At 37.5% G+C, this 144,179-nt stretch overlaps 10 protein-coding genes and 1 long non-coding RNA gene across 19 annotated transcripts in view; 5 read left to right on the top strand and 6 right to left on the bottom strand.

The window, feature by feature from the left end:
* LOC109855903 (nuclear hormone receptor E75-like) overlaps positions 1–34,200 on the bottom strand; it is a 79,321-nt gene extending 45,121 nt beyond the window's left edge. The window contains exon 1 of one of the 2 annotated variants that reach the window (XM_020430608.1): positions 33,866–34,200. In XM_020430608.1, the coding sequence (XP_020286197.1) occupies positions 33,866–34,058 (193 nt within the window). In that variant the 5' untranslated portion in view covers positions 34,059–34,200. Of the gene's footprint in view, positions 1–2,490; positions 3,130–33,865 lie in introns of those variants that run through there. The other variant, XM_020430605.1, reaches the window with a different exon arrangement.
* The window catches only part of LOC109855905 (KH domain-containing protein akap-1), a 156,290-nt gene extending 91,640 nt beyond the window's left edge, over positions 1–64,650 (top strand). The window contains exons 1-6 of one of the 2 annotated variants that reach the window (XM_020430609.1): positions 56,766–56,909; positions 60,927–61,650; positions 62,145–62,678; positions 62,792–63,010; positions 63,129–63,265; positions 63,356–64,650. In XM_020430609.1, the coding sequence (XP_020286198.1) occupies positions 60,960–61,650; positions 62,145–62,678; positions 62,792–63,010; positions 63,129–63,265; positions 63,356–63,454 (1,680 nt within the window). In that variant the 5' untranslated portion in view covers positions 56,766–56,909; positions 60,927–60,959 and the 3' untranslated portion in view covers positions 63,455–64,650. Of the gene's footprint in view, positions 1–56,765; positions 56,910–60,926; positions 61,651–62,144; positions 62,679–62,791; positions 63,011–63,128; positions 63,266–63,355 lie in introns of those variants that run through there. The other variant, XM_020430611.1, reaches the window with a different exon arrangement.
* Positions 64,651–65,797: 1,147 nt separating this feature from the next.
* Positions 65,798–70,594, top strand: LOC109855869 (puromycin-sensitive aminopeptidase). 2 transcript variants are annotated; one of them, XM_020430547.1, is made up of 4 exons: positions 65,798–66,121; positions 66,614–66,858; positions 67,036–67,183; positions 67,567–70,594. In XM_020430547.1, the coding sequence occupies exons 1-4, from the start codon at positions 65,819–65,821 to the stop codon at positions 69,646–69,648; spliced, it is 2,778 nt and encodes a 925-aa protein (XP_020286136.1). In that variant the 5' UTR covers positions 65,798–65,818; the 3' UTR covers positions 69,649–70,594. The 2 variants fall into 2 exon arrangements, with proteins under 2 accessions (XP_020286136.1, XP_020286134.1); XM_020430545.1 differs by lacking the exon at positions 67,036–67,183 and adding an exon at positions 67,230–67,380 and having other exon boundaries at positions 65,799–66,121.
* Positions 70,595–72,644: 2,050 nt separating this feature from the next.
* LOC109855870 (DNA-binding protein inhibitor ID-2) lies at positions 72,645–74,191 on the bottom strand. The gene has a single exon (XM_020430548.1). The coding sequence runs from the start codon at positions 73,710–73,712 to the stop codon at positions 73,293–73,295; it is 420 nt and encodes a 139-aa protein (XP_020286137.1). The 5' UTR covers positions 73,713–74,191; the 3' UTR covers positions 72,645–73,292.
* Positions 74,192–91,644: 17,453 nt separating this feature from the next.
* On the top strand, positions 91,645–92,860 carry LOC109855921. The gene is made up of 2 exons (XM_020430638.1): positions 91,645–91,984; positions 92,124–92,860. The coding sequence occupies exons 1-2, from the start codon at positions 91,837–91,839 to the stop codon at positions 92,843–92,845; spliced, it is 870 nt and encodes a 289-aa protein (XP_020286227.1). The 5' UTR covers positions 91,645–91,836; the 3' UTR covers positions 92,846–92,860.
* On the bottom strand, positions 92,837–94,600 carry LOC109855920 (epimerase family protein SDR39U1). Of its 4 annotated transcripts, XR_002250343.1 has the most exons (7): positions 94,396–94,600; positions 94,184–94,290; positions 93,830–94,100; positions 93,492–93,757; positions 93,301–93,414; positions 93,034–93,217; positions 92,837–92,957 (listed from the first exon to the last, which is right to left on the bottom strand). XR_002250343.1 is itself a non-coding variant. In XM_020430635.1 (6 exons), exons 1-6 carry the CDS (start codon positions 94,418–94,420, stop codon positions 93,113–93,115), a joined length of 888 nt encoding a protein of 295 aa, XP_020286224.1. In that variant the 5' UTR covers positions 94,421–94,600; the 3' UTR covers positions 92,837–93,112. The 4 variants fall into 4 exon arrangements, 3 of the variants coding, with proteins under 3 accessions (XP_020286224.1, XP_020286226.1, XP_020286225.1); XM_020430635.1 differs by having other exon boundaries at positions 92,837–93,217; XM_020430637.1 differs by lacking the exon at positions 94,396–94,600 and having other exon boundaries at positions 92,837–93,217; positions 93,830–94,072; positions 94,184–94,274.
* A 135-nt stretch (positions 94,601–94,735) lies between these two features.
* Positions 94,736–95,480, top strand: LOC109855922 (mediator of RNA polymerase II transcription subunit 10). Its single transcript, XM_020430640.1, has 3 exons — positions 94,736–94,868; positions 95,001–95,084; positions 95,175–95,480. The coding sequence occupies exons 1-3, from the start codon at positions 94,747–94,749 to the stop codon at positions 95,362–95,364; spliced, it is 396 nt and encodes a 131-aa protein (XP_020286229.1). The 5' UTR covers positions 94,736–94,746; the 3' UTR covers positions 95,365–95,480.
* An 899-nt stretch (positions 95,481–96,379) lies between these two features.
* Positions 96,380–100,789, top strand: LOC109855919 (chitooligosaccharidolytic beta-N-acetylglucosaminidase). Its single transcript, XM_020430634.1, has 6 exons — positions 96,380–96,523; positions 97,635–98,046; positions 98,393–98,836; positions 99,601–100,112; positions 100,263–100,393; positions 100,459–100,789. The coding sequence occupies exons 1-6, from the start codon at positions 96,459–96,461 to the stop codon at positions 100,689–100,691; spliced, it is 1,797 nt and encodes a 598-aa protein (XP_020286223.1). The 5' UTR covers positions 96,380–96,458; the 3' UTR covers positions 100,692–100,789.
* A 737-nt stretch (positions 100,790–101,526) lies between these two features.
* On the bottom strand, positions 101,527–135,372 carry LOC109855918 (adenylate cyclase type 2). Of its 2 annotated transcripts, none has more exons than XM_020430632.1 (19): positions 134,624–135,372; positions 118,596–118,750; positions 116,976–117,308; positions 116,553–116,747; positions 114,833–114,939; positions 114,132–114,243; positions 108,924–109,051; positions 107,653–107,811; positions 107,017–107,149; positions 105,607–105,677; positions 105,115–105,220; positions 104,975–105,033; positions 104,413–104,583; positions 103,870–104,104; positions 103,525–103,688; positions 103,193–103,430; positions 102,735–102,992; positions 102,374–102,491; positions 101,527–102,293 (listed from the first exon to the last, which is right to left on the bottom strand). In XM_020430632.1, exons 1-19 carry the CDS (start codon positions 134,634–134,636, stop codon positions 102,028–102,030), a joined length of 3,021 nt encoding a protein of 1,006 aa, XP_020286221.1. In that variant the 5' UTR covers positions 134,637–135,372; the 3' UTR covers positions 101,527–102,027. The 2 variants fall into 2 exon arrangements, with proteins under 2 accessions (XP_020286221.1, XP_020286222.1); XM_020430633.1 differs by having other exon boundaries at positions 102,735–102,989.
* A 965-nt stretch (positions 135,373–136,337) lies between these two features.
* LOC109855910 (histone-lysine N-methyltransferase E(z)) lies at positions 136,338–140,711 on the bottom strand. Of its 2 annotated transcripts, XM_020430615.1 has the most exons (12): positions 140,459–140,711; positions 139,823–140,136; positions 139,439–139,690; positions 139,103–139,319; positions 138,748–138,771; positions 138,443–138,543; positions 138,185–138,362; positions 137,722–138,102; positions 137,340–137,630; positions 137,076–137,258; positions 136,821–136,986; positions 136,338–136,737 (listed from the first exon to the last, which is right to left on the bottom strand). In XM_020430615.1, the coding sequence occupies exons 1-12, from the start codon at positions 140,592–140,594 to the stop codon at positions 136,677–136,679; spliced, it is 2,304 nt and encodes a 767-aa protein (XP_020286204.1). In that variant the 5' UTR covers positions 140,595–140,711; the 3' UTR covers positions 136,338–136,676. The 2 variants fall into 2 exon arrangements, with proteins under 2 accessions (XP_020286204.1, XP_020286205.1); XM_020430616.1 differs by lacking the exon at positions 138,748–138,771.
* A 1,135-nt stretch (positions 140,712–141,846) lies between these two features.
* Positions 141,847–143,507, bottom strand: LOC109855909. Its single transcript, XR_002250339.1, has 4 exons — positions 143,468–143,507; positions 143,282–143,351; positions 142,420–142,473; positions 141,847–141,968 (listed from the first exon to the last, which is right to left on the bottom strand). It is a non-coding gene; the product is annotated as an uncharacterized LOC109855909 (long non-coding RNA).
* Positions 143,508–144,179: the final 672 nt, after the last annotated feature.

Raw genomic sequence — 144,179 nt, 5'->3', positions numbered from 1 at the left:
CCTCTAAGCATTATACGATCTTCCCACTCTCTTCACTAATATAGAACGAATGTACATAGTGAGCGCTCGTGTTACGCTTGACCAAGAAAAATTGTCATTTTTGCCAGCGGTTCGGCGAACTCGAGCGAACGTGCGCTCACTCGATAAGAGTTCCGAGCTCGCAGGCGATAAGAGTGCTGACACGATTCGAGGTTGTTCACCTTGGCGGTAACGGGAGGAGCGAGAGAAAGGCAAAATAAAGGGGGAGGGGGATCGAGAGATGACAAGAGATGGAAATAAAGAAAGAAAGAGTGTGCACGCGTATATGTGTGAGAAGAGGTGAGAAGTATGGGGGAGAGATCGTACTCTTATCGGACTTCTCGTCAGTTTGGCTTGTGGCGTAGGGACGTTGCAAGATTAGAACGACCCCGAGAGAGCAACCCGGAGAGTCGACGAACCGGCCTCTGATTGGGCGATGTCGAGTCAACGCTCCGCTTAGAGGGTACGGGGTGGGAGAAGAGAAGAGGGAGAAGGTGGACTGGGAGAGGAGAGGACACTGCACATCAATCGAGGTCATTGGGGACCGGGAGGAGGCCAGGCCATTGCCCGCGCGTCTTGCTTTTGAGGTTAGCCAGCAGTCAGCAGAAGCGCAATTAGAAAATATTCAACGGAGGACGCATGATTTTATTACGACACAGGCTTTTTTTGGCCGAATTTTTTAGATGCATTGTACATTGCGTTTTTCTAGAATCAAATTATAACTGTTTTTTGCAGTTATTTGAACGTTGAGCATTTTTAATTTTGAACTAAAGATGAAATAGTATATTGTTTTAATAGAGAAACACAAGTTCAAAACTTCTCGTTAAGAAACGTTAGTTATGAAAGATGGTATATACTTGGTTAAACATCATTAGAAAAATTACAGATATGGATTACGATTCCAAACAGAAAGTGTAATATCGGTACACTATTATGTGACTATATATATATATGTACAAAAATTTTGAGAAAATATTCTGTATCAGCGTTGATACCGCGCGTATATCTTAATAGTTGCAAGGAGTGATCTGTCTTGTGTATATGCGCCATATGCGGCAGGTCAGTGCACCGGGGATGATGATGCACCGAGAGAAGATGACCACTCGTGATGCGAAGAAACAGTGAAAGCATTCCAGCACGACGAGCAGCGAGAGTGATCACGGTCCAGCTAGCTAGTACTTTCTCCATGTAGCAAAGACAGTCTCTCGGGCTGAGGAGCGAGGAGGAAAAGAGAAACGAAGAGAAGGAGGAAAGAGAGATCAGCGAGAGAGTCTCGCGAGGAGGTAGTCCACCACGTAATTCACTATCGTACAGTTACGTAACGAAGCTCACGCTAACGAGAATTTCCAGTCGATGATAGGCCGGTGGTGCGCGTACGTACGTACGTATTGTATGTACATATGTACGTCACCGCCGCCGTGCACACGCTCTCTACGAAGTCACGCGTCACGCATGTCGACGTATGTGTACAAGCGGCTCGACCGATCTCTAACGTGCCGACGAGACGTCGTCGGCTGTGTTGGTGACCTTCGCTGGTGGATGTCGAGTGGGGAGGTTTAGTCGAATAGCTCAACTGAAGTGGGAGAGAGCCACCCGAGTAGTGGGGAAGGAAGGTGGGGAAGACCTAGTTGGAGTTCGTTGAACCAACCGACGGCGATTGGCCACACGAGTCGCAGAGTTCACCAACAGCTCTACTTGGCGAACGGCGAGGCAGGCAGGGAAGGAAGGGAGAGGGTCGGACTGCTCGGTTAATTTCATCTTGCCCCAGTTACGGGGCAGGCAGGGTGAACGAACTAGCCTCGCGCCAAGGCCCCGTCGACCCACTTTCCTGTCGGCGTCGGGAGAGAGCGAGAGAGCAAATCGCAAGCACGCGATTTGCCAAGAGAAGAAGACGCGAGATGGAGTAAGAGAAATAAAGGAGAGAGAGAGAGAGAGAGAGAGAGAGAGAGAGAGAGAGAGAGAGAGAGAGAGAGAGAGACAAAAGAGAGAATAGGAGAGGAGGAAACGCCCGCGCGTATATATGTGTGACAAAGAGTGGGAGGCTCTATAGAGAGACTCTCATACTATCTAGGCTAGGCTCGACACAGTGAAACAAGAAGCGTGCGTGGTGTAGGAATAGTTAGGAGGGGTAGGGAGAGAGAGCGAGAGCGAGAGAGAGGATGAAAGAGGGAGAGAGAAAGAGACAGAGAAAAATTGCCGGAGCGCCGAGTGGAAGGCCGCCGACCGAGGGCAACGAACTCGGCCTCGTCCCGGGCCCCGCGACCTACATTCCTGTCTGCTGGAAAGTGAAAACGCCTGTTTCTCTATTCCCTTCCTATGAATAAGGATTCGTATTATGTTAGAACTGTTTCTGTGAGTCCGTTATGTATATGCGGGTATTAATAGATTTTATGGGCGGCACGCGCGCGTAAATGAAGCGTGAAGTTATCGCCCGGAGGGCAAACTCTCCCTTTCGTCAAGTCTTTCACTCACCGGCCAAGACGCATCCCAGGAGATTTTCGCTATCCTGCTGACCGGGTCCGCGATAACAATTCCGCATTTCCGATTGTTCCTTGTCATTTTCGTGAGGTTCGCTCGGAGTGAAGATATCTGATGTCGAGGGTTGTTGCTCCTCTGTCGCTCCCGTGCCACGAGGTTTGATCTTCTGCACAGTCATCGCCTGGCGCGAGAAAATTGCGAGTTGCACCGTCGAAATTGCGTTACGATCGCTCGGCGCACGTCTCTCTCTGACGCGTCCACCCGAACGTAAACAATGAACAGTTGGGGAACATGCCACATGCAGAAATGTGAGACAATTTGTTTGTTTGTTTTTTTTTTTTTTTCACTGACAGCGATCGTATAATCAGAGTCTCACTTAACAAACTCGTAACGTCCACGCACTTGTCCGTCAATCCTACGATCACTATTTTATTAATGATCTAGGAATTAATAGTGTTCGATCAACACCGTCCGTTAACAGCCGTTTTTTGCCAGTAATAATATCACCAGCATGTTGCACGTTATGTTGTTGCTGTTGCTGTTGCCGCGACCGCGTGGTTTAAGCGGTATCTGCAAATATCGACGCTTGGCCCGCGCTTGTTCGTATAGTTAGTTGGTGTGTTGTGTGTGCTGTGCGATGCGGTACGCGAGTGAGTTCCTCGCAGCGTGGTGTGCCGCGGCACCGCGGCGCCTGCGCGTCGAGCTCGCCAGGGATCACCGAAGTGCCACCGTCGCGCGTCAACCCCGCGCGCTCAATCACTTGCCCAAGAATTAACTTTTGGCTCGGTCCAACTGCGCGAGTTTCGATGTGTATATTTAAAAAGGAGAATGAAATTGATTAATTAATCTTTAGGTCAAATAAATTACTTGTCCTCGAAAAAAAGTTTTTTTGTTTTAGAAATTTAGAGCCGCTTAATGTAAAAAGGAAATGCAATAAATTGGAAATGCACAAATAAAAATATAAAATATATGACAGTTGGATTTTTGACATATTTATATATAGATTTATGAAGCAACTAAAATGTATTAGACATAAAACTAAACATATTTTTTTTTTGATATTATACTTACACAATCGCGTATCAATAATTCTATGAATAGAATATCTCTAATGGTTTGAATAGATAGATATTGTTTATTCTTTTTCGTGCACAACAGAATATTTTCAGACGATCTAATCGAATTTAAATTAATTACCTCCATTGTATGCCGGAATATAAACCGCTTCATTTGTACGGCCAATTGGCACGGTTGACCCGTCATTAGGATCAAGGATCTTAGTTAACGGATACTCGACCTAGGTTTTATTACGGCTTGATGACAAATCACCAAATTGCATTGTTTGTAGTTGAACATATGATGAAAGATCGCTTCAAACTCCGCTGATGTTAATTAAAGCAAATGAATTCTTAACCCTCACCAGATCATCTTGTCACACACAATTCAAAGAGATCTCTGTGAAATACAAAGCGATTATATTTCTCAGACAATTTTAAGAGGTGGTTTGCTTTTGATAAATGTTGAAAAAAACTAAAACACGTCTACACAAGCGCATCGCTTTTGTCTTATTTCTTTAAACATTTATAAAACTTAGAAGTGATATAAATCATTGTTACGTAACAAAAAGCTTCATGTGTGCAATAGTGAGTAATATATATATATATACACACATATATCGTTGAATCTTTAATTTACAAGAAATAATAGGTTTTCCGAAACATCTTACGTCAAACACGCATAAAAGAATTAATCTTTGTTACGGCCCTGTTGAATGTGATATATAATCGGGGAAATAGTGCGTTCTCTCTTGCCAAGCTGTCGTTGACTCACCAACACTTAGAGAGTGAAAGCTGTTTAACCCTCGCGCTAACGGATGCGCGCGTGTGCACGCGGCACGTGGGTTACATCTACGGAAAATACAAGTTGGATTACAGTTGGATCACAGGTGAGCGGCGGGACGTGAAACGAGCAACGGTACAGACGGCAGCGTGTAATCTAAGTGTAGCCCAAGCCTAACCTATCCCAAGTAGATCCCTGTGAATATGCATAGTGCGACTGAATAAATATGCGAGAAATAAAGAGCGCGTTCGGTTAATATAAAAGAGCGTATCTAAAAGTAATGTAGTACATAATTGTTTTAGCGGTAATAGTTTTTAATAAAAAAATTTGAGATTTAAAATATAGATATTAAAAAAAGTAAATTTGAATTTAAAATAAGATTAAAATAGAGATTCAAAATACATACACACTTATATTACACAGACTTATCTCACACCACTGTTGGATGCTTGTGCGGATAAAATTTGGCAAATTTATCACTACTCGTAGTTCGCGTATCGAACAGCTAGAGAAGAAATTTTATTGCATTCTTCTCGTGCAGGTCTATTTGCACGCAGACAATGAACGAGCTGAGATATGCAGCCGGTCAGATATGTCTCTGCAGTGTCAGCTGCCTGCCTGGAGTTCGCGTGGGACACTTTCCGCGTTGCAATAGCAGCTACCTACCTACATCGTAGAAATTTTTCAGATGGAGTTTGACTCGCGTGCGCAAGATAATATCCTAGAAGTATATTTATAATTATGCAACTCATAGTCCACTCCTATGCGTGATACTTATTGCTTTTCTTATTGAGTGAGAAAACGCACGGATGTGTGTCTGAATTCTTACTTGCGTCTAATTAATCCCGAGATGAAGTTTCTCTTTCTTAATTTATGAAAGCTCCGTTTAAACATTTCGAATTTCACCGCGGCGCTTTTATCACGTTTCTTTATCATCTACAATTCTGTTTCATTTTGCACCGGGTAATTTTAAATACGACTTAAAAAGTGTTCAAACAGATCGGAGATAAGTAAAAAATTAATTTTCAGAAAATTAAAAAATGTATTAAAAAAATTTAAACGTATTTTTATTGACATGTATTTAGATTCGCGCGCAAATACAGCATATAAAGAAACAAAAATTACCGTCAGCAAGCATTACTAATTAAATTGCAAAAATCAACAAATATTTTGACACAAAGAATATAGACACGTAAAAGAAGCCTTGTCGATACCATTATTAAATGCTTTTCGTGATAAACTACATGCAACTTCTGTTGTAAATTGGTTAATTAGCAGCCAATATATCTGGTGCAGAATGTGGGTAACTAGGACTCGTACTTCTTTCGTAATGCAGCAACTACAGGAGTGTAGGCTACCGAGGTAGGTTGACTGGAACGATCAGGTCGGGAAAGTCTATCCTACATCCAAACTTGGAAATGAGGCGAGATATGCATATTGACAGAAGGTTTTTCATAGATTTCGAGTGGTACAGTTCGAACGGATTATTATCTTCGAGCACGAGCATCTTTCGATGTAATAGTCAACAATAATTTCAGCTCCGTATCCAGTGCGTTCTATTAGTTAAGTATGTATATTAACACGCATGACAAGTTACGTAATGTTCTCATCAAAACATCGCCATCAGTTCGTCAAGCTGGATCTGTTATTTTTTTCGCGCGATAAAATCTGACTTTCTCGCCTGTTAAATTGACGAAAAGTATTTAACGCTTTTGATTGTTAAAATGTTTAACAAATTGATGTACAATTCATACGCATATTATTATTCTATTTGAAATAAAATTACGGTAAATATTGCATTTATTAATAAATAAACGAAACAAAACGCATAATCGATTTCATAAACATTCACGTGTTGTAAGTAAATAAATCCGTGCTTTACGATTAATTTCCATATCGCATGTCACTGCATTTAAATGGCGAGCAGTTTTGAGAGACTTAAAATAGATCAAATATTAGTTGGTTACATGATCAAGAGCGACTTCTGCTACCGGTTGTGAAACGCGTATCGCTGGAATTAGGAAAACCGGCCCTGACGAGATGAAAACCAAGAAGAAGGCGATGTAGGCAATTCCTCTGCGAGAGATAGATAGAGAGTAGACGAATATATTCTCACTGAAACTAGGTCGAAAGTACGAAAAAAATCAGGCGTCGTAACTTTTCTACGTAACGCATTAGCAAACGTTACGCTACCGGATAGTCGCCAGTCGTCAGATAAGTTCCTTCATACACCGGGCTGTTTAACGGCGACGCATTTCTGCCGCGCGCAGCTGTCGTAAGTGCGTTTTCACCGCTTCGCAACGATCCAGTCCCGTTGCGCTTGTTTATCGATCGATCGAACTGCGAATTTATGCGCCTGTCGAAACGCTGTACCAGTCAGTTTTGGTTGCATGCCGGTAGTACAGCGCTATCGTATGCCGATCTATTCCAATAATAAAAAAAAAAAAAAGAACTTGATATCTAAAAGTGGTCCGGGTGTAGTAATGCTACTATTGTATCGCTAATTGCAACACGGACAGAAATAAAAGGTCTGTTCCGCGAGAATCTGATCGAATTCTGTTTCGACTGCAAACTGATAAATATATTTTTAATATTTTAGTACACGCGAATGTTGTTTATATCGAGCTTGACATCATGAGAACATTAATACCAATTTTCTCTTGTATTTGTTATTAGAATAAATATACAAGATAATTGGATTAAATTTTATTTTTTTGCAATATTAAAAGATGTATATAATACGCGTACGCGTTTTAAATTTAAATTTATAATTTTTAATAAAAAATATTCTTCGTACACAACAATATTGCAATTTCAATTACATTACATCCGTCGCATATATTTCTAAATACAACATAAATCTCTCAAACAACATATAACTTTTCTATTAATATCTTTATTATTTTACTTTTTATGTAATTTATTAATTTCATACACACACACATCATCATCATCATCAGCTATCACTTTTGCATCAACTTTGGTTCTTAATGTAATTGCCACAATTATTGGATTGCAGTGTCACGATACAATGCGACGTATATTGCTTTGTATACTGCCGTCCATGTTACACTTAATTTCAAACATGTAAAATCCTTTCACTCTATGCATAATAGTTGCAATTGTCGCAATTTATAGCGCGCAAGCTTGGGTAAAGATAATACACTGACATTAGGCATTTGAAATATTCTAGAAGTATTCACGGAAAAAATGTGTGCAACTATTCGTTCGAAAACATATGCGTTCCAGAAATATTAACAGATATTTAGCCGAGTTTTAGGAAGAGGTAACATCAAATTTGTTCAAGATATGTTTATAATATATTTATATCTTTCCAAAACGTGCTTTTGCACACAAGAGAAAATTTCAAAACAAAAAAAAGAAGAATTTTAAAATACACTATAGTAGATAAGTTTGGAATATAGAAGTGCTTTTTCGCGCGGATGAGCTTCGACGAAAATATAGCAATATGCTAATGATTTTGTTAACTCTTTTAGTCACCGTGTATTTATATTCCCGCGCAGAGTATCTTATATTAGATACGGTCAAAGTGCAACGTCCTCCGTTCTCTGTCGTCGAGGTCGATCGCGCCAAGCTGAGAACGCGATGTTGGAATATTCAAAGGTGAGTCGCAGTATATAACTTTGCTTAATTCAAAAGAAAAAGAAACGGGAGAGGCAAACAATAAAATGTAAAGCACGTAATATTTGTACGTTACAAGAATGAAATAAAATATCTAATAGATAAATAAAATATCTATTTATAAATAATGTAGCAGCTTAAAGCACTTAAAATTAAATGCCTAAGTGCAAAGACTGGTCAAATGAAGTGTAATTTTTTATGTAAAAATTCAGAAAAAACTTTGCGATATAATATTGTGGATAATTCTCAGAAGCTTCGCGAAGCTTCGACAATCTCCGGCTTGTGAGGGTGAATGTCTGTGTGTGTATGTGTGTGTGCGTCCGCCCACTAGGACAAGCGGCAAGCTGCATCGGAATTGCATACACGGTTTATTCAACACGGAACGCAACCGTGTTCAACATGATTCGCGCGAGCAATTGATCGCCTTCTCTTCTGACCAAGATGCACAAGCGGGGAGAGCCGCTAACCATTCACTATTTTTAACTCAAGCAAACTTATGTCGTACCGATTAGCTTTGTAAATATTTCATCATTTATGCAGAGTGACCTGATGATCGAACATACGTAGCAATAATTTTATATTCAGTAATAATTATGTAAGGATATATAAACAAATTCTCGTTATAAATCGCGATATAAAAATAATAAGAAGACATATTATATTTCAATTAAAACGATGCACACGCGCACGCGCGCGCGCGCACACATACACACACACACTCTCTCTCTCTCTCTCTTTTTCTCTTTATTGAGAGTGAATACGAAGAAAAGGAGATTTTGCAAGACGAGAGTTTCGCTTGGACGAAGGAGTTAATCCGAGCGTTTATCTCTGCGGCGTATGTAGAGCGTAGTAGGAAAAAGGAATGACTGGTTTCTATATTGCCAGATCATTCCATAAATCACATGCTGTGTGCGAAGACTGTTTGACAATCGGAAGAATTTAGGTTGCTGAAATTGCGTGGTTATATCGATTTTCGCGAGCGCGTTTAAAATCATATAAACTTAACAACTCTTAACAAATCGCATTACAACAACATAACGACATACACATAACGACTTGTTATACCCGAGATAAGTCACACTGGTCTTACATCAGAGTTACGGGTGACGCGGAAAAAAATCTTTTGCTGGAGTAGCAAGAAGATTATTTACTTAATGGCCAGCAAGAAAACTTTGTTATTAAATTTATTGCTTGCCAATAAAACGTTTTGTTGGTGAAAGAAAAAATTCAGTAAACTTAGCCAATTTTTCTTGCCGGTTGTATAAGAGCAAAATATTTGTTTTTCCGTGCAAACACCATTTGGTGCGGATGTGCGATTAGAAAATTATACATCAAAGGTAAATGACGCGTGAAGCGACTTCGATGGAGAGAGAAAAAAAATAGCTTTTATAATTTTAAGTTTCACGCCGTAATTTCCTTCCTCTCCCGCGCGCGTTGCATATTCCGATAATTACATATTAAAACCAGATACATAAGTAGAAGTTTTCTTATCGCTTTTGTGTACTTCATGCGAAAATTAGAACCTTACCAGATATTAATATTTCTAGAATATCGTAGCATAATCGTGTGCTATCGACAGATACACATTATTTATGACATACTTCATTTTTCACGCATATTTTTCTGTTCAGAAAAAGAATAACGTGCGTATACAAAGAAAGAGAAGGAATGAAAATTCTTTACTTCTTAATCAGCCAGATGACATGTACAAGTAATTTCAATTGCAAATACATTAAGAAACTGTAGGAAATAATTATTTCCGTGAGTTCGAGCGTAAGCAAATCGTAACAACATCTATCGTTGAAGATCTCTCGGGATAAAAAAAAAAAAAAAACGCGCGCGAGCAGTGAGAATGCACATCTTTGCACTTGACGTAAACGACACGCGATTCCGTGATGGCGTTAGAGACACCGAGAGTTCACGGCAGTGAACGTTATTTTTGTTCCACTAATAGAAGGTTTGTCTTATCCTTCACAAAGGTTCCACAATCGCCGATACGGCGATCGCCTTTTGCAAGGCACACCTCTTTTTTTTTTTTTTTTTTTTAACACAGACGCGCAACCTATGACAAGAATCGCTCGATCACGGTGAATGGAAAACGAGCTTGGGAAGTCAGAAATTAGCGTTACGAAGCTGCACATTTCAATTTCTAAAGCTAATATAAAAGATACTTCAAGTGAATGAAAAACTCATTACTTTTGATATAACGAGAGTGATCATTTCTTGGTCACTCCTCGCAGTCATTCTTTGCGGTATTATGGTTGACCTAGAGCATTGTTGAGGAAACTAGATGATATATCAGATTTTCGAGGCTGTGCTCTCTTGACGGCCTCCCGTGTTCTGGAGACGTAACCTAGCCTAGAAACGACTAGACGAAAAGCGTACTCGACGCGGAGAGACCGAGGGTACGACCTCGGCGGGCCATCGGCCTGGCACATGGTGACCTCCCTCGATCTAGGGCGCTGCAACCGTGCTCTGACGTCATCTTCGCTCACTCACTCAGCCAGTCGAGTCAACCTGTGCATTCAGCTGCACGATGCATGCTTTCTCGAGTGTCGCTGTATAACTATCCCGAGCGAACCGACTGATTAAAGATGAAGAAAAGGACAATAAGAAGAGTGACGTCGCTCGATGTTACCTTGGCGGGACTCGAGCGCGCGATTCTTGTGTCGTTAAATATTTATTCAGATAAAGTTGCTCTCTCACGCGTCTTAAAACAAAAGCAAAAATTATTTATTCAATATCATGTACATACACAATTTGATAATAAAAAAACTTAACGGAGTATAAAGATAGGCTGAAGTTTATATATAAAGCGCACCAAACACTTTCTTTTTTATTATGTGACCTTTTTATCATTTGTTTATAGCGCCAATATAAAAAGCACTGTGTGTTTGACGATCGGATCGATAATGAAAAAATAACGCACGCTTCAATTTAGCTGCATCACTATCAGAAAGACAAGAGGACTATCATCAAATGTATAAAACAGCTTACTTAGCCGTTTGGTGTGAGGGCGCCTTAAGAACGACGGTGCCTCTTTAGAAACAGATCACTTCGTTGACCGACACTCGGTGCGTTGCCCGATCGGCCTTCGAAATCGGGGGCGCATATTCCATTTGTGTGTGCGATTAAGGGGTTTGAAAGGACATTGGGCACAGTCGCATAGAGACACGGGTGTCATCCACGACGATAACCCGCGAAGGTGATAGACTTTTGTGTGTGACGCAGCTCGCGCAAAACTCGCACAAAAATGCAATGCTTCTTCTTTTTCCGCACAACTTTTCACAAGTTTCTACTTTATGAGTTTCAGTTTTGGTGCCGCCATTTATTTATTCCGACATAAATTCGCGTCCCCGTCGAATCGTTATTCCGTCACGGCGTATATGTCGCGTAAACGTATTTACGTCATCTAACCTAAGGCTGCGTATTCAGCGGCGATTTCGCAGCCATCAAGTTATCGTCGAGGAGAGCGCTAACATAAGATGAAGAACGGAATATAAACATTATACTCTCATTACGTAATCTGCTTTGATGTATGTGCGAAACATTTTATTTCAGACGCTTCGATTGCTCGAGTTTGTAAAAACTCGATTTTGTGTGTGTGTGGACTCCGGATGTAATAATTAACTTTCTGGGTTGTTTAAAGCGACGATTTAGATTGCGTGCAACGTGTAACTTGTATATAAACGCTGCCAATAATACACTTTGTATAATATCGTAATCTGTTGAAACTCACTAGCCAGGACAAGGTCTTGTCGAGAGTGCATTGCGCCCCGATGTCAGGGCGAACAGATCTCTGCTCTGTAAAAGGAGAAACAGAGATACGCGTGTGTATTATAAGTATATATATATATATACACACACATAACACACACATAACTGATCTTATCCTATTTTTCCCCGTCATCCCTTTCTTTCGGTAATTATTCGCGAAGTCATTAAACGAAGCGCGAACGTTTTAATGTGTGTGTCGAATATATTCCCTCCCGGCGAAATCATTCTTTTTCTCGCGTCTTCCCCTACATTTCTTTCCCTGTTCCTCTCTCGCTATCGTTATATTTCCCACTCGTTCTCTCCGGCTCCCAGTGACGCTGTCGTCTTTCCTCTTTCGGATCCATGAGACTGCTAGCGAACGTCCCCATTTCCGAAGGCCGTGCGCGGACGACGAACCACCGCTGTCGAGGACGGGGTGAGCGGCTTGGCTACATGGCTCGCTTTTGTGCCTTAGGGTGCTTTCACAGTCTCGTTTCGTGCCGAAAGATAACGTGTTTCTTCTCTTTTATTTCTTTTATGCTACTACTCGAAACTATTTTTTTTTTATTCTTGACTTGGAGGTGTACGTGTATTAACAGATGCAACGACGTAAAAAGTTCTTACGCTTTATCTTTTTTTTTTTTTTTTACTGAAACTTTCAGATATTTTAAATTTCTAAATCTTTGAATCTCCTCGTCTATTTTTTAATTATGCAATTTTACCTCATTTATAGTTGAGAAAAAAAAAACTTATTTTCGCAATTTCTTAAAAGTTCATAGAAATATTAAATAGACAAAGATATATTCTGGTGCTATTTCGAAGTGCTCGGCCGAATAACTCGCTCGGTGCGAGTAATAATCTGTTAGTACAAGACATTTATAGAGACAAGACATCGTAAAACAGAAGCAACAACCGATAACGAGAACAATAAACCGTGCTCGTAATGCAACGCAAGAAACGATACTCGAGACACGGAGAGAAAAATTTATTTGTTAGATTTCTCAAACTCTTATAATTGTTTTGGAACAAAATTAGAATTTCTTGCAACAGAAAAAGAAACAATTTGTAAGAATACAATCTTGCAGATTGTATTTAATCTCATTAATTTAGACATCTCGTAACTTATAGAGCAAAGATTTTAATTCTAATATGCTTTTTTCACACATCGATATTATAGAAAAAAAAATTTTTTTTAACTTATTGTATAAATAAAAACAAAGAAAATACGCAGACGCGTTTTTATGATTATGAGAACACGGTAGCGTTGTAATTAGTTGTCCTGCGTGATATTCACTTGCTGACGCATTAAATAGCAGCCTTAGCAAACAAGATTGAACTCCTGCGATCGGGTTTGCGTGCCTGCATTCAGCCACTAATGAATTTCGCAACACCGACTGTTTCGCGACTACGAACTGCTTCGCTTGCTCGTAGGCGGACTTTATCCTTGGTGCTTTCTAGCGCAAAGGAAAACTCAACCGATGCATCGAGCGGAATCCGTTCACATGGAATGCTTTAGACTCTATAAATGTTCACAGTATCCGTTTGCTTTATTTAGCACTCGTGTCCGCGAGACACAATAATCTAAAGATTCGGAGAGAATCAAGGATCTCGAAGATTCGAAGTCCGCTTAAGTTCAATAAAAGATCAGGTGGCTGGCATTACGATAGTCACCAGTCGTTTGTGGTGCAAAATTAATAACACTGTCATCACTTTGAGATTACGTTCGTAGAAATTTCAGCGTGTGGTGTAACAAACGCACACTCGAAAGTTCCTGATTTCGTAACGTTCCTGAGTTCGACGTCCGCGTTACGCTCCGGCATGAATTTGCCGTTTCATAATAACCAATCGAATAACACGAATCTACTCTCAAACAACCGAGAAAGTCAGATTGACCGCGGCCTACAATCGCCACGATGATCAGACTCTTTTATCCCGAGCAACTTCCGATTGCCTTAATGAAAAAGACGGTCGTCAATTCGTTCAATAAATGTTTTAATATAAGGTCGATGTATAATCTAGGCTTTTTTATGATATATAGGAGTAAGAATTCAAAAAGCAAATAATATGTTACAATGATTTTAAAATAAAAAAATTGTTTCTAATTTTTCTCTCTCTCTCTCTTCTATGTGTTTTGTCTATTTTCAATAATCATATTTATGTTATTATTATTTTTTTTTTATATATATATATTTACACACAAAGCTTCGCTTTGTGAGTTGCGATTCTCGCAATGAAAGTGACTGTCAGGCGCGAGGCAAAATTCTCCGCTGATTCTCGCGAACGCGAAACGGCTCAGGCTTGTATCGAGTCCAGCGACAACGACAGTGCGTTATTAGAGGCGTTTGATGACGCAAAGTGCGGAGGACGGAGAGGATGGGCAGGGTGTGAGGAGAGGAAAGCAGGGAGAGAGAGAGACTCGCCAGGTCGTTGTTCTCTCGCGTTAGTGGGACACTTTCGGCGTTACTCTGGCACGCATTGCGCACGCACGCACGCACGCACGCACGAACGAACGGCTCTGCTCTTTGTACTCTCCTTCGGCAAATGTGCAGCTGAATCGATTAATCCATTCTAATTACTGAGCCGCAATAAGAATTAACCGACTTGGCCTTTAATGCGGAGTCCAAGTGGCTCGACACGCGAAGGCTAATGTTTCTCTAACGAAGTGTTATTTCAAAGGATTTACAAACAATTGTAGAAATAGGTTTAAACGACAATATAAACGTTATGAAACATACACAACACATATTTCAATAATTATATATATATATTGAAATACATACATATATTTTAATAGATAATTCAATGTTTGTTTGAAAATCCCTGATGATCCTCAACACAACCCGGTCGTTTCGTACACCGCGCGCGTGTTTTGTATGTGTTTGTATAGATGCACATGATACCGTGCTGATATATACAGATAACGTGTATGTGTTAATACGCTCGCCTTTCGTATACGCGGTGTGTCAGTGCGCCGGCCTAGATTCCCGCGGGTTCAACACTCGCTATCGAGGTGACTGCTGTTCGCTCTCGGTTTGCTCAACGCAACCCAACGACCGAATAAGTTCCCACCGAGCGCAGCTACTGTTCGCGAAACGGTATATCCAAACAGGATCCGTCGCGAGCAGCGATAACTCATAAATACTATCAGAAATCAAATCAATGGTTCTGAAAGATCTGAAAAAAAAAAAAAAAAAAAAATAGAAAATCTAAGTCACCTATTTTTCTCGACTTTAGAATCTATGAAACTTGTACGAACTTTTATCATCGCAATATCTGCTACTTGTAATTGCTTTATCTCAGTCTCACTTCATATAAGAAGGCAAGAGTGAAATTTGATTACGAAACGTTTTGACGAATAGTTTCTGCTCTGCGGGAGATTCTGATTTGATGAAAAAGAATTTTCAGCAAACTACAGTGCGAAGTGAAAATTTCAAAAAAAAATGCCGCAGCTGCTTATAAAGCAGTCTCTTCTCAAAGAACGAAATTTTCAGGGATGCAGTACTCTCGAGAAACTTACGAGAGCCAAAGCGAAACTGAACTACAGTTACCGGACTGGTTGCTCAACACAGAAACCGAGGTAACTTCTCGTGGTGCAGCGACCGTTCGAGGACGCGTTTCAAGCAGTTCAACGCGTGCTACCCGCCTACTTTTACTTTCGCGCGCCAGCACCACGTTCCGACTGTCTAACGGGGCTGTAGGGAGCTATCGATCTTTGATCAGATCAATAAAAACAAAGTGTAATACCATGAATTTTGAGTTCCTCTGATAACGCGCGCGGGGAGATGCGCTCTTATCCGTTCGCAAGGATGCAAGCAACAATGAGGTGAATGAGATCCCAGCATTATTCGAAAAAAAAAAGAAACACCACTGTGAATGGACTCACATGAGTATTTTTCAAGTTTCTGTTTCTGTCTTTTCTCAAGTCGAAATAAAAATGCACCACGCGCATGATAGCGTTTAGATTAAATAGAAATAATTAGCGCATTGTTACAAAAATTGAAATTAATTTAACTTGCGCAACGCGTCAAATAAATGAGAGACGTTTTTTCAAAAAACTTTTGTAATCAGATCTACACACACATACATACACACATTTGCTTTGTCTGCTATTCGAATTTTCGTATCGTTTAAGTATACAAAATTGACGTCACGATGTAAACGCGTTAATTGTTCAGAGAAACATTGCAAGTATAATTGTGTCATTATATGATCACATGTGCGCGCTGTACTTTACCATTATACACTCGTCTGTTACGTCTTATGTATCTTAAATCAGGGCGCACAGTCGCTTACTTCTGTTTTCACCGCGAAAGCGAAAGAGAGTGAAAGCGTTTCATGAGGTACATTAACCTAATGAAGGAGTGGCATCATCGAAGAATTGCAAGACTCGATTACGACGAAGTAAGATTTTAATGCTCGGATGATGTAAATAAATTTGTAGATCCGAAAACTGAATAGCAAAATTTTGTCGATGTTTTATTCCTTCACGCGGAGTATTTCAGTCATTAAAATACGAAACGTGCAAGTGTAAAAAAAAAAAAAAAAAAAAAATTGCAATTGCGTATAAAAAAAGATATTCCGGAATGTAAATTTTACTTGAATCAAGTTAACAAACCGTTGTGTGGCAAAAGCATTTAACGGTCGCTGATGCGATATTGCGAAGCTTTAACGAGAATGAAAGTAAAAAAATTCCTGGCTGGTTGAGAGTCGCTGGCTAGTGTGTAATAGTTTCGATCGAAAGGAGGTTACGGAGTGACTGAACTTTGACTTTGTTCGTGTGCGAGAATCGGTTACGTGCACTTACACACTCATATCGGCACGTTCAACAAACACCACCACAGACCTGAACAAACCAACCGGCGCACTGACGTCGTTATGCACACCAGTGCATTGGAATATCTATAGTTGGCCAACGAACCACTCGAGTCGCCACATGTTATGAGTAATTGCACGCATGTATTATACGCGAGATTTGCGTTCTGTAATCGAGCTTGCGAGACCCGGCTTGTCAGTTCGAAATTTATTTGTTAACGTCCAAACCAAAATTGACGTCAATACGAGATCGAGGTGAGCGTCAGATAGGTGATTATAGAGAGCTAAAAAAGCTAGCAACTTTAACTTTTTAAAGTAATTAATAATAATATATAATTTTGTTAGTATTTAGTAAACAAAAAGCCTTTAGAAAAACAATTTTCTCATAAAGAAGTCTCTTGTAGAAAAGTCATCAGTCACAGACAACAGAAATTTGCAATAAAACTTAAAATCATCAATATTCAAAAAAGAACAAAAAAAAATTCAATCGATGTTTTTGTGCGTAAAAAAAAAACTAAGAAATACTTTCATTCAAAGAGAAAATTCTATTGGGAATTCGTGTGCACATCGACTTTCACATCGTTAACTGAAAGCCATTTGAAGTGGTTGTAACAGCACCTATTTGTACAGTAAGAATGTTACCGTTCCGTAAGTGAAAAACAGAGAAAACAACGTTACGACTGTCACTTATTCCGTTTGAAATTTATTTACTTCTTTACAAGAGTTGTTAAGAGTTGACCAACTGCAAACTACTCCGAGAAATAGAGTATAAATAGAGATAACTGTTGTTATAAATAACTGTGTAATAAAATAAAGTATTGAATTTAAATGCGTGCGATCATATTTTCATTGTTTTACTTTTGTCGCACACATTTCACACGTTATTATCTTTCTCGCGATGATGGATCAGACAGCAGGTCTCTCTCTATAAAGAGTCGCGTAATATGCTAGAATGAAACTTGTACAGTATGCCGTTACTACGCAATTCGCAGCAATGCGGTTACGCAACATACTTTTGCGGTAAGGATACTTAATCCGACTATCTACCCTCTCACTTGGTCAACAATAAGAAAAGAGCGCGACTTAAGGGTTCATTGACCTGGCGTGAAAAAGAAATTACTGAGATTTGCTCATAACAAGTTCTCAAGAAAAACATAAGTTAGTAATTAATTATTACGTAGTCACACACAGTGACCGCGTAAGTAAAACTGAATTAAACTTTTGCGAATTCATGATGATAGACGCAACTACTTTTTCAGCAACATGATGATGTAACTTTTCATCATTCAATGAGCATGAGTGTTTTCTTGTATTTTTTCATAATAAAAATGAATATGGTATATATATATTTTTTTTTTATATACAAATATTAATATTTTAAAAATAAAAACTACTCCGAGAATAAGACTCTTTTTTTTTAATTTCATTTTTATTTTGTCTTTCTTTTATTTCATTGTACATACGCACATATCGAAAAGTTTAATTGTAACAACGCGACGCATAGATAGAATTTCACGTTAAAAATGCTGTGACAGTTACAATCTTTAATACCTATATGTCAAATCAATGTGCGCGCTCTGAACAACTAAATTCCTACAATATCGCATATATTGTAGGAATATATTATTATATATTTGTTCTTATATGTTTACTCGCTAATTTTACATCTGCGAACAAAACAGAGATGTTACCTGTCTAACATTCGCATTTGAGAACTGTTCAACTGGTAAGCAATCAAAATCCATACCACTCGCGTAATCGGATCGACTAGAGTAGAGTCAGTCAAGTAGGTAACTTCCGTATCGGGCAGACAACTCTTTCAACGAGTTAGTCGAAGTAGTAGGTGGCAGTACAGTTCAGACCGCAGAAAACTGTCGGAAGCTCGCCAGCATAGACGTATAATATGTAGACTGCGCGTTCCCTACCTTTGCCATGTTAAGAAAATGTCTTCAACATGGAGAGAGAGACAGCTGGTGTTGAATAGTAGCCTCATCTTTGTCTAGCGAAGTAGTGGGGAAAATGATAGACAGAGAAAGAGTTACTATTCAAAGTATGTTGTCTCTCTCAACGTTGAAGACATCTTTTCAGCCAAACGCGCAGTCTATATATTATACGTCTATGCTCGCCAGAACATCGTGGTTTACAGTATATCCGATAGAGTCTGCTGGCATCGTATCGCTAAGCGACATCTGCAGTTCAGCGCTTGTACTATCGTTTAAAACGCTGCAACAGGTTTCATGTGTGCGCTCATGTAAACATCACGTGGTTTTCCGGCGCATTTTAATCGTAATAGGAATATTGCCTCGAGTCTTTAAAGTTTTGCAGGTAATCAACTCGATTTTTCTATTTGATCTAATGTACTTAATGTATTTTTTGTTTATGTAAGATTATAAAGAAGTAAAATGTATACTGAAAAGATAAACAAAGGAAGAATTAACAGGAGACAGTAAGCAAAACGTTCGAAATGCTGAAAAAGCACTTTAAATATTACATGAAACTTTCTAACAATCTAAATTAAGATAAGACAATATTGTTTTTTAAATAACTTTATGTAATTTGACAAACTTTAGATTTCTTGACAAATCTCTCTATAAATTTAACTTTTGTTTATTTAAGTAATATTAATTTAAAAACAATCTCGTGTACTTTGACAAACGTTAAATCTCTAGATTACAAGAAATTGATTTAATAAATTTAATTTGTTTTTAAGTAATATTTTAAATAATACAATTATTATTTCGCACGTAAGTCGTGAGATTAGTTGTAATAACTTGTGATGTCGCAATCAGTACAGATACTGGACATTCATTTATAAATTGGAAATTAAATATAGTTAAAAAGATGATAGTTTACACATATATCTAAAGATAATTCTTTAATGAGAAAACTTACAAAAACGATGACTTGTTTCCGATATAGGAAGAAAACATTAGATTCCAGTCATGACGAATCATGAAAACTTACCTGAAATACACACAAAAACAACAAATCGATTATATAAAAATTAATTTTTCAATTTAAATACATTTTAAATTGAATAAGCTATTATTGTCTAAGAAATATAATATATGTTTAACGTTTAATTGATAAATATTGATTTGTTAAGCATTCTTTGAATTTATATTTTCCTTAAATTTATTTTTTATTTATTTATATTATTACTACGGAGATGTGTATCCGTGCGTAAAACGCAAAGAAAACTAAATACAAGCGACGATGATGCGCACAGAGAGAAACAAAGGGAGAGGAAGCATAGACTCGTCTACACACTCTCGAAGCTATGCGCCGCTATCATCTTGTGACAAGCGCTTGCACTGAACAGAGGAATGTGCATCCGATACTATGTCTACGACTGATACTAGGTTAGGCTAGGTTAGGGTTATATATATATATATATACCAAGCTTTACTCAGATAGCCCTAACTTGGTATACGTGTACGCAGTCCACACAACAGTGTATTTTAAGTAAATAATTATTTTGACATCAATAGCCTGTTCAGGTCAGCTGTAATTCTTATTTTTTTTTTTTAAATAAATATACTGTCTGCTCGTGATAACAGTAGCAAAGAATTAGTTCAGAACGATAATCTTCTTATAAAATATCTTAAATAGATATTCTACTTTTTTTTTAGATATATAATTGTTATCATGATTCTTTTCTTTATATCGTAAAGTAAATTATTAACTACCAGGTGCAGGTGTGATACGTGATAAGAAAGTAAAAGTCTGTCAAGTTACTACGGAATAGCTTACCTAATAGTTTTTATTCAGAAACGTAACTATACGAAATATCGGAGTCTAGAGTTCAGAAGGTACATCGTCGATATTCCAGTTTCCCTTCGCCCCCCTTCTTTCCTGGTCAACAACTTCTATCTGCTAACCGGCTCTAAAGAGTCCCGAGACAGAACCCCAGACCTTCACCCCATTTAGCCTGTATATCGAGCTCGCTGGATTCTCAGCTTTGGAATAGCTGCGTATCAACGAAGATTTTTTGTCCGTTTCTCTGTCGCACAGATGAAATATTGCACGACACGTGGAAGCGAAGACAAAGGAAAAAGAATTGACTGCACCCACGCAGTTTTGCTCCGCAACTTTGCGTTCTATTTGATGAACGCAGGTTTTCCCTCTTTTTTTGTTTTACTGGAAACAATTTGTCTTACTTTAAGTATATTTTTATTGGATTTTCTTTGATGAATGTGTCAGGTTCGGGGGTATTTGTTTCCATAATACATACCAATCGCGCGTTTATTAGATTTCTTTTGGGGGGGTAATTTGTATCTTGTGAATTTTTATTTAATCAAGTATATACAGAATATCTCTATGATTATTAGACCATTCAGAGTCAATATCTCTTGTTATTTGAATATTTAGTCTCACACACAATGAATGCGATTACACTTCTGATGATTACGCGGATACCGCGGAATTGCTTTTTGCGTGTAACGATATCAATGAATCTAAGATTCTCTCGCCGAGAATCGATTCAGTGTTATTTTTCGCAATATTTTATCTCCATCTCACTTTCTACCTACGCCGATTGGTGATCCAATCTACGCCGTTACAGTAACCCAAATCCCACGAGAGGACGTCCAAAGTGATCGTCGCGCGCACATTTTGGGGTCAGTAGACGAGGAGGAATCGAGGCAGCACGTGCTGCCGACTATATCGTTGTCAGGGTAACGACGACCTTGTCGCGCGTAATCAACCCTGGAATCGTGATGTCCTCTCTCTTCCGGTATCTTTATCAATTGACGCTAGAGCCCACATGGATAACGCTTTAGTCATCATACAAGATCGAAATAAATTTCCATCCAAATAGCACGGTAGCGCTCGACAAATCGATTTTGTCGAATTCGGTCGTTTAGTTTATTTATTCGTTCTCGTATTTTACTCGCGTCTGTGTGTGGACGGTTGTATCACATAAAAGTGAACGATAAAATGCAACACAATAATAATAGATGTATCTAGAAAAAAAATTGGATAAATTTGTGTAAAAGAAATTGGATATAAATCAAAACAAATAACACGACGCACGTGTCTCCTGAAGTCGAACGAACAAAGCGTTACGATCGAATTAGGAACTGTCTTTGTTCCGAAACGCTTGAGGGATGACGAGAGTCAACCGACCCCTGTTTTACTCAGGGTCGCAAGGGTCCGCGATTCCTATTCGAGGGATTGCGTCATCCCGCGTCTGGAGAAGAAGCGGAGAACTTCAGAAAATAGAACGAAATAATCTTCTAAAACGTGTATTTGCAAGTGATAAGGTGAACATCAAAATTATTTCTTCTGACAATCAATAGATTGCGCAATTGATTGTTCTTTATAAAATACAAAATTTGAAAATTGTCGTTGATTTTTTCTTAAAAAATTGATTTTTGCAAAAAGAAATTATAAGTTCAAACATAAACACACAACGCGAGCGCCACAATTTTTAAATCAATAAATTACTTTTTGAAATAAAATATTACAGCAAAAGAGAGAGAGAGAGAGAGAGAAAGAAGGCGGGAGAGATTAATGAGTGTTAATTGCGACAGGTTTGTCGAGATTTCTTCGAAGACAATGTAAGCCCGCACACCCATTTATTGTTCAACGTCGAGCCCTTCGTTCTGCCCTTCGATGCAGCCGCATGACGCTAGTATTACGGGGGTGTATCGTAAACCGTCCTATAAAAGCCGCGTACCACGCAAGGGCGAGTGTTGCAAGGGCCGAAGGTAGTTTTACGGTGTATTCGTGTAGCCATAGCAACGTACGGTCTACCGTCCAATCGATAAAGTGCAACATTCAGGCTGACGACGCCGTACATATGTATGACGACGTCAATCTACCTGAGCTTTTGTCACCGATCTCCAATTTAAACATTTTCAATATCTTGAGATCAAGTTTGTAAATAAAACTTCATTCATAAGGTATCACATGTCGATAATATCGAATATATAATACGAATTTGCATAAATACAATATTGAATAATTTTTTTAATGTAAAAAAATACTTAATTAATAAAAATTGAATCGGTAAAGATTCTATAAACAAGGATTTTAAATCTTGATGCTAATAGCAATGATTTGATTAATTTCTCTCTAACGATCTATAGATCAATATCTTTCCCGCAATATATCTTTAGATAAAAATTCTTTTTTTGAAGTACGGCAGACGAGACGTCTCAGTATGAGATCCATATCGCTTTCTTTCAGGACGATTGCAAGTACTATAGCTCTCGATCGGTCGAGACATAGGGTGGAAAGTAGAAAACGCAGCCCTCGGGTGGGCGTTGCAAGGGTAGTTTAGTGGCGGTCGCTATGGAAACCCCGAAGAGCCGACGTTCGGTGCACCCCCGTTGTGGACCTTGAATGAAAATCAAAGGACATGCCATAGACGGAAGTAAATTCGCTAATATATATATATTTTTTTAATTGATCATTTTTTGATATTGAAAAAAATAATAACTTGAGATAAAATTTAATTAGATTAATAATATAGAGTTTCCCACAAGACTCGCACACCTGTATAAGTTATTTTTATTTGTAAAACATCTAACAATGCATTTATTACTAATAATTGTAATTCTCACTTTGACTTTTGATAACCAATTCGAATTCGTACTCGATAGATTTTAGGACAAATATATTTCCTCTTTCTATATCGCACCGCGTGTGAATATACCGTATTCCTCTATTTCGCGAACCTGAGGAGTCATACGGAGGTCTTTCGCCTTCTCCAAGGGATCGACGTCCCGGTCACCGACATCGAGTGCAGTAACCAAGGAGTAGGTTATCCGCGGACCTTCACCGCACAACACGAGGTCGAAGACCCTACAGTACCTTTTGCTGATTGATTCATTTTGTAACCCCTTTCGATTCTTCCGCGATTAAACATCACTGTTGCATGAAGAGTTTTTAATTCAAACACCAATGTTGTGCGTGAATTAGAATTCCAAAATTTCAAGCAATGACAATACATGTAGATACTTGCGATGTTAAATATCCAAGAAAATCTTAATAATATTACACGTAAAATGTATGTAGTGTATAATTAAAAACGCAATTTACTTTTTTTGAAGAATGATGACAGTTTAAAAAAGATCAGTTCTATGACGAAAACACATAAGAGTTTATACCGATATGAATTATAAATCGATATATACGCGGACGTTTCTGTGTACAAAAACAACTACAAGTAAGTTTATTGCTCATCGGTGGAATTTCACGAAATGCATGCAGAAGTGGAAAGCAAGCAAAAGAACACCTTGTGTCCTTAGATAGAGGTCTCTGTCCTTAACGGCGTAGGTCGAGAACCTTCAACGACTCGCGCAGCTTCTATCGCCCCGTCTTTCTCTCTTTCTCTCTTTTCTTTCTGTATTATCTTTCTCTTTTTCTCGTTTGTATTTTTTGCAACTGATACTCGGTCGACTGTTATGCGATTAGATGCCGATATTCGGATGTAGGACGCGATCGCAGGGTATCTCTAGATTTTTGTAATAAATTATTTAATAATCAAAAATCTTCCAGTTTTCATCATGTCAATTTTACAAATTTAAGAAATCTGGTTATCGAATTTCGAAAACATTTGGATGCGTCACGACTTATCATGGTTCATGAGATTGTGGGCAAAAGTAATTCATATGTTCGTTTGTGACAATGCTGCTGCTATAATCGAAATTGTTATCGTATTACACCGTCACAAAGAGTCTGTTCCAATGATGGTTACCGACAGATGTGAATTATGACACACAGTCAGGCTCTATATGTATTAATAGGTCAGTGGCATCGCGCAAACCTTGCTCGAACATTGCACTTCTGCAGTGCTTCGCTTCTCCCGTTCGTCAAGCTCTCGTCGCTCTTGACGTTTCTTCTGTCATCGTCTTTATGTTCGTCTTTTTTCTACGTGTTTTGCTCTTCCATTCTTGTCCTCTCTATAGCGCACACAAATTGCTATTTATTTTTATTTTTATTCGAAACTTCAATGTTAGAGAAAGAGAACAGATTTGTGCCATTGCTATTAAGTGTTAACTTCATAACGTTTTTATATCTTGAAAAAGTGTTTAAAGAAATTGTTTTGGATGTTTCGTGTCAACGATTGTTTTTGTTTCTTTTTTTGTAATTGGAGATTGCGTGAACCGTCAAGATTTATCAGAATGCTTAATTACTCGTAACTTGTCGAGGAGCTTCGAACGGTTTATCAATAAACAGCCACCGCGTAAGTTAGTGACAATAGTGACGCTACGTTTCGCTTTACAATTGTCGGAAAAAAAATCCTTTCGAGCATCGAACGTATCGCGTTTCTCGCGATCAATGAAGACGGAAAAAAAAAGAGACGAGATCAGAACGACTCGATGACGGTTATGGAACCCATATTGTGTCATAAAATAGCCCTTCAACCCTTTTCGTATTTCCTCTATTTTTCGGGAAAAAGAGAAGACCCGAGTAGATTTGTGGAGGTTTCGTTGGTTTTATCTAGAGCGGATGTGCAAGTACTTCGATATATAGAGCCAGCTGCTGTTGACGATCTATCTCAGGTATCCCTTTCCGCGGATGTTCTATTTTATAAATTCGGAAACCCTTCCTCTCCTATAGACCGATTATCCCGCACAAATGCACTCGGTGCTTTGAAACGCTCATTGGATCCTATTAGGATTGTGCGCAATGAACAATTTGGAAAATACATATCTGATCCAGATATTTTTAGATTCGCATTTAATTGTCACACAGATCAGATGTATGTTTGCTTGAGACTTTAGTTTTGTTATTGAACGAAACAATCTCATTCGTTACCTCTTTTTTCCCTACCGCAATACATTTCACAAGTTATTTATCAATCCTCTTTAAATTTCATTATCGCACGATCAAAGTCTCTCAAAGTGGAAAGAGGCAATATTTTTTTTTTTTAGAAAAAGACATCCTGTTGACTTGAGAAAAAGAAAAAGAAGGGTAACCAACAGGGGATGATTCGCTTCCTTCTTTAGGGCGACGGGGGTGGTTACGCGCGCGTGGCCAAGGTCGGGACCGATAAACACAAACGTTTCCTTGGTAACCATCCCTTGAGATCCTGCAACCTTGAACATCCCAAAATCTTTTCTTGGGGTATTAAGAAATATAAGTTGCGCTCATGTTAGAAATAGAAATCCCGAGTCAGTTGCGTTTTAAATAATAATTAGAAGAAAATCAACTCTAACATTGTCATTAAAATATCCATTTGTTATATTTGTGTGTGTACCGATTATACTTGTGTTACATATATACCGTATTCTCATTCATTTAATAATTACGCTATAACACACACACACATTTATTACAAATCTCTTAATGTAAGCCGCGATTTTTCGATCACCGTGTAGACAGATAAAGCACAGAGCGTAAGAAGAACCGGGTTCGTTTACCCGTAGTTATCGCAACAGGACTCTTTCGGACATAATCGCGTTCTTGTCTCGTGCAATTCTTTTTGTACTTCTCGACATGCAATGTTCAGCTTGGTAGCAAGCGGGTGATTGTGGCTAATATAATGCATCCAGCAATTTTGATCCTACTCTTTTCAGTTCAGTACAGTTCTTAAGTTCACGTTGTTCAATAAAAACAAAATAAATAAAACCAAAAGAATTCGACAAAAAATAAAATAATGAAAAACTCTTATTAAAAAAAAAACTTTTAAAAAACAAAAATATCAGTAACATCGAGTTTGTAATAAAGTGTTTGAAATTATTACGCGTTACAAATACGTCAAAAAATATTTTTTAAAGAATAGCGTTTTTTTTTTGACTTCTTGTATTTTATTAATTTGACTTAAAAACAATTATCATTCAAGAATCACAATTTTTTTATTATCGGCTTATTTAGCTCGTCGCGAAACATTGTATTAAAACCCTGAACGCGCTATATTCAAATGTGCGGAAAAAAAGTTTGGTAATAAGAGTCGAAAACAAAGATCCTGAGGCTCGAAAGCAAGCCCTTCAGCTGGCAGACAGGCCGTGTTTCCTCCGAAAGGGTTCGCCAATGATCGGGGTGCAAGGAAGGAAGGACGAAAGAGAGCGCGATAACAAATACGAAAGAGAAAAGGAAGGAAGAGATGAGGGTGAAGGTGGGAGAGAGAGATACAAACGGGGAAGCGGACAGAAAGAGGAGGAAACAGTCGTCGAGAAACAGGGAGAAGAGAAAGAGAGGGAGGGAGAGAGGGAGAGAGAGAGAGAGAAAGAGAGAGAGAGAGAGAGAAGTCGGGTCCGTGACCGAGCAGGATCAATGCACGACGCGGACCTTGAGAGTCCCTCCACCCTTCGCCCACCCCCCGTCCGACTCTCACCCAGCGACGATCCCGCCATCCTCCCCCCGTTGTTCACAGCCCTTGCACAAGCGGCGCGACGACGACGAGAGCGAGAGGAGGACGAGACGGGCCCGGAGGACGGGTGCGGAGAGAGAAAGACAGGCCTGAGAGGAGAGGCGCAGATTGCATCGTGCACAGCACCACTCTGTCAGCCACACCGACAACACATAACCGCACCAGCACTACGCCGTTGGCCGTTGATATGCAGGTTGATGCACCGCCGTGGCCCCTTATGGCGGCCAATGCTCTTTGAGATCTGCCGAGCCTCTAAAAATTGCATTATTAACCCTTAACTGGTATGGCATGGACTCTTCTCGCATGATCTCATACCCAATTAGTTACTGAAACCGCGCCGCCGTTGCTGATTGCGGCTTCGCTCGTGCTTTATTTTGCGCGATTACAAAAGTGTTATTTTACTGCTTATTTTCTTAATTTCCTTTTATATTTTGTATTTTAATATTAATTTCTCCTTCTGTCATATAGAATTATTTTTTATGTAAATATAGAACTTTCTTTTTTATATAGATATTTTTATATAGATACTTTCTTTTATGAGGAAAAAAATACGAAAACTTTAAGTCACAACAAATAAGAACTAGTATATCAATAATATTTGCAGAACAGTATTTTGCGGAAAATAGTCCTGTTTTTCGAAATATGCGTTCACATGAGATAGAGAAAGTTACAACATCAAAGCAGCTGCATTCTGTCGGATTAGGTCAACCCTTTTCACAGCCATTGACGAATTCGTGATATTCCACAGACCCTTGCAGCGGATATTTACGCAAATTCTCGTCAAGATGACGAAATATATTCCTCATGCGTGAATTGGACAGCTGGACTAAGGTCCGACGCAAGCGCTGGTATTCACAGAATGGAATATCCATTGAGAGATTTGCATCTGTCCAAACCCTTTCCCTGATCGCGCGAGTCAGGTAAAAGGTTGACAAATTCCAAACTGCCATTTCGTTTAAAGAATATCCCACGATTTTGAAGGATACAGATCAGCTGCCATAGACAAGATAACACATAGTGTATCCCACATATGCCAGGTGTCTGATTTCTGAGTTCCAGTCGCATATATATGTGAGATATAATTTAATAAAAAGTTAGTTACCTAAGCTCATAAGACTCGCATATGCGGATATTATTGCAAAATGAGAATTTCTATTTTCAGCGCTAAATACACGACGGAAAAAAAGACAGACAGTGCCGCGTTACGTATTTATTTTATCTTATGTCAATACATATATATAATTTACGTTTTGTCATTGTTTAATGTAGATTAATTCTTATATTTGATCCTTTGCGCAAAATGTGATTAGTTACAATGAAATGATATTTATTAACTGCGCTAGTACTTTATGCGGTTCGCCCGAATCATATAAATAGATTTGTGCAACTCATGTATACACAAGGCAACCAGATGAGCGTCCGATTGCGGGGACGCGTTTGCGGAACTCCGAATGTGCATCTGCCGGGATCGGCAAGACGAGAACGCGACACGCGCAGCATGTAACGCGAAACCCTTTTTATATTATAAACGATTTTACGTAACAGATGCAACGCGTGGCCACGTGGCGCGGTTCTCCAGTTTCGATTTGGAATACCGGAAGAAGATAAAGTCGTTACAAATATCGATTAAGAATAACGTTAAGAACATTGATTTATCTTGATATTTAAAAAGCGAAAAGAGCTCTTATTAAAAAATGTTTGAAAGATACGCATTTCATATTTGTGACATAAGTGTGTCATATCATGTCAAAAATTACATTTCAACGTAACGAAAGTATCAAAGATTTCTGCTTACTTATGAGACAAGCAGAAAGCGGCGGTGCACATCGGGTGCATTGCACCCCCGTCAGACGGACGGGGGTTGGATCGATCGCGGGCGTTGGCGCCGAGGTCACCGGCTCGCCTTGCTCGGAGTAATGACCCTCACCCAGTGCAGTGCAATGGCATCGGCAAACGACACCTTTCCTGGGAAGTTGCGAGGGTGGTTGTCGCGTAGAGGGGTATCTTATCGACGCTATGCGATCGCGCTGTCTCGAATGCGGCGACGCGACGAGGAAGGGGTAAAAACGCTATCGCGCGGTCTCATCGCTGTTGCAAAACGCGCGGGGTGATACTTCCAGCACCCGCCTACGTCGTCGCTGATGTTGATGAACTCTCGCGCAGAATCGCTGGAGGACCTTAAACTTGGAGGGAGGTCGATCATCGGACTCAACCTTCGCAGTGACCGCGATCGCGACACATTTCCGTTTACCTTTCCCGCGGCAATATTCAAATACGATTTTTTTTACTGGCGAACAACATTTCAACCTGTTATTTAACATGATTAGCTTTGCGACACGACGTTCATTTTTTTTAAGCGATTACGTCATCAAAAAAGATTTGCAATATGTAAATCGAACAAAAATTTTTCGGCGATTTGTTCGTTGCGAAGAAATAAAATCAATTGAAGCAATTATCGTGAAACAGTAATTATTATAGGTAATATAACGCACATGCACTTTCTTCTTTCAAGTTCTTTCCCCACCGGAAGTTTGCCACCGCGACAAAAAGTCTCGACCACACTCAGAAGTTCACCTCGCGAAAACTCTCCCCTTGCTCGCGCAGTTCCACTTTTCGCGGAAATGCGCGCCCTCACGTAAAAGGGGTAGAGGGATGTTGATGCGACGTCCGCATGCAATGGCGACCGTAGAAGGGGAGTGACTGGGTCATTCCACTCTTGGTTTGCGCTACCTAGCGAGTGAGGGTCATTGCGAGACAGAAAGCAAACCTTTGTAATGACCACTTTTAGTAACGTCCCGTCACTTTCGATCTATTAATGCGGTGTGAAAGTATCGATATACGACGGGCGATTGATAAGTATCCGAAACGACGCACAAATAGCAACAGTAACGTCTTACGTTACTACTGTCTTACTGATAAGTTTCATCCTTCAGAAGACAAAAATTTTTAACGCTGGCTCATTATCGCACGAAGTGCTTGCGTAACAATGCTCAGTAAAACTTGCTAAAGTAAACTCTCTCAATGATTTTTGACAACGCGTCAGCTCACACTTCAATTGTTTCAATAATCAAAATTTTTGAATTAGCCATCTTATCCGCCAAATATGGGATCTGTGCGATTTTCATTTATTTCCGAATCTGAAAAAAAAAAAATGACTCGATAGAAAGAAATTTTTGAAGCTGAAATCATCGATTCCGTAAATCGGGGGCTACACTTTAACCAGCTGTCGCACGAACTACTGTCTCTATCTCTGAGTTGTTTTTTTGGATATTTATCAATCGTCACTTTAAAACGGGCTAATGCATGGTATTAATATCAGGAAGGAAAAAACACTTAGACAAAATATCTTGCAATGACGACACTGGTACAAGAAAATAACGTTTGCTTTTTTTCAAGAACATATCTATTTTTATGCTCTCTTCTCCTTCCTCTCCACCACCTTCTTCTCTTTCCACTCTTTCTATTTTTTTGACACTGAATAAATTCGACGCGCGCACGCATGTGTGTATATATATTTGACAGACTCTTTGATATGCTGCTTTTATTTCGCGCAAATTTGTGTAAATGTTACATTATGCAGAAAGATAAACATTAAATCTTCGAACAGAGTCCGAAACGATATGTTCGTACATTTTTTTTTATATATAATTGATTACATAATTTGCTATGCTCAAGAATTAAATGTAAAACACGATTGTTTCAATCAACCTTGACTAGAAGCGGAATTTTTTCCCACCTACAACTTTATGTTGCATATTTTATTATAATTTCCGAAAAAATAAACTGAGAAGAAAATTAAGTTTTATATGTTATGTAACGTTTTATTGTTTTATTGTTTGATTTTTTAATTTGCACACTGATAAGAAAAGTTATTATTGCGATAAAATGTAAAAATCTTATGTCACATATATACAGTCATAATCATTTATAATCGTAATAAACAAAAAAATGTAATCGCTTAAATCTGTTCGAAATTCTGAGCTGTTATCGTCAACAGGAAAATCAGGCTCAGAACGAACGTACTTGAGAGATATTAGTAGATCCAATAACTAAAAAGTTTTATGAAAAACTTTTCTAAACAAGTTACACAGTTTTTTGTACAAATATTTTTAGTGCTTCTTGTAAGTGCTTCTTTGTAAAACAACAAAGCTTTAATCAATGAAAAATTTAATTTAATTTATTAAAAGTTAAACACAAGAGAAAAATGCGCAATTTATATAAAAAAAGTTAATTTGCAACAAATTTATCTTTCATAAACTGGTTTTACTGTTCCAATTGTGTTACTTTATTTTACAATAAAGAAAAAATCAGAAAGAAATAATGCGTTTAACGAATTTTCAAAATTTTATTAAAAGCCGGGATCGACAGAAGAAAAGTTGACTTAGCAGTCTATCAACTTGTTTTTAAGGAAAAAAAGACAAGCACACATATACATATATTCTTTCCCATAGGACCCGAAGATAGGGAGTTGGGACTTTAGGTCCCAACTGTGTTTGCCTTTCTTATCATAGGGCATACCACACGCAGGCACTTGACGCACACATGTTGCGCGCGCGTACTCGAAAGTCAAACACACACATACAAACACAGACAGACCTTGGCTGAAGGGTGTCTGCGTCCATGGTACACGTTGCGGAATGCAGCAACGTGCACACCCTTCGAAATTAATATTCAGACGTTTGACTAGGACTGTTTGTCTCAGTTTCTATAACGTTTCTATATCATTTATGTAATGCTTTTTTATCGCGTAGAAAATACAAGAACTTTTAATATACAAATGGAAAAGTAACAGTTTTATCGTAGCAAAATATTGTTTGACCACAAACAACATTTATATAACTTAACACTGAAGAAACTAATTATTTTAATCTTTAAAAACACTTAGCAAGAGCATAATCACAAAGATTATTTAGGTCTAGGAGCAGATACGAGAAAACAAATAAGAATATTTATCTTTTACAGACGAAAGGTTTCCTATCCAATGGAAAAATTCTTTTGTCCCATCATCAGTCTGTGTCGAAATATACGATGGCACACTAATCGTCACGTTACTGACTCGCCTTGGACTCCAGAAGATAATACTGAGCGTCGATAAGATGCAGACTATTTTCAAACATAACGACCTGACCTACTCGGGATCAACGGTAATTCTATTCTTTCGTCTGTCAGAAATTTCTTATTCTCAATAATGTGGTTTTTCTTTTTTTGAAAAATAAATATTTTTAATGTGTTTTTTTTTGTTTTCTAAGTACTCATGAAAATACGAAGTGTATTGTAAAATCGCGTGACTGTACTTTGGACAACAAAAAAGATAGAAAATGACATGATCTTGCAGCAATATATATAATTTCTTTTATAATCATATTCTCTCTTTCTCTTTCTCACTCTTTCTCTCGCTCTCAGAGTCGGTCACAAAATCATTTCTTGTTATCGTACACGTCGTTACCATGATAGCGTGCGGCCTCGTTCAAGATCAAGATATTTTTACAATTGCACGTCGTGGACGTTGTTTATCAGTCATCCATCGATTCATCGGCGATGAGGAATAATGGAGATTGTGTATTGTGAATCGGCGACGAGTTTGCTAAACTCATGTGCACTTATGTGCGTGAATATTGTGCACATTAGAATTAACATTCAATAAGTATGAAATCGAAAGCGCGTGTACATATAGGTACATAGATTTCCATGTTTTTTAATTTTATTATTATTATAATAGAGCGCGATTGATTCGAACTTTCATCACTCATATCGACCTTGGTCCTAATAACTCATTCCTGAAAAAAAAAAAAAAAAGGAAGCCGCTGTTGTCCTTGTATCTAGACCTTCAATTTCTCGATCGGTCTAGCGTGCAGCTTGAATAATTTCCATGCGATTGGGTTTGATTACGTGTCTCCTCGTATAGATAAGAATGTTGATTTGCTGCAACAATATCCGTATGTCCGGACGTCTTTCGGGATATTTTTCGATATATTTTTTTCACGGTCAAGGTCGCGCTTTGCGTCACCATCAAATTTATACTTAGAAAAGCGATTTGGAAAGTTTGCTTCTCTTTTTGTTTTTTTTTTTTCCCCTTCGTCACCGATTAACATAGATCGTAGATGTCATAGCCGCCAGTATCCTCCGAACTTTACCGAGTTCCGATTCTTATAGATGCGGGTGTTGATTTCTTTTGCAAAAAAAAAAAGTCGCTCGCGCTGGCGGTAACACGGAATATAAAAGAAATACACGTGCGGTACAATCCTTTCGCCACAGACAACCTTGATCATTCACTACCTCGTTTACGAGGACACATCGTGTTCCGGGATTAAAGCATCAAGGAAGATAATATTCATGTTTATTTTCTCTCTCTCTCTCTCAGTTATTTTTATTATACATATATATTTCGGCTTTGTAATATAATTTCTTTTTTTATCGTCATCTTTTCTTTACCGTTTTTCTCACTTCGTTCATTCTCATGTCTCCAACTGACAATGAGACAAACAGGCAATGACGCTTAGCAGGACTTATCGTTAATGAACTCTATCAACGTAAACGTAGTCATCTCATTTGGAATACAAAACAGTTCTGCGAAGTCAAACAAGAGATCGGTGATGTGCAAAAGAATGCTGCGTTTACATTTAACCAGACGACTTTACGAAATTTATAGCCGCATGTTGCATTCCGGTGATACATAAATTTCAATTTTTAGTTTTATTCCATAAACTTTTCTTGAATCACTTTTTTGAACTGATGATTTTATTACTTGCGTCACGAAGCAGTGCATAAATCCACTTCGTCGTAAACAAAACGCAATGTATTCACGAAACCTGTATCAACTGCTTGACAACTGGTGAAAATCATTTATGTACAGAAAGAAACGAGAGAGAGAGAGAGAGAGAGAGAAAGAGAGAAAACGAACATGCGGTTTGTTCTTTGTACAAGACATTTAATTAATCTGCTTGACTAGATGTGTTTTTAAATATATGTAATAAAGTTGAACAGAGACGGACTCACCGAGATCAGGAATAGAACTGGTAGGCTCCTCGTGATGACCCTTATTTTCGTTGGATGTCCTCGCTCTGGGAGGCGGCGGTGGCGGTGGCGGTCTCATGCTGGAGGTCGAACTGACCACGACTGTAGCAGGTGGCGGCGGAGGCGGACCACCGTTTCTTCCGTGATTGCCGCGTATCTGGGACTGCGGTGACATCAGCACCGTTTCGCCCCGCGCGTGCCCCTGCGGTGGTCGGGGGCACCAGCCATGCAGCACCCTTATGGCGCTGCGTACTTCCGCCTGCAGTTCGGCGGCCCTGTCTCGAGCTGTGTGAGCCACCTTCGTTACAGAAAACCCGCGCGGTCGCGGGTTGCACGAAAATCACGCGAAAGACAACACTCTCGAGAGTTAAGTTGTGCGTGTCCACTTCACTCACGTAACACGTGGATACGACGCACTGAAGAAAAAAGTCAATGCACTGATTTTGTGACGAAGTATCTCTCTGATTAGTCACCCATGCATTACACGTTTTCCCTGTTATTAATTTGTCGATTGAATCTAATCTAAGAGAAAACACTCTGGTTCAGTCACCTTTAGTCACGAACACACTATTTTCTCCCTTTAACTTCGTCAAACATAAAAAAAAAATCAAGTTTAAAGAACACTGCAAATTATATTTTTTGCAAATTCACTTCACTCTATCCTTTTCGTCGTTCATTAGAATCCACCTCATTTGGACTTGATAGAGTCTCACATACGAGTCTGTCTCTCTCGTACGCATTCCTCCCGCCGGTTGTATCGAGTGTCACGGTCAATGTCTCTCACTAGCGCGTGGCAGGTGCCCGCGAAGGTTCGCCACGTTCCCGATACCGATCGCTCGAAGCGCGAGTCGCGCGAGATGACAGAAAGACAGAGTATGCGCGTTTCGGAGACGTCGATCGTTTGAATGAACGTTTCTTAGCAGTTCCACCGAAAACAACAGTCTTCGGCACACGCGTCGTCCCTCACGAGTCAGCACCGATCTTCCCCTCTCTTCTACCACCTACGCACCCACCACTTTCTCGTTTCCCTCCCAGCGCGCCACTCTGCCCCACTCACGGTTTCCCGTCTCTCGCCCTCGTGCGCGTCAGAGCGAGAGAGACGAACCCGCCTCTGCGTCTACGGTCTATCGTCGACACAAAGGCGAACGTCAACCCCCGTCGCGCGAGCCTTTGGTAATCACGCTGTCAAAACAAGGCGCTAACGTCCGAGTCGCGCGACACGTCGTCTCTGATGACAACGACGACGTCCCGATGGAGAACGTTATCACGTGGTCGCGCGCCGACGGCGCCTTCAAACGCGTGCGCTATCTGGTCCACCACTGATGGACAGCCGATATCAAATGCGGAAAAACCGCGTGCGAATAAAAAGAAAAAGCGCGCGTAGCGGTAATTTACGTATGCGCGATTGCTGGTGCACAACGCTCCTGACGGCAACGAGCCGACGAGGCCGAGAACCGTCATCGGCGCCGGCGAAAGTGAGAGTGTGCCGGTCGCGGTGAATTCAGTGGTGCATAAGCGCGGCGGGCAATGTCATCTCTTTCCCTCTCGCGCCGCGTTCTCCCTCTCTTCCGATCCGGTCTCCTCTCTCTCGCTCTCTCTCGCTCTCTCTTTTTCGTCCTTACGGGCAGCCTATAGCCGCTGGCAAGCAAAAGCGTGCACGCTCTCGACCTATAGCGTTCGATGTGTCGGCGTGCTGCTATCCGTGCGCGCGTATATAAAGCGGCTGCCCGCGTGATACGACCCCACACACCAAACGAGACGTATGTAACATGCTCTCCCTTCTTCGTCTTCGCCCTTCATCCGCCTCCTTCTCGCCGCTATGGCACTTCGCCACTCGTGGCTGCTCTTCCTTCCGTACGCGCGAGACGCGATGCCTGGGCTACAACCCCCTTACCTCTGTTCACACAGCCAGAATAATCCCTCACGTATGCAAGTTTACATAAGGTATCATATTAATATATTAAATCCGTAGAGACGGACTGTCATGCAATTTTGTAACTCGTTAGAAGTATGAGCTCTCTTATATATTAGCTTTGGAAAAGTGAGTCAAAGAAAATGAGAGAAAGACATCGTTCAACTTATCTTTTTTTGACGACATTTTTTCAAATGCAAATGCGTTCAGACGGAACTGTCGCGCGAGCTACTCAAGAGTGGATTTTTTATTTAGAGGGGCACACACCGTACGTTAATCCGCCCCTGTGGCAGCGATAGGCAGGGGTGGTTCGGTGCGCGCCGCGGTTGCGCGTCTGCTATCACATGGCCTTGTCCTTGAATGAGGCTTGTGAACTCGACTGCCGCTTTTATCGATCAGCCCCCGCATCCCGCTTCGACGCACTCGCTATAACCGTCCATCTATCTCGGTGCAATGGCGTACCTAGCAAAGAGCGCTCCCAAGATTATTCGTGTAACTGTTTTCCACCGCTATATTCAATATTTTATAAACATCGTAAATATTTCGTAAATCCGTTACATATATATATATATATCTCTGAACGCGTTTACATTATACGTTTGTGAGCCGAGTATTTAAAGAGAAGATTTATAAGTTCTATTTAATATGTAAAATTTACGATTGGGGAACACAATAAGTGATGCTGAAACTTTTAGAAAAAAAATAAACAACAAATATAGTTCAGAAAGACAAAATCTAACATCAAGCTTTAGAGACTTTTAAAACTTTTTCAGATATTATTTTAAACGGATAAGTTAGAAAGAGATAGATAGATAAGTTGCTTAGACGTAAGCCGAAATAATTAAATGTGAATGTATTTATGTACGTGGATGTAGAGCATATTGTATTTTAGGATTAAAACGAGATCCGCTCTTTAACCACGACAAAACTCTACATAAAGGATTCACTCCTGAAACCGAGCGCGCTATGAAAGAGCCGCTAAAGGGTTAAACCTTATGTTCGATTCCACTTTTCGTCACACCGAACTAAACCGGACATGCATCGGCGCAGCGACGTCCGTCGTGTCTCTCTATTCTTAGGACGAGCCGTAATTTCTAAGACGGGTTCCCCTTCGAGTCGCGCCGCAGAAGAATAGGATATAATAAGTATAATGGTGCGAGCACATTAAACCCCTTCTGAATTTCGACCAAGAATCCCTCTAGACGGTAAATTTACCGGTGGTGTTCTAGGTCGATTCGACGAAGGTCAAGGTTGTTCTTTTTTTCGAATAAGTATTGGCAAAAATCTTTAAGAGTGCAATTCTTGCGGCTCTCGTTTATCCACGACGTTGCAACTCGTTTTGCAACTTGAATTTTGGTGGGGAACGAAACGTTGATTCGCGACGTGAATATGCCGAAAAAAGAAAGAAGTTCTTTTGAAATTCTGTCGATCTCTCGATCACGTTGCACTTTATCTGTGCGATTATGCGCGCGTAATTTATAAAACCTTTGATTCCTCTAATTTGATACTTGACAAATGTAACTTAAACGGGAATGCAAAATAGTGTAAGATAAAAAAAAAAAAAAAATAAGCAAATGTGAAACATTAAAAATTCATTCCGTACCAAATTCGGACCTTCCCCAAATCAATTACCGTTGTACATAGCTAGCTGCAAATTTCTGTCAACACAAAGGGGGACTTTTTTTTTATGCAGATATCAAGTTTCGAGACAAGCTTAAATTTTGTGTGTCTGTGATTCTTCGGTGGAGAATACTGAAACGTGTCTTCGCGTGCGACATATTTTAAAACTATTCTCACGAGGAAGTACATAAGTACCATGTTATTGTCGTAGGTACGAAAGAAGACACGGGTAGCGTATTACGTAGTCGGAGTCGTAGTTGTTTAGATCTAGATGAACCTGAATCATCAAACCGGTCTGAACGCGCGGTCGCATCGTGATGTGGCTCAGCGCGACTCTGTTGTATTAGGTTAGGGACAAGACGCACGTTGTGTAGCACGCATGAGTTAGAGAATAGAGAACTATTGACGGCAGGGAGGGTTTCAATGACGAAAAGAGATGGTTATCGGGCGATGATGAAAGACGGGCGATGTGGATATATGAATAAATATTTATAAGAAATAAACGCGGAATATAAGATGAGGCAAGATGCCAGAACAATTGTTTACATATAGAGAAAATTAAATATAGAACAATCTCTATAACACGGATAAGAAGAGGATAGAGATATGTGAGGTATAGTGTAATAAAAAAAAAATTATAGTGAGATTCTAGTCATTTTTTAATTATATCTTTAGAATTCTTGTTTTTTTACTTCAATACTAACATTTGTCTATTAAAAAACAATATCGTAAATATTTGCGTAAGATTTCAAATTAAAACTGAATTTTAAGTTACACAAAAATTGTAGAAAATTATTATTTTACATGAAATATAAATGTTCTATGAATATTTATTTTACGTCGTATATCGATGTGTTACGAACAAGGAAAGCTTTCTCCGTCATCTCGAACCTCCACTGAAGTCCCGCAGCTATGTGAACTTGAACCAGTCTCTCGCTCTGTCCTTATATACCACATTCTCGTCTTAACACATATTCTCAATATTACACACACACACACACACACACACACACACGGCCATCATAGGGCCATCGTAGTCATCATCGAACGGTTAAAGCCATAATTGGATTAGCAATAATACATCATTCTTTTGAGATTTGAAGATCACGAATGTGACTTTCATAGATTGTACTTTTGCTTCTAAACTAAGTGTCTTACCTTTTAAATTATCGAGAATTCAGATCTTAACAAAGTCAAATTTCGAAGATTTACGAGAATACATCGAAATGACTTTGCAATTATCGAATGTTATTTGTAAGAATCTACAGTTCGTCGACCTACAGAACGCGCGCGCGCGCGCGTATCTAAAAATCGTTCTCCACTTTCGTTCTCCGTTAAAAAGCGCCAATAGCGATCACCTAACGAAAGTGAGTCGCGTCGGCGAGAGTTTTAGAAACCGGATCGCACGATCAACGAGGTCCATGAAAAGTCGGCACGAGGTCGGCGAACGTTGAGAGCGAATGTGAGAGCCGCTCAAGAAAGTGAAACTTTGTTTCTCTTTGCGCGAATCGTGACAAACCAGCTTTGACTTTCATCGCTATCACCCGGTAACGCCAGCCCGTTGGAGAAACCGGCGCGGTTATAATCTATCTACCGAGAACACGAGATATCGGACGCGTATCGTTTTCCGAGCTTTTAAATCCAAACGGTAAGAAACCCACAGATATGCTCGATTACAAAATTCGAATCTTATTTGATCTACAACTGATAATGAAATTTAACAATATGAACCTATGCGTTAGAGATAAAGATTGAGTGTAGTAAATATACCGCAACTATGTGGGTTATCGGTCAAGTTTGTGATTGGATTCAGGTTAAATTTAATTCTGTTTCTTATCCGGAAGGCTTCCTTAAACCTAAAGATTAGGTTTAAGTACATACACGTGCGAAGGTACGAACGCATTGAGGTGCGTGATACTGTGACCTACTTACGCACACGCACGCTGAGTTTTTCTTCTTTTCACAATCCAGCTTGGCTTGACTCGGAGCAAACAAGCAAATTCTCTGTCTTATTCTTTCTTAGCCTTGAACCTGATCGAAAGTGCAAGTGGATCGTGGCAAACCGTAGCGAGCAAAGAGGGGAGGTAGGAAGAGGGAGACTGCGAGAAAGACATGTACAGTTGCTGCCGACCGAAACGGTTTTTGGTCACCTTCGACGAAAGTGAAACGGCCTTCGGGAAGGAGCACACTGCATGCATATGGACGCCGTTGAACTAGTGACCTTCATATGAGAATCGCGCGCGCGCCCGCCAGCAGAAGAGGGGGGGAGTCTTTGTTCAGGGCCCTTAGAGTTAGCGACCTAGCTCTCCGTGGGCCCTAGCTACCTAGACCTTTTCTTTCTCTAAACGAGTCATTTACATGTGGCCGATCCGGATAAAATTATCCTTCACTTCGTCTGAATTAATCGTTCTTGGATTCGATTAAAAAAAAAAAAAAAAAAAAAAAAAGTGGATCCGCGATCTCGTATCGTCTTTGAAAATCAAACAGGAAAAAAAGAACCACTCGACATTGTTTAATGTGGCAAAATTAAATGTTGAAACTTCGATAACGAAGTGAGATTAATTCCTTTGAGAGATAAAAAGCATCGCCACACCGCCAAAATCGGAGAGTTGATACAAGGTTATCTAGGATTTCAAAATTTCGGTGATTTTTTTTTATTATTAAACACGTGTTCACACCAAAAAAACTTACGCAGTACAATTTTCTTTTTAATGTGAGATTAAAAATTACGCAATAAGATTCCCTTTCAACGTGAGACGAGTCAATTTTAATACAAATCTCTCTCTTGATTTTTTTTACGATAACAAAGTACAATTATTGTGTATTATTGAAGATATAAGTTTTAGGTGGGAGAGAAATAATCTGTTGCTTTCGCTACAATTACTTGTGCGATACGTATCTGTTTTTATCCTTGTTATCAGTAAATAGAAAGTATCTTATTCCGTACGAACATAATGATTCGAGAAAGCGCGTGAGATTTATCTTTAAAAGAAAACATGTGCGCACAAAAATAACTACGCTAGAAATGAACATGTGTTACATCATTATTTGATTTGCGATTGATTACTGTAACAAGCTGCTTTATACGCGAAACAAGATAAATGTATTGAAAAAATCGCCAAGAGACGCACCTTGGCATTGAACTTTGTACGTTTACTTTGTTTATTTTATGCGGTCGAAATTTTCGCATAATAAATTTTAACATTCGGTCGAAATCTTCATCTGAGACCGAGAGATATTTAAATTAAATGAAATATAGATAAGATATATATTTTTAATACGAGGATAAAAAATCGAAATTGACTCGTGCATTGATAAAACGTGATTAACATGAGGAAAGTATGTCGCTGAAATACTGATAAGAGTTTTCGACTGACTGATAACGAACCATGACCTGACCAAACTGTCTTGTCCGATTTCAGTAAAGCAAAGTGTAACACCTGTTTTTCACTTATCAATCGCATATCGAGACAAAATGCAACTATTTGCAAAGTGCAAAGGATGAATCATTCTTAAAATCTTTCTCTTCAATTGGCCGGTTTTTTAATGTAGTAGTAGCGGTAGTAACAGCAGTAGTAATCCCCTGTACTGTTGTCTCACGTGCATCAGTTTTTGCACGTCATCAATCGAAATGAATTTATGACGGATTGAGCGATGAGTAAGATAATCTTGGGATAAGTCGACATCCAGACATAAGTCTGATGAAAAATGCTAACGGGAAAAATAAATAATCGCTCGGCGCGATTACGAAACCGTATCGCGCCATATAGACGTCGGTGTAAGCCGTATCGTATCACCTGCGATAATTTGTGTTAACATTGAACAGAGCACGCGGACGGTTAGAGGACGGCCCGACTGATATCGTATCTTGCAGACATGAATGCATTTTATATCACTGTTTTTGTTTCTTTAACCTCGTGACCTTCATCTGTTTTAAGTAACTATTATCTCTCTCATTATACGTAACTGCGTCTTATTTGCTACATACAATTTAACTTTGAAAGATACTTGTAACATATACAAAATATATTAACTTGTTTTTCGGCATAATTTTAGCCAATACGATAAACTTTTTCCAAGTTTACTTGCACGTACTTGCGGCGACCAGACGAGGAAGCTGAGCTGCGATATTTCAAAACTTTTATTTTTCTTGTTTTACTGGAGAGAAAGAAAGAGATAACAGTAACGTTGCGTCTTCGGTCCGTGTTTTATCTGAGCTTGGATTTGTTTGCGATTTATAAATCTTTGTTTTTATATATTATAAGATTAACTGTGTCATAATTTAAATTTGAATTTAATTATAAGTTACAGTCTTTGTAATTGGAATTGGGAGGTATAAAGCATTACGGATAAGCGAGCGTTAACATATATATGTATTTTGCGCAATTCAAACATAATTTCTTGTGTTTTAATTTATTTCCTTATTTTGCGTGGACATTTTGTCTGAAGAGGAATTTTTGTGAATTCGAAACATAAAAAATTATTGTTTTGGAATTAATAGTTGGAAAATGGTCGTAACGTTTAAATTGTTTGTTTATATAAATTATATATAACAGTAACGTCTTGTTCAGTTTATAATTTATTATTAGAACACTAGCACACATCGGAATTACAAAGTATTTATCAGCAAAATTTACGTAAAGTGCTGACCTACGACAAGATGACGTTTGTGCAGAACTTTACTTTCTCAAATCTCGTGATACTATGATATCGCATTTTGTTTTGACATTACTTCTTATCAAAGAGCTGCTTTGATAGCTTGCAAAAACAACGACGAAATGAACATCTCGTTTGGCGAAATAAAGAAATCATAATCTGCTGGCGGAAATGCAGATGTTAAATAATTTCCAAAATCAAAGTTCTTTTTTACAGATATTTCTAAGATTAATAAAAAACTATCGATAAAAAGAGAATTAACAAAGCTATTTGTTCTTTTAAAGTGATATAGAAACTTCTTTTTAGAAATTACATAATGTGTGTGTGTGTATTTATATATTGTATATAAATATATATATGTAAAAACCAAACCTATTATAACATTTTCTGAAGTAAGTATATTTTTTCTTTCTTTTACTTCGCGAACAATAAGTTTGCGTGCGAATTGCGTGTTGACGAAACGGCGCCGAATTGACCCTTCCCACCACAAAGTTAGCGTAATTCCACCCTTGTGCACTACTCCCTGTTTGGATGACGTTTTTTTTTAGATACCGTGGACGATAGCGCAACAAATAATTCGCTGGAAATTGCGCACGCGAATTGTCATATCATTATCTGCAATCGCACGACGACAACTGGCTGCTAATTAATGGTTCGAAATGCAGTATCAAGATTACGTTCATTTACGTACAACTAATCTTTATGTCGTGGCATAATATTGCTAAGAAGGATATAATTATGTCGCCGATGTGGAACATGAATATCAATGAGATGTCTGAGTGTAATTGATTGCGGCACTTTGGCGTCTGCAGCGGAAATTTTACCAGAAAGCGAATGCAACGAGCTCATGGTAACGTGGCGTCTTGATGGATGACACGACCGGATTTGTTACGGAAAGCGCCGCGGCGGCGGTGATCTGACGTTCCGCTACGAAATGCTTTTGTCGCCTTTTCTCCCTCTCATCCCTCTATCGAAGTCTCGAAACGATGGCGCACAATGTGCTGCACACCCTCGCAAAAGACCTGATGGTCTAGCCTTGACTGCACGCGGGGGTTGCTATGGCGATAACCAGGCAGGCTCATACATACACAGACTCGCCGATCGCGCACGACAGCCACCCCCGCGCGGGGATATAATTCCCTCATTCCCTCTCTCACAAACGGCGACGACCAAGAGTATGACCCCGACCTTTCAGGTGGATGACCTCCGCTGCATCGTGGATGCGCGCGCAGCGACGGACCTCACCTAGACGCGAATCACCCCCTCTCTTGCCGGAACTACCCTTCAGTGCGGATGTAAACGGCTTTGCTCAAGAACAAAAGATTCACATGTCAAGATGTACGAATTTTGATAGCATATCAATTCGCTTTACTGAGAGAGTTGGTTTGAATTTGTACGTTTTTGAATTTCAGAACAAATCAATCAATTCAATCATCGAACTGATGAGACACATTATTTTTTTTACATATATTTTACTACGTGAAATAAATTCAATTAAAAAAACAAATTGAAGTTGTTAAGATGTTTGCAAAATATAATGTTTATATAGAGAGTGTCCATGTAAATATACAACCTTTATGCACAATAATAGGGTGATTTATAATAAAGATCAAAAGGAATTCTAAATTAAAAAAGTTAGAATCTGAAAAAAGATTGATTTGTTTTCTCTTTTTTAAATGCACGTATAGGAAAGAATTAATTTTTTTTTCGCATTTAATATCATAAAAGAAATTACAAATATTTTGCAATATATAATTAAATCCAATTATATTTTTCTCATCGTATAAGAAAATGCACCTGCGTTTGTAGTGTGAATCGATAGGTGTAGAAAAAAGTTTATTCTCGTATAGGGTATCATTGACCCGGTCACTACCCGACTGTATACACGATGCACTACGCCTATGCGCCAGACGCCGAGGGGTTGCTCACCCCTTCCTGTCTGCACTCTCACATTGAAACGCGGCCGAGGCTTTTGCACAGACAGAACCACTCGAGTGTTCGACCCCACACCTCTCTTTCGCCTTCCTCTTTGCCTTCTCCAGTGTCTCTGTCTTTTCCACCCTGCTTTCCGCGTCCGGGAAATTAGAAATTAGAAATTTCTAACAAATAACAGTGAAAAATTATTATAATCGCACTGCAAAATTAATCGAGATCTCAGTACAGTAAAATGAGGAAATAAATTAGAAACAAACGAGTAAAAAAAACTTTCGTATCTAAATTACCATTTACATTCTTTGATTATGCATGAGATATAGCGTAGAACAGGACGCGTACTGAACAATTTATCAAAGAGAATTTCTTTCCTCTCCAGCAAACCTGTCATTGTCTACATCTATGTATGTGAATTCCGATAATATTCCGATCTACAGCAATGGCTGAGTTCGTAGAATTTATAGAGTTGATGGAGTAGGAAAAAGAATTTTTTTTTTTCAATGTTTATGTTCTTTCTCGTGCAGAAGAAGACATAAATCTTACAAACACACACATAGAAAAATATAACATAAAATAGTGAAAATATTTTGGCATGTAAATCCTCATAAAAAATTGATTGACTTGTGTGGCCAATAAAATATATAAAAAAAAAATCAAATGTTTTTTTTCTTTTATCTTGACTAGAATTTCGCGAAAATCGAATAATAATACAGTGATAATGATGAAAGAGATGGAAGGAAGTTATATGTAGTCGGCGATGAAGGGTCGATGATACGCGAATGCATTTACGAAGACATTAGCGAAGCCTGAGGCCAAAGGGAAAAGATGGTAGGTTTCTAGGTGGAGGGTGTCTGTCTAGACGGATCGTTGGTGGAATAAACTGTGACCGTGAATCGGTGCCTTGTTACTATAGTAGGAAGAAGCGTAGGATTATATGAGCAATGTGTGGGAGGTACATTGTCTTCGGGTTTCAAAAGAATACATTACACGGCCTTTAGTCGCTGTCTGCCAAGTTCTGTAAAATTCTCCGTTGTGCATTTCTTTCAACCCTTTATAATTATGCATGTTTACTCTGAAAATGTGACATATCTTTAAAAAAAAAACCAGTATCTTTTGTACAAAAATAATTCAGAAAAAAAAGAAAAGAAGACAATTTGAAAATGGAAGAATTGATACAATTTCACTCCAAAAATACATCGTGTGTACGTGAACTATTGACTGACAATAATAAACGTGTAATCAGAGACACACATGTATTGAATTCTTTGGAATAAATACCAAGTTGTATTTTATGTTGAGGTAAAAATCTTTTAAAACTTGAATTTCTTCTTAAAGATTATTATTTGAATAGTGCAATATATTTGCGCTTGCATACACGAGAATTATGCCAAATAAAATTGCACTTTCGTGTTCGTCATGCGGTTAGAGGGATGCATTCGAAAATGGCTACCGCTGGCCAATGCCCCTGAAGCTTAATGACCTCGTGACTGTGTACACCAACAGCTGGCTAAAGCCGTCGCGTGCACACGAACGTTATTGTAGGAATAATGATGGTTCGCGAATCTATCCTTTTCCTCTTCTCTGACCAAGACTTGAATATTAAAACCATATTGTGTGAAAAAATAAGCGCGCAAATATATTACCGCTCATTATTTAATAATTTCACAAAGAAATGATAATGCATAAAAATGTAACGCTGTCAAATTTCTTATATAAATAAGAAAAATTGATTGACTTTATCCGTGTAAAAGATCTAAGAAGCCATATTTTCACGCGCACGCGCAATTTATATTATTTTAAGTATAGCGCAAAATTTCACACAATACAGTCTCTAAAAACCATTCTTTTATTACAATTAATCTTTGTATAAATTACTTTTTCATATCAGATAGATAAAACGAGTAACGTATTTCAAGATGCAGCAATGGCATAGTGGCACTGTAGTGCGAGAGAGCGAAAGTTCGCCCCAGTGCCGCCGTCCTGTCTGCAGAATTTCGTCCTCCATGTGCCCGGACACCCTACCGACATTCCCTCTCCGTTGCACCACGTTCTCGCAAACTACCTCCACCTCATCGCGTACACTGAACGAGCGTCGCGTCGTATTTCAAAGATTACCATCATTTTTATTTGAAAGAAATTTATGATCAAGTCGTACATTTAATGCTATTTAGCATTACAGACCGCAATATATTATATAAGTTTATATAACTTAATACCAAATAAAGACACGTACACATTGCTTTATTCCCATGGTTGAAATCGTGAGTAATTAATAAGAAAAATATATTTTAAAAAATATATTGTATACAAAGAAATCACCTCGCTGAAGCTATTTCTACAAGTAAACTTTTAAGCATTTCGTCTAAAAAGTATTATAAAAAAAAAAAATGTTGATGAACAACAGAGCTCAGCTCAAAGGGTTAATGGGTCTTCTTGGTTGGCAACCACCCTGTCTGCGAGTTCGCTCTTTTTGCTCGTGCCAGTCGAACAACGAGGGAGTTACGGCTGCGGAAGAGCGAGAGGAAAGTTTGCCCCAGTCGTTGCACCCTCCTTCTCTCTCTCCGTCCCTTGTCGCGAGCCCTCTCGATCCGGGGAGCCTTGCTATCCCCGACGATACCATCCCCTTTGGTTCTCCAGGTCCCCTCCCGCCAGTGAATGTCGTCCCTCCGGGGCGTCAGTCTCCTCTTTCCCTCCCGTCCGTTCTACCCGGCGCGGCGTCCCGGTATTCCCGTATTCCCGTTTCGCCGCCCCCGAGTACGCGCTGCATCGCCGCCAAATCAATACCGGCAGACATCCTAACTCACTGGAGGTCAATGCCTCGTTCCTGCGAGCGCCGACGACCTCAACCTCCTACCTTCCCTACCCTACAACCTTCTTCCAGAAGCCAGACGAGGGCTCTTGGCCGCGTGGGGAGGCGACTTCCACCTCTGACGCGGTCTCTGTTGCCTCGATTGTACGAACGAGACGACGCGACGCAATGAGACTGTGCGGCGAGCAATGACAAATATCGACTGCGTCAGCCAAAATTTTTGCTACTTCTTTCAAACGATTGAGCTTTAAAAAAACATGAAAGAAAAAGAGAGTGGAGAGAAGCTTATGCGAGTTTGCAAAAATATAAATATTTAACACATTTGTTAAGTTTTTTAATTTTCTACTAAGTGTAAGAAACGTAAAGCTATATATGGAGCATGTATTAACTCGATTGAAAAAATAACTTGATAATTTTGATAATTTAATCGTAAAAAATAATACAAGTGGTTTTTTTTATTCTGAAAAAAACATATAATGACAACGTGATAGAAGTTGCGTCAATGGCAATTATTCTTTCAAGTGCAACGATGCGCGAGACTAAGACACAAGACAACAATATATTCAAAAGCTTTTTCTCGTAATGTCTTTGTGCTCGATAAATCCCGCCTTCATTTCTACAATGGAGAGTTACGTGGCTGCATCTAAAAGAGATGCAAAAAAAGATTGCTAAGAAATTGCGCAAGCGCGTTTGACTGTATCTGTCAATACTGAATTGAAAAATTTATATTAATACTTTGCTGTTTTAACAATTGAGTAAGCAATTGCAATGTGATTGGTATAAGTTTTTACACTTGTAACTCTTTTTAAGTGTAATTAATTATTCTCGCTGTCTGTAGAGAACAATTAGAGTACTTATATATAATTATATGTAACAATCTCGGTGTGTCGTGTATAGTTGAGAAAACATCTGACGCGCGGAGAGACGCGGTATTTGCTCTAGACCTAGAGGAGAAAACACTATGTCGCGAGAACGCTCGTAAAATTAGACGGTGCATTCAACTCTTCTGTATCCGTGCCAAGAACTGCTCGCACGCGACAGCCTTCCTTGCGACAGCGCTTGGCACTACGCTGCGGCAGCCGCGATGGCACCAATGCCCTTGTTCCAAAATGAAATCAGCTTCCGTCGTGGATGTAGCCAACGAATGTTTTTCCGCATTGACGACGTAAGTAATCTGTACGTAATTAATAACGTATATAAAAATAAAGCGAAGAAAATAATATTGAAATAATACAATCGAGTTTTTTTAACATTGTGTTCCTACATATTTACTTCTTGAAAAATTGTAATTTGCAAGACGCGATTTTAAGAATAATAGCTTGTAACACAGTCTGCACACAGTATGGCTCACAAATTTTGAAATAACACTGCATTTAACAATTCAAACAAATTTCATGTTTTGTTCGAACTGCATCGATTGTTCGTGATTTCTTGTGTTATTAACTTCTAACATTTGTTCTTGCGACGAGAAATCAAACGCAATAAAAAAGAGAACAATGACCAAAAAGACTAATGTGCAAAGATTGTTCTCTGTTGAACAAAAGCAGCAAAGTTAAACCGCGGTATTCAGCCAGGTCGTACACCCTTAGAAGAAACTTGTTGTTTAGCGTCTCTGGCGTAAATACATCACACTCCGACAGAATGCGCGGCTACAAAAATGCACGATAAAGTAGAGAACTCCTTGATATGAAATTCTCTGTAATTATACAACTAAACGTGAAACAATTCCTCTCGTAATCTCTTGCGTTAAATAAATAAACTTAGTAAATTACGGAATAATAACAACAACAAAAATAATAATAGAACGTACACAAGGTGATCCAATAATTTTTTATATATATTTGCGTATCCCCGATCGCTATAATTACCATGTTTATTTAATTCATATTTATATCTATAAACGTATTTTGTTTTTAATATCAATGAATTTATCTCTCAAGTGTTCTCCTAAAAAAGAGAAGAATTTGAGAACACTATTATTTTTTAAATGTATTTTTTTAATCTTATAATTATTCACAGAAAATCAGTTATTATTTTGGTATATAACGCAACAGTTAAACACTCTCGAAGAGAGTATTCAGAAATTGAGAGAATCACAGCGTGGTCGTAAAAAAAAAGATTTGTGGCAGAATCGCTAGACAAAAACACATAAAATCAACGACGTGAGATGCGTCGTCCTCCAGGGTGACGTTCCAGAAATAGCTCAGGACATCGTGCAGTCCAATCGTGGCTGCATTCGTTCATCAGTTCAAGGTTAAAAGCGCGTTGTCAACGCGTGGTGGCTGAGACTTCCATGGACCAAAATACATCCCCTCACTGATATATAAATACACGTTCGAAGGAAAATCGAAAAAAGACGCTGACGACGTATGTCGATAACCTTCCCTGAGACGCGACATCGTGATGGCTACGTACGCTAGAAACAAATACAGCCACGAAGCACTTTCCTCGCACCGCTCGCATATCAAGCGGAATAACTTTTTCTCTTCGTAACGTCTTCACTTCGCGATCTAAAAATCGGTTTAAAACTAATGCAAGTAAAATAAAAGAATTTATGTAGAATTAATAAATAACATAAAGTTGGAATGTGTTAAATAGAAAATCCATGAAACTTAAATTGTAGATATGCAATTATGAAATTTGACTCTGTGAACTTAGAAAAAAATTAGAAAAAAATCGGTGAGACAACTTCGATTGTGCACGTGTAATCGAAACACGAAGTTTTTATCATCACAGAGTGCAAGATGTAAATCAATAATCGAAGCACATGTATAGATATACAATATATATATATATTGCGTGCCTATAAAATAAATTAAGCAGTGATCGACGGTCGCGATTATCAAGGAGGTTATCCACAATAGATGCGTTGACCTTTACAATGGATACACCCCGTAGCGTGTCGATGACACTATGTTCTATAAAGATACCCTGTGAAGGAGGTAGGGCTCTTCTTTGTCTCGCTCTCGTCCGACAGTCGTTGAACTCAACTGTTGAGGACAACATACTTTGAACTATGTACGAATGTAAAATAACTGCAAAGTAACGCGAGTCCTTCAGATCCGGAAGGATATCGGCAGCGTGTAGAATTCTCTTCTTTCCGGCGCATTAAAGTTAACAAGCCTTCATTTATCCGCAATAAGCTTTAACTATATATTTTTCATCATTCCTGTTTGCGTGTGTGTCATATTACACACTAACTTTGATATAGGGGAGACTGAAGCAACAAGTTACATTACTTACTTAATAAACAATAATGTATTGGAAGAGGATGATGGAGGTAAAGGCAAATCTGTAAGATCGATAATGCGATAAAAATTGGCGAACACAGGCAGCGACATATTTTATTCTCGGTATCGGCACGAAGGTGCGATGCACCTACGTGCAGCCGGGTCAAGGTCGTATTCCTCGTGCGCCGGGCCGGCTGAGTCATTCGTGCAGAATCGTGCATGCACAGAGCCTGGGTGTGCGAGTGCATCGAACCTGAGATGACCGTTGCAGCTGCAAGCGCAGCGACGCTGGTAGCCCACTTCGGTTGTCCTCGGTGCACGTCGGTCATCTTCGGCTGCATTCCGCGTGCATCAACCCGAGAGACCGCCCTCGAGAAGCGCCGCCGAGTGCAATGTCCAATGTTGCGCGAAGACGCGCGTCGCGCACAAACAGCTGCGCAAGGGCGAGATGGAGAAAGCCAGGAGAAAGATTGGAAGAGAGGTCGAAGAAGAAGCGAAAGAGCGTGGCGGAGAAAGAGGATGCGGGCTCGGAGAAGGATTTGTCGATTATTCCGCGAAGAAGTATTTCTCGACGGTGACCAAGGGACCAAAGTGTAACAAATTCGTTGCAAATGAGATGTCTTTTGTATCGCGCGTTGATGGCTATTTTTGAAATGTTTCTGAAATGCCAGACTCCATAAATCCACCTATCTTATCTCGTCCACCGATTACACTTTCTACCCGACTAAAATTCCCTGTTATCTTCAAATATTTGGACGTTAAGATTGCTTACGTCCAGCAGGAAAGATTATAAAGAGACTCAACAACGAACATATTTGTGAACATTTTTTCTGTCTCTTGTATAAACGTCCTCTAAATTTATTACTCTAAATATCTTTAAAGATGTTCTAACGATAATCTAAAGATACGCAAGAAAAACTTTGAGTTTTCACACACAACGATTGGCGTCGCAGCATTTATGACAGATATTGTGAGTTGGTAAAACTCGTGACTCTGATGACCTTACCTAGAAACCTCGGATGCTAGTTCATAAGTTTGCTTATGTTTGAGAGACGCTGCGAAGGGCCGATGCACCAAGCAGGGTGAACGTTCTCCACACGCTAGCTCGCTCGGCTTTGTAGAGCGTGGCAACGCTCGCGCATATACGCATCCAGGCGCGTCGTGCGTACGTGCCTGTCAGCTTTCAGGGATGGCTAATGCTTCTCTGATCGAAATATATATGCATGTATCTCTTGATGTTAATTTTCAATCTTGAACTATAATCATTTGCGAGCTCGGGCATTCGCCCCATTATTCTTTCTCCTCTATTTTCTTATTCCAGTTAATCTTAACTAGAAGAAGAACCGTAAAACTCGAGAGAGAGAGAGAAAGAGAGAGAGAGAGAGAGAGAGAGAGAGAGAGAGAGAGATTGGAAAACCTGGAGTACTTGTTACTTCACAAAAATTTATACTGATTATATATTTTTTAAAGTTCTCATTTTATTTGTTTAAGTTAAAAAAACAACACAATTCTCTCTATATGTATATATCATTGTCAATATTAGAATTTTGACAGTTTGTTCGGGCTTTTTTGTGAACGAGATTGCTCTCATCCAATATGTATTAAAAAAAAATTATATTAATATTACGATTTTTCAACATTGAATGGAAAAGTACTTCTTCTGTTCATACGCATGTTTAATAACACGCATAAAGAACATTCGCAGAAGTTACTTAAAAACAAACACTTAGCCGTTGGAAAACAGATAATATTAATATGTGTGTGATGTATCTAAAATCATCAACGAAGAGAGAGATTAAACGTTGATCGGACAATTAAACTCGATACGTATGAATACAGACCAATGTCTAGTCGAACTGCTATTTGACCCGGCCCTGAATGTATTACGGCGAATGAAACGCCCAAGAGTGGACGTTGCATATGTGCAAAATGGGTGCAGTGCGGGACGGAGGAAGAGAAAAAGTCCGCGGCGCGCGGAATGAAAGAGAGGAAAGAGGAGAGCACGACGCGGCATCGGGGGCGGAGGGAGAGGAACTGCATGGGACACCGTGTGCAGCACGAGTGCTGCACGCGTTTCGCATGGCCACGGGGTTCACTGTCCCGAGCCAAGGCCGCAGGGGCACCGCCCCACTGAACCAATTGTGCCACTTTTATGCTCGTCGACTCATTTTCGTCGAGTTTTATTACTTGCAATGCGTGTGTGCCTTCTTTCCCGGGCACGTGCATTATGCGCGTACGTAGTAGATGACCGGCTACTAATCGCCGGGTGCAAAAGGTTGACACGCGTGTAGCACGTTGCGTGCTTTTCAAAAAAAAAAAAAAAACGCGACAAACGGCTTGTAACAAGAACAATTAGGTAAACGACCAATCGCAGAAGAGACGTAACAGATTTGAAGTATGTAACATACGTAGATCACATAAAAGATGTCTTCACTTTTAGTCAGAATAGATCGTGCAAATGCAACATATTTCAAAAAGAGAAATATAAAAAGTAAAAGTAATAAAAAAAAAAAAAACTCGTTAAGATTTAAAACTCTTGAACTCTACCGGAAGTCCCGGGATAATTTTTATTTGAACCATCGTAACTTTCCTAATCTCATTTCATAAAATGTTTTTTTCGCTTTTCGTCCACATATATATATATATATATATATATGTATATATAACAGCTACAATTACACACACATGTGAGTGTTCAGGTACTCCAAGGTAAGGGTCATGGAAAATTCACTGTGGGGTTCGAGGATTAAAGGTCTTATTGAGTTGGAGAGTTTATGTATTTAGTAGATCTAATTACCAACCATATTAGTCAAATTAACGCTGATTAACGTAACACATCAAGTCTGTCACGTCTCTCACGATTGGCTTTTTACTTGCTGTAATATATGTAATAAAATCGTAATTACTTCGTAATTAAAGATCACGAGAGAGGTTTTCATTAATAAAAGCTCTTTCACGAGAATGGATAAACATCCATGCATTACAAAAACTGCAATGTGTTAAAATTTTATTCTTTGCAAGTATCAAATGCCGTTTCGATCATAGCCGACTATCGAAAATGTGTCATAGGACTTCCAGTTATAATAGTAGTGCGCGCGCACGGATTTGCGAACCCCGGGAAATGCGTTTGGGTTTGCGAACCTCCAGACTGTGGGGAGGGGATTGACCCAGACACCCCCTCCAGCAGACGATTCTCCCTCCATCCCGGATAGCTGCTTCTAGAACCCTATACCGTAGTCAGTGGAATGAGGGTGCAAACCCCGTCTGCTTGATAAACCGTTGCACCGCTCAAGCACGATAAACGCGATATCGTTTATCCATACGTGAAAAAAAAAAATTTTTTTATTCCGTACTGTTTTTTCCACTCTTGTATCCTTGCATGAGAAATTGTAAGTTTTCCCAACTAGATATCGTGAAAGTAATTGGATCGGAGACGATCATAATTAAATTATTGAACTAACTATTGAACATGAATTTAGAGAAAAATATTTTTGACATAGTCAAACACAATGACTTTCATGTTAATAAAGACAACATATTGGTTTCAACAGCTGTGTATAAAATGACTCGTCACAAAAAATTTAAAGATCTGCGAGAAAAACAAACACTTTTGTTTTACTTTCCCATCAACTAAATAAACGTTTACGAGTGAACACAACGTTCGCATGTTGATCAACGATAGATATATGATGTCACGCGACCTGCAGATTAGTAATCGGAGTATAACATTATCGTGATATGTTCTAACACATCTCAAAATTGTTTTCTATACACTTTCTCTGTTAATTAAAATTAATAGGCTTTTGAGAGCGCGCAAGGTGATTGTTCGCGTTGGCACGAAAGTGATCAGTTTTGCGCGAGTTTTCCTTTCGTTCTCGTCGAGATTAATGATTGCTCCGAGCAAAGCAGAGCTATTTATCATAAACAGATATATTTATCGTGATACGTAAAAAAAAAAAAAAAAAAAAAAATTACTGAAATATGTGGTGGAAAAGCAGGCGCTTGTTATTCAACCGTGGTATAATAACGGAGTCAGAACTAAAATGAATTTTTCCTTAACGAAGAGAGCGTCTCGGAGAATTTAGTTTAATTTGCAAATTAAGCAAATTAGTTGACGAGACTGAGAATATACGAAGCGGTTATTACGAGTGGTGGGACCTTGTGCGCATAAACAATCGGTGCATTTCATTGTCATGGTTCGTATAAACGTTTGGTAAGCAGGGGTTGCGAACCCCAGGAAAGTAGCCAGCCAGACAGACAGACTAACATGAAAGGGGGTGACCCAGACACCCCCTCCACTGGTCTGTTTGCAAGCGACTCCACTACCGCATTGGTCTGTACAAGTGGTAGTGAAGTATTACGGAAGGGCAACGGTATAAAAAAATGATGCTGCGACGTCGAAGAGATGATGCCAAAACTAATGTTTTTACAATGGCGTTAATAAATCACAAATCAACACACACGCGCGATTACTTTTTTCTAACTCGAAATCAAATTTATAGTTAATCTTCAAAAATACACACACAACAAATCAAATAAAACAATAAAAAAATACAATACAAAATCTTTCGGTTTTGTACATGTTAATCGAATATGCTTATTGATAGAATTGACAGTGCATTATAGAGATTCTCTGATTTAATTATAAAAAAGTCAAAGTCATTTCTGAAAAATAAAAAAGAGATTTAAATCATGGATAACATAGTATCAAGTACTAATTCATTAAATAATATTAGAATAAATTATTGATTATTTTCTTCTAGCAGCAATAATAACTAATAAAAATCTTCGAGTAGATTTGCAAAGATGGCACGCCCTGATACTACATAGTAGTGAGGACAAATAAAGGACAGTAAGCAAGGAAGAGATGAGTAGAAGGGCGACATCTCTGTCTCTCTCGTTCTTCCTCTCGATGAGGAGAGAGGGTTAGGAAGGAAGGGCAGACGTACATCGAGCATGGCGAGGGCGGCGAGAGGACGAGGGATGGGGGTCAGGGTGGAAAGGGAAAAGCGGGAGGGACGGCCGTGGTGTTGCTGACCCGACGACCGCTGTAACCTTGCGTCCCGACGCCCCGCATCTAGATCAAACGACCCCCGTACACTACTACGAAGGTCTTTGAGTCCTAGACCAATAGATATTTCCGTACATCTCTACTCTCTAGCTCTAGGCTAAACTCATCACTCGCTAAGCTGAAAGCTAACACACACACACACACACATACACACAGAACATCGTCTTTGTTTTTTTATCATTTTAAATGATTTTAAATGAACGCACGATAAGTTTTATATTTTATATTATATGTGCCACACTGTTATATATTTTAAGTTATAATAATCTATTCTTTACTGAACATACATATGTATATAATGTACATATATACATACATGTATGTATATAAGTGTGCAAAAAACTTGATTTAAAAAGATTATTACAGAAAAAAATTTTTCAAATTTTAAAAACAAAAAACCTAAATGTTTAAAAAAAAATTTAACAAGTCTAAAACAAAATATATAAATGCGCAAAAATAATGTATATGTGTGTATAAATTTTATGTGTGCGCGCGTATGCACATATATAAATAATAAGGCACAGGAGCGCGATAATCCTGCCATCTTGTATCAAATACAGGTATGTGTAGGAAAACAAATGCATATATTTATCGACAGTTTATAGAAGACATCAAATTTTGAATTTTTTTACTTTTGATTATATAACACAGTTAAAGCGCGTTTGCTTTGCGTACTCACGTGTTTTAAGCGTAAATTTATCTTTCTTTTACATTTACGCATTAGTCAAATCAACTAATCAACCAGCGTGATTGGTCAATTCCGCGAGATCTGCGACTTGTTTTCCCACACTCTTTTGTTGATAACTTTATGCTGTAATAGACATTAACAGCGCCTTTGTTATCTAAGTGGCAGAAAAGTAAAACATAAAAGTGAGACAGCGATATAAAATAAAGAAAAAGATACAACAATAAATCACACATGGCTTGTGTGTCTGTTTATTTAAAAAAACCACCATCGTAACGCGTGCAAATAAAAAAAAACATTAGTGATAGCTATCTTAAGTTCTTATACTAAAAAGTAAGTCTTATTACATGTCAATAAATATTATACAATAAATTATGTTCGCTTTGCGAACAGAGAAGACCCGGAACGTTTCTGCTTATTAAAAAACAAAGAATTTTATAATATTTTATTGCCGTAATGCAATTTTTGTGCACATGTCGGCTACTGTGATTTATGTTGCATTGTTTAGAATAAACTATAATTGTCATTATATCACATAAATATTGTTACCTTTTTGTGATCTAAGTATAGAATCGAGAATCTAAACCTTGCGTCCACAATATACAAATATCGGTCCTAGTTCTACAGAAGATTTAGATGATTAATAATCAAGTGGCCGAATTGTTCAGAAGATTCGTCCGAACCTGCCGCTTCTTTAGATACTTCACGGTCATAACGTGCGAATATCCAGAAACGATGTGACTTTGCTACAACTAGCAATTCTAGAACTAAATCAATAAGAGAACGTCTTTTCTAGGGAGTTATGGATTTTTATCGACATCAAACATGATCGATAATGTGAGCGCTCTTCAATTACCATCTGACGTGTATTCAAGTATTTCCGTTACCGACCGCTAGTTTCGCCAGGTGGTCGTCCACCTCATCGCGTCACTTTTTGCACTTTCTTCTTATTGTTATGTACCTTTAGGACGCGCACGAAGCGGCGAAAGCCCGGAGCCGCCATTCTTACGTTACGTGGGAAAATAGTATTAAGCACGTGGCGTGAGTGCTTGTTGGAAAATTTGCTACAATTCGGCTGTTTGACGCATCGAGTATCTCATCAGAATTATCGGTAAGGCGTGCCATCACAATTCAGTCACAGTATGTAAATTATCAATAATACTCGTAAATTTTCACAACATTCCGGTATGGAGAATGTGCCGTGTGCTGTCTTGGCGGCTATGCGGTGCCCGTCTGTACCGTTTCTGGCCTGCGGGTTTAAGACGCGATGAAGTACAAAAATAAGATATAAATAACGAGGGACAGGCATAAATACGCGGTCGGCAGTGAGCGAAGATCGATACAAGCAGTATAAATGTTTAAGAATGTTGCACTGATGTTGAGTTTCTGAAGTTTTTTTTCTTCGCTAAATTGTAACGGTATTTATTACGTTACGATATTTCATACGCGATCGGGTCTCTTCTATACACTGTTCATTGTAGTAGAAAGTTATTCATCCGTTTGTCTCTCAATTAAATCAGTTTCCTGTCTACTTGTTGTAAGATTGTTTCGTAGTATCAATGTATATTGCTTGTTAGTTAGTTTTTTTTGTACTTAATATTTTATTTGTATATTTTTTATCTTGTCCCGGGGCTCTGTATATTCATGTTCTATTTATACATTGATCAATTAAATTAAACTCATTTGTACCGTAATAGTGTATTTTTGTTTTGTATTTTTTTACACATAACAAAAGTGTAATTTATATTTATTCTGCTCAGTGAATAATTTAGAGATGTGCTACAATACATCTATAGGCAAGTGTCTAAATATATTTATGTGTAAGTAAATAGCAAAATATTGTGTTTCCTATTATTTATTTATAAACTGTCTGTTTTGTGTGTACTTATGATATATATATATATATATATGATATATTTGTACTCGATAAAAAAATTATATATTCTGTAATTCTATAATTCTTGCATATTGGTAATTTTTAAGATTATTCAAGATTATCTCAAATGTTTTTTTGGTTAATTTTTTTGTGTCAATATAAAATATATTTTTAAGGTGATCTGGTTGTTTAAATCTGATTGTTTTCATTCATAAATAGATTTTTTGATCTCACTTGCTACTTAAACATGCATCTATATGCAAGAGAAAACTATAGTCTCAAAACAATATTCTCTGTTACACGCTATTCATTCATATATATACATATATATATATAAGCGTAAAAAATTAGAAATACATAAGTATTTTGATATCTGTTATGTTTTATATTTTTTTATTTACATAATGTTAAATCTCTGTGACATTATTTTATTAACTGTATAATCGAGGTAGATTCAACAGCTCAATTAATTACATCCAACAGCCTCTCTTTAAAAAACACAATTCTTTCAATTTCTTTAAATTAATTATGTAATTCAAAGTATAAGAATTAACTTGTTGTGTGGATTTAACTGCTTTATTAAAACTATATATTTTGTGTATATGCGAAACTAATAAAACTAAGTTGTCTCATATATAAATTACTTTTGATTTAATAGTGTTAAAAATAATTTACTCAATTCTTGTATTTTGTTCGTGTGATCAGACAAGAAAGAAGTCAAGATTTTTAATTCAAGTTTTTGTCAGCTCTTATTGACAAATCTCTAATTATAACTTACTAATCTCTAATTATATCTTAAGAAAATCGAATTAAAAATCTCTAATCATATCTTGCAATATCCATTTTTTTTCTGATGCATTTACTAAGCTTTATTCGCGACGATTAATCTTACGATCTTAGCGCGCTCGTTCAACATTCTGAGAGCAAATCAGTATGCATTGTTTGATTTGTAAAATGCCGCATTAATGTCGAAATTGCTAAAATTTAATGATTTGATAATGTGAATTTTAACTATTATATACATACTATAATTTTAACTATTATATACATACTATATATGTATATATGTATATCTCTTTGTATATACAATGCAATAACATTTTCAGCAAGCTTTTATAGCGACTGTTACCTACTTTTAACGATAAAAAATTAAACAGAAAAACGTTATTCTCTGTCTCAGCCCAGTTTCTCTAAATAGAATCGATCGAATTCTGCACTATTCGATTTGCACCAAACGAGTTATTGATATTTGTTTTCTTTTTCCTAGAATTTCTCTTTGCACTGTAATATAGTGTTGCCACTGCTTTCTCGCTGTGTATAACTAACGATCTCGCTTTTTCTAACAAATCGCTTAGACATGGTGCTTTTGCATGATTCTTTTATGTAGATGTTTGTAAATTTTTGTTTAATAAATAATGTGATTAAAATATAGTTGGCTTCAAGTAGTTCTCGGATACCTTGTATATTTTTTGTCTATAATCTGATAAGTCTGTGATACGAAGCAACGTTACATCACGCTTGGCGAAAGTGATAACTGTTTGGTTATTTAGAAACGGATCGTCTGTTATCGGTTAACTCACGTGCGCCAATAACAGAAAAGTTATTAAAAAGTAAAATAATGTTATGCAATTTTTTTCCCCATTCACGGAGCTTGCACATATGTAAGATATAAATTGTGGCAAATTTTTTAATAAAATAAATTCCACTTTAAGTAAATGATACAAGAAAAGTTACTAATTTTGCTCGCATCACTTTTGCGGCGTTCTATATATCACTGAAGATCACGCCTTGAAAATGCCACCTTACGTGGCCGCGCCTACGTAATCGGCAAGCGGTACCGGTCGGAACTGGTCCTTGATATAACTACATGTTGCAAATTTTGCAAACCGTATAGGCGTTTATTTTTTAAATGTCTTTTTACTTATCGTAAACTTAAAAGTACTTGTATTTATTAATTTTGGATGTATATTGCATGTATTTGGGAACTTTTGTGTATCTGTATAAAGTAGTACTTGTGCACATGTGTAATATTAATTAAAGACTGCGTGAATATAATTTTAATCTAAAATATTTTAGCAATATTCTAGTGTCTTAATTATTTTAGTTTACATATAAAACGCACATCGGCGTACACATACGTGTACATTATGCGTATATATTACTTGAATTATCTTATTTACATATTGTGCACAATGTTATTTCACTTTGAATATAATAAAGTCTCACTAATTTTCTTCTCAAACCTTCTATTGTATCTTCATTTTAACTGGAGCTTATTATTGTTTTGTTGCATATTTCATTTTATATTCTTCGATTTCACTGTCATACAAACATATGTGATAATAATAATAAAATGTGATATTAAGCGCAGTAATAAAATTCTGCGAGAACATTCCAACAATAAATATTACCAGTCTTATCAATGTTTAGTATGTTGCAAAATAAAAACAACGCAGTTAGAGAAAAACTTCTTTTCTAGTAAAAAAAACTTGTTTTTTAATGTTTATATTTCAAGCTGTTTATTAATTTTACTTACATGTTGCGTGAATAAAAGAATTTGACTTAAACTTTATTGGACTTTCTTGTCTTGCACGTTGTCTCGGTTTACGCACACTGTGTTTTGAATAATCGCTGATCGCAGATATTTATTTTACGTGAACAGCGTTGCGTACATAAACAAAAATTATGTGAAAAAAACCAAAAATTATATGGCAGTACACACACGTTCGTGTTAACATAATTATAATAAGATCTTGCTGGTAGAGGCTTCAAATTAATCATTTCTCAAAGCTGTTGGTATCTGATATGTGAAGTGTGAAGCATATTAATATTTATGGAAACTCATAAACACTTAAGAGTTCTGTTTTTTTTTTAGATAAAGTTGAATATAAAGTAAATAATAAAAGAGTATAAAAATTTATACTCTCTGTGTGTTTGTATAACTCTTAGAAGATTTCACACCGGAGAACATGTTGCGTCGCGCAACTACGATTAGTTGAAGTAAGAATATGAAATGCTATTTCATATTAAAATTACGTTCTGATTGATAGCGTATTGCTTGGTATTGCATAACAACGCACTTATAACATTATTACGATATAATGAATATCTGTGTCACATGAATGTCTGTATTTGTTGGCTTGTAATTGACACTTTCCTGTTTTTAATGTTACCAGAACTCTTAATATATTTCGAGTTTCAAAATCAAATATGCTAGCTTCACACACACGTTATATCTACCTCGATTTTCAGTATCAACTGCAGCTACAGTGGATCGTTCGCAGTATGAATTCTTCAATTCATCTACAGCAGTTAGTGAAGTGGACAATCCCAACGGTTGCCTTTGTCTTCGCCCTCTTTTGGTACAAACGTCGCCGGAGTGACAGAGGTGAAGCCCAATGGAATGACCCAGGAGGGATCACGGAAGAGACGGCTTATAAAAAAAACACAAAGGAAGCGGACACAAGTCTTTATGACTCCAGCGTTCAAGAAGACAATCAATCCTCAATCAACTGTTCCTGCACGAAACAGAAGAAAGAGTCGTCTCGCGTCCCAGGGAAGGTCAGCGAGAGCGTCTTAAACAAATCGTCGTCACAAAACTCGTCTTCCTGCGACAGTAGTCAAAACAACAACCGCACGAACTACTCTGAGATGATCGCTGAAAGTCAAATTGTGTCTTCCTTCGAATCTGACAATGTCAACATCAGTGTAACAAAGACGTTTCAAGACGCTGCCGGCGAAACGAAACAGCCTCTGCAATGCAAAACAGAATCATACGATCCAAATTATAATCAATCGGATCAATACGATTACAGTAAGAATAGCCAAAACATTAAGAAATATACCAATGATGCCATCAAAATTCAGGGACGAACGAATGAGAGAGATTCGGCCAATCACAGCCCAATTTCCGAAGTGTCTGGAGGTTCTAGTAGCCTTACAGATGAAAGTGAAGAAAGCATGGATAGCGGGAAAGGTATTTTACCAATTATCAGATAACAATAAATAAATAAATATATTTCATTACATATTATTTCATAATACATGAAGACCACAGAGGAAGTCACATTTTCGCAAGAGGAGGATATATTCGAAACATGTATTTCTGTGTTACACATTTTATAAAAATGTTTATATCTCTAAATCTGTCAAGAATTTTCCTTTCTCGCTTTGAATAATTAAAATACTCCATTTTAACTAACAAAACATCAAAAACAGACAATCGAAAAAAATTGACTTATCAAGTTCTTCTCCTGTGGTTTTCGTATAAGAATTGATTTTGTTGCTCTTGCGATTCGAAACTTATCGAGCACAATTTCCGGGTTAGAACCGTTTTTTTTTTTTTTCATATCGACATTTCAGTGAACACTTCAGTTTATTTTATCATGGTGAATAGTGCCTTGATGTTGAAATATTATTTCTTGAAAGCATTTTATATTGTAACAGACAACTTTTATTTGTTGTTTTCAGGGAGTATTGTTCCAGGAAGAAATAATAAACATAAAAAGGACAATACTGAATCCACTTACGATTTTGCCATACCGCAACATCTAGTGGGTAGATTGATCGGTCGTCATGGTACCTTTTTACAAAGCATCCGTACAAAAGCAGGCGTCGACATATATGTAAATGATCACCCTTGCAATGGCGATCATAAGATTTGCTCGATACAAGGCAGTGTTGAGGGAATCAACGTCGCGCTTAAAATCATAAGACAAAAGTTCCCGGAAAAGAAGTTTCCGCAGATGACATTAGTAAAGATCCCAACAACGTTTGAAATGAACGAGGCCGTGCACAACGTTGTTTATACACCCTGTATACCCTGTACCCTGTCCTTGACGGAACAAGTTTCTAATGATGTAATTATTTCTCATATCGTCAAACCAAGCTGGCTCTTCGTTCAGCTTCCAACTCATCCGACATATCCTCACTTGCAAAATCTAGAGAATCAAATGTTAGATCATTATAATAAAACTACAGAATTTCCATCTGTGGAAATAACCAGTAAGTAATAAAACTTTTCGTGTACCACTTTGTTGCGCGAGACATTATCGCGTCTCTTGATAATCGCTTATAGAGTTTACGCAAAATTAAGAAGCCTGTGTATTATTTTGTAGGAGGACACTACGTAGCTGTATTTTGGCACAAGAAATGGGTTAGAGGATTGATTGAGAAAATTGATACGTATGGAGAAAAAAACATAATACGATTAATTGATCACGGTGGTTATTGGAGTTTTAATAATTCAGAATATAAGCCGCTGACATTGTATTTCCTTCAAGCATTGCCTTTTCAAGCAATCGAAATATTTGTAGCGAATATCCAGCCAAAGAAAAGTAACTGTTTGATGATGTCACTTACAATGCTTTTTAAACACTACAAATTATACTTTTTTTATTTTATCGAGATTAGTGTTAAGCGTGTAACCACTTGGAAATTGTTTGTGTATTTTAGGTGAAACATGGTCACCAGACGCGTATGATTCGGCGTATGAAATTTGTCATCAGAATGGGGTTGCTGAAGCCCATGTTGTAGGTCGTATTGGCGATAATGTGTACACAAATATTTATTTTTACATTAAAGAATATGGGGTAAGTATCTAGGATATTGTTTCCACAAGTATGGTGTATAAATCTCTTTGGTTTAGATTGCATTTAAATTTAAATGTGTATGTTTTCAAGCATATTTCCTTCGCTGAGGAATTAATAGCGAAAGGACATGCAGAACATGTGGCGCTGGAGGACACGAAACCGGAATCATTTGAATCTATATGCACGTAAGATATATCAAGATCAGCGCGCGCGCGTGTTATTTACACGTTAGGAAATACAAGACTAAATAATTTAAGACAATGATAGAGTTTTGCATAACTCTAGAAATAGAGTCGTTCTATGTAAATATCGTCGATATAATTCTTTGATCAAGTTTAAATCTAATTATTTCGTCTTTTGACATTATTTACATTTGCCTGTCCATTATTGCGAAAAACTGTGAATATTTTGACATTATACATACTTCATATATAACAACTATATACATAAAAAAAGAGTATACATAAAAAAGAGTATTCACACAAAAGTATAATAATTATACTATATAGTACAATATATAACGCGTCTTATACAATAATGGATAAAAAAAAAAAAAAAATAATAATAACAGTTATGTTTCAATGTACGAAGATATCTATAAAAATCTTTTTTTATTGCGTTAAAATATTTCTAATATCCCCGTTAACGCTGCTACGGAAGAACGCATAAGAATAAACTCGTGGATTCAAACGAGTTCTGACAAGTACAAAGGATTTGATTTAATCCGATAACGTAAGACCTGTTTTTTTTTTTACAGCAACCCCTCCCGAAATTTATATCGCTATACTGTTGTCCCACTTTTATCAAAAAACTTTTCGAAATTTTTTGTATCGATATGTAACATTTTTCGAAAGATGAGTTTTTCAGATAGTTTTTTGTAAGCATCTAAAAAACCTCATTGCCCTACAACGTAATGTTCGTTGCAAGGAAAAAAAGACCTGCTTAACGTATTACAGTTTTGTATATAGTGTAAAAATACTCTCAACACAGTAGAATATTTATATACGTTCTCTCCCTCTTAGAAAATTATAAAAAAAATATGTTTGTTACAACACACATTAATCAGAATGTAACATTTTGCTGTAATATTTATCGCAGAAAAGACTCTCAAAAATGACTGCGTTTTAGTAGAAGTATGTCTAATTTAAATAAAAATTAGACGAATCGAGAAATTCAGTTCTACATGACTTATATCCATTGAATGAATGGAAACAATTCGGAAATTATTTCGTGCTCATTTTATACTAAAAATACCACAAAACACTATTGTTAAACGTTGCATTCATTGTCTCTAAAGTTTATATTTGTAAACCATCATTGTTTAGTTAACTTACCTTTCAAACATTATTTTTCAATGTTATGTATTTATAATCAAGCGTAACTTTACATCATCGGCATAAAATAATAATTTTATGCTTTACACTAATTATTTTCACAAAACGTGTGATATTTTTAAATATTTTTTTGGTATATATACATATAGACTAAGTTTTTGGATTACTCCATTACAAACGTAAATTATTGTAAATATTTTCATTGTTCGCTTAAAAAAAATATCAATAATTTTTGTTGCGCAACTTTGCTAATGCTAATTTCTTTTTTTATGCAACATGTCGATGTGGTATAGAAACAGGAAAATATTTGAACATGATTTCTATTTTGTGTACCGCTCTTGAATACAGACACAAAGTTATTAAATGTTGATATTTAATAATGTTAATTGAACATAAATAGAAATATTTTTCTAGGAAAACATACTTGTGTAAGAATATAGTAATTGGTGAACAACATACATGCTGTTTTGCGCGCTGCGATTGTGTCTAAAGATTTATAATTTATTATAAAATTCTTTAAATTAGCCAATATGACATATAGCGCAACGGATATCGTTAGGTATGATAGCCAATTCTACTTCATAAATTTTTTCGTCTTTGTGTATATAATATGTAGCTGACCGTAATTTGACTATTCAAATTTCGTACTAAACACTTTATCATTTATACTATATGTAATCATTTATCATTTATGGTAATTTACGTAACTCAAGTTCATTTTTTGTATATACACTTCAGAATTCTCATTAAACATGTATGTCATTTTCATCGAAAAGTTCTAACAAAAAATAATATTCTTTATACATGTTTTATAGAATAAAGTATAAGCGGAGATACAAAACAAAATTATATGCAAAAAATGTCATTGTTTTGTATTGTGAGATAAAAATAAAGTGTTTGTAAAAAGCTAATTCAAGTTAGAGTTTTGTTTTTTTGCCCGTAAAATGTTTCTTATTATATTTTGTGAATTGTGTATATTAAATATTGTTTACTTGTTTATTTCTTTTTTTGTAAAATCTTTGTGTCAACATTTGCTTCGTGGGTTAATTGATCCAGTTTGAATCGGAGTTGCGTCAAATTTCCGTCCGCGCAGACTTTTATCGATCCTTAGCGATACATCGGATGAAGGAATTTTGTTGCGTATCGAGTGTATAGTCGATACCAACAGAAGATATCGATATACTTGGTCGCTTCTCTTTCTTGCTGCTATGTCAAAGTTATGTTCTCGCGCGTTGTTGCACGTGTAGTTGTGCGCTGTCGCTTTGTGAGTCAGCAGAAAGAGAAGGGAGTCTTTTCTAGTACCTTGCAGCGGTTGTTGTCAGTGAGTACCGTCGGGAACGGCGAAATAAAACCGCAGACCGCGCGAGCACACGATCACGGAACGAGCGAGACGATGTCGAGCGAGGAGAAAAAGCCGTTTCGCCGTCTGCCATTGTTTGTTCGCCCTTATCACTACGAAATCACTCTGACGCCAAATCTTAAGGCCTTTACCTTCGACGGCACGGAGAATGTGCATCTCAACGTAAGTTAGAATCTTGTTTATATGCTTTGCTGTTTCTTTTTCAAATAAAAAAAACAAATAAACTGCAAAGTTTCGCAAAGTGTTCCACATGGCAAACATAACCAAAGGTCTATTCTCTATAATTGCACTTTCTGTACTCATTCTCATGTTTTTTCTCTCTTCTCAGTCGTGTTTATTTCGATTTTGAGTGCAAACAAAACGAATTACAGTGCAACTACGAAGAAGAGATTTCAAAGATAACCGGTTTTCCTTATCGCAGCTATTTAGATAGTATTTTAAATTTAAATCTAATCAGAGAGAGAGTAAACATTTCTATCAGTCTTATCTTACAACCGCAGACAATTGCAAATTTGATTTTTGACTGATAATTATCAACATCTGTTTCTTATTTTACATTGATTTGTATCTTGTAGATGCACTTGTACAATAACATGATTTTTATATTAGTTTGTTTTTTTCATCATATTTAATTCTTTTTGTTTTGGAACACAGGTGGAGAGCTCAACTGGAATCATTGTATTGAATTCTTTGGAAATTGATATAAAGAGTGCAGTTTTTCATGGAAATGATGGCAAAACTATTCCAGCCAAGAAAATTGAATTATCAGCATCAGAAGAAACAGCCATGCTGGTGTTTCCTGAGGCTTTGCCACTTGGTAAAAGTGGGTACTTGAACATAGAATTTGTGGGAGAGATTAATGATAAAATGAAGGGCTTCTACAGGAGCAAATACAGCAGGTGAGAACATTTGATTTTATAAATGTACAAAATTTATAAGCAAGTCATATGAGTTCATCTAATTAGAAAAGAGAATTTTTTAATAGTATCGATTTATTGTTTGTTACTTTTATTACATAATTAAATAAAAGATAGATAAAGATGATACTTTAAATTATGTATTTTGCTTTTTCAAAGGCAGAATGGTAATTGCATTGTAACTTATTTGTGCCCCACATCAGCTCGGAGGTTCTTTCCATGTTGGGACGATCCAACATACAAAGCAACTTTTGATATACACCTTAGACTTCCATCTCAGATGTCTCTTGTTGGCTTGTCAAACATGGTGAGAATCTTTTAATATAGTATAGAACTTTTTTTTATGATTTCAGAGAGGATGGTACAATTGAGCATTCGGCGGTTACTCAGTTTGAACCAACAGATGCTAGACGTTGCTTTCCATGCTGGGATGAACCGGCGCTCAAAGCCACGTTTGACATTACACTAAAAGTACCAATTGGTCTTACTGCTCTTTCCAATATGGTAAGCAACGACCGGCATCTGCAATATTATTTGCTTTTTTTTTTTGCTTTGCTTCTCTATATGATCTGGTTTTTTTTATATATTTCTTTAATGTGCTTTTTATATGTTATATATTAGAGTTGCTTTGTATTGTATATATACATGTATAAAAATGTGTTAAGTTCATATGCTTTTTTTATTTTTCAGCCTGTGAAAAACAAAGTTACAAATGGTAACTACGAAACATTGACTTTTGAAAGAACACCTATTATGTCGACGTACTTAGTAGCCGTAGTGGTGGGCGATTTTGATTACATAGAGGACACGTCTAGTGACGGTGTGTTAGTTCGAGTTTATGTGCCCAAAGGAAAAAAGGAACAGGGTCAATTTGCACTGGAAGTCGCTACCAAGGTGCTGCCTTATTACAAGACTTACTTTGGTATTGCATATCCGCTACCGAAGATCGATCTCATAGCAATCGCTGATTTTTCGTCAGGCGCAATGGAAAATTGGGGTCTAGTGACCTACCGCGAGACCTGTCTTTTAGTAGATCCGCAAAACACGTCAGCAGTGCGCAAACAGTGGATCGCTCTGATAGTAGCACACGAGCTGGCGCATCAGTGGTTCGGCAACCTCGTAACAATGGAATGGTGGACGCATTTATGGTTGAACGAAGGCTACGCATCTTTCGTAGAGTTTCTCTGTGTCGCACATCTATTTCCAGAATATGATATTTGGACGCAATTTGTTACGGATACGCATATTCGAGCGCTGGAACTGGATGCTCTGAAGAACAGCCATCCGATCGAAGTGCCAGTCGGTCATCCCTCGGAGATCGACGAGATCTTCGACGATATTTCGTATCACAAGGGCGCTTCCGTAATTCGTATGTTGCACGCGTACATAGGCGATGACGACTTCAGAAAGGGTATGAATCTGTACTTGAAGAAACACAGCTATGCCAACGCAGAGACTGAAGATCTTTGGGCCGCACTGGAAGAAGCCAGTAATAAAGCTGTGCGTAAAGTAATGTCATCATGGACCAAGAGACAAGGTTTCCCCGTCGTCAAAGTCGATCATCGTCACGAAAACAACGTAAGAATCTTGTCGTTATCTCAAGAAAGATTTCTGGCTGACGGATCGGTTGATACCGAAGCGGATGATGCGTGGCTCATACCGATAAGCATAAGCTCGTCAAAAGATCCGAGCAAAGCGGTATACGACGGCATATTAGACGCGAAAACCAAGGAATTCGTGATCGAAGATATTCCCGAGGGCGCTTGGCTGAAGATCAATCCCGGTACAATTGGCTTCTACCGAACTCGTTACAGCCAGTCCGCTCTGTCATTACTGTTACCCGGGATCAAGGACCACACATTGCCTCCTCTAGATAGACTCGGTCTGCTGGACGATCTTTTCGCAATGGTACAAGCGAGTCATGCGTCTACCGTAGAAGTGCTCGAGCTCATGCAGGCGTTTCAACATGAGGACAATTACACTGTGTGGTCTACCATAGTAAACACTCTGAGCAAAATCGGCACTCTCATTTCGCACTTAGATTTCGAGGATTCCTTCAAAGCGTTCGGACGCAATCTGTTTCGCGATGTCAACAGCAGGCTAGGTTGGGATCCTAAGCCGAACGAGAGTCATTTGGACACGTTACTGAGAACTCTCGTGTTAGGTCGTATGGCAGCTCTGAACGATCAGGATACCATTGAGGAAGCGAAGAAGAGATTCGAGCTTCATGTGAACGGCACAACTGCGCTCGCCGCCGATCTGCGCAGTCCGGTTTATCGAGCTGTGCTTTCCGTGGGCGACGCCAAAACTTACGAGACCATGATCAAACTGTACAAAGACGCCGACTTGCAAGAAGAGAAAGAGCGTATTTTACGGGCGCTCGGTGCGATCAAGGACGAGTCTTTGCTGAGAGAGGTTCTGGACTTCGCCATGAGCGAGGAGGTCCGAGCACAGGATACCGTGTTCGCCATCATGTCGGTAGGTCTGTCGTATAAGGGTCGTCTGATGGCGTGGAATTTCTTCAAAGAAAAATGGAAGACGCTGTTGGATCGTTACGAAGGCGGTTTCTTGTTGGCCCGGCTAGTAAAGTTCACCACGGAGAACTTTGTTACCGAGGAACAAGCCAAAGATGTGGAGAATTTCTTCAAGAGTCACCCGACTCCGGGCACTGAGAGAACGGTGCAACAATGCGTGGAGTCCATTAGGCTGAATGTCGCGTGGCTCGCCCGGGACAAGGACTTGATCAGAGATTATCTGACCACTCAGGTCTAGTAAACGCAGTTTGTTTTCCTTATCTTATTTTGATAAATCAATTGGACATCGGCATAATTTGGAATTGCGTGTGAACTGGTTTGTATTCTTTATAGCACGAAGGTTTCACGCAATATTGCTTGATATTGTGAAGAGCAAAATCAGTTACATATACGGTTTCTCGTTTCACTTCCAATTGTGATCACGAGAACGATAATTCAATACGAATCATGTGTATCACGCACGCTTGGCGTATAAAAAAAAAAAAAAAAGAAAAAAAGAAAAAAAAAAGAAAAACAAATTCGTAATATTAATTGAAAAACCTCTATTGCGCGAGAACGAGTAGAAATATCGTTTTTGTACACACTTACCTCATCGACGAGTCATCTTGATACACTATGTTTTTTTTACAGTGTTCTTACTCGTTTACTGGTTTTGTAGATTAGTTCGTCATAGAGGGGATGGCATTTACAACAATTTATTTTGGATGTTTTGTCACTGGAGATAAAAGTTGAAATTTATTGTATACAACAAACTGTTATATATTATGCAACTGTTACAGCTTTTATTTTTGATGACATACCGCAGTAAAATATATTTAAAACATGATTTAGAATTTATTAATTGAAAGGTCGATCATTTCTAAAAGTTGTATCAGCAGTATTTATGGGGTAATTACACAATGCGAATGTTTTTTTCTATTCTTTTATTAAAAAGGAATACTCTTATATTTGTGATGATAAAAAATTATTCTTTCTGATGATAGAAATAAACACAATTCAAACTAATCTACCACAGCTGATAAATTATTTCAATACAAATAACACACTTTTTTTAAGTTATATTTTTTATATCTTACTGATATATGATATAGGAGTGTAAACTCGATCCCGTCGATATTTTACAAGAGAGTCCACAAAAAAATTTGACACTGTTTCAAATAAAAGTTATGTGCAATTTTTTAATATTTACTTTGTGTGAATTATCTCTTTAAAAAAATAAAAAAAATAAAAACGTGTGGGGGTGGACTTTTTGTATATATACTTTTTGTATAATATTGCGAATGACATTTTTTGCGTCACATGTATCTGTGGGATGTAGTAAACCCCTGTATATATTGATGGCTGCACGTGCCGAAACAAGGAAGGAAGATGATCCCCGATAGTGAGTCAGACTTCGTTTCTATTATCAGCGTGCCATTCACCATCACCAGTTGGCAATCGTTATCAAGTAATTCTATTCTTCCTCTAAAAAGAATTACTTTTCTCCCCTCTGTTACATCACTGCTTTTTACGAACTTTCGAAGTAGCAGCTTAAAATCGAAGCGAGAATAACACAAAAGCAATACCACAGACTATATAAAACGTTTATATTGTTCGCAAAAGCAACATTTCTCCCAAATAAGGGCTATAAAATCAAATGCTACATATATTGACGAATGCTTTTACGAAGAGTTGCCCGACTTCTCTAGGAGGTAATGCGCGTTCCCTCATTTATTCGCTATCTCTCTCAGATCAGAGGAAAGAAAAGCGGACATGAGCGATCGAGGGGAGAAGAGGAAACAGAGAGGATGTCAAGGGACATGGGGTTGGAGTCAGTTCCCGTGGGTATAGCCCTGCTCGAGCGTTCCCAGGAACGTGCACGTGACCCGCGCCAGAAGACGATCAATACGGACTTTGCGAACTCCTACACCCCGCCAGAACGACGTGTCGCCCTTATACAGTTTCGCACACATCCTTCGCCTTCCGACGAGACTGATGGTGGTAACAACGAACGACCGCCACCCCTCCTCGCACGTGTGCGTGGATTGTTGCGCGCACGTGCGCCTATTTAATCTCCCCTTTCCATTTTCTGCCAACCTCCTTCCGTTCCCGATATCACCAAATCCTTGCGGATTTATGGTTCCTAGACGCGATGCAGGAAACACGCTTCTGAAGTTTTTTTTTTTTTTATATATATACATTTTAAAGCTGTATTGTTAAAAATAAATAAATTGTTCTTATATTTTCTATAGAAAAATAATAAATTTGCGTTTGTTTTAAGAAGTGCAATAGTTACTATTATTTGTTTATATATTACTCGAAGTAATATATATCGCGTTTTTAAAAAATATATAAAAATAAACGTATAATAAAACCGTATTTTTTGTCAAGCTAATGTCATAGAAAAAAAAATTGAATTTTAGAAATATGTAAAGTTATGGTTTTATTTAATAAAGTTGTAAATACGTGTGTGTGTGTGTGTGTGTATAGATGTTTGAGAGAGAGAGATGAATGGAATCGGTATCTATTGAGAACAAGGTGCACTCATTCATAAAATGTGACGAAAAGTAATTTATAGACACAGTTTGTATTTATTTTATGTGTGCGAATACGCCCGCGCAATGATGTATTCTTACAGCCTTTCAGTCTTCGTAAATATACAATATCCACGCGGGTTTAGAAGAGGAAATCAGAGCTTTCTCTCTCCCCTTAAATTATAATATAAGAGACTATTTAACACATACAATAATCGTACACAATAACAAAGATACCAGGGAGATATACAATGTAGAGCTCAAAAATCTTAAAAAAGAACGGGACCTGAAATACCCTTAATTTAATTGCGACGAGTACAATTTCGCAAAAAGTGCTCGTGCAAAAGTTTAATTTTGCCATCTTAACTCGAAATCTTGAACTCATCTCGCGCGTAACAATTCCTCAAAATAAAAAATTTCTTGCCGCTAAAACCGTAAGGATAGCTGAGGAACGCGAGTTTGACAATTAAAGCGTTTCCCAAGAGAGGACCGTGCAAGAAAAGGCGATCGATCGGCGACCAGTTGGGCGGGGCGCTAATGACTCAAATGTTACAAAAGTGAGATCTCGACATCTGCGGCATTTTGTGAACATTATGATGAGGAATAAATCATTGAGGGATACTTCATTGGATCGAGTAATGACTTTATTTCCAAGTGATCGCCGTACGAAAACTCTGAAATGAATGAACTAATTGAGAATACCCTTCTCTTTCTCTCTCTCTTGCGTTGTTCTTTCTTTTTTTTTTTTTTTATACATTATTAATTTCGCAAACTAAAATTCGGACAAAGGTACAGTGTTCATTTTCGAATCTGATCTCACGACGAGACATCACGCGGTCGATTGGAGAGATTGGAATGGTATAAGATTCTAGAGAGGAGAAAGAATTGAAAGGGGATCTGTGTGCCAGGTTCTCTTACAACAGTGAAAGAGATCACGTGAGGAATGCGATATACGAATCTATGTACAAGTATTTACAAATTCCCTTTATGAGAGAAGAATAGAACTTGGAAATCGGGCTTAGAGTTCGCTCTTTTTTTTTGTTTTTTGTTTTTTTTTGTTTTTCTCTTTTATCAAGCGTCCTTCTTCATCGTTTTTTTTTACATCTTCGTATTATCTCTTCGGTTGCAGGCGCGCCCTCGAATGGCCTTCCGGTGTATTTCTTCCGAACGATTAATGTACCTCCTCTCCTCACAAGTCAGGGATAGCCTAGTGGCGAGCCTATTTCTTGGTCGAGTCTACGTGACGTCCGAAGTATTCGGAAAATCTTCGGACACTTCGCTCTCGAAGACAAAACAGGACGATCTAACATCAGTCCATGAGGAGGTTGACCTCGATGCGACCTGTACCTTAATGAGTCAGGCCGGCAGGTCACCGCTCAGCGACCGTCGCGGCGGGGGACGTTGTCGTCATCACGACGGACGTCACGGTGGTTGAGACGGTCGTCGTGGCGGTCATCGTGGCTGTGTTCAGCAGAGGTTGCAACGGCTGCCTCGACGGTTGCGTCGTTTTCGCGTTTTCTTGATGTCCCGCGTTTGTCTCCTCCAGAGCGGTCTGCAGGTCGCAGATGTACTCGATCACCCTCTGAATCACCTCGAGCTTCGAAAGCCTCCGTTTGCGCGGCATGTCCGGAACGAGGGAGCGCAGCTTCGTAAGGTAAGCGGCCACCTCCTCGGCTTCGAGATCACGTCGAGCGATTCGCGAGCTGAAGCCCAGACCGTTGAGCGTCAGGACATGGCGACGTAATCGTGGTACACGGCCACCCATCGGGCTGACCACCATCGCCTTCATTACTGCTGGTGGCGACAGTCCGAGTCGATCAATTCGACAACACTCTCTCGCTCTTTCCTCCTCCCGACGCTTGCTTGCGAATACGCTGCGTGCGATAGTTCGACGACAGTCCACCACGGCGCACTCACATACACATATACACACGCGCGTGTGTATATGTTCCTATCGATCGTAGGAGCTGTCGAATACAGAGACGAAAATTTGTTAAAATGCACGAATCCAGAGTGGACGCACTTTTTTCAAGCTCTTTCTCTCTTGCTCCAAATCCAATCAGTATAGTCACACACGTTACTTGATGACCTGTCCTGTGTATCACAAGCTTAGCTCCCACTAAGTGACCGCATCCTCGTGCGAGATAGCTGTGACGAATGTGACAACTGCTCCTGATCACTTATTCCATGCGGATGTAGAGTGAACCGATTGTAAAGCTACAACTCAGATCGTGATCGTTGGACGGATCGAAGCAGACTGGCCTCCGCCCCTCACCTGCGTCTTTTTATAGCCTTGCGCCACCCCGCTCTCCGCGCGCACCCTCGAGACGCTTCTACCATTTGTACGGCGCAATCGCTGCCCGAGTGAAGTAGTGACGGCTTCGAGCGTCGCGCAACTTTGATCAACGATCAATTTTTTCCTCCCATCAATTTAGTTCAAAATTTCAATTTTCTTCGATTCTAATGTAAAAATAGAAGCAACAGTTTGTTTCTGGTATGGTAGACCTTTAATCTTTTTTACACTCTGGTATCATATTTTTCAAATTTATATCCAAAGTTTAAAATTTTTTTTTATTTTCTACTTCTTCTCTTGTGATATTTTTTTACTTCAGTTTACTCGTTTACATAGATGTTATCTCATCGTTTGCTCTACTGACGTTCACAGTGACTTGCAATTTACTTACATTTAGCGCAATCAGCTAAGTCGCACGAAATTGTGATCCAAATAATATTCCCGCGTGAACGCGAATATACAAAAGACAAACTATCAATCTAACGCGCGAAATTCGATTCGAAGCTATCAGTAGTCGGGGGTGTTTGACGACTATGCGACTGGCGGCGTCGGTGGAACACGAAGGGAGCGTAAAAGGGAGAAGGGAAAGGAGAGGGCGACCATTGTTGAACGTCCGGCGGCGCCAGCCACTAGCCATCACGGCTCTGCCACCACTACGAAGACATCATCGCCACCAACACCGTAACAGGCGGTTGGTCGACCACCACCGTCTCTCTCTCTCTCTCTCTTTCTCTACATGCCCGACGTACGGCGACGGTTGTTCACTAACCTGTACACCATGAATCCGGCTGCAATTTTCTGCAGCGACGAACGTTGCGCGAATAAATCACGCGCCTCTGTTTACAGACGCCTCGAGATGGCAATTACGTTGTATTATAAAGACGCCTGCGTTGGAGTCCGTTGTAATCGAAAACAAATTAGTTTCTGCGTTTCTTCTAAAAAGACAAGCGTTGAAAACTCTCTCAACGCGTCTTCTTTCTTTTAAAAATAATCAAATAAAGTCAAATCAATCGCTTTCTCTTTTATTTGCGTGTAAAATGTCCAATTGTTTCTCTTTTACGAGTATCGATACTTAAGCGCGTATTCTTTTCGCGATTCCGAATGAATCGAACTGTCGTTATCGGTCGAAGACAAGAACCCGCGCCCGTTGTTGTTCGTGGCGTTGTTGTACGCGGCAAATTAAAAAGAACAGCGGAATAGCTGTGCTCGCTCGACGAAAGAAGAGAGAGCTGGCCGGAATAGCCGGCGACACGCTTCGTAGAATTTCCAGGCGACCGACGCCTGGACAAACGAGAGAGTGCGTCTCGACACTCGTCCGAAGAAACAAATGACCTATGAGACAATTGAGGGCAGCGGGGTGGACGCGCGAAATCATTGACGGGGCCTCGCTTGCGGAAATCTTGCGCTTCCGCGTCGTAGTTCTGCAAGTGAGAAAAACCACGATGTTTCGGAATTTTTAATAAATTTAAACGCACAAAGTGCACGCACGCGAGTGAGAGAAAGAGAAAAGAGAGAGATATACGATTGCCACACTGTAAAGAAATTTGACTGTTACTCCTCGAAACTCATTTGTGTACATATCAACAACGTACGTAAGAATTGCAAAATCTTTTAAATAAACAACAGTTGGCAATATGAAATTCAAATGACGAAATATATATATTGTATGTTTTTGTAATACAAAGATATGAAGTGCACATAGTGAGTGCGAGTTATCGTACATTTGGTTTCAAAATGATGATCTAATAATTTCTTAATGATAAGTGTATATCAGAGTAAACGAAAATATGATGTATTTTTTTTTTTTTTTATCTCTCTCTTACGAGAACCTGGCGATATGAGTTAATTCAAAGAAAAAACCAGTTACAAGACAAAGCGCGTCTGAAGTAGAAAAAACTTGCTGTCTCATATTTGCTCGATATCGCGTGACCAGAATGTCGGTGAAAAAAAAAAGAGACACTTGCGATATTTCTCTCTAGAATGCGAAATTTATCTTTTTTTTTTTTTTTCACGTGACAGTATATTGATGAGAAAGATGAGTTGTTGTTGGGGCGAGTGGAACACGCGTCAACTTTGATACTCGTCCAATCCGCGTCCGACTGAGATGGCGATAAAAATATAATACGACGATCTTTCGCAATATTTCTTGACAGCTCACTAATATACGCGGTTACGACGTGTTCCTTTTTTTTTTGCGCCGATAAAGATAAAAAGAGGCAAGTCATACCTGCCTATGTGGCGCGTAAAAAGATAGCCGTTCACGGATATTATCGGCAACGATCGTTATTCAGTACAGCGCGACGACATGTTCGTCGCATAATTTCGCGACACGGTTGTTGAGAGAGATATGTGCCCTCTCTCTCTCTCTCTCTCTCTCTCTCTCTTTTCCACGGAGAAGCGCACGAGAAACAATTCCGTGGAAAATTACAGGGAATAAAATCGAATGCGAGACGCCCGTGAGACTCAACGGGCAGACACTTGCGCGGTTACATACCTGAGCAACCGGATCTCATTGACTCCTTGACCCTCGAGTTTAAGAAGTGAAGTTCCCTTGACCCGGGAATAAATAAACCGAGAAAACCGCCGCTTGCTGTATCCGCGCGAGAGAATTTACTGATACTTTTCATTGAGATTTCTAACCATTCCGCGCACAAATGTTACGAAGTCATCACAGACTTCATCGGTGAGATTGCTCAATTAACGCCGGAAATTATAGTTTCGCTAAGTTGCTCAATTTCCTCTTTAATACGCGCCGTTTTCGCGCATTGAAAATTATGTAAAGAAACGTCAATTGTGGAATGTATATCTTATAACGAGTCGTATTATGCAACGAAATCTTAAGCGAGACGATCTTAATAATATAAATGTATGTGTGTGTGAAGAGCGCACTTTGAATTTTTTGACTGTAACGTTCAAGTTACACAAGCCAACAACTTCACGAGTCCGCGCTTTGCATGAATCACCGAAGGAAGTGACTCGGCCGGATCAGCCGCCCAGGTGTTGATTCGTTCGTCCGTACTCATCTTGCACTTGAGCGCATTCTGTAATTCTTGTTCGCACGCAGATAAAAGAAAATTCTTATCCTTTGCTCGATAAGAGACGCGATTTGTTATCGATGTATTCTGAAGTTTGAATGTACCGAGGAGATATTTTACATCGTGATAAAACCGCCCCCTCCCCCCCTCCCCCTCCCCGATCGCAGCTAGAGCTCGCGCGATTATCAATATTAGGCATCGTCTTCTTGAGTTCGTTTTCACGTATCTGATAAAACGAGATTATCACCGTCAATAGCGATCGTGGTGAGAAATAGCTGCGTGTTAAAACTCGTCTTCGCGTCTGGGATCTGTGTGATAACTTGCACGTGTTGAATGAATGAATCTCTATGAAGCGGAGTACACATTAGCGAGAACCGAGTCGAATCTCGAAGTTTGCGCATCGCGAACAATTTGGCGACCGCGCAACTTCTCGTTACGAACATAATGTTTTAATAAAATAATAAAGTAGTCTCTTTGAATATAACGTATGTTTCAAAATTTCAACTCGAGAATCAAAGTCGAGAGTTCGCCACTGTGAATCTTGCTTTACGAATATAATACGTACTTAATTACATGTGTATATAAAAACCAAGAGAACCTACTTTATTTATAATAAAAACTCTTTTTTCTCTTCCGATTATTCTTCTATCAAATAAACGGCTCGACGGATTTTCATCGATTGTGTTTATATCTTATTTATGTTTATATATAGCTGTTTTTTTTTTTTTCGATGATTTGAGGCAGGACTTTGAGCGTTTGAAACACGCGAAGAAAAAGCGTCGCACCTATAATTAGCGCGTCGTCTCACCCTGTGATTCCTCTACCTTTCCGCGCTTCACCTTCGTTCACGAAAATCGAGACGACAGAAAGAGAGAGAGAGAGAGAGAGAGAGAGAGAGAGAGAGAGAGAGAGATAGGAATTAAGACCGCGATAGAAACGCGCGCATCTTCGCACACAGCTGCCGCGCACACAACGCCGGGAATGCATCGAAGTGAGCCCCGTAATCGTGCGCTTCCTTCTGCCATGTCGTATCCGTTCGTGAGATAGCGAACTGCATAGTAGGCGCTCACCTCTCGCCGCGCATACATACGCACGTATCGTATATTCTTACGAATAAATTTGCGGAGCGCCGTCGTGCGTGCGTGCGTGCGTCGCGTAGCGAGAGAGACCGCCGAGAGTTTCCCTTAAAATGCGCTACACGGCCGATTTAACCCAGCAGCGCCTTTGCATACTAATTCCACACTGTCCCGTTCGAACGAGGGGAATGCGAATCTCGCCTCGCAACTTTGTCAAGCGCAAATTGCGAGACAAGTAGCACGAGTATAGAAAGCAGAGTATATGTCTCGCGACGTATAATAATGAATTTTTGGCAGAGGTTTTAGAATATATATATATATATATATATATATATATATTATATTTTGTGCAACATATGTAACTTTTTTTAGAATAATATATAATAAAAGAAAAAGTTACATAATAAAATATATTAACGAATTTATACAATAATTATATAATTGTTTCCAGACACAGGTATGTGAACACGATAACACTGGGAGAGACGTAACAGCGGAAAGAAATAATTTAATTTTGAAGAAATCTTGTTATTTTATATATATATATATATATATATATATATATATATATTTTTGGTTGAGATTTACCAATTGTTTTTTTGTATTTGTTATGATTTATTCAATTTGGGTATAAGTTGTTTAGAACGAACGTACTAGTATGTATATATGTACATATAGAATCGCGTAAACATATATACGGAAACACATCGTTCTCTCTACTATCAAAACGCGATTATCTCAATTGTTCATCGATCACGAAACGATTCCAAATAAGATAAGTGAGAATGATTCCACAATTATTAATGTGACGCAATCAAACAGATACACAACAAGAAAAAACAAAACATATATATTGATAGGGGGTATACATACTTCAAAACAATGATCTAAAAACTGATACGCGAGTGACATCAATTTCTCTCTGCGCTTGTGATGAAAAATAAACAAAGTCTTGACGTGTAATTTTCATTTTTTTTTTTTTTAACGCGAGAACATTGGCGTGATCATTTATTATTGCGGTCGTCTCGAATTGATGATGACGAGAGACGACGGTGATGACGAGAATGGGAGCCGGTTCTCCTTGCGCGGCGAATTTTTTCGATTTTGCTCGGCCAAACAACCGAGACGGAGAAAGAGAAGAAGACCATGAGAGAGCGCTCCGTCGAAAATTATTCCACCGAGTGTATCTTGGCATCCAATGATTGTGCGCCAGCGGCTAGAGCGGTCGGTCGGTCTCTCCGGAGTGCACGTGCGCCTTGCACGTGTTAGCTGTGGGGCGACTCTCCCGGTCCCCGGCTGCCTACAAGACTGTAACATCGTATCAGGAAGAGGCACGGGGGGAAGAGGAGGCGGCTATATACGCTCACGCTTTCTTCGTCTTGCGCAGGTCTTGCCGTCATTTTAACACTCATCTCGCTTCTTCTTTCGTTATTATCTCTATTCTTTACTCTTTGCATTCTTTTTATTGTCTCTCTCTTTCTCTGTGTGTTCATCGAACAAACGCTGTGACGTTGATTACGAGTACGTCGAACCGATGAAATATGCTTCAAAGAGGAAAAGCAATTTCACTGCTCAAAATACAGTTGAAAAAAAAAAAAAAAAAAAAAAAAAAAAAACTACACTGTTTTTATTTCACTGCTCAAAATACAGTTGAAAAAAAAAAAAAAAAAAAAAAAAAAACTACACTGTTCAATATGAATTTGTTAAGCGTGTCAATAATCCACTTGTTTAATATGATCAAAAAATCCGAAATGCACATAACGATTTGAAAATTGGAATGGAGTCGTCGTGACAATATTTAATAGCGTCGTTCGACGCGAGACTGGTTGACGGTGGATAAAATTGCAAATAGCAAAGAAGAGCGCGCGCGGCGACAGAAATCACGCCAAGGAAGAGCGCGCGCGGTTCTTCGCTATTTGCGCAGCTGTTCAAACGGCTGTTTGCACCGCGAAAATACTCTCGTCATCCGTTTTTAAAATATCCTCGAAAGAGGCAGCGGGGGCATCATCATGCGGACGTATGTGTCCGCACATACGAAGCGAGTCATTAACGGGGCGAGAAACATCTTGACCTGCTTCTCTCTCCCTTCCCTCCCTCCCTCCCCCCCGTCACCGAGAGAGGTATACGCGTCTCGTTATTATTATTTCTTCTCGTTGTCATGTGCGATCTAGAACACACACGTTCGAGCGGCGAGATCTACCAGATTGGTGTGCTATCCGCTTATTTCGCAACTTTCACAGGAAGCAGCCGTCTAGAATTCCACGCCGCGTTACACGCATTCTGCAAAAGATTGTCGCGCTTGGAAGATGAGATAAGTCGAGTCACTCTAGATAGCAAGCGTTTTTTTTTTTTTTTTTTTAATATTTTTGCTTATTAATTATCTTATTACGAACTTGCGATACACAACGTACGATCGAAGTGAATCGACGCGAAGTGGAGCAAAACCTTTTTCGTTTATTGAAGAGGAGGATATAAAGCGCGAGAATATCGACCGCGCTCTCTCCGGCTCGCAGGTACGAAAATTCATTCGGTATTCTCAGGTGTCCTTGAATATACCCCCGATGTGGTATGTTGGCATGAAAACTCGACGATTCTCCGCAGGCAACCGTTTTTTCTACAAATCGAAGACGCACAATGGTATTACTACTACCAGGGGTTGTCGGCGAACATTTATAGAATCAACAGATAATAGAGGCATGCCCATGAATACGGTAAAGTCGTTCCGAAATACCATATCGCGCTCGTTGGAAGTATGGCTGTATACGACACCTGGTTCGAAGTTAGCAATTGTCATTCAACTTCCATCTGGAATCACGGAAATCTTTTTGATCTGTTTTTCTGAAGTTACCGACAATTGTATACAATACAGGAAATGTAATATATTTGTGTATAAAAGAGACGTTATTTTGATATAGAAAATTTAAACATTAGTCACTATACGTATATGTGTTTAGTCGTAAGAGACGCGTGAGCGCTTGCTGCAAACGAACGAACAATAATTACGGTTCTTATCGATTACGGGTGACCCTTCCAATAACCCATGTCGTCTCATAATTCTCAACTCGACTCGCAGCGGCTCATGTTCCAAAACTAGGCGAGACGTGAAAAAGTCCAGAAATGCGCCCAGTTAAGAGAGAGTTATTTGACACCGCACTTTTTTTTTTTTTTTTTTCCGTCTGGCACGTAACAGCATCGCAAGTACTACAAAAGTTTCTCTGTTTCGTTCGAGAGATCTGTTTTCTTCTGCCTCTCTCTTCTCCGAGCGAGTTTCATATTTAGCAATTACCGTAATCGCATTCTAAGACATAAAATAAGATTGGCTGCGCAACACAGTCGCGTTATCCAACGGTCTTACATGTGTCTCATTTCTAAATAACCGAGAGATTGAAATATTTCTCTTCCTAATTATGTGAAACGACAATGCGCGACAAGTATCGTATTTTTTTTTTTTTTTTCTACGGTTTTTATCTTATTTCGACAATTTGTTTTTTTTTTTCATTTGAAAATAAATCCTTTTCTCTTTTGCGAGAGTCGGCACTGCTTCGAGCTACTCTGTATCGATTTCCGAAGGTAATGAAACATTGCTCGCGGGCGCAGGGCGATCTTCACGAAGTAAAGCGAGAAGATATAAAAGAACGGACGGAGAAGAGAGAAAGGATGAGGGGAAAAAAAAAAAAAAAAGAAGAGGAAACGCTCGCGCAAAGAAGAAGAGATACGAAAGGGGCGCGAGAGGATCGGCGGAGTCGCAACTCGGGAGAAAGACCAGGAAAAAGAGAAAGAGCGAGAAGACAGGTAAGAAGAGAGGCTGGCGCAAAGGTGACCGAAGCTAGCTTGGTTGGTTTGGCCCCGTGGGAACGCGTTGGTGGCCAGCTGCACTGATTGCCGTGAGAGGACGTGACGTAGCGTCGTTGAGGCGCACACATACATACAAATACGTACGTCGTCCAACGTGCCCGTTCGCTCGCCCGTGCGCCCGCACTTGCGCTTGCGTGCCGTAATTGGCGATGGTAGTGGTGGACGACGAAGTCGCAGCACCACGACGGTGGAGCCCGTGGGGGCCTGGGTGAGAAACGGGAGGAACAAGGGGGACTCAGACCGACATGACAGGGGGGGCGGCGGCGGCAGGAGAAGGGGGGCCTGCATTCCAGAGAGGCGCCGGCCAGTCTGCGGCACACCTGCGCGTTCGGTTGAATCACGGCGCCTCCGACATAACCCAATCTCGTCGTCCTTCTCCGATTCGTTGCGACCCATCGAGCCGCTCTCGCACTCATCGCTGTCCTCGTCAGCTCCGTGGTCACTTGCGTGTCTTTCTCTTTCTCTTTTTCTCTCTCTCTCTCTCTCTCTCTCTCTCTCTCTCTCTCGTTCAACCTTGTTTCTCAAAGGCGTTTATCTCTCTTTAACACTGATCTCCTTTTTTTTCTCTTTCTTTTTATCTCAGGGAATACGAGTGACCGCGTGTTTCGTGGTGTGAAGCGTCTCCGTTGTATGCGTGAAGACCTGGCGATGTGCGGTCTCTCCGTCGCTCCTTTTCTCTTTCTTCTTCTTTCTTTCGAGCGTTCGCCATTATTGCCCGTTCCATTTTAAGCAGCAGTCTCTCCTCACCGCGTTCCTCTCGACTTCTTGCAGGTTTTCTTTCGGTTTCTGATGATCTCTCTTCTTATCTCATGCGTGTACGTGATATTGCTGGATTCTGCTTCTTCTCGCACCGTGGGAGGATCAACTGCGGGCACCGCGAAATGTGAAGAAAAGGATTCGCGCGCGGAGAGAGAAAGACGAAATATACGATGTGAGAGAGGGTGATAGGACTCTGGCGAGGAGTATCCGCTGATCTCTTACATACACAATCGGAGGCGTGCAGGTGTCCGTCGTCGTTCGTCCGGTCGTCCATCCGTCCGACGCGTCTCTGTCAGTGCCGCAATCTAAGCCGGCCACCGTAGCAACGGCTACAAGCTGACACCTGTTTCTTGTCGAGGCTGATGTATATATGTATATACGCCCGATTACGCGGTTATCGCACCACGCATCGCATACCTTACAATATTCAGGTTTTTTTTTAATTAAAACAAATTTAGAACTCGAAGGAGTAAATTAAGTTTTTGGCACGTTCTTCCCTCTTTTCGTCGTTTTGTAAAAAAAAAAATATTTTTATTGTTAGGTTTTTGAGAAGCGATCACAACTTGGAAGAGATTTGTTTATGGAATGCGCGGATTTTTGTGCGAAAATTTTTATTCTCCAACAATAGCAGCGCTCGAACGAAGCAAATACTAATAGGATACCGTATAGGAAAGGGAAATGTGAGATGAGAATTGGACGATTTACACACGAGGAATACAGGCGGCTACGATCCGGCCGCCGCCGGTCGGACGTGAGGGACCTGAGGCTCATTCAGTGACGTGGGAACGTGTGCAGATACCATTCATAAGTCGACCATATGATGTGTGGAGCGGTAAACGCCCGTATATACGAGCTGATGTGTGACCCGTCGTAAGTGCGCATATGGTTGAATCTTGTACGAGGCTTTATTATATTGTGTATCGTTATCGAAGCGGCACGAGACTCTTAATATCGAGGATATTAATTTTTCACAGCTGCGCTTTGTTTTCTTTCGACGCCTCCTTTGTGTTCAACGCGTGTGTTTTCTTCATTTTCTTTCCGACTCAAGTTGGAGTTGAAAACATAAGACGTCGTAAAAGTCAAACTTTCTCTATAAAATAAACGTGCAATCATCAACATGTTGATAAAAAGAGGAAACTCTCTCTCTCTCTCTTCTTTCCGATATTTCTTTTCGATACTTTTTCTGATCTCTCACTTCGTGAGAAAATCGGAATCGCGTACACGTGCATCGTTCACGCTCGAGCTGATTTCGTAGCTCTCACTGACACGTATCAAGAGAGCCTCCGAGAGAACCCGTGGCTTTACAATAAGCGTCGTGAGATTCGTGGGAGCCTGTTTTCCGTTCTTACCTCGTCTCATCGCGCGTACACGGTTCTAACTCGGTTGTTGTTGTTGTTTTGTTGTGTAGGACACAACCGCTCGTCGTGAGGGAGAGAGCTCGAATTTCTGCCAAGATCGAAAAAAAAAAACGCAACCGCCGTAGGCAACACGTCCTTGAATTCTCATTCTTTCTCAAAAAAAAGAAAGATTGATTTTCTTGAAAGATTGGAGATCTCTAGAAGAAAGTAATATAAGCACACGTCATTATCTCGCAGAGTTTTTATCAATACGATATACATATTCTTAGACAAAAAATAACTCGTTTTAATCTCAAGAGGATTTTTTATTAGACCTCTAATAAAAAAAACATTCAGTTCAACTTTCTCGTCGAGAATTAATTTACTGTGTATATATTTTTTTGTAATATTTAATTGAAAACAGTGAGCGAATGAAGAAGAAACTTTAAACAAATAAGACAGATATTCGATCAATATTCTTTAAAATACTCGTATCATATAATGATAATGATAAGAATAATAATAATATTAGGAACAAAACGTTTCGATAGCGAACGATAGCGATGAGTGCATTGATAGCGTAAAATCATCAAACAGTCAGTCCTCGTGACGGCATTTCAATCGTATCGGCGCGGTGAATTCCCGATTCAGAGTGCTGGCGTACCTGCAGCGCACCTGTACGCGTGCGAGCCCAGGTTTATCGCCGTGCCAAGCTAGGCAGCCACCTGTGCGCAACGCAGAGATGGTCGCACAGGTGTCTTTTAAAGCGTTTCATTAATTACAAATGGGCAAACCCGATGTGGATTCTTTAATGGTAGTATAGTAGGTTCAGCTGTTGTGATTTTGCGCTCGACACCTGGACGACGAGAATCCGCGAATGTCCTCGCTTCGTCCTCAATCTCTCGAAAGCGGGTACTTCCTTGAAAAAAAAAAAAAAAAAAAAAAAAAAGCCAAGCGAGACAAAAATATGTGGCACACGGAAGTAGAGTCGTATAACGCGATCGTATAACACAAGCGAGCGTGTTTATTCGTGGCGTAGAGAAAAAGAAACGCTAGGTGATGCAATGGTTGCAAATGTGGTGGCGCAATAAATTCCAGCCGATGTCAACCAGGGATCAAGGCGACCAAATTGTATACGAGTCTTACACGAAATCTGATTATTTTTTAAGTAAAAAATAAAGTTCTGTTATATTTTTTATTATAGACTAAATGGGACTTGGTACTTGGTTAAAGTATAAGTTACTTCTTGCTCTGATTTTATGACATTCGCTAAAATCGTTATATTTCTAGTTGGTCTTTCGTAAGAATCTTGATTCGGTTGAGAAATTTTAATTCGTTTCGACGTGTGTGTGTGTGTGTGTGAAAGTACAAACGATGCAAATGCAGTGATGTACATACGATCAACCGGCATTTGTGAGATCAACATGACGCATTCGAAGTCAAACATACGGCGATGCCTGAGCATTTCTTCTTTGCATTCCTTTTCTTCGCCTCACGTACCTACAGGTCGGGACAAGTCCGTGCGAGAGTCCCAGGTGAGTTTCGTCGTCCCTCCCACACACAGTGACCACCCAGCCGACGATCCTTCGGCTATCTTTTTTTTTTCTTCTCTTTCTCTCTCTCTCTCTCTATCTCATACGTTGGAAATTCCTTTTCGATTTATCGTACGTCATGATGGAACAGCACGTCTATTTATTCAGCCGGATTACACGATCTTGTCTCGAGGACCAAACCTAGTACTACCTGTTGGTGCTTGCTACCAATTGGTAGTAAACGAATCGTTGTGTTGCTTCCGAACACGGCATGTACAGACATATGCACGAGCGATTCGACAGAGACTAATGTAAGAAGTGTATTTCTGATGAGCGAGAAAGACTGAAGATCGGCGAAAACTAGCTATATGGAAACGCGTAGGCGCGTTTAAGCAAAACAGAAACATTTAAATGAAATAATCCGACGGACCATTACGTACACGTAGATTCAAGCGAGCACAGAAGAAGAAGAAGAAGACGTGGAAAAGAGCGAGGGAAGAAAGAGAACGAGAAAAAGAAGAGAGAAGCACGAAAACGAGAAGGTGGGTGCCGGCGATACTTGTGCCTTTCTTCCCCTTGCACCTTGTTCACCATGGCCGGATGGCCGGCCGAACGTACGGCGGGGGGCAGCGGAGAGGTCCATAGTGTGTGCGCGATCTCTCGTCGTCGGGGTCCCCACGGCGGGGTCCGCGGGCGGCGGGGCCGTGGCATCGAGAGGGGACCTGGCGACAGACTGGCGGGCGCGCACCTGCACTCGGCTCGGCCGCGAGAGAGCCGACAGTCAGGGGCGCACCTACCGGAGCGCAGACTCCGGTTCTTCGGACGATGAAGCACGGAGAGAAAAAGAGAGAGAGAAAGAGAGAGATACAAATCATGCCGCGCCGGTCGGAGAGCCGGTGCATTCTTCATCCGCGCTTATCTCCCACACTGGCGCACACGGTCCGTTCCACTTTCAGAGAGCGCTTACCCATCTTATTTTCCACTTTCTTTTTATCGTGCTTCGTTCCCTCCGTTCTTCGCTTTTATTGTTTGCTCTGTGCGAAACGCTCGTTTCTTTCGTGGCATTGTCGATACTTCTTGCAAGCTTGTAATCCTGCGCTTTATAGATATACTACAGACTATTCTCAAATAATCTTTCGTAGATAAGTTGTTAATTAATTATCGTGTTCTTCGATTTAAAAAATGTCTGTTGCGGGTAAGATCGTTTCTTCCATATTTCTTGTAATGAGCGCGTTTTCTCTTTCGCTTTTATTTAAAAAACAGAAAATGTTTCTCATATCCTCAACATGTGAAGTTTCCTGCATCTTGTTGCAGAAAAGAGTGGATCCATGTATTTGATAAGGAATGAAAAACGATTATTATTGCAAATTAATTGCCTCGGTAATACCGAGGCGCGCGTGTCTGCGCAAGCATCTTTCGCTACGTAGAACTAATTAATTTTATAGAGGATTGGGAGACTCTTCAATAAAGAGCGACTACTATGCGCGACACACCACGTATGTACATACTTTATCGTCGTTGTCAATTCCTCGAGAGGCAACTGCTGGTTTGAAATACATTCACGTTCACGCTCGCGTAGAAAGTTTCGCCGAATCGATGCTCGCCTCTACGTGCGCTTTGCAATTAGTCAGTAATGTTTATTAATTAGCCGATGCACGTGATATAGATTCATGTAATTAGACTTCCAGTCATTTGATTTCTTTTTCTCATTTTACACATTTCTGCTAATGTAGAAATAATCTCGCGTGTATCGCCGACAGCAAAGAAGTAAGAATATACCTGGGAAATAGATACGCGTGTATATATAAGAGAGAATTAAATGGCACATGTGTGTGGAAGACTCAAGTACCCAGCACTTCAAGGATATTAAGTACTTGAGCACGCACACAAGAGAATTTCTATGACTGAATATTATTTATGACTGTTAATCTCAAAATCATATCTCTTCTTTTTTTCTCTTCTTCAACTTTTGGTACAAAGTTCTTTGAACTAACAATTATATTTAACAATTTATTACATATATAAAACATTTAATGTAAATCAATAAAGATGTTAAAATACGACACTTAGGTGTTTATATTTAAGTGACATGTGATTTAAACACGTAGAGTGTAGGTAGGCCAACATGATAACGTTTATCTCGTGTGTACGTGACACGGAGTTTGTGTATCCAATGGGCGTTCTTAAGAATAGATATTTGACTTAACGCACATACCCATCAATTAATATGTTCATTAATTTTTCTATTTTCGAAGAAAGATTCTCTCTCGACTATTTTCTCGCCAGAGCTCGTCGATCGATATAATCGGATAAAAGATCCAGAGTTGAGATTGAGTAATAAAACGATCGTTTTCAGCGTGTGGAAGAACGTCTCATGAATATGGATCTTAAAAGTAATCGCGAAATGTGAACTATATGACGATCCGTAATAAGCCGTCGCGCGCAATTATGATGTAAGCCCGATTTAACCCGGATGCATAATGATCTCGGGAAAACCGAGTGTGCGAGACCGACCGAATACCTTCACTTTTCACTTCTGTCTGAATCCTATTGTTCATTAAGTCCGGCGAAGTCGTTCTCGTTCGTACGAACGCGAGCGCGCGCGGCCCGTTTGACCTTTTCGCCTGGAAGATATTTATAAGACTTGCACGCCATGACGACCGTGATTTTAATGCGAGGCCATTATGCAAATCGCAAGTCCCTTCCAGTTTTTTGCGATTGTTAAACATCGGGGTTTACACGCTTGCGGTAGCGCCGCACTTTATTACAAAAACTGAAAAATGAAACAATAATTGAAGGATAACGTATAGCGGTCTAGATGGTAAAAATGAAACGCAATTACATGTTATATATTATAACATATATCTCGTTTTACAGTTTGTTACAAAAACTGTAGAAGTTGCTCGACAGATTAAAATATTATTTCAGGCTTGAAAACAGAAAACACACTATAACTTTAAATTTAAGATATTATTGAAAGAGTTTAACCGGTCCAGAAAATTATATTAATAATAAATTAAAATTGATATTTTTGTTAAAAAAAAATATCAATTGATAAAATGATGCAACATGCAAAACAAAGGCAAAAAATATAAACAAAATGTTGTTTTATTCAAGAGTTCTAATTTACTGTCGCTCTCTCGTATACTTATTAGATAACGTCAATTAAAACGATATCGTCATTAATATATATATATATATGCATTGGAAAAAGATACTCAAGTGAGATTTCGTGCGATGCGCATAAAGAATACGATTCATAGAGATTAATTGAATAAGATAAACGAACTTGATATTCCGCCTACGAAGTAAATTTCATGATATTAAATTCTCTCGCTTGATAACCACCTTGATCGCTCTTTAACACGTGTGCGACAAGCTACGAAAAAAAGGAGAGCGTAAACATAGATATCGAAGCATGATGCGGCACTTGTTCGAGTGTAATACTTTACGTTGTAAATATTTTCTCTGTTTGTGACATAATAATTCCGACGAGTGCAAAAGTCAATTTTGCGTATCAGGATTTCTGTAATTTTTCGAGACGTTTAAAAACAAATTAAATCTTTGAAATATCTTGACCTGTTGTCTGAATATTCTAACAACAACATAATATATATGTTTTGGTATTACTTCTAGAAGTGGAATTATAGTTTAATAATCAGGCTATGATTGTACCGATAACGCCACCTGTGCGTATACGTTGCGACGTGTCGTATGTACTTACACAATTACAGCCAGTTTCATCAATTCCGGTTAACGTAATCGTTTGATTAGTTCAACGGAATTGACCAATCGCATCGATCAACTGATCGATTACGATTCACTTTAATCATAACCGACAAAGTGAATACAAAACAACCTATTCAATTATCGTTTGTTAATTTTTACCTCGGGAAGGAGATTACAGGAATTGAAAAGCTGGCCGTTAATCCTCATCGCGCAATATCATGTCTGCAATATGCATAATCGACGATTGGATGCATTGTTTCGCGTAAATTTCGTGAGAAAGAGAAAAAAAAAATTCAGTTCGAGAGTGGGAATGCTCATTAAGTGCTATTGCACCGGGTGTGCGCACTTATTAAGCGTATCTCTGTGTGGAAGCAATGTTGACGATTACGGGGAACGATCGTTTCGTCTTTTGAACACGTGTGTTCTTATCAGAGATCATTTTTCTTGCGAGCCATGATAACGGTTTTGCGAAGCGTAATTTCTGCCCGATGGCGGTCTCACGACCTTCATGCGATTCGCCTTCGACATTTCTGCGTCTTCTCACGAGACTTAAGTGACTCGGTCTGCGCGACACACATCTTCGCACAAGCTGATATAAACTTCCGCAATTTCCATTCAAATTGTCTAGGTTATTGGAATTACGATGAAAAATGAAATATATCTTAAAATTAATTGATTATAACACACAGCCGATCTTTTAAGATAATAAAATTCAGAAAATACTTTTTCTACAAAAACTTCGTCTAAAAAAAAACAATATTGACTTATATAATGTCATTTGAGTCATATGTACATATTAAGCTATATTGCAAAACATGTAATACTAACAGTTATTTAAATTTTTGTATATTGTATTATTGTCGAAATTATGATTCAATTTTTATTCTGTAATTTTACTTTGTCAGAATGATACGTATGTAGCGACATCTCTCTGCAAAGGCGTAATTCTCATATCACGTAAATCGTATGCACATATAATAAAAGTGATAAAAACTATATATAGCTTTTAGATAAAAATTGTTGCGCTCTAAAGTTAGTTATTTAAAGACAGTAATCGTAGTTTAAGAATTATAAATTTAAAATGTACAAAATTGTATTTATTTTTATTATTGATGTTAAATTATATTCTATTAATAAATTATGTTTAATAACTAATTTGTCATCGTATTTTGTCTACTTTTGTTTTTTCCTCCTCCTATATAAAAAATCCATGTGTACCGCGAAGTGCGCGTTTTGATATCGAATGTATCGCATCTATTGTTGCTCTTTTCCGTATTGCCGATTGGTTGATTGATCGAGTAGAGTCGAGTCGAATCGAATCGGTAAGATCGAGAGAGTAAATAATGAAAAGCGATTTTGAGACAGTTCGTCGTATATGTAGAGAAAATTAAAAACGTAACTAAAGTCACGTGACAGGAAAGAGTAGAAAAACAACACGTGAAAATAACGTGACTGTGTAATTTATATTATATATAACATTAAATAATACATATTATACATATAATTTATTATATATTTATAATATTATACTTTATATTGTATTATATGTATTATATACATACTACAGTAATGTCACTGACCTCCGTCGCGCGACTTTGGCGGGGTCACTGACCTCGGCCGCGCGGCCTTGGCGGGGCACTGACCTCGGCCGCGCGGCCTTGGTGGGGGGAGGTCACTGACCGCGGGCGCGTGGCCTTGGTGGAGGGGGGGTCACTGACCTCGGTCACGCGACTGCGGCGGGGTCAATGACCTCGGTCGCGCGACTGCGGTGGAGTCACTGACCTCGGCCGCGGCGGTGTTACTGACTTCGGTCACGTGATTACGGTATATATATGTATATATATATATATACATATATGCGCATGTGTGTGTATTATATATAGATATAGAATATTACATATAATATATTGTATATAATATTCTCTTTTTTACGCTTTTTTCTGTCATGTGACTTTAGTCACGTGTTGTTTTTCCACTTCTCTCTCTCACTATTTTTTAAGTTTGATTCTCATGCGTTATTTCTGACATTTCTCATATGTGTATTATATGGTTTATAAGACGTATATACTATCTGTCATCGCGGTGACAGGTTGTGTTCACTGACAACACGTTAAATAAAAATAACAATAGCGTGCTCGTAGCGCGCGCCTGTGTTGTGCTAGTTGGAAATTATAATTCGTAACAAATTCACAAAAAATAACAAATGCGCAGCGCACTTTTAATTGCTGTTTGACGACTTACGCGTCATATGTATCAAAATTTTCTTACCTTTTTTCCGCTTTTTGCGTTTTACATGGATGCGGAACATCGAAATTCTCTTTACAATGTCGTGCATTACCTGTGATTACAATGTGAACCTGACCGCAACTCGGCTTAAAATTCTAAATAAAGATAAGTTGCATTTATCGCGAAGACCAGTGTGTATTGCCTGGTTTCTGCTTGGCTGTAAGGACAATTTTTATAAAATTATACTTGACTTTTATTATGAGCAATATTCGCGTCTCTATAGATATATATTTGCTAACATTTTACTCTTACTTCTCATAGTCTCTCACACATTTAAAAATTCGATTATATTTTATAGTGTCTACAGTAATTTTTGTCGGAATATTCAGTCGCTTGACGAGCAACATTTATTTTCTGATCGTTTTGCTTCTGGGCGAGATTATGTTCTGGCTAGATTGTTTCGGAGAATGGGAAGATCTAAAACTATACATGAACGAGAACAAAGCTGTTGTCGAAAAATCGATCTGGAGTGACAAATTGTGTTTGGGAAAAACGAGTGAATGCTCTTTGATGAAACTCACCGATATTCGACACGTTGGAGTTTCCACCGAGATGGGTATCTTTATCATACACAGGAATGGAAAAATAATTACTTTCAATGTGACGGGATTAACGAGAAAGGAAACAGAAGATCTAAGGAAAAATATCAATTACTTTTTAAACATAAGCAGGCTCAAATATCTCAATCATTCGTTGGCCGATTTTTCAGAACGATTGTTATTGCCTTCCGGTTCTGCAGAATACCTGCAAAATGTACGAAGAACGAATCTACCTACGTCTAATGAAATAACTGTCTCAGACAATATCTTGACCAGTAGCAAGATATACCATCAGATGCAGCAGAACCTGAGTTATCCAAGTTTGATGCCTGGGACACAACCTAACAACTATCAGTCGGCAAATTTGAAAAGAAGTCCTTACACAGAAAATTCGGCACGTCTCAACTATATTAAATACACTAAGAATATTTGTGCCATTTCTACACCTTGTGATTCGAAGCTGAATAAAGAATGTGATTAAACCAAACGTTTATTCGTCATGTACACGTTCACAATATTGCTACCATTTGCTAATCAAAATTTGTTTATTAGAAACAAATTTGTATACTGAGCGATAGACGTCTGATGGCAAGCTGTTAACAATTTAAATACAATTTAAATAATCTATTAATTTATAATAGTACTCAGTGTAATTGTAATAACACTTACATTATAACACTTTTTATAACAATTAATTAGCTACGCGTCTCTGTGTATCGAGTTTTCATTGAAAATATATGAAAAGAGTTTATTGCACAAGTTGTTTACAGGCACTTTTGATATCTGGATATTGATATTTAAATCCCAGTTCTGTTACACGCTTTGGTTTTACTTTTTGTCCTTCTAACATTATCTGAAAGAATCATTAAAAAATTATTAAAATATTCAAAAATTATTAAAATATTCAAAAATTGAACGTAAATGTATGCTACAAACTTTTGCTCGTTCATCACTGAATAATATCTGCAGAACAAAACTAGGAAGAGGTATAAATGCTGGTCTCCTCATAGCTGCTGCAAATGTCTTCGTAAATTCCATATTTGTTACAAGCTATATTAATAATAATAATGTAAGTTCATACGTAGAGTTTTAATTGGAAAATAATGTAAAATTATTTGTACAATTACCTGAGGCGCAACTCCATTTAATACACCTTGCACATCTTTATTTTTAAGTGTAAACATAAACATATTAACTAAGTCATCAATGTGTATCCAAGGCATGTATTGATTTCCAGTTCCTATTGGTCCACCAAGACCAAGAAAGAATGGTAAATATATTTGCTTGATCATACCACCAGTTTTGCCCAGTACAACTCCAGATCTGATTGTTACTTGCCTGACATCGCAATCTTTTGGTAATTGTGCTGCTTCCTCCCAATCATGAGTAAGTTCTGACTCAAAAAAATTCTATATGTTAATATTGCATATAATTTCTTAATAATTAAGCAATATCTTATATATACTTGATAGAAAATCGTATGGTTCACATTTGCTCTCTTCTGTGTACACAGTATCGTTGGGCTTATAATATGCAACTCCAGAGATAGTTACAAAACTTTCTACTTTGGTATTTTTTATGGCATCTGCTAGAGCTTTAGTTGTTTTCACTCTGCTATTTCTAACATTTTGCTTAAAACCAGGTGACCACCTCTGCATAGGATCAAGTACATTTTGACCCGCTACGTTGATGACCGCTGATGTGTTTTCTGGTAAACCGTAGCTCTCTAAATCATTCTGTATATTTTAGACAGTCACAGTTTGTGGCTGATTCTTATCAACGAATCTTTTCAGCGTGCAAATTTGCTGTCGTAACTCACCCATGACATTCTATTCGGTCCTGGCATACGAGAAATACATGTGCAAGAAATGCCCTCTAAGGACAACGATTTAATCAATTGTGAACCTATGAAACCAGTACCACCACCTGAAAATAATTACATAACTCGATGCTCTAGTTTTTGTAACGCTATAAAATTGCGGTACTTAATTCGTAAATCAAAAAGAGAATAATAAATTATATTATATTCACCAACAACTACATGTTTTAAAGCCATCTTCAAGATAACAGTTTATCACAATTAATAAATATGTTATGTTTATTTTTGCAACGCCTTGCCAATACTCAGTTCATTGTACTGTGTTATTAAACGAAGCAACCGAACACCTCTCTGTACGTTACATCAGAAATAACTATCACGAGAATATAAATTTTGATGACAGCTGAAGGAATTGAAAATTTACACTGCATGTTTGAGCGCCATCTAGTAGTTTTACGGTCAACTATTTACTAAATAATATACCAACCACATACCAACTAATCAAAGAAATTTTCCTAGTTTTAAAAAGCTTCTTAACGTCGGTAAAGCGACTGTAAATTAAGATGGCGTCCGCTTTGGAAAACTTGGAAGCTCAATTAGAGCTATTTATCGAGAATGTGCGACAAATACGTATTATAGTAAGCGATTTTCAGCCCCAAGGACAAAATGTATTGAATCAGAAAATGTGAGTGTCTGTAAAAACTGCATTTGTTTATTTGTATTAGGCGAAGGCATCATTTTCATCAAGTTAACCTCGATATAGTAGCATCAGCAGCAGGTAGAAAGTAATTACTCTTTTTATTTTTATTCTTTGTAGTCAAGGCTTGGTGAATGGTTTACAAGAAATTGATAAACTAAAGTCTCAGGTGCAGGATGTTCATGTGCCATTAGAAGTATTCGAGTAAGTTTTTGATAATACTTTTTTATTATATTTCTCACAAAGTTTGATTAATATGAAACTTCTACTTACTAAAATAATGTTTTTTTTTAGTTACATTGACCAAGGAAGAAATCCTCAATTATATACTAAAGACTGTATAGAGAAGGCTCTGACAAAGAACGAGCAAGTAAAGGGCAAGATTGATGCCTATAGAAAATTCAAAGCAAATATGCTGGTGGAGTTAAATCGAGTTTTTCCAAATGAATTAGCCAAATACAGAGCGATTCGTGGAGATGAATAAGACCAGTTAGTTTTAAGAACACACGTGTTAACATATATGTGCTGCCACTGTTTATAATTTATCTTCTCTATCTTGTAATTCTATTTACACACAGTAAACAATATTTACCTATTTTACGTATAATTGTGTTCTTCTTTGTACATACTATAATGGTAAAAGTGTATATAGTATTTTTTAAGATACAATAAACTTGCACAAAGCAGATAAAAAATAACAATTTTATGTTGTCTGTTTTATAAAAAAGAATATTTAAAAATTTGTAAATTTTGTTTTGAAGTAACACTTGTGTGCAAAGTGTGTTGAGCAACTTTACACCACATTATATTAAAACAACTTGTTTGCAATGTAAAGTTATCTTATCATTAATCGTTATCAAGGAGCAGATTGAACAAAAAAATACTTAAGTTTGGATGTGATTATTAGTTGATTTGAAATGCAATCTTCAGTAAAAAAAGATGTGCGTTTTTTGTATATAAAAAAATGATCTTTGATATAATATATGCAGTTATCATTATAAAAAAAAATTATTTTGCACGTATTCTGCCAACAAAACAGCTGAATCGATATTTTATATTTACCTTCAATTACGCACATATGTAAATTGCGTACATGTTGTTTATTTTTACGTAAAATCTTTTTAACATAAAAAAGACAAATTTTTGTTACATGAAATATTTTTCTTAACATAAAATATACTATTTTTATGATATAAAATACTATTTTTTTTATATTTATGTATGATATGTTGAATTATTTAATTGTAGTAATAAAAAAGATGTTACAAAGATAGAACTTGTGTGTGAAAAAAAAGAGAACGAAAAAGCAAGGAAACTTTTGCAAAATGTCTCAGAATTTTTTTTTTTTTTTATTCCGAAACACTTGAATCCAACAATTATAAATTTTTTGCATTCGGTTTGCCTGAAGTTTTTTACACGTGACTTTGATCTCGCATCCCCACTCGATTTTTTCCCTTTCTCATCGGCGCGAACGCAGCCGCTTAAATGTAATCTTCGGGTGAAGGATAAAATCATTCTGCAAACGACAATCGAGCGTTCGGCAGACAGCAAATCTAGCCGATTATTATTCTAAACGGCATGCTCGCTCTGCTGACCGTTATCCTCGCGCTCCAACACTGTGCCATTCGGGCCGAGGAATACACGTGAGTACCAAGTTAAAAATTGATGAGTGCTGAATTTGATTTTTTTGATCTTGTAAATACAATAAAAAAATATCTCGTGCTATTGTTACGCGCAAACATAAGGATTACTTTTATAATATTCACGATTTGTCACACATATCGCGCAAGTAGCGCGTTGGATATAAAAACTTTGAAGCAAAATCTAACATAGTTTTAATAAAATTCGTAAATTTAAAGATTAAAACAAAAAAGAAAAAAGAAGAGAGATTCTCATGCAAACTTCAAATATTGGTTTCGATGATTTTTGTTACTTGGCAGTTTTTCATCATCTTTCCGCTTCTCTCGATTATCGTCGTCTGTTTTGTCACATGCTGAAGAGATAGCCAGCTTGTTTTTAAGACGGTCAAGTAATATTCAACCGCACGTGAACGTTAGTTTTAGATAGAAAGGTAATTCGCGCTTGGTATACACGGTGAAAGCAACAGGTGGGTGGGATTCATTGAGAAATAGACCGCATCGGTCGCTTCGAAGTCTTCCCGAAGTTTGGAGATGTTCGAAAGAAAGATTATTGTGGTCTTCGGAACTGCGGTTCTCGGACTTGAACAGAGCAACGAATCATGAGTAAATTAGATATATAGATTACAGCCTGACATAAGCGCAATATATATAATACATTGCTTTTACTTCTCTTATCGCAAAGTTATATATTGCTATACTTGAGATATAACTTATATACACACATATCGTCGCACACATATCACATTCATAAAAACGTTTGTTTTGCATCTCTTATCTTATAATATTTTCACAAATAACGTTTCAGTAATTGAGATTTTTTTTTATTACAAAAAAAAGTATTAACACATTCGAGGCTCAGCATATGGATGTCTCGTGCAATGTCTCACTTATTTAGCCGATGACTCAGCATGCGGATCATAATTCATTTTACAATAAGAATTGCCGACTACTGGAGATAGTTTTGTTGTAGGATACGTTGATCTCGAATGTGTTAATAATGTGACAACCGAAAGTCAATAATTTTACTTGAAATAAATTTCTTGTTCAACGTAGGATTTTCTTCGCACAATATTCGAGACAGTGAAAATTATCGATATTTTCTTTTCAATCGCAGTTCCCCGTGGCACTACAAATGCGATGGCGGCCTGTGTAAGAAGGTGTTAATCACAGAGCAGGACTCCAACCCGTCCGCACTTAGCGTATGCCAATTGACTTGCGGTCAGGGTGGAAATCTTTGGCCGAAGCCGACGGGACATTTATCCGTTAGTAAGACTACGATACAACTAAATCCCGATGATATCACGCTGGCCGGGATTTCCCCCCAAACGTTGGTGGGAAATCTTTTTCAAAGGAACGTAGATCGTATTAAGGAGAACGCGAAGAAGCTGAGCGGTCCTGTGACCTTGAACGCTGGAGGTATCGGATTGCTGATCCGTTTCAACGGCAACATTAATTTGAACAATACCAAGCTGACCTTGGACACCGACGAGAGTTATGTTCTACAAATATCTCTGGTCGATGGAAAGGTAGGTTGTAACAAGAGAGTTAAAAGCGTTGAATAAATTTGTTTTGAACTCTCGCCTGTCAACGAAATGTTTCTGGTTTGTCCGGTATTGTAATGTACATACGCATGTATTAAGACGCCAAAAAATATAAAACCACCTGTTTTGTGGAATAAGATAACAAAGGCAAGATAAATGAGAAGAGAGAGTTGATAGGGAAAAGAGCTAAAATATGATCATATATTTAAAATGGGGCTAAGTCGGATATTTAAATTAAATTGTTTTTATTAAAAATTATAACGCGTAACTTATTGTATGTTATTCCAACATCTACGATCTGGTCCAAAATTTTCTTATTAAAATATGTAAGGTGGAAGCTCAAATCTCGACGAATACATACTTCGGGGGTCGACACGGCATGGAGACGATCAGCCAGCTGATCGTCTTCGACGACCTGCGCAACCAGGTTCGAATAGCCAGTGAAGTGTACATCGTGGACGCTCCGACGTATCCTTATCGCGGAATCCTTTTGGACACCAGTCGTAACTACGTCAACAAAGAAACGATCTTACGGACCATCGAGGGTATGGCAATGTCGAAGCTAAACACTTTCCACTGGCATATCACCGATTCCCACAGTTTTCCCTACGTAAGCAGAACGTGGCCAAAGTTCGCTAAGTACGGAACCTACTCGCCAACCAAGATCTATACACCCGAAATGATCCGAGAGATCATTGACTACGCGCTGGTTCGCGGTGTCAGAGTTCTGCCGGAGTTCGATGCACCTGCACACGTCGGAGAAGGTTGGCAGTGGGTGAGTAATAGCTTCTACAATGTCAACTAGTGAATGTAATTTAAAACAGATTAGTATTGTATTTATGACGGATTATATACTAAGAGATATATAGAAATTGTGATTCGACCTATATATAATCGACGTATATCGTTTATTATATCTTTTTTTTTTATTAGGTATTTAAAAAGATAAAATAATTAGTATCATCTTTGACAGGCGCGATAATATTTACGCACACACATTGCCGTGTGTAAATTCATAACTGTATAAATCTATAGATAAGAGTGTTTAAGAAAAAAAAGATAAAACGAGATATAATGTTTATATCTCGATACAATGTTATTTTTGACACTATATTATTTAGCCTCAATTGAAGAGAGGTTTTATTATTCATTTTGCTCAGTGAGTGGATATAATGTTTACACAATGACATAAAGACAAATGTTTATAAAATCAATATAAATACAACAGAGGCCATTCAGTAAGAACTTGTTCACCTGTTGCATAAATCGATCTTTTCTGTCGAAAATATCGATGTGATTAGCATTGAAAATTAAACGGTTTGTTTACGTTGTTAACATCTGTATTTACATATTTTAATCGTTAATTAAGATGCGCACAAGTGGTGTTTGATTTTACATTTTCTTGTTTGTGATAATGACGACTTCACAGAGTCGTTTCAATAAAGCAATAAAATATCGCAATAAATAACAATTATAATAATAAACTGCGAAAAACATTTATGTTATAATTTCAAATATATCGCACTTTAACGAGAACAGGTCGGCGACAACGCGACAGTTTGCTTCAAAGCCGAGCCCTGGAAGGATTATTGCGTGGAACCGCCATGCGGCCAGCTGAATCCTACCAGCGAGAGGATGTACGAGGTTCTCGAAGGAATCTACAAGGACATGATGGAAGATTTCCAGCACCCGGACATTTTTCACATGGGCGGTGACGAAGTGAATATAAACTGCTGGAGATCCACAAATATCATCACCGAATGGATGCGGAAGAAGGGATGGGATCTTAGCGAGAGGAGTTTCTACCTATTGTGGAACTACTTTCAAGAGAAAGCGTTGGAGAAACTGAAGATCGCTAACGATGGGAAAGATATTCCGGCTGTTCTCTGGACAAGCGGACTGACTAGCGAAGAGAATCTTCAGTATCTGGATCCGAAGAAATATATCATTCAAATTTGGACAACCGGTTACGATCGGACTATCAGCCGACTGCTTCGCAACAACTTCAAAGTTATTTTTTCGAACTACGATGCTCTGTATTTGGACTGCGGGTGAGTAAACTTAGTGGAAATATATTAATACCATAAAATATAAATAATTAATGTAAATAATTAATAATTAAATAATAAATACACACATGAATCACATATATTAAATGCAAATTTTCAGTTATCTTTAATTATATTTTCTTCTTCATCTAGATTTGGAGCCTGGGTAGGCGAAGGTGTCAACTGGTGCGCGCCATACAAGGGCTGGCAGAAAGTCTACGATAATTCACCGTTGCAGATGATCAAGAACCAAGGTTATGGGAACAAGAAGCATCTTATCTTAGGTAAACTTCATGCTCAAAATTTAACGCAAACTGCAAACTGCTATACATTGTGTGGTTTCTTAAAGGTGGGGAAGCAGCGCTCTGGACCGAACAGGCGGACAGCGCGGCCACTGATTCGAGACTGTGGCCAAGATCAGCTGCGATGGCCGAGAGATTATGGAGCGAGCCGGATTCCAAGTGGATTCACGCCGAGCAGAGAATGTTGAGGCACCGCGAGAGACTCGTTAAACGAGGAATCGATGCGGACAGCCTGCAACCCGAATGGTGCTTGCAGAACCAAGGCTCGTGCTACGCGTAAATTTACGATGTTGTGAAAATTCACTTTTTGCTCCTACACAATCTTAGTTTTTCTACACATTTTACGTTGAAATAAATCATCATATTAGTTATTTTTTATTTCTTTCTTTTCATTTCGTAAATTTATTTTATAGCACTAAATAAGTTCTATCTTTAAAATATCAAATTGCAAATTTTTAAAAACTTAATTTTAAAATAAAAGTTTGGTCTCTCATTTTTTTAATCTATCGAGATTTAAATAGCAGAAAAGTTGTGGGTTATTGTAGATAGAATATAACGCACCACGACTACATTCACAGAGAACTTTATCATATCTCTTTATACATATAGTGTTCACAATATTTTAAAACTGGGAAAAAAGGCGATGAACATTGTATAAAGGAGAGTGGTATACATTAAGGTTGATTCAGAAGCTCTCGTTGTTTCACAATGTAGAGAGATCATACTGTTCGTCCCAAATGAAATATCTCGCAGCTCTTGCGACGATTCAAGTGTATATGTACACATGTATATAATATAATATATATATATAGTGTATGCACATGTGATTGCGTGTTTGTATTGTATGTACAAGATAATCTACTTGCAGGTACCGTGTAACGATGCTTATGATCGCTGCTCATAAGTCAAAAATTGCGAGATTAAATCAATATATATGTGAGATTCGTCGAAACGATTTCTGATAAAATACTTGCATGAGATCATCTTCTGCCTCTTCTATATATCTTCGATACACAATTAGAACACATTAATTTCTTCAGTTACTTCCTCGCTCCCTTCTTTCAATTAAGTGCAGTAAACATCGAGAGAGTAATAATTCTGAACATACATCCATGTTTTTTTTTTTTTTTTCATGCCAATTACTCATTCCGTTACACATTAAATGACAAGCACGAAGTAATATTTATCGATTACGTTTTTTATATCTGTCTTTCAAGTGTCATGACAAGTTTTGAAAAAACATTACTTTCCTGACGTCGCAACGAGCCGGCAATTCGCGATTGAATTTTGTATTTAAAATTGAATTGCGAATATCGGCCATATTATTTCTCTTCGTTAAACTTTATTTGCAAGTTACAACCTAACATCCACAAAGATTGCACATCGACAGGTAGATCATTTAAAAGTTTAGAGAATCGACGATTTGGCAGACATTCGTTTCATATTCACAAGTGGCTTAAGTAAAATCCTATTTTTCACATTATTCTTCGCCGTGTTCCGCCACACATTTCTCCGTTTTTAGACTCACTAAATAATATCGTGAAAAAGATTATTTTTTCGATCGCAAAGTGAAGTTTGATTGCTCAAGTCAGTTTCTGGATTCGCGGAACTCGATTTTAATAGTTGTCCTCCTTATCATCGAAGGGTGTTTTTACGAAGTACGTAGTGAGAGTCCCCTTGCCCTTAACGTACGTCGGCCCACGGCAAACGAGCTCGTATCCAGCATCCATGAGGATCTTGGCAGTGTCCTCGGTAACTTGTAGCTTACCCATTTCGCCGCAACTGTCCATTCTCGAGGCCACGTTCACCGTATTTCCCCAAATATCGTATTGCGGCTTTTGGGCGCCCACGACGCCCGCTATTACTGGGCCGTGATTCAAGCCTGCGCGATAAAAAAAAAAAAAAAAAAAAAAAAATTTGTTTGTTGCAAAATGTGTACGTAATAATTTTTAATATACTTACCTATCCTCAATTTGAATCTTTGAAACGAATCCCTATTGATCTGATCCAGAATCGCCATGAGCGCAATAGCGAACTCGACAAGCACGATTACGTTATGATCTTGTTGCTTCAACAAATCCTTTATACAAAACAGACACAACAATTTTATTATTTTGAATCTCTCTAAAAGACTAATACGAAACTTCTTGAAACAATTTTGTTTTGTACTCGCGCGAATATAATTTTATTTAAAATTTTGAATTGAAATACATTCTACAATACCTACGGATTTGTCCGAATTTTCTTAGGAAAAAAACGAAATTTCGCTGAAAAAGCTACGAGATTGATCTACACTCCAAAAAAAGATCGAAAGAAATCTTACCTTGTTATCACTGTCCTCCTTTCCCGGGCTTAGGCCTGACGCCAGCATGTAAGTACTGCCTATCGTCTTGATCTTCTCGATCCCTGAGAATTTCGGTTTAAGCAAAAGCTTGTCGAAGTCACAAATGATTTCGTTAAGTAGACGCAGACACTCGAGACCTTGCTTGTTTATATCGGTTTCGTCGTAAAACTCTTTATAGTTCGGAATCGACGCGAACATTACGGCAATGCTGCTATATCGCTCGTGATAAAGTTCCTGCTAATTAAAAGACAACAATCGTCGTGCATTTTATCGCGTGTTATCGTTTCGATTTTTATTAAAATCAAACAATAACATAACCGTATAATATCGCGAATAATAAATACTATTGATATTACGAAAATTTATTAATATTATTAAATTTACTAATATTACTAAATATTAGAGAAAAAGTATTAAATTTAAGAATTTCGTAACACCTGCGTAGTCCTGGTGGCTAAAAAGTGATCAGCTACATGCGCCGGAAGTATATTTTCCAAGAGGATTTTATTGATGCCTCTCATGGTTTCAACCTCATCTTGCTCGACTCGCAGCTTACTTTTCCACAAAATGTCCGTTCTGGACGTGTATTCCACTTGTCGGTCGAGAATATGTAGTATCAAACTGACGAGCGCCAGCAAATAGCCCACTTGCATCAGATAATGGACGCCGTAAAACCTGCGGGAAAATTTCAACGTGGTCGCGTAAAGCTGCGAAGTTTTCCGGCATCGCTTGCAATTTATAACGCGCTTCTGAGTATCTTCTTACTCACTTGGAATTGGGATCGTTGTAATACAATTGGATGACAGGTGCTTGAGAGAAAACTAAAAGTATCACAACAACTGACAGCAGCATTACGAGCAATTTTAACAGGAAACCGACTCTCAAATGTGTCCAACCGACTACCAACGCTATTACCGGAGAATACAAGTACAGCTGTAAATATTGATTTTATTACAAATTGCTCAATAGCGAGAAATAAACTCGAATATAAAAAGATGTTGAAAACTTTTTCAACAGTTTTTCTCAAAATCGCAAAACGAATTATTCAAATAAATGTATTTTTTTTTGTTTTAATTAATTGACATTGTGTGTCGTTTTTTTTGGACATACGCACTGGTACGATGTCGGATCCAGCGACTTGATCGACTTCGACCAAACTGATTACTGATGATGCGATAGCAAGTACGGCCGATATCAAGTATACTGAAATTCTCACACTACGACTAAGAGCAATTTGATTCGTGGTTTCTTCGGTACCGTCGCTGCTTCTTCCACTGAGCCACGAAACCATAAAAAATATAATCAAAGATGCTAAACCGGCTGCGAAGCAACCGTAAACCGCGATGCTTCTATAAGTGAAAGAGAAAACCTGATATATATTTTTTTCAATATAGAACAAAATCATGTTTACTTTATATATTCAAACGTTCTTACAATTAAATGCAATCAAAACTAAATAAACCTAAAAAAGTATTTAAAATAATTAAGAAAACTCTCTCTTTTCAGAACAATAATTTAATTTAATTTAATTTAAGTATCATATTTCACAAAACTTTTCAAATGTTACCCTTATAATTCTGTAATCTATTAAAGTAGGTGATATATTCCCATGAAACCTGAGTATTAAACATTCAGTTGACTTGTTACCAAAACTCACCTTGGTAAGTAAATAATCTGGATGCAGAACATCATCATGTAAACGACGTTGGAGGCTACGACGTACCAAGGGTATTGCTCATCCCTTTGCTCTTGATACAGTTGTTCCTGATTCTTGTCTTTAAAGTTATAAGTGAAAGGTGAAATCTCTTCACTTCCGCCGCACCATTGTCTACGCCGTACAAAGAGAAAACGAAAAATGGTTTTTTGTGTCGTAAATAATTTAAGGTCATTAAACGCGATTGTCTCCAAATTATATTTGTTAAGGACAACATATATATTGTAATGTTCATTAACTGATTTCAAATAACAACCACATATGCAGGTATAGGTACAACGCGTGTGCGTAATAAAGAGAAGAGTGACATATAATGCAAATAAACGTGCAAATAGATGTTATTGAATCATTAGGGTCAGCTGTTATTAGTGGCTAAATTAATTAATTATGTATTATATTATAAAACTATTATACGATATTAAATTAGTGTATTTTATGTTAGTTTGTTTTGCTGAGAAAAATATACAAAATATTGTTACACAAATTAAGTAAATGCGTAACTCACTGTACATCGAAGCAGTTGGTATTATTCGCCAAAAGATTTGATTCGATCATTGCAATGCTCTGTCGGGAAACCAGAAAAAAAAACCATTATAATTGCTTTATTAAAAATATTACACAAAAACAATTGGCAATAGCGCTTACTGTTAAGCCAATATTCTTTGCTAATGTTGCTTCCGCTATATTGGCAAAAGGCTTGTCCGCTCCCCAGCACTCCACGTATTTTGTCATTTTGCTACTAGGCCTCGATCTATCATAAAACACGTTAAATCATACGTTGATACTTTTATCATTATTAAAATAATGCTGCTAATAAAGTCTCAGTTATGTTAATAAAAATAAAAATAATTATGTAATATAATCTATTTATTATTCTAGAAGAATGTAAAATGCGGAAATTATAAATAATGCGAAAAGACTGAAATAATATAAATACGAAAATAATATAAATAATATAAATACAATCTTTTAAGAAAATATGTTACATGCAAATAATAAAAACTTCTATCTACCGAACGCAGTAGTAACAACAGAAATTTTTAACCTTTGTTGTATCATTTTTATAGTATTGATATTTTGCTCACCATGTTCAGATCAAAATCGAGTGAAAAATAAAAATTATATAATGGAACACACCTGGAGGGTATCGGTCCAGGTCCGTGTATACGATTTCCGCCGTTTTCCATTCCATTTTCCTCTCGATTTTTCTACGAAAAGAAAATTCCAGCGGCAAATTCGTGTCTGCGGTCTTTCTTTGTGTAAAAGACATAATATGTAAAGCACAATATGGTTTTTTTTTTTTTTTATTCCGTTTATCTTCAACGCACAAGTATATGTGTTGTATACAATTTCCATACTTACAAAGAAAATATAAATCCTTCTACTTAGAAAACTTACAAAAATCTCATAAATATATATTATAACTTTATTTGCGCAATAAATTTATATGTCGCTACGAGAAACGCATTTACCCCGGTATAAAATACGGGACAAATAAATTTCAAGTAAAAATTAATCACCGTCAACGCTGTCAAATCAACGCGCATGCGAAGAATAACGTTTCGAACGGAAACATTTCCGCGATATGATCTCTCATTAAAAAGAATAATTCTTCTTCGAGACAACTTCGTTACAAAGATATAAAGATTCATAAGATTACGCGGTTACGCGAAATCATAATCTTCCGAGACGACAAACATCTATGGATAGGTAGATAACGAGAAAATATAAAACGCGAATATAAATTCACGGAAAGCGAAAGCTCGAGCTTTCAAGCGAGTTCATAATGAACTTTTGCCGGAATATTTATTGAAGCGATAAACGAACCATTACAAGCCTAAACTTTGTTCATATTGGGACAAGACGCGGCCAATTTATTCGGATTATTGCGGCAAACTTTACCATCATCGTTCTGTGATAGATTGTTCATCAGCGCTCATGGAACCTTCTCCGTTTCGAAAATAAATCCGTATCGTTCGTAGCGCGGTCGAAAGTAATTCTCACGGAGAAATAATTCCGCATTTCCATTGCGCATTTCAAATAAATGAATAATATCTTTCTCAAAATGTTCTTCACCGCAACAGCGCATAAAACACAGAGATAACTCTCTCGTAATTACATTGGAGACTTAACAGCTAATCTTGTAAAAACTTTTTTTCTTTTCAAACTATAAATTGAGTATTTAATGTTATTATCGAGATGTAAAAAAGATTTACTTGAAAATCATAAAAGATTTCCTTTGAAACCGCTGTAATATCAGCATATCTCTGTTAGGTAATTCAATTTGTGCACTTACAATCATGCTATTAATTAGTACTGACGAAGATAAAGCGCATGCCGCTGTATAGCGAATAAATGGAGATAGATCGCGGAGTCTACGTCGTTTTTCCATTGCCTGTGTGTGTGTGTGTGCTTTTTCATTGACTACCGTTTGACGTAGAACTGAATACGGGTGCTTCTAATTGGAAGAATCATCAATCCGCGAGTAATATCCGCGCGATGACAGAATTCAAATGGATTTCAGACAGATGACAGATTCCCACTTACCTTAGACGGCACAATAAGAAAAGTCTCCACTTTGTGCTGAGCAAGATAACTTTCCCGGGATTCTCCATCGCCTGGCTCGACTTCAAACCGATCACCCAGTTGCAATAGTGTGGCCTTTGTTATGTGAACTCGTCTTAAAATTGCAAAAACATTTTTGCCGATATAGCAATATGTGTGTGTGTGGTACGCGCACAACCGCTATGCGCGAGCGATTTTCTAAAGATGAAAAAGAAATAAAATTTCTATGCCGCACGGTTTCAGAATTCATAATCGTACAAACCACAGTAGAAGAGCGATGTCGACATCGTTTCAAAAAGTCGAATATTTTATTTACTATAAAATTATAACTGAAATATTTGAAAAAAAAATATTTCGACATTTTATGCACAGCTTCGCGTAAAAAAATAGAAAGAAGTGGCATTAATTATTACAGTGAAGAGTTTTTAGGATTACATACGCGGTCTCTTATGTACAGTTTCTTAATCTTTGGATAAGCTTCTTTTTCTCTCTTTGGAGATGCAAAGAGAGACAATATTTCAGGCACTATCGCTAAGGCACTCCTCGCTCGATGGTAACTGTATCGTAAAGTGATAAAAATATAGGTCGAGAGAGAACGACAGCGATGAATCGTCTTACCCTGGCAGACCGCCGCTCTCCATGTGATTGGCAAGGGTCACGTCGTCACTCCACACGTCGAATTGCCATTTCCGTAGACCGAGGACTCCGCACAGCACATTCCCCGTGTGAATTCCTATTCTCATGTCGACGTTGAAGCCGGTGGCCTCGCGGACAAATCTACGTGAGAAGAGATATAATCCGAGAACGTATTCCGTTTTCGTTTTCTTGCACGTATTTTATCACATGCGCCTATAAATATTCTAGCCGATACATGTCCGATTACATTTTTTACTATTCCCGGCTTGGAGTTTTCCCGTTACTCGTTACTTTATTTTCAACACAATTGTAATGCGAAATGCGAAAGAGAGAGAATTAAAATAAAAGATACACAAAAACGAAAGTTTAATATTCGATATTTCCATTCTCCCGCAATAACAAGCAACGTTTATGCATGATGATACTCGATCTTTCGGTTTGTATATAATTCATGCATATGCAACTGAACGACGTTATATCAATCATTTAAGCCCCAAAGCCGCGCGAGAACCGAATGACGACATTTTGTTTACATGTGTGAACGATGCCGCCGACAAAGCAAACGCAAGTCTGTAATTATTAGAGCGTAATATGCGATTAACTAGAGAAGCATACACGATGAGTGCATTGAGATGTCGAGTACAATTCATGATAATTACAAATATAAATTGCGGCTGCGTGTGCACACAATAACGAACATTCCGCGAGCTAAAAAAACATATTAACACAAATTAAAATTAATTAAAAGAATATTCTATTTTTTTTTTTAAATAACATCTAACATTTTTTTGTAAATTTTTAAAAATTTATTTTAATCAAACTGTGAACGCTGAGAATAATCGGTAAGTGAGCATGTACAATAATGTAACCGATAATGATAAAAAAGTTAATTTTTCCAGTAGCGAACAATTATTTGCACCATCGCGTACAAGCGCGGAAAATAAAAGAAGAATAAAATAAAGCAGAAATTACTATATTGGAAATATTAATCACGAAGGAAAACAGCTACCGATGTAATAGTGAAATATTTTACGTGAGTTTGCTGAGAGATTTTCCTCATTTTTTATAATTGTTTTTCTGCACATAAAAGAAACGTAAGCAATTATTTTGAAATTTCTTTTTTTTTGCTTCTCGTGTTATCCTTCCTCAGGTGACAATTTAGTTACAATTGGCAAGAAAAAAACGAACGTAACTAACAAGCTAACCGTGAGTCGGCAGCATGTTGTAATTTCAGTATTTTATTTCATTCTTACCTGATGGCGTCGATCATTTGCAGTCCCATGTTCACGCAGTTGTAAGCATGATTTGGGCGAGAAACCGGTAACCCGGAAACACAATAATAACAATCGCCCAATATCTTGATTCTCATGCATTGATTATCCTAAAAATCATTACAAATTAATTAACAAAATATTAAAATTGTGCGTATTACAATTCATATTAAAAATAATGCGCCAAAATTTATTCTAATTAATTATGTATTTATTTTAATTTATTATGTTAAATTTATCTAATTAATTATGCAATTATAAATATGTTATATTTATAATATAAATATATAATTTTAAAAATATTTCAAAACCCAGGAAATAAACAACAGAAAAATAAATAATTATACATGTATTTTTTAATACATGGAATTTCCTATAAATGAATACAATACTGCGTTATTCCTCTAATACTTTTTATTGTTGTAAACGCTAACGCACACTTCTCTGCAATCTGTGGTTTGTTGCATAAACGTTTGTTTGTTACCAAACAAAAGCTGTTAACTATAGGAGAACGCGCACTATAAGACTTGTTAATTAATTGTCACTATAATTCCTTTAATTTCTCCACAGGTCCCTCTTATATTGTAAAGCCGGACCGGAGAATTCCTCCGGCAATTTGTTTGCAAAAGTAAATACGCGCTATTCTCAAAGACGGGAAATGAACAGACGCATTCTCCCCGAAGCTTTGATAGCCTTTGATAGCGTACACATTCCATCTATATGAATGGAATAAAGTTTTTCCATCTGCGGCGTCCTCTTCACTTGCATTTCGAACGTCGAGAAAGGATAAGCGCGAGAAGTTTACACATCAATATCCGCGCGCGGAAAAAGTCCTTGTAATATACGTCGTGTCTCACAGCAGAATGATCTCGCGCAGAATTTGAAATGACAAACAATTTTTGAAATTTTATTCGACTCGTGTAATCAAAAATTTCACAATCGTGCGTGACGTAAAATTTAACGGGATTGAAATTGAACAAATAAATTAATATATGAAATTGTGACAAAAATGGTAAAAATGTTTTGTTTTTCTTCTCGAGATGTTATCCGACACGACGGCTCTGATCCGTGAAAATATGAGAAGATCATCGCCGGCAAGAATATCGTCTTTCGATAATATTTTTCGCATGGCTACTCGCGTATTCGTGACTTTTCTTCCTAATCCATCTTTTTTCCTTCTATCCGTTACGGTTTAGTCAGCCATGAAACGCAATGGAACGTTATCGGGAGAAATCGGGAAGAATTGCTATGTTGTATGTGATCATTATATAGATTGCGCAAAAATGGGAAGAAAAAGAATAAAGCCAGAGAGAGAGAGAGAGAAACAGTTCTTTTCTATCCACCATACATGTTACATATAATATAAATCCACCGTCGCGGATTTTCTTCAGTGGTACTTTTCATAATTATTTAATGTTATGTAAGTAACGTTATGTAAGTTACACACAGATCAACGGCTGCGAAACTGCGCATTTGGGAGTTTTCAATATTTAACGATCACTTTATGTCACACAAAAAAAGCAGCCGCCATCTCAGGATGTTCTACTCTTTTCATTCAGTCGGATTTAATTATTCACTTGCCGCGACGTGTTAAAAGTACCATGTAACGACTCTTACAATCGTAAAACCTCATTTAACTCGGCAAAATACACGTTACAAATTACTCTTTTACTTTTTTTCTTGCAAGTGAGCATTTACAATAGAAGTGTTTGTAGTGCGTAATTGCTTTTCTGTTTGACTTCTCACAAGAATTGGGAATTGTCCAAACAGTTACAATTTTCTCTATCACTTCAACACCATCTTTTGTGCAAAATTCGATTACTCTTGTGCAAGACAAACGTATCAAATTTCAGTAGAAATACGAGTTTCTCTCGAATGTGAACAAAACCAAAATAATTCCTAAACTAAAAAAAAAACTTTTCTATTACTAAAAATCGTTTAATAATTGTTAATAAAAGCGGTTCTTATCCGCAGAATGACAAACCATGCACGTTTTCTAATTTCTTTTATACTAGAACAACACAAGCGCGCGCTACGCGCACGCTATTATTGCTTTTATTTTATCGTGTAGTGTCAGTGAACTCCCCCCAAGGTCGCGCGGCCGAGGTCAGTGACCCCGCCGCGGTCACGCGACTGAGGTCAGTGACTTTACTGTAGTATATATGTAATACATATAATGCAATATAAAATATAATAGTATAAATATAAATAATAAATAATAAATTATATGTATAATTATATATTATTTACTGTTATATATAATATAAATTACAGTCACGTTACTTTAGTCACGTGTTGTTTTTCCACTCCTCCCTCTCTATTTTTTGAATTTGATTTTTATGTGTTATTTCTTACACCTTTAACATGAGAAAAGACGTTGGCGAAAAACGCAATTTACACGGGCATATTAGCGTTCGCCACCGGTACATGTATATTGTACACTCTTGCATTCTCATCCCGGGTACTCGGATGACGCGTCTTTCCGGGCGCCGTAAAAGCAAGTTATGCCATCCCGTAAAGCCTAGAGACCTTGGTAACGTGGCCTCCGACGTGCGAGATTTAGCAAGCTTCTCGCTAACTAAGCCCGCGGATAACTCGCTTCTCCCAGAACAGACATTCAGCTTTATAAACAATTCCGAAAGCTTATGATCGATAACAGTAGCGGAAGCAACGTTGCGGCCGCAACGCTGAAAGAACTTTGAAAAATAAATGAAAACTCTGGTGTTTTAAATCTACCCGTGTCTGCCGATGCACGCGCTTTGTACTCCCTTTCGTACTGCAAAATATATGCCGCATATTTGTTCAACGATATTAGCTGGGGCCGCGCGCGAATGAAAAGCACCGCGTTGGCCGACGTGTTTTTTCACAACTTTAAAGAAAAAAATAATAAATATTGATAAAATAAACAGCTAACAGAAAAAAAACATATGTAGGCGTAATATATTATAAAATATATTTTGAAATGCTAATTTAATTATAAACACTCGATTATGAAATAAAAGAAAATAATTTACATCTTTAATTGTGTGTGTGTTATATATAAATTTTGTAGCTTTGTGTTTTTAATAAGAAAATAATATATTTTCATGTTTTTTCAAAAAAGAAAATTACAAGAGAGAAAAGCTCTCGATTTTAACAGAAAAGTTATTTAGTTTTGTACTAGTATTATAAAGCCAAATATGCTATTAAACCAGAGTGATCTTTTCGAAAACTACGGAAATGCATTTACCGGTATCATGTTACGTTGTCGTTCTAAAAGCAATCTTCCACGCTAATGTAGTGTTAACGTTGTAAGTTCATGCTCTTTCTTTTTGCCACGAGAAAGAATACAAATGGTATCCGATTATGAGCTCAGCGGTACGCAGATTGTACATTTTGCCCCCACTCTTTGTAGTCTTATTAGTCCACAGTTTTATTATATATATATATATAGTATTAATTTAAAGCTCTCTTATTCTGCGTACAATCAAGAGAACAAATGAAAATGCGTAAGATTAACTGCACTTTCGCTTGTCTTTTTATTAAACTGGAACTACTATCTGCGCTTGTTAATTTTATTAGACTCTGAAAATGTGAGTGACGAAAAGTGTGGAATTTCTCTTCGTAACTAGCTTTCTACGCGCAACCCAATAAAATTGTGTTACAATTTTATTGGGTCGTACGTTATTCACGTCTCTAAAACATTTTTTCATTAATTGTCTTGGATTTTAAAAAATTTTTATTTTATTTTATTGCAAGTAATATTTATTTGTTAACGTAGCAATTTGCACAATCAATTTTTTTCGTAATGTTTTTTCACAAAAAAATTTCTGCAGTAAAAAAATCGATGTTTTAAGCGTAGAATAAAAGAAATTAAACGTTGAGAAGAAATAAATTGCGCATATTTTTGCGAATAGATACCGGCAGATGTTCACAAAGACCACTTTATCTGTGTCACAGTTGATTGAACGACATCCGATATTATTGGCAAAAAAAAAAAAAGGTAATCGTTGCGAATCACATTTCGCACTTTTTTTTATTATTAAGAATTTAGTCAGAGAATATGATATTTATGAAAAATTACAAAGAAATGCAAAGTTTTATCACATTGCGAGTATTATTTTCAATCCTTGTCTTCAATTTTTTCGTCGTTGTTGCATTATTTCTTAACATGAAATATCGCGCGCTTTTTTGGTGCTCTGCAAATAAAAACTGTATTCTCATATGTGAATATTTGCTTGGAATCTCAACGTGAATTTTGCGTAAAATGAGAGAGACACCTCGTTTTAAGCGTATTTTAATTGAAACGAGTCTCATGGTTAGTTAGTTATATTTAATTTGATGAGGAAACAATATATTTTATGCGCACCTAGCAAAATTTTCTGTAGCAATAATGTAATAACATAATAGAAAGTTTAAATTGAAATAAATCTCTTAAGGTTTTACTGAAACTGTGCAACCATCAGAACAATAGAATAATTAAAATTATTTAAATTGTAATTTCAAAATAAAAAGAAAGAGAAAGCAAGAAGAAAACATTAATTAAAGGTATCTTTTAATGAAGTACGTGTTTTCTAATTTAAATCACGAAATTGTTGTTACGCCAATGTTATATCACAAAATTGCGTGTTCGAGCAGATAGTTTATGGGATAACTTTTATTGAATAAATTTTCTCAAACTTTTGTGAAAATGTTTCGCTATTATTCCCGTAAATTGGAAGTATACTTTCTGTGCTCTTCGCACAAGTCGCAGGCGATTGTATATATTCTACTTGTTGGTAAAGGGTAAAAGGTTTCAGACATTTTATTCGCCCCGCATTAATGGATCCACGGTCGACCTTAGGGTTAGAGAATGACAATACCGATTATATATCTAACAAGAGATCTGGTTGCGATCACCACAGTGTGGTGAGACTTTCTATTCTATTATCGACCCGATCGAATATCGGATGCACTTGTCTCACATGTTCAAAATCAAATTAAAAAATAAAACTACCACATACTCTACGGAAAAAATAACGCGATACACGACAACATCGTGAGAAACTAAAAACTAGATTATATCGATTTTAATTAAACAAGCAATATTTTTACATGCACAGAGAAGCGTTTTACTTGCTTATCAAAAATCAAAAATTTACTTTTAATTAACCTAAACTTTAATTAAACGCGAACTTTAGGTTAATTCAATTTGCATGCGTTTTCGCTTACCTGTGCTATTTGATCGAATCGACCGAAGAGTTCGTTGAGTGTCTTCACGAGATCAGAAGCGGAAAGTTGCTCCGATAATGGCGTGAAGTTGACAATATCCGCATAAAGAATGCTACGTAATCAATAAAGAAACAGAATTTTCTATAATTTCGCATTTTCCACAGAGATATATTTTTGCCTTTGAACGAAACAGCGGCGCTCGGATTCGAATGAATGCTGCACGTGACGTATTCATAGGCGCACGAGTCCTATAGATCGAATCGTAAATAAAAGAGAAAAGCGATCAAAAGCGTTACGTGATATGTGCAGCGTGCATCATAATTCGACGTAATCGACATTCTCTGCCATTTTGTGACCTACATAATCAAATACGCGTCTTTTAGAAACTTTATTAAATAATTTTTACTATTGACCTTGAGAGCGTCTTCGTTCTTATTTTTAACGTTACCGGTTTCGGCGACAAATCGATTCACTTGGATGCTTATACGAAGAAAAGGAAACGTCCAATAAATCCATACAATCGCGATTTGAATATTAATCTGATGCGAGAATTTATTTTTTTATAATTCATTTTGCACGTCTTATGTTTCTTTTTTGCATATTAACTGAATGTTAACTTATGTTACTGTAATAAAGTAAGAGATATGTAAAACTAGAATTATTCATTAAGTTAAAGCTATTAGAAATTTTAAACGACGCACCTAACGTTATTATGTCGCTGTACATACATCTCCTGGAACGTGGTTTGCTTATGCTTATTAGCTTCCTGACAAGCATCCGCCATTTTCAGCATAATACTTCTTTTTACCTGCAACAGAATAGTTTAATTGCGTTATCAAGTTTTTGTGCACAACAAACACACCATAAACATACTACATCGATAAGCATATACATATCATATATATATATAAATAATTTTTATTTACACTTTTCACAAATACGTTGCTCAAAATGACGCGGTAATTAGATTTATTAAACGATTTGTAATTTTTAATTACTCTTGTGATATATGATTTTGGAACTGAAATTTGTGCATTAATGGTGTATCAATAAAGCGGGCCACGTATGTGCGCCACAGTTTTCGAATTAGTGAATTAACACGCAAATCATTCGTATAAAGTTGTAAATTATTCATGTTATTGGCAAATACAGTTACATCTCGCACGATGTTTGCATTGGTCAAAAATAATCGGATTGCAATATGAAATCATGAATAAATCTGTTCCGCTTCGACTAATAGAATCCTAGAAACACAGAAGTTCTTAATAAAACTATATGCAATAAATTGTTAAAACTCTATTATTTAAAAATAAAAGCGTGCTTAACAGATTAGTTTAATTTGGTTCAAGTTTTTTTAAATCACCACAAGCTTTTTACTTGCGAAATATATATTTGTAGATTTGTGTATCTCCAATTTCACATTGGGCTTTAAAATTGTCTATAGCAGTTCTATAGATACGTACACACATTAAAAGTTTTATACAATTTATATACGTATAAAATCCCGTGAACAAAATAAATTTCGACCAAATGTAACGTCGCTACAACGAAAAACGACATCAAATATATTTCCATGAAGGAAATACCATTTATGTACATATACATTTGTTGGGCTCTAACAAAGACGCATTCCATGAGCACGTTCTCGATGTATGTCACGACAATGTATATGTGCAACTTTATAAAGCTTTTCTGCAACAAACGAGCTTTCTCAAAAGTATAATTAATCGCGTGGATTTACCGACTGATTAAACATCTGCACGTCAAATAACTTACACGAGATTTTTGTCACGAACATGCTGCGTATCCTCTTTGTTTCTTTCATTTGAGGTAAGTTCTTACAAACTTCTTTAGCGACAAATTTCGCGAATAACTTATATACGTTAATTCTTAATTACTCTTGTTTGGAGAACTTTTCGTAAAAGATATGCAAATATTTCTCAAAATGTTTAATTTCATTGAGAAGCGCACAATTCGCAAACAAAGATAATTGCTTGAAAATTTGAATTTTATTTACAGTTTACCACAGAGATTGATTTGTTTCTACAAAATGTGAGACTATTCGCATATAAATTTTTTCTATTAAATATCATGTTTTGTGAATTTTATTTTTCTCGTTTAAATCGTTTTGTTACATTCAATATATTTCTCTGTTTCAACTTTTGTTTTATTTATGATTTTAAAACATATATAAATAAAAGGTCATCGAAACAATGCAAACCGGAATTTAATTAAATGTTAATCAATTGACGGTCGCGCATAATGACAAAAAGCTCTCTCTTTCTCTCTCTCTCTCATTATGTGTGTCTCTGCTCGTGTCGAAAATTTCATTGCGACTGTTTCCGACGTAATATAGATCGTAATCCGGATTTTAATCGAATCACGAATCGTGAAGCATAATTTCGCATTTTTACAGCTCACCTCCGCTGCGATGTAGGCAGGAATCACGCTCAGCAATAATTGCTCCTGCTGCTCCCTCTCGCATTCGAGCTTAATTCGCGACTCGATCACCGTCTTCGTGCCGGAAAATGTTTTGCGATGTGCCGTCGCCGTCAGTATTCTATAGTACGTGCCTGCGAGAATAGCAGCCAGAAGAAACACGGCTTCCACAAGAATCTGTTAAAAGGAATGAAAACAGAAATTGAAGAATAAAAGAACGTAAAAAGATTTAAAACCTCGAAATGACGAATTGATTGATTTGTTGATTACGTAATCTTTCATTTTGTCAATAAAAAGTTTTAGTTTGTAAAAAAAAAGTACAGAAATAATTTTACTTCGTATTACAGAAATAAATACATCGATCAAAAACTATGTATATTATATGTGAATTTTTTATATCTATACCTGAATCACGACGTAATAATTCGACAAATCTTCGGAGATGAGTCTTCTTGATACGTGCGCGAGCGTCAGGATGAAACCGATGATGAGCGGAATTTGCCACCTCATCTTAGGCAAAACGGCGATTATTGATAGGATGCATGCGAACAAGGGTAGAACGCCTCTTAATATTAGAATTCCTAGACCGAGAGTAACGGAGGATGTTAGACCTATGAAAATCCTCGATCGTTTGGATGTCATGGTCGTGGGCAATTGGATGATCACCAAAAGTGTCAAAGAGGTGACGAACATGGTCGTCAATACCGACACAGATACGAGATCGATTACGTTGAACAGCTGAAAAATCAATTAAACAAATATTGCACAGAAAGAATTCATTATTCCTGTATATGACTTTTTTTTCAACAGTTAATATTTACTTGACACAATTCAAGCGAATTTCACGTTCTACAGTTTTTTTGCAAGCTCGGATTATAATTCCGAGCTAAAGAGAATTGCGAATTGTATTAATTTTGCAGACAGAATTTTCCAGATCATCCATTGAAATGTGATATATAATTTTAAATATAAACACACACGTATCAAATTAAATTTGTGAAAGAGAAAAATCGAGTAAGTTAAACAATTTACGTTAAACTTGCGATGTTCGTAATTCGCCAAACTTTTCTCGTGAAGACCTTCAAAGGATCTACTTTTTCAAAGTTTACAAGTTTCGTGTTGGACAATTTTCTTTATTTTATTTTTTTTTTTGAAGGTTCTCCGAAATAAAATTATCCTGTCGATGATTGATCAAGTTTTTATATTATTTTATAATGTCGCTAAAACGTGAGGGAAAAACTTCTTCTGATTCGAGATAAATCACGTTATCAATTTTCTCACACGCCTCGCAGAAATCGTTGACCAAAAGGATCAACACTGTCTATTCTCGGTCTGATCTGATTCTGGTGCGCGATGGTGTTTTATTATAGTGTTTCCTCGTTAATACTATGGGTTTGAACAAGCTAATTTGCATCCGCTTGGCTAATCGTATCCGCGATATCAATATTAATTCTTGGTTTTGCTAACGGAATAGCCTGCGGTTAAGTTTCAGGATACGGCTTGTTAACTGGTTTGCGAAGAATATCATATACGTGACGCCAGGAGGCATCTCGGGCCGATATATCGATCCGTTACAAAGAAGCATCGGATGGAGTTTTAATTGAAAATTAATTACGACGTCGATCGTCATCTTGTAACGTAACCCTTAGTCACGAAGATGTAATGATGTACCAAGTTTCGCACGAAGTTTAACTATCATGCTAATAAGCATTGAATTTTCGCGATAGTAATTAACTAAGAGATATTCAGACGCGTAGACGCGTATACTGTGTGCAGATGCGTATTTAATTGATTATCGATCGACAGATCGAAATAATTAGAAGCGCAAAGATTTTCGACGTGAACGTCTAATTTCGTAAATTCCAAAATTTTCAACACAAACACAAATAATAATTGACGTTAATACGACATAAATTTATTACGTCGAGAGTTTTCCCGAAAATGTTAAATTAAATATTATTTAATTAAAACCTTGATGTGTAACATCTTGGATTTACAGCGCGGAGAATAATTAATGATACTTACATAATAGTCGGTAATGCACAAAGCACCGAGAGCGATAAGCGAAGCGACAGCGGCAACGCAGAACGTTCCCGTGTAGAGAGACGCAGTCAGCTTCCCCTCGTACTTGTCCTGTAATTCCCGAAGTTCCTTAACACCAGCGTCGTCGCCGAGACACTCTGAAGAACAAAAAAAAAAAAAAAGATTTATCGCGTATTAATTATTCCGCGCACTTGTACATTTTGTTACACGTGAGAGAAAATAACGAGAAGAAATTTCTGAATGCCTGAAAATTCAAGGAATTTCGAGCATCGTTTTATATTTTTGGTGATTATACCGCAGAAAAAAACGTCTGGACTATTGAAAATTCGTGACAGAAGAAGGAATGAAGATCGAGTGACGCGCGTACGAAAAAGAGATTGAAGAGATGTGTGTTGTCATTTTTCGTTATTAATATTACGATAAAAAGTAAATGATTCCGAGTGCAAAAAATTGTTCTGGTGAGAAATTTCTGGAGTGACAATTTCGTGAACACGCGAAATATTTGATTTAACAACAATAACTTTCTATATACATCTATCCTGCAAACTTTTCATTATATCTCTTAATAAACATATCTTCAAAAATGAAGCGATGCTAAATCGTGATAGCGCATATGTTGCGACGTGGAAAGACAGAGAAAGAGAGAAAAAGAAAAAAGAGAAATGCGGAGTTAATTAACGTAGTGCGTGTAGAGAGTGTAGCATTGATAATCCAGCTACACACATGTACATACATCACTTGCGGCGATAAAGTCCATTACTGTTACGTAATCCGAAGTACTTACTGTCTTGATACATCTTACTTCTGTGTTTGGAGAGGGCTTTCATATCGTAATGCCTAAGGTTGCAGCAAATGCTGTGTAAAGTACGCATCACGTCGTATTGCGGAAACTTCGTAGCAAGCGCCAATTAATTATTAAGCTTTTGACCAACGAACGAAGATTCACGTTATAAGCACGATATAGACAACACATTTGTGCTCGGTCTTTCAATTATTTCGCGAATACCCCCTGATATCGATTGTGAAGGATTAATTTGTAATGAATTATCGTAGTAGACTTTCATCGTTCATTCTGTACACAAGGATTTTTACAAGGAACAATATTTTTGTGCGTGTCTCAACTATTAACTTTTGCTGCCGCGTCGACAACAGCGTCAATAAGGAAAGCTTAACTGAGAAAGTGACTTATATAAAGAATTAGCGGAAAAAGATTAAGAAGAAAACGTAGCGAGAGCACAGGAAACTTAATTACACAGTTTGATTTTGTGGTTAATTGCAATAAGGAAAAACTAAAAATGAAGAAACCAAACCACTGCTCTAAATATCTAAAAGCAGAAGAAAGTTTGATATAACTTCGATGAACAACTGGAGGTTTCAACGAACAACTTTTGTAACATAATGTAATACAGCTTATTCGTGCATAAACGCGATGATGAAACACGTGCCGAGTTTACGCGACAAATTAAATTGTTTCGCTCGTTCTCTCTCTCTCTCTCTCTCTCTCTCTCTTTCTCTTTCTTTTTCGATGTCTCTCTCGCACGGGAACGAGAGAAGAAGATGAATAAATTTCAGTCATTGGTCATTGCTTTCGGATATTTCACCCTCGAAAAATCTACGTACGTAAATCCTCCCGTACAAAAAAATCTCTTCCATAATTTGATTCAATGACCACGTGAACACAGTGTGCGCAAAAAGGGAACATAAAAAAGTGTGTTTCTATAGAGATGATCCTATAGAAAACTTTATATCTATCTCGGACATTTGGCGATTGGCGCCGCTGAAAGCTGATGAGGAAAAACCACTTCGACGCGTAGATATCCGCGTATGTACATACATACGCATGTGCTATCGTGCCACAATTCTGAAATTAAGTTTGTTTTGCCATAGTGCCCGTAACTTCAAATTAGCTGATTACTTATAGCACTATGATCTTACTTTGTTTTTCTAATCTTTACAAAATTATATGACCCGTTATTTTGGCCATTTGTTGTTACCAGCAAAACCTCCGGTCTGACAAGTAAAGAGACATGTGGCCGCGCGCCTCGCGTGGCACACGACTCTGCAGGTGCATTAACTTAATTGATTGAAATTGTCGTCGTCGGCGGCTAAACGAATCAACCTAATCCGCTAATGAAACAAGTCGCGCACAGACACGCAATCGTGGCTAATAATTCGATAAAGTCAAGGGCAATGCGATACCGATATCTCTGTATCCCGATCAATCAAACGCTGTTTTGTATCGAGATTCTTGTGCTATTATAAACTACTTATCTGAGTAAAGAGCAATTATATCATGCTGTTACACATAATAATAAGTAGACCGTGTTATTGTGATTAATAAACTCTGTGCGAGTACACGTGTGTATAATAAACTTTTTTCTTTCTTTTCTTTGTAAAAATACGAGGAGCGATTGATAAGTACTCGAAACGATCCATAGATAGCGACAGTAACATCACATTGCTCTGTTGTTTTTGACAAGTTTTATTCTTCGGAAGAACAAATGTCAAAGTAGAGACGCTCTCTCAATGTTGATTTTTGACATTGCATTAGCTCACATTTCGACTACTAAAATTTGTTAGGATTGTTGCCTCATCCGTCTTGTTCGTCAGATGCGATTTTCTGTTTTATTTCCGAACCTGAGAAAATAGCGGAAAGAAATTTTCGAGCAACACCGAAGTCATCGATGTCGTAAGCGGCAATTTTGACGAGTTCTTGAGATCGTTTTATCAAAGTGGTGTAAGCGCTCTCGAGAGAAACGCTGGTCAAAAGTGTCTATCGACAGTAGAAGACGACTGTATTGAAAAATAAATAACTTTCAACCTGATAAGTTGTTGTTTACCTTTTCGTTTCGGATCACTCGCTCTTCATAGTATACGTATTCCCGTTTTCATATGTTACACGTATGAAATAAGTCATTCAACTGAGAGATATCATTTTCCGCGCAAGAGTGTGATTCACGTCACGTCGTGTAACCGCGTTGTTACACCGCGGTCATCGCGTTCCATTTGCAATATACGCGAAATGGGAACTGGATGACGATTCATCGGAGTGTGCGTGCGTTAATTGGGCGTGTTTCGCATCTCTCTCTCCCCGTCGCGTTGTCCCTTTTGTCGCGAATCATTACAATTTGACACGAACGCGAGACGCGCGACTTGAATCGTAAAGAATTGTTCCCGATACAAATAGCAGAGGGTTCGCGCTTATTTTTTCGCATTCATATAACTTTCAATATCTTCGTCGTTCATCGCTTGCATAAAGCATGAAACCGGCTATAGGACTCTACATCTCTGTCTCTGTGTAGATATCCGCGTATATTTATATGTACATATATATTTATATACGTATATATGCTACACGAGCTTATAGCTGACGAATATTAATGGTATTTTCAGTACGAATTCCCTGCTAAAATAAACTTTCTATCTCGTATGCAAAGGCTTGTAATTCTCGTCTACAGAAAGACGAATGTAATTTACTGTGTTATGAAAAATTGCGCCGACGCGTGTTAAACTTAATCTACTTTATTGCAAGTGCTTTTACTAAATATGAAATATTGTTAGATACACATCAAATAAGAACAAGTACCGTTTGAATAACCGCGTATATTTTCAAAGTTGAAAAACAAATTCTTCCGTTGTATTTATTTTTCACGCAATCTCTAATTAGCGCCAATAACGTTGTTCTCGCTAATGAGATCTCTGTAACTCATCCGCGAGACAAAAGATTGCAATTTGCTTGGGAATTCAATTAACGTGCCGTTAAGTTTATTGTTGCGACTCCTGCTGTTAATACCGCCTCAAGAAACTCGAATCCGGCGCAATTAGCGCGTTGTCCGCGAAGCGGATTGCGAAGCGTCGTCGTCGTCGCTCGCTCGAAACGCGTCGTGAACATCGACCGTGTTGATTACGAGAACCCTTCGACCTTCCAAGTTTTCGCGATTGCGTCGATTCAGCAATTATCGAACTTCGAAAGCGCCACGCGCTTTCTCCGTCCATTTTTCGCACCGCAGACAGCGAATTTAACGAGGAATATAATGTAAACGCGTGGTACATCCTCGCGATGCACACGTGAATTGTGAGATGCGCGAATCAGCAACTTTCTTGTTTTCATCAATAATTTCAATAGCGCGCGACTATGATTTTATTTTATTATCACTTTGTTAGTTTTGAATTATGTCGTATTATAAAATTAGACGTGGTGGATCTAAAACATGTTTAATATAATTTTTTGCTATTTTTTGCTAAATTGTGCTCAAGCACGTACATGACACATCTATGAAAAACTATATTAAATGCATTTAAATTGTATGCAAATAACGAGAAATAGAGAGAGAGTAAAGTAAATTTTATACCGGAGGTCTTAGCAACAGTTTGTTTTCGTTCTCTCAAATTTCGAATGCAAATATGGTGACGCAAAAATTTTTTTTTTTTACAATGTTTCTGTCTCATTAATTTGCAGATCTCTTGACGGGAATAATCTACGTTCAAATGTATTTGTTCGTGTTTTTAAGGTCTCTCCAGTATTTTCTCGGGGAAAATCGTACGGCAATATTTTTGTCGTTCTCACGATAAAGATTTAACATACATTGCACCTCTTGCATAAATTTGTCGCTTTACGTGAGACTGAAATAACAGGTGTTTAAAGCGAAAAAGAGTAATATAAAAAAAGCACATTTACAGTACACATTGTATTTCTGTCTTTAAAAAAGTATGTAAAGTCGATACTCAAATATATATATATATACACACACATACGCATGTATTGAAATTTTCCGGAACATGTTAATTGTTGCCACTTTTATCGCGATGTTAATTGGTTCTTTAATTAATTTGCAGTCTCTGTCCGGCGCATAGCTGTTCTGTGTATTTTTGACAATTCTAATTTATACGTGTGAGATACACGCGGAAGCAATAACGCGCGTTTATTGTGTTTAGTTAAATAAAAAATAAAAATAAAAGTAACGTCTGTACCTACGTTATTGAAAAAGTGTTTTAATTAAATATCCTTATTTTACAAATAAAGCTAAGTGTACATATTTGTTAGAATCAAGGTTTCACTTTTTATTCGTTTTTTATTGAAAGATACGTTTGAATGCAATTTGATTTTATACGTCGCAGATGACAAAAATATTGCGAACGATGAATTATTTGCCGTGCGCTATATGCTACGTTTTATTTGCAACAATTGTGTGACGGTAACGTGAACAGTATCATCTCTCTTTTGAAGCGCTTCTCTCGCTGTCGCTGACTACACGTTGTCGCACTACATGTTACACACGCGCGTCTATTATTTGCACATAAATATGAAATCGCTTTGCCAAAAGCCGTATAGATGTTTTTCGAGCAAATACGAATCCTCATTAAGACGATATAATTTTCATTCGATACCGCGTGAAATTTACTCGGAATATATTTTTCTTCCACATAAGAGAGACTCACAACTGTCCCAAGTAGTTTTTGTATAAATGTTTTGGATTTCGTTCCGATTGTCTTTGTCACAACAGAAATCACAAAATCATGTTTCGATCGTAATCACTTTCAAATAATTCTGTATGTCTTGAATTAGAAAAAAACAAAAGATAGAGTTCTGTGTGTGTTTACTTCGATGTGAAACTGATATTAACATTCTTCTTCTTCTTAAATTTGTATCAACTCGCTCAGGCTGAAAGCAATTTTCGCACGAGCACGTAATAACGTAAAACCAGGTACGACGTAGCGGGATACCGATTGTGTGACGCACATTGATATCGCGCATTTATATATACAACGACCGCGTTTCGCGAGGTGTCTGCACATCCGTTTCGCCCGCTGTTACCTGACCACGCCAATTCTACACCGTAAAAGCCACCAATAATTACGGTTGGCGTGTGCGCTCGCAGCCTCATGGTAATTATCGTTGGTGTTCGATAGCGCGACGATGTGAGCCATTTTACTCGCCGGACTACTTGATTTTATATTTAATTGTACGCGCGCGAAGTGTGTCATTGGGTTAGCAGTTGGCGTTGCGGCGCGTTATTGTTCCGCGCGGAGATCGTCGTCCGGAATTAGCGCCGTATTTACATGACTGGCATAATCTTCCCTTGACAACGCCGTTAATCTCCTCGGCGTTATTCGCGCTTTTGTAAATCAATCTGTATATTGGGTTTATGTCGCTTTCACGATCAGAGCGCGAGCGAACGCGATTATAAACTTGATTTAGTCTTGAACGTAAATTTTAATACAAAATTTTCTGCAAGTTTTTTTTTGTGTAGAAATATTCCACGAAAAATTTATAAGCGAGTTTTGGCGAGTATAAATTTATACATATTTCTATTTATATCTATTCTTCTCTCTCTCTCTTTCTCAGACTGAGTGCCAAAAATCTATTTGTCAATGAGAGTTACACATGCTCCGCGAGCGATGGTCATTAAACGAAGAGATTCATTGTATTCGCGCGCAGAAAACATCGTGGTGCCACACACTATTTACGTGTCATTATGTACAATAATAACGTGTATATCATTCGCAAAAATAAGATTTTTCTGCGTATTCACCAGAAAAGAAGAAGAGACAACAGGGTGAAACAATCTTTGCATATTTTATTTTGAGGACCGCGAATTGTCTGCCGAGATTCCTATGCTGATGGGGGATTTCTTTCGTAAAATAACACACAATGGCAACAAAAACAATGGTATAATGCAGCGTATTCCTGCGGAAGTACTATTGAAGAAATATTAGTAACAAATTTTAATAACAATTACACAAATTACAATAATAACAATTACAAGTTCTAACAGTTCAACAAATTCTACATGCAAATGTAAAAGAAACAATAGATGGAAACTACGTATACTGGAAGATATGCAAATTAAATTTTTTGCTCCGGAGGAGCGCGTCTTGTTTTGCGATTTTCTTTAGTAGCAACGCATTAAAACTACATCAGCTGCTCAAAGATTGCGAGAGCTTTCGAAGTGAAATATCGCGTGACGCCATTATCATTAACCTGGCAATATCATTAATGCGCAATAGTCCCACTCGTTTGGTATTCAGCACTAAAACAGAGATAAACGTTGTCTGCAGACGCGCGTTGCGTATGTATCTAAATAAACGGTAATTTTCGTATCATGAGAACTCGCTAAATTGACGTATATTGTTTGGCATACACCATGATAAAATCCACTTAACGCGATTATTAATATGACGCACGGCAATTGAGGTTTTAAATTTTAAATATATATGTATAATGATTCATATTTTAACTCTTTGAATCACACGAAGTTGAAAGAAAAGCGCGAATAACATGCGGGTGTGTATATTAACTGAAATATCGCTTGATATTTAGAATAAAATAAAGATTCAATATTTCATATAATTTTTTCCATTAAAATTTTTGATAATATGTTTACTAATTGTGTGTAGTTGACACCATATATTTCCGTGCGACATATGTTTGCGCACTCGCAAACGAGAAATCTATTTCGCAAAAGAGAAATCTATTTCGACGGCTTTTATTCGGCAAAAGTAAACAATTAAACGGGAACGTTCGATCAAAAATGCAACGTGCTTCTGCGTGTATCATTAATTTCTAGACGAGTCGCGAGTTTCAAATGCCCGCATGTGTGCGCGTGGCAACTGACAGGTTTGCGTGTATTTTCCATACGCAACTATATCCGCCAACTGAAATCACACTGCTGCAGTTAGCGGAAACCGATAGGAAACCGGAATCCGGAAAGTGCGCGCGAAGTGCAAACGTTTAACGATGCCGAACGCGAACACTCTATTCCCAACAGTTCTGGTTTGTCGTCAGTGAGAACCATTTTCAATCTTGGTTTAAAGGAACTTTGACAAGGAAGGTCGACTCGCTTTTTTTTGTAAGTGACATCAAACACTTTGATCTTTCGACGTGCACGCGGAAAAAATAGGTTTGCTTTGGTGTTAACAAAACACGTTTTGTTAGCAAAAAAAAACTTTAATAGCAAATTTCTCTTGCTATGTAGCAAGCCAGCGAATATTTATTTTTTCGCGTGTCTTCTTTTCACAAAATAATTGTGACTGCGGAAGCGATGGGAAAAGGACAGAAAATACCGTTTGAAGATATAGAGAAAATTTATGAAAGTACTCTTCTAACATGAAGATATAAATTTAGTTTCTCGAAGAATCGTACAGGAGGAAAAATCTTTCTTTCAAGTCAGTGGATTCTATCTCCCTACTCTTAAGTTGTCAGAGGTTCGAGTTTAAAGAGACACTCTATATATAACGAAATCCATATTTTGCTCCTTATCTTACACTTACTTCCAAGCCGGTGAATTATGAATTGCCGCGGATGGCAACTTAATTCTGTGTAATTTCTTTCCGTGTTCCTCTACTCTGTTGTATGAGTTTCCAGCGTCGCGCACGTCACACAATAACGAAGTATTTCCTCGAAGAGGCAACGTATTGACCGAAGATGGAATTTATTAGTACTTCTCGTAGCCTCGATCGCCCATATACCGAAAGCAGGACGATGACTATCGATTCGGTCTGACCACATCAGCTGCTATTTCACTGCGAGCGGAAATAGCTTTGCAAATAAAAATACGGAGGTAAGTAAAGCGGCGCAGATAAACTTCCGGGAAAATTTTTTTCTCTCGATACACACAAGTGCCGATTTGCGTCAACATAATTTGTGTATTTGATATATATGTCGCGGGATTTAAATAAGCGCGAATCAAATCACACTCAGCCAATATCGCAATGTGCGCTGCGACAAATTACGGCGACGAAGCCTTAATTGATCTCTCTCTGTCTGTCAAAAGCTATCCCTAATTTGCCATTAAGCCGCCTACGAAGCAGATAGCGTGTATTCGCATCATTACGAACGATTATATCGCCGATAGCAAATTGGTAAGCGCTCATCCGCTGCTTGGAGGTCAATTTCAATTCTTGCTAACTCGGTTCAAGTTCATCCACTAAAACCTCGACTTGCTCATTTCTAGTGATTAATGTCAGCCGTCCTGATGGCGGGATTCGCAACTAATCCGAGAACTCATTACACGTTCGAAATCTCGTAATCTCATTATCTGCGTGATTAATTATTTCGTATGTACAATATATATATATATATACTTTTTGAACTAAATGTATCTCAAAAGTTATGTTTTTTAGGTAATTAAAGTAAAACCTGCGCTGTTTAGCTTTAAATATCAGTTATTAAGAAACTTTTATTATATAATTCGGATCAACATAACATTTCACATGATCTTATTTTGTGAGATAAATGTCTATCTCTTTACGTAAAGATTAATCGATTGTATAGTGAAAAAGAGCAATGCTCTCATCAGATAGAAGATCGCATTGCCGACACTATCAGTGTTTAACGTACCGTACATCAAGCGAGAGACTCGAAACCCGTGTGAATGTGTTTCCATGTTTTTACTCTAATGTGCGTTTGTGGAAACGTGCTCGAGCTATTTGGACCAGAATAGTAATTTTGCGCATCCGCGCGAAAGCAAGAAAGAGAAAAGGAGACAGAAATATATATCATTACAATATATCACGCAGACACAATTCAAACAGTTAATATGTTACATGTTGTGTCATCAATCACTGAACTAAACGTGGAAATATTATAATTTATATTATTATTCGTTATTATTGAAATATTATTCGTCATCGCATCTATTTAATTTGAAGTAAAATTTTCCACTTACTGGACTAGTTTTTGTATTTTGAGAGAAAGAGATTTATTTCTAACTCTCGAGTAATGTCATAATTAGCGCAGCTGTGCATCGTAAAACTTCGTTGAATTTTCGGTTTTTTACAACATATGTGCGACCCAATTCTGTTTGTAACTTTAATATATTAAATTGAAAACGCACGCGAACACACACAAAAAACACCACGAGATCGTATGGCAAATATCTTACAAACAAGAATTTTCGAATAAAATTCGTGTCACAGAGGGATCTGCACACCAAATTTGTCATATCATATATTCTTTGAAATTTGAGAAAAATCCGCGAACAATTGCTGATATCTTTTTGCAAACGGTATTATCTGATTTCACTAGGTAATCTGTTACGTCGTTAAATTCAATCAATTGTTAAATGACCTCCGGCGTTTCAATTGCGCGCAAATAGTATTTTCACAAACCGCGTATTTGATGTAACGTTCTTTTGCGCTTGTTATCCTTTGTCATTTGTATTGTAGTTTACACAACGCGAACTTGAAGCAGCAATCGGTTTACAAATGTGACAAGTCCGAATAAACCCAAGACGAGAAAACTACACGCTTGTTTAAGGATTTATGCGCTCGTTGTAAAAACAGGACTTTAACTACGAAAGTTCGCGATATCTCTGCACACGCTTCAAATCGTTTCAAACTCAATGGAATTCCTTTGCAAATCCAATTGCGTTTTGACGAAGTGCGGCGCGTTCCGTAACAACAGACGAGATTTAATGCGAGCAAAAGCGAGTGTATCGCGTGTATAAATCAAATCGCATATGTGCTAAAGTTCAGGAAACGTGTGCGTAGACAAAAAAAAAAAATCGTGATACAATCTATCGTGCAAAACGTGTTGTCGGAGCTTCGACAGACGCGGAATAAGGGTAACGCACATTTGTTGCACGCACGGGATTTTAAACACACGTAGATCTTTTTTTTTTTTTTTTACAACAATGCCGTTGATGTCGCTGCAACTGTGGATGTCTCCTGTGGGGAAAAGAGCAGGCTTGGCGCACGAGATAAAAATGACTACGCGTGGCGTGTGGCTGCCCTATTTTTTTTTCCAGCGAATCCCTAGTGATACCGAGAGTTCTCTGTTGCGACGCGTTCTCCATTGTGCGGGTTATGCTTTGGGCTGAAAGCCTTTACTATGCAATTACCTACGTGTCCCTTCAAGGATATGCGCGTTCGACTTGCAACGTTCCGCTATAGCGTGATGTGTGCGCGTTTTTTTTTCTTTTTTATAATCGAGAAAAATTACTCGTGTTATATGGCGTGTATGACATTTCGACGTCGCTCCAAAAGATCGAGATATTTATTATTTTACTGACTGTTCAAATAAAAATTATATTTAGACAAAATTATTGTAATAATTTTGTCTACAATTTATTACATCTATATGTTACAAGATAAAATTGATATAAACTCCAGTTGGAATAAGATTGTTTGACAGAAGAGAGAACCAAAAGTGGGTAAGCTTGTCGTCGAATTGAAGAACATGGAAGGCGGACGGGTTGGTGAGAGAAGTTATCGGGCATCGATCTATTACACGAGGGAAGTCTCGATCGTAAGGGGATCGGTAGAATTGACACGAAGTGGCGAGGGCTACTGGTATCGACAGGCTTGGACGATCCGCCGTCAATACCTATCACCGTTTCGAATCGAATCCGGTGCTACATTCGCGAGATCTCCTTGTGAACGTAGATCGCCACGCTATGAGAGAGTGAGAGAGAGAGAGTTCCATCGGGCAATAACGATGGCATTGTCGTTTGTGCAAGCACAGTTTCGTACTCACGGTACTCGATTAAATCCGTTCGTATAAAACGGAGAATATAATGCGACTCGCTGTTCAGCGAAGTACAATCGTTTGCGACGACGTCGACGATTGTTTCACACAAATATTTAGATCGCGGAACGAAATTAATCAGTTTAACTGTTATATCTGATTACAAATTATATCTGATTCAAAACGCACAATTGAATTTTTAGTTATGCGTTTGTTTGTTTCTGGGAAATTACTGCTCAACCGGGAAATGTTCAAATTAAGGAGTATTATATTAAATATTTGAGAATTTCTTCTTCCATCGCATATGCCTTGAACGCGCATTTCCACTTTTCGCAATAACGAATTAATTCGTTCGTTTTTAATAAACGCAAGAATTGTTGGCCGCGTAAAATTGATCTTGTGTAAGTGATGGAAAAAGCTTTACTTTACAAAATATTGAGGGGATTAACAATGTTTCCGTTATATATACTAAAATTAACAGTAAAGATATTGCTAAAGTTTTTAAAGAGAATCGCTCGAAAACAATCAATCTCGCTGGTTTAAAAAAATCCAATTTTTTGTGTTTCCAAGAAAATTGATATTTCTACCGACAAAAAAATGCAAGATAATAAATCTAATTTTGCAGGCAGTTCGTAGAAACACAAACGATGAATCACAAAGTTAAGTTTATCGTTGTTTATTATCTCAAATCTGTGATCTTCTCTCATCCATTCCAGCGTTGCCTTTTCATTATAAAATAATCCGCAACTGTATATTTTCAATAATAACATTTTCATTTCCTCTGCGTAATAAATTATCTCTCGCACAAAATATCGAAGTTGAAAATTACATAGCAATGCTTTAATTTCAATATTATAGGAATTCAAATAGAGAAAAACACGGAATAAATGACACGTCCATCATGTGTGACGTAGAAGGGAAATAAAAGGTTATATTTGTGTGTAGAAACTCCGTTATCAGAAATTTAACATAAGTAAAGTTTTGATTTCGACGCGAATTCGAAAGATCGAACGGAATAGTTGTCGTAATCGAGCTGTCGTCATTCGCGACGTGATATTTTTCAAGCGTTGAAATTGTATGTAAAATATTTTAATTGGTATATCGACGTTTCAGAATCCGCGATTTTGTTTTCCTTTGAATTCGCGTCGTAGCAAAGTTACACCGACACCTTGTAAATGCATTTGCATTTGAAATCAAACTCGAGAAAAGACATCAAAGCGCAATACGGTCGTTAGTGTTAAAGCGAATAGTATCGTAGCGGTTAATGTCAGTATAATATTAATAAGTTTCTAGCAATATTAGTAACGGTAATATTAATAAAAAAAAGCAGTAATATTAATAAATATTGCTAGCAATTTAATATTATTATATATATTACTATATAGTACATATACACGTACATATAAACACACACACTGTATAGCAAATAAGTTTTTTACAAGCTACAAACACTATATTCTCTACATTGAGATATAATGTGGAATCACATTTTTTCTAAAATAGTAAACGTAAAAAAATGCTTAAAACTTTTATAATCATTATTGCTACTGATAGCATCTCTCTCATTGTTGTGATTAATATCGTAAATGTCTGTAAGGCCGTGCGCGAGGCAAGATAGAAGCGAGTAATGAAAGGATTAAGCTCCGTGTATAAAGCACTTTATCCGGACAAAAGCATTTGCCACGGTCTGGATCGTAAAGCTGCGTTTAGCGAACATGGCGTTTGCAATTACACACACTCGCACGAATGCGATCTGCTTTCCGCGGTTTCCGGAATTTTCGCGACACGAATGCAAATGCGCCATGACGTTGCGTACAAGCCGCCTCTCGTAACGCCATCAGCGTTTGTATAAACGCACGCGGTCTCCCGCTATTATTTTCGCGTATACGTACGTGGTGATTAATAACAGGCGAACGGAGGGATCAAAATAAGCCGCTTGCGAATTTGGAACTTGGCTCGGCTCTCCGAATCACCTTATCGTCGCGAGATTCGGGCGATGACGAAGTCGGCAATAAATTAAAACATGTGGAACCGGAACACGTGTCTATGTGTGCTTTATTCTAAACTACGCTCGATGTGTACGGAGCATGGGTATAAATAAAAAACTCTCTCTCTTTAAATTTAAATTAAAACTAGAAAACAATTTTAAACTATAAATTACATATATGCGTACATTAATATATACATATTGTACACATGTACACATTTAAGTTTTATACTTTCTCTTTTATTTTAATCAACATTTATATGATATTAAAAATATTTATAACTTTATATATAAAGTTATAAATATTTATAACTTTATATATACAGTTATAAATATTTTTACACATATAAGTTTGTTAATTTTACATATAACTGTAGGAGCCATTATTCGTTGAGCAAACTGTGAACTTATTTTGGTACATGTTCTTCATCTTTATTATTCACCTTTATTATTCGCACCCTTATTACATTACATGTTCGTTCTTTATTATTCACCCTTCGTACTTAGTTTTTATACTATTTGTCTTTGTGAGACATATGCGCGCATGATACATAAAAAAAATATGTTTACATGAATTAGTAAGGTCGTCATGTATGTATAATTGATGTCTCGTCACCTTTTGACAGTTATTTTGGAAATCGGAAATACAGTCTCTCGAACGTACGTGCTCAACAAACATCGGTTTTCAATCAAATATCAAGATTTTTTATTTTAATTATTTAGTGTAACTCATCACGACAATAATCTTGACACACAAAATTTCATCATTTGACTTTGACTATTAGGACTGTACAACGTTCAAGTTTTGACATCTACCGATTAACTTTGCTATTGATAAAGATCACATTCCATAATTAAAAAACGTTTGTTACAAGTTTGCACACAATGAAGAATTTACAATCATCAATCGTGCTCCTATTGTGGCTCCCCTTATCTTATTACTAATTTAAATATTTCTTATATTTTTAGACACGGTAAAAGTATCTCTTCTATGAGGATGCGCACCAGTGATAAACCGTGAGATGTACTTAGCAACTGTAACGTGTGTGCGGCCTTGTTTCCTCGAGAGAAGTTGCTATTATGAAACTTGGAAGGCGATACAACGCGGCGACGCGCGTGATTATGAAACACGGACTCTCGGAAAGACGGAAGAGGCCGAAATTTTCACGTGTCAAGTATCGCGAAACGGCGGAATATATCGGAAAAGCTTGAGCGTTTTAAATCCGCGGGATTTATGCTCGCTTGTTCGTTCGTCTAGCGAAAAAATTTCACGATTCATGAACGAAAGAGAAAATGAGAAAAAAATGACCGGATCAAAGAGTCGCTCGGGAATTAAACGTGCTCCTCTATCTCATAACACGATTCAAACGAGTTCTCTCCGTTACATTTCTTGCGTTTTATTGCGATACGTGAGTTTGATATGAATATACATATGTTGAGACGTATATGTACGTACGTACGTACATATAAGTACTTATTAAAGTGCGCATAGAAACATATTCGCCGTATGATCTCGTGCGCGAACTGCGCGTACTAAAGATATTTTATGCGAGAAACGTTTCTCTCTTTCTTCGAAAGATATTCCGCGAAACGTCAAAAAGTTTGCAACAAAACCATGCTTTTCTCGCAATATCTCATATAAATTTATTATAAAATACGTATTGCAAATATGCAATACAAATACACATATGTATACATATGTGTATATTTCAAGTTTTGTTTTTTGTCTGTGTGTATGAATTGTTTTTTTCCATAAAGCTTTTATTCTTGATAAATAACGTTGAAAATCTTTATATTTTTCGATTTTATACCAAAGTCAATCCCATTTAAATTTTACAAATTCTGTTCGCGAGACAAAAAGAGACACAGCGTGTGCAATGTGCGAGTTGTCGCGTTTCATAATAAAAGCGCTTTTTTATCGTAATTACATGTGATCGAGTAAAAGTTTGTTATTGCGTAAGTTTTATATGAAATCATTACAATCGCGCGCAACGCAAGTTTCAATTGTCACATTAAATCACAATTTCCAGCACCGTGATAAATCGCGATTTCAAATTAAATGATGGAATATAAATTTCTCTCATGAATATTATTCGATTTACAAATTAAAGTGCAAAAACCGTAATTCTTTAAGAGTTTGACAAGTGATCTTTTTTGTTACGAAAATATCGCGAAATATAACACACACTATGACGAATTTCGTTCAAATTCTTAAAACGAATAAAAACACTAGAAAAAAAAAATAATAATAATTGCAGCAATCACGCGCGTAGTGAGTTTTGACGTTATAATGTTACAGTTCCATTCCAAGAAATGCAATATTATATTTGCAAGATTACTTTTAACAACCATGTGTGCGTATGTGTAACAGTGATTACTATAAAAATAGACACTTCCAATTTATTTCTCCGCGCACTCGCGCAGAGAGTTGCTAATAGAAAAAATATTTTATTCTCTCATTGCGATCACGGTGTAAGAAGCATCTCTTTACGCACTTCCCACGGATATCTTAGGCAACGATACATAATACGTCGCAACAGAAATTGTCATTCTTACCTTCTTCCTCCATGTTCGCGAACGAAATTCCCTCAGACTTGGCCTCGATCCAAATTGGCTTCCTCCTCCGAGCCGAGTATCATCGGCGGCACGTCGTCACTTCTCTCTTTCTCATATACTTCACCGTCTCCGCGACATGTTCACCCGCGACGCGTCGCGCGCGACATTTTTCCCGTCAAAGACGCTCCGAATCATTCGAATTTACCTATCGCCTTCAGCGAGATCACTAGCCGACACATTCATCCTTTACGCGTGTGTGCGCCCGGGTCGCAGATTTCAATAGCGTAACTTCGATCGTGAAAAATAAATATTTATCCGGCGCCCAAATCCAATTAAATTTTAAATCCGCGAATTTTCGCAATCGTCGTTGAAAGACGCGCACTGCCACCACTCGCGCCAAAATAATAAATAAATTACGTCAATCGCGTTTTTTTTTTTCGATTTTCTTTTCGTTTAGAAAAGAGATTTAAGATTTTTTTGTTTTTAAATTATTTGCCGACGAAGGTGCATTCGCGACACGCGCAAAAGTTTTCTTTGCGGTAGCAAATCTTTTTGCCTCGTTGACGTCGAGTGCGGATTTAAATTTCTCGCAAGTGGAGCCGATGATTGTGTTGCAACGCAAACACAACGGTCGGAACTTCAGTTACTCTCGCATGATCATTTTAAAAGCGAATATTAAGCGGTTCTTTTTTTGATGAGATTTAATTTCTACAAACACACCGCATCTTTCTTTCAACCGTTTTCGCGGCTGCGAAGCCCGCAACTGGTGGCCGAATTGTCGCGCCGTGATCGTCGAGAAGCTTTCCCCTTCCCACACACTCCCTTCGCGATAACTCGGTAAGCTGCGCGAAGCTAGTCGTTTGCGACGCCTTGATCCAGTGCTACCCCTCCGACAAAATCACGTGACGCGATTTTGGATTGTCACGTAAATGTCACGTAATCAAACTTTCTCGCGTCTTATTTGTATATTATTTTGTGTTTCAGACGTTACATATATGTATACAAGTGTACTTACAGTTTTGGAAAGTTTTTAAAATTAATTCGACTACGGTTAATTTAATTAATGAATTGCATCGGTCGATTTGATTGAATTGCGATTAATCACGTTTGACGGCTAAAATCTGAACTTAGTTTCCCGAAGTTGATCTTAAACTGGGTTCTTCCTATTCCTACATCTTATAATCTCGATGTTATAAGGTAAGCGGAATTAAAGTTTTATTGTTATGTCATTCACTTTGAGTTTTATTGATAATATTACCGTGATAATTGTATACGGCTTCCGATAAGTGTGCGCCATTTGTCGCGCGATAGCACAAATAGATTTACATTTTACTCATGTAAAGAGTGAAGTGCGACACGTACTCGTTACGACGATTGCATTTTAATTGTAAATTGATGTAGAAAAAAGTAAAAATCGTGGAGTGTTACTCGAAAACACATTTTAATAAATAACACACATACATACAGCTAGTCTCGTTGAGAAAATTGCTTTCGTTTTATACAAAAGTCTGAAAATTCCAATACTGTTAATCTCATCTCAGGTACTTACTTTTTTATATTCTACTATTGCATATAAAATATTGTGTTGAATTCTTCGTCACTTTTTTTTTGCAGTATCATTTTATTAGTATATTATTGTACAAATTATCACATCAAACATACATATAAAGAAACACACAGTAAGCCTAAAAAATCTTTTACATTTGCGATTTTTTTTCTCATATGTATATTTATGTGTATATATATATAAATAGAATGATTCTGAGATTTTATTATATAAATAAAGGTGGGTAAAACGCTATTCATTGATAGCACAATCGAAAATCGACATTTGTCGGCAAAGAAGCAGCAATTGGTCTGCAATTTGCTGCCAATCTGCTGGCATATTTTTTTTACTTTGTTTACTAGGATTAATAATGATAATATATGTACTTCCATTGTACAATAAACGAATAAAACTGTTTTATTCGTTTGTAACGTTTCAGCTGTATGCATCTGTCTATTGCCCCGCGCGCGTTCATATGTGCATATTTCTATACAAAATATAAAATTCTTAGAGAAATTCCATCTCTCGCTCGATACCGACAAATTTTAGTTGCTCCGTTGGTCCATATCTGAAAATCGTTATAATTCATGTGATTCTGAATCGCATACGATTAATAACTTAATTGTCAATTACACACAGTGAGATGTGTACCTGTAATCGAAAAATAATTCTTCACCAGGTTGGATTGCTCTCTTAGCAAAAATACCTATTCTGTGGTCGCCGTTCACCATCATTACTTTTGCGTAACAATTGGGATTTATCGAATGATTGGCGAATCTTATTTTATTTCCTTTTCTTGTCGCGTCGACGACAAAGTCTAAAAAGAAATCCAATTTTTAAACCTCGCTTTTCTCTGAAATAAACAATTCTTTCTCTTCTCCTTCCAAATATTTATACCGTACCTACCATTATTGAGATTAAAAAGAAAACTGCACATGTATTTGTCGTATACTTTTCCACGTCTGTCCGCTTCATCCTGACTGATAATTTCGCCGCAATATTCCGAGATAAACTCGTTCTTCGCCGCCGATTCTTTCAGGAAAATTCCCCAACCCGCCACATCCGACGGTGCCATCAACAGATGCTTGTCTAAAACATCAATTGAAAATTTATATTTCTCTATTTTCTCTCTCGTTTACAATATAAAATGAGATTTGTTTTCAAACTTACGAAGACCGCGCTGTACGCTAACGTTTTTGCATGATATCTTAGTGATATGAAACTGATCAGCGCCACACGTTTGGCAGAGATCCGGGTCACATTCTCTCACAGCTAAATAGCATGGACATTGTTTCGTGTTGCACTGGGCTTTGCATCTGCAACCGGGGAATCGATTCTGGCACTCGCTACTGCACTGACAGAACTTCTCGCAGAAATTCTGTGCCTGTATGCAGGGACACGAGTTGTCGCACTGTCGACCGGGATGATCGCATGGTGCGAAATTGTGCACATGATTAGCACCTACGGTTTCATCGCAATATATAAATAAAAAGCAGTAGAAAAAAAAACAATCATAATTTTAAATTTTTTAATAATAAATTAATAAACTAACCAGAATCCTTCTTCAACTGTATTTTTCTACAATGCATCGACCACAATCGATGCTTCTTTTTCTTCTTTCGCGGCGGCGTGAAGTCTTTGAAGTTTTCTACAGCGGGAATATCCGAGGCTTCTTTCTGCGCAAATTCGTACACCTCCTGGCAAGTTTTTGTTAACATAATTTGCGCCATTGCGCACGGATTACCGGGGAAGGCTTTGTGAAGAGCTCGAAATAAGCTCTGCTCAGAACCCGTCCACGAAAATTCGCTCTCTGTCTTAATCCGTTTGCCAGCTTCCATCAGCGTGAAAGGTATTTGATTTTCGGGTTGTGCTTGGTCCTCTATTATTATTTCTTCGGGTTTGGCGTCCTTGTTATTAACGTTTTGCTTAAAATCTAACTCAAAAAGTAAAAAAACCTTTAAACTCTGAATAAAAATAAATTTCGTGACGTGATATGATCAGTCGTATATTATTACCTTCTTGACAACTGCCTTCTTGACCATACTTATTGCTGTCGTTGCTGTCCTCGCTGCTCGCTTCGTTTCCAGAATCGACGCTCGCTTGTTTTCGCACTTTTCTAGGACCACCGCGTTTCTCATCGCCTTCTTCTTCTTTATCCGCCGCTTGTGCCGCCAGTTTTTCCTTCATTCCTTCCTGCACAAATAGTTACGTTATCAAATCTATAATTTTAAGATCGAAACTTCCATTAAAACTTTGCATTGTACACGCCGTACCAAGTGCATGTAACATTCCGCACCACACGGTTCCGCAAACGGCTTTAGATCAGGTCCTTTCCGCTTCAGCAAGTTTGGCCCTGGATGACACACTTGAAGACCTACAAGAAACATCACAAACTCAGAACAAATGTACCGTCGTCGGTATGAATCGATTGAATGAAGTGTTTAGTAGAGAAAGAGAGACACAGCGATGAACGATGAATGAAATGATTGTGGATGAGCCCTTGACGATGCCTCCGTGCTAAACAAAAACAAGCTTTTGATCGATAATGCATTAGTTTAAATGCAATATTGTTCTTTACCTTGCGGCGAGGTCCCCCTGGCTGCTACGAGATAAATCAGGAATCACAAATTATTGTAATTAATATACTTTCAACATAAAATACTTATAAATATCCATTACCAGTAAGTTGTATTTTAGCGAAGTTCTCTCTCTTGATATTCTTACTAGTTTTTAAATATTTCTACGAGTAATATTTATTAACATATATATAAACAATATTAATTCCTACGTAAAAATAAAGAGATAAACAGAAGAATAAGACAGAAGAATAATAAAAGCGGGAGAAAAATATACAGTGGTTTTTAAATAATATATAAACTTCACAAAATACAACTTAAATATTGAAAAACTTTGTTTTATTGCAAGATACTTACGATGTAAAAAGCAGTCGTATTTGAAGCATCTTCTGCAGAATAAAGTATGGAAGGAATGCATTGTTTGTTCTCTAGGCACACTTTTTGCATTTATACCGTCTATATTGGGCGTACATTCTGGCGGTAAAACATTTGGATCAGACTTTTCAGTTAATTCGATAAATTTTTCTTTTAATTCCTCGGGTCTTCCTTTATCAGGAAACATGCTTGATATTGCCTGTGCATAAATATAATATAATTATTCAAACTCTTCTTTCTGTATTAATTGTTAGTGTATATTAAATGTTCAGATACATTAAGTGTACTAGAATATTATGTTCTCAATTACTTGCTTACATTGAATATGTGCATTGACGGGAGAGGATTAGCTACTGTCTTTGCGTTTTCTGTTTTCTCTGCTTTTACTTCAACCTTTATCTCAGAATCTTTCTTTTCAATTTCTTTTTGATTCTCTTTCTCTTTCAAAGTTTCCTTTCCTTTTTTCGTCTGTTCTCTCTCTCTGTCTTCTTTCTCGTAATTTGCTAAAGCATTCACCAAATCGACAAAAATAGAATCATCCATAAAGCCTGATTCTCTGTCACCGTGAACCTACCCCAAAATAATATAAAAAGTTAATTTAAGATAAATATTAAATTATGCTAAAGTGACAATATAAATGATTGGAATCAATATTGAATCCATGCTATATTGTTTGTTTCTGTTTTTTTTCATCATAAGCACCTTTCCATCATAATTTTTGATAAGCTCCTCAATAAAAGTGCCATCTTGATCCAAAATTTCATCACCCATATAAGGAATGTTGTGTAAAACAGTTTCATCTTCTACCATAAAGTTTTGCTGAATTGGTGCCCATGTATACATAGTTGGTATAGGAGTCACTGCATTAATTATTTTTACAGGACAACTTTGAGTATCTCCGTCAGGACTGGTAATTTCTGCCTTTTTCATACAAGACAGATGAGATGGAATGTCCTGCATAGCTAGCCACATTGCCTTTCCATCTATCCAACGCTTGTGTTCAGCCATAAGGAGATCTATCCGATGATATATATCAATAATGTCTATCTAATAAGTGTATTATAATATAGTCAATTTTAGATACTGTTATAATAATCTGTGCATGTGAACAAAGTTAATTTGTTGTAATAAAACACAGTTATATGTGTACCTGCATATACATTGTATGCACACGCACACACACACACACGCATATAAAGAAAGAGTAACCATGTACGAATTCTTGGATTCAATGTACATCTTGGTACAGGTTATGCGTCAACACAGTTACTGAATTACATACACAAGTTGTGAACTCAAGTTAAGAAATTATTAATATTCAATAAAAAGAACGCTTACCTGTCATAACCTTACGATTCTGATTCCACGCGATCTTGACTTCGTCTGCACGCTTGTAACGTTTCATTTGTCGCAAACGCATATACTCCGATTTTACTCGTTTTCTCCATTCAGCCGAAACTTTACTCTTTGACATCGTAATAAACGAGCACACAAACCCCGAAGAAACTTCAGTAAAATCAGCAAACTTAACAATCACATCGAGTACAAACACGTACACACACCGTTCAAACCATCCTAACCAAACCTGACTTACCTGACAACTTACATGACCAGCTGATAATAGACTGCGCGCGATGAGGTGCGTTCGTTTTGGACGCTTCCGCGCTTTAAGAACGTCAGTCCGTCTTTGTTGCTCTTCTTCAAATGTAAAACAAAGACAGACCCATGGTCTATAAACATAAATAGATAGACCGACGTTCAAAGCGCGAGAACGCCCAAAGCGAACGCATCTCGAAATAATTATACACGCGCTTGTCACAGATAATAAACGATACATAAAAGATCAAAGCTAAAACTCACACAAAATAGTTATCACAATCAATATTTTTCTTTATAATTTGTAGTACATTTTAATTTTTTACGTGTAAGAAATAATAACTTGAATAAATAGAATAAAAACATTTAAAAATTACAATTTTTGAAAACCAATTACAATTATTTATATTATAATATGTAACGTTTTTCTCTTTGCAAGGGAAAGAAAAGAAATCACAATTTAAAGTCCTTTAATATAACAAAAAAAAACTATCTTACAATTTGGAAACAGATTTATAAAATTAGTCGAAAAGATATACAATTTTTACAGTCACCAACTTACATTCTTACGTGTTGAAATTATGACAATAAATTTTAGCAAAAATTTGCGATAGAAGTTTTAGATTCCTTATCGTCTGCTGAAAACAGAGCTTGTCGAAATTACATGACAACAGATTATTGGCACATTCTAAGCAATTCCAAGAAAAAATAAAAAATGTTTGATCATGTGGGATTATATATGAGTCGAGTATGATTTTATATAATAATATTATAGATTTTAAACAAGTCGGAAGACATTTTATGTAACTGTGTAAAATCACATTCGTAATTCGGCGCACCCTGATTTTATATGATCATATATAAATATAAAAAATTGTGTATGAGCATATAAAATTAGATCTGAAATTTGGCGTAATTTGATCACTTATATATAATTTTACGTGATCATGTTTCTATTTTTTCTCAAAATTTGTTATCTACATCATCCCAGTTTGCACATATTTCATTTAAAGAATTAAATCATGTAAAAAAAGATCTAGATGAATATATCTATACTATCTATATATCTATAATAACGCGATCTGAAAATAATTACTGGATAAGCAATTAACCATACATGCAAAGTACAAACTATTACGTATTTGAAAACGTCATATTCTACTTTTGCGCTACTTGATATGTCCAAAAGTTGCATGAAATTGTTTTTGTGCTTCTTGATTTGAGACAGACGTAGATTTACTTTTTTAAGCACCTGCAAAATTTGTTTTTTTCAATTAAAATAGTCAACAAAAAGCTTATTGTAAAATTTTGTATTATGAGTATTATACATCAACAAATAGTCATAAACTTATTTTTATGTAATAAACCTTTCACAACCAAACAATCACATACAAACAATTTTCTACACTTCTTAAAGAATAAGACACATATTTTACATTTATGAAATTAACAAAAAGAGTAGGTTCGATACTTTGTAAACCTTTGTAACTTGTAGACAGAACAACGTCTACCACAAAACTTCAACATCTTACATTAATTCACTGAAGGATTATTTCTAGCTTCACTGATCAGTACTGAATCGATTCAAAAACAAAAAAAAGTGGTTTCTTTCATGCGTCGTTAGTTTNATCATTATCGACAACTTTTAACATTAAAAGATAATACAATCAAAACTGTGTAAATTGTAAATTTGTATTACTAACAAGCGCAATCCATGGGGCTTCAGGTTTATAAAAAGCATTTGTGAACTGGATAATCTATAACAAATTGTAATAACAAAATATATCATATTGTATAATTATAAAATATTATATTAAGTACATGAATCAGTGGCGTAGTAAAAAAAAACAACGTCGAGAGCGATATTTTTTTCTCTTCCTTATAAAGTTACTTTGATAATACTTACTTCCATACCTAACAAATAATTGTTTCAATTTAGTGGAAACCATCTTTTTAGTTTACACTTTAGTTTTTTTATAAAACACTAATATTTTATAAAAACCAAAAAAGAAGTGATGTCTCGATCGTAAAACATTTGGCTATATATTCACATAGGTGTCTGTGTTGAAGACTGTAAAGTTAAAAGTGTAAACGACTCGTTTGTGTTTGCACAACGTGATTTTTTCCAGAAAAAAAGCGCATTAATAATAAGCGAGAAAAGACACAACAGTCTTTTCATTCTATACCGAAAACTAAATAATATTATATAAAAAAAAACGTCAAATTTTTTGAAGAAGCACTCTGTGCCGCTAGTACGCAATTAAAAAAAGTGAGAATAAGTGAGATTTTTTTGCATTACATTAAATAACGCTCACATTTCAAGCAATAAAAACGCGTTTACATATTGCTTCCCCGCGCTNTTGTTAAGACGGCAAATCGTCCACTTCTATCTTTTCGTCCTACGCCACTGACATGAATTACTATGATAAAGAATATAAATTCTTAATATNACACTTCCGATATGTACTTNTATATATTATTTATGCGTATGAANTATACANTTNGTAACAATANAATTAATACCAAAATGNATACNNTGNTGANTTTTGGAAAACCAGAACTTACCGTGTNCAAAGCAGATTGAGAGTATACATGGTTAATAATAATACATAATGCCGTAACCGATTTCATATGTCTGTAGAAAAAAATATGATATTACATATTTATATACCTTCGTACAACTACCAAGTGTTCGTTNTTAGAAATTTACAACTGTTATGTATATTAACGAAAAGGAACTATAATTATNACCTAGGTTTTATGACAGAGAAATTNTNTAATAANTCGATCACANTNCCATGTATTGCATGTTTNGCAACAAGAGAGTGNAAGAGAATTACATGCCCGGAGTCTTGTAATGGTAGATAAGTCTTGTTTTGTATGTGTCTAACGCTTAAAAAGTTTAAAACTGTCTTGAATCCTAGACAAGGTATGTAATTCAAAATTGCGTCATTAAAATTGTTTTTCAACTTGGAAGTAAGTATTACTTTCTCCAGTACGTCTAATGTTACGTTTCTTAATCCATCGCAATAAATCCATTCTTGCCATAGTCCTGTTTTAGTTTTATATCTTACAGAAATCACAAAATTATGATTTTAAACAACTGTTCGCGGTACATAACAAAGAGTAAGAGTATTTAATGTAAGAAAATCGTGATTATAAAATATTTGCTTACTGTCTAGAGATGGCAGAAATATTTTCATCAATGTGTTTCAGTTCTTCATGAGCAATAGATTGACACATAAAACTACTGAAGAGACACGCCCATTTAAATACTTCGTATCGCAAACATGTGTGAAATGGCGTTGTAACATTATTGTCAAATAAAATGTGGCGAAGAAGTTTTTCCAAGAGAGATTTCAATGATGGCTAACAGTGATATAATATTAATTTTATACATTTTGCTTGAGAATTCTATACTAATATTCTTTCTAGCTTCGCGTTTTGGAAACGAAATATTTCA

Source organism: Pseudomyrmex gracilis, unplaced genomic scaffold (assembly GCF_002006095.1).
Source record: "Pseudomyrmex gracilis isolate BER0280 unplaced genomic scaffold, ASM200609v1 scaffold_101, whole genome shotgun sequence".
Lineage (NCBI taxonomy): Eukaryota > Metazoa > Arthropoda > Insecta > Hymenoptera > Formicidae > Pseudomyrmex > Pseudomyrmex gracilis.
Note: the sequence above shows the minus strand (reverse complement) of the source record. Positions and strands in the feature narration are given on the sequence as shown.

Bases quoted from the DNA above. Each gene is read 5' to 3' on its own strand.
- LOC109855869 (XM_020430545.1), top strand. From the start codon at position 65,819: ATGTTCTCGCGCGTTGTTGCACGTGTAGTTGTGCGCTGTCGCTTTGTG. The intron at 66,122-66,613 runs GTAAGTTAGAAT...TTTGGAACACAG, and splicing joins CGGAGAATGTGCATCTCAAC to GTGGAGAGCTCAACTGGAAT. The intron at 67,381-67,566 runs GTAAGCAACGAC...TTTATTTTTCAG, and splicing joins TTACTGCTCTTTCCAATATG to CCTGTGAAAAACAAAGTTAC.
- LOC109855870 (XM_020430548.1), bottom strand. From the start codon at position 73,712: ATGAAGGCGATGGTGGTCAGCCCGATGGGTGGCCGTGTACCACGATTA.
- LOC109855921 (XM_020430638.1), top strand. From the start codon at position 91,837: ATGCGGAACATCGAAATTCTCTTTACAATGTCGTGCATTACCTGTGAT. The intron at 91,985-92,123 runs GTAAGGACAATT...TATATTTTATAG, and splicing joins TGCCTGGTTTCTGCTTGGCT to TGTCTACAGTAATTTTTGTC.
- LOC109855920 (XM_020430635.1), bottom strand. From the start codon at position 94,420: ATGGCTTTAAAACATGTAGTTGTTG. The intron at 93,415-93,491 runs GTAATTGTACAA...TTATTAATATAG, and splicing joins TAAATGGAGTTGCGCCTCAG to CTTGTAACAAATATGGAATT. The intron at 93,218-93,300 runs GTTTGTAGCATA...TGATTCTTTCAG, and splicing joins TCAGTGATGAACGAGCAAAA to ATAATGTTAGAAGGACAAAA.
- LOC109855922 (XM_020430640.1), top strand. From the start codon at position 94,747: ATGGCGTCCGCTTTGGAAAACTTGGAAGCTCAATTAGAGCTATTTATC. The intron at 94,869-95,000 runs GTGAGTGTCTGT...TATTCTTTGTAG, and splicing joins AATGTATTGAATCAGAAAAT to TCAAGGCTTGGTGAATGGTT. The intron at 95,085-95,174 runs GTAAGTTTTTGA...GTTTTTTTTTAG, and splicing joins GTGCCATTAGAAGTATTCGA to TTACATTGACCAAGGAAGAA.
- LOC109855919 (XM_020430634.1), top strand. From the start codon at position 96,459: ATGCTCGCTCTGCTGACCGTTATCCTCGCGCTCCAACACTGTGCCATT. The intron at 96,524-97,634 runs GTGAGTACCAAG...TTTCAATCGCAG, and splicing joins ATTCGGGCCGAGGAATACAC to TTCCCCGTGGCACTACAAAT. The intron at 100,394-100,458 runs GTAAACTTCATG...GGTTTCTTAAAG, and splicing joins CAAGAAGCATCTTATCTTAG to GTGGGGAAGCAGCGCTCTGG.
- LOC109855918 (XM_020430632.1), bottom strand. The intron at 114,244-114,832 runs GTGCGTCGTTTA...TTGATTACGTAG, and splicing joins CAGCGACATAATAACGTTAG to CATTCTTTATGCGGATATTG. The intron at 102,294-102,373 runs GTAAGTATATTA...TTTATCGCGCAG, and splicing joins AAGATTCAAATTGAGGATAG to GCTTGAATCACGGCCCAGTA.
- LOC109855910 (XM_020430615.1), bottom strand. From the start codon at position 140,594: ATGTCAAAGAGTAAAGTTTCGGCTGAATGGAGAAAACGAGTAAAATCG. The intron at 140,137-140,458 runs GTAAGCGTTCTT...ATCATCGGATAG, and splicing joins GAATCGTAAGGTTATGACAG to ATCTCCTTATGGCTGAACAC. The intron at 138,103-138,184 runs GTAATAATATAC...TTTTTGAGTTAG, and splicing joins AGAAGGCAGTTGTCAAGAAG to ATTTTAAGCAAAACGTTAAT.